At 34.8% G+C, this 144,179-nt stretch overlaps 2 protein-coding genes across 3 annotated transcripts in view; one reads left to right on the top strand and one right to left on the bottom strand.

Annotated features, from left to right (window-relative positions):
• LOC148943354 (uncharacterized) overlaps positions 1–24,480 on the bottom strand; it is a 463,023-nt gene extending 438,543 nt beyond the window's left edge. Inside the window, exons 1-4 of the mRNA XM_089101108.1 lie at positions 24,358–24,480; positions 20,262–20,471; positions 7,961–8,170; positions 3,374–3,583 (exon numbers count right to left, since the gene is read on the bottom strand). Coding sequence (XP_088957234.1) covers positions 3,374–3,583; positions 7,961–8,170; positions 20,262–20,471; positions 24,358–24,480 — 753 coding nt within the window. The remainder of the gene's footprint in view (positions 1–3,373; positions 3,584–7,960; positions 8,171–20,261; positions 20,472–24,357) is intronic.
• A 29,858-nt stretch (positions 24,481–54,338) lies between these two features.
• On the top strand, positions 54,339–139,157 carry peng (Pumilio and CPL domain-containing protein penguin). 2 transcript variants are annotated; one of them, XM_089101382.1, is made up of 13 exons: positions 54,339–54,411; positions 63,513–63,740; positions 70,813–70,917; positions 78,511–78,794; positions 93,420–93,650; positions 98,225–98,433; positions 101,112–101,286; positions 114,507–114,629; positions 119,924–120,078; positions 124,358–124,503; positions 130,188–130,355; positions 134,019–134,109; positions 139,016–139,157. In XM_089101382.1, the coding sequence occupies exons 2-13, from the start codon at positions 63,533–63,535 to the stop codon at positions 139,140–139,142; spliced, it is 2,022 nt and encodes a 673-aa protein (XP_088957508.1). In that variant the 5' UTR covers positions 54,339–54,411; positions 63,513–63,532; the 3' UTR covers positions 139,143–139,157. The 2 variants fall into 2 exon arrangements, with proteins under 2 accessions (XP_088957508.1, XP_088957509.1); XM_089101383.1 differs by lacking the exon at positions 54,339–54,411 and adding an exon at positions 54,439–54,457.
• Positions 139,158–144,179: the final 5,022 nt, after the last annotated feature.

Genomic DNA, 144,179 nt, shown 5'->3' with positions numbered 1-144,179 from the left:
CAATGTTCGGACCTCTCAAAGACCTCAATAGATCGTTCGGACCTCTTAAGGCCCTAAAAGGAATATTCGGGCCTCTTAAGGACCTTAAAGGAATGTACAGACCTCTCAAGGACTTCAAAGGAATGTTCGGACCTCTTAAGGACGTAAAAGGAATGTGTGTACCTCTTAAGGCCCTCAAAAGAATGTTTGGACCTCTCAAGGATCTCAAAGGAATGTTTGCACCTCTTAAAGGCAACAATGGGATATTGGGATCTCTTAGCTTAAAGGAATATTTGGACCCCTCAAGGACCTTAAAGGAATGTTCGGACCTCTCAAGGCACTCAAAGGAATGTTCTGACGTCTTAAGGACCTCAGAAGAATGTTCAGACCTTAAGAAAAATTCTCTGAAAGCAGTAGTAAATTATCACTATGAATTTCCTTTTATAACAAACAATTATGCAATTCTCTGAAAAATATAGCACAAACAATTTTTGGATGATGATGAACTCCCTGTACACTTGTCTATTATTGGCTATTGCTCGATTTACTTATATTTTTATGCTTATCTAACATACGACAAGAAAAACACGATACTTAAAAAAAATCTACTACTCCTATAATAGTGTGTGTGGAGTTTTCTTTTCTTTTAGTGTTTAAGCTTTTAGTCGAAAATCAGGCAAGTATATAGAGTGGGGAGAGCCTTTTTACCCGTGCCCCCTAAATCTGAAGAAATTTACGATTTTCCAATATTTTCGTATATTTTTCATGTAAGTTACCTGTGTCACTATCTTTTATTAGCAGAAGATTCAGCAACTTTGTTGCTGACTTACTGGCAGGTAAACGTACTGACAGATCGAGTGGGTCTCACAAAGCTACTGGCCAAATAATTACCATATTCAGCAGCTTTGTTGCTAAATTACTGACAGATCAGGCGGGTCTTACAAAGCTTCTGGCCAAAGCATAACAGAAAATTCAGCAAGCTTGTAACTGGATTACTGGTAGATCATCGTGCAGACAGATCGAGTGGGTCCCACAAAGCTTCTGGCCTTCCAGGAAACAAAAAAGATTTCACATGCCTTTTAGACTAAGCGAAGTTGGACTGGTTATTCTATCAAGCACGGATCTTATTTTGCCATTAAGGCTACGCTTGTCAAAGACTAACAACAGTTAAAACCAATTAAAAATGTAATATTTATTGATCCTTAAATGTCATAGGGTTTCCCTTTTATTCTAGGTGATGCCACAGTAGAAATGTCACTCTCAGGCCTAACAGAACCAGGACTCCCTTTACAAAAATACGTTTAATTTGAGTTTTTTTCATTAGTTAGAACGCTTTACGTCTGAATTCAATAAGATTGTAACTCGATTTATGCATCTTTGAACAGTTTAGTCCTAAATATATACTTTCAGTTTTGAACAACTAGGTGTCTCTTGCTACAATATTTCTAGAAGAAAAACAGGGCTTATTCAAGTCAACACAAATAACTCTGATTATTCACCTGAAATGTTCTTACTGACACGGACAAATAAAAAAAAATTAAACAACTTCTGCATCAAGGCTTATCAAGCTAAAAAAATATGAGCACTGCAACATAAAGAACTGCATTAGCCAAGTGGTTGGCATGGTATACTTGAATTGTCCGTAAGCGTAGGGGTTCGAGTGCTGATTATTTGTTTTGGAAAGGGGGGCTCGACTCAGCTCTAAATGGGTATCTGTGGAAATCTGGCGGGAAAACGCAGGAAGCATCGGATGATTTGCTCCCAACCACGCATTACACCGCCGGCCCAAGGCAGAGATTCAGGGGATCAGTACCTGCGCTACCGCAGACCATTGGGTCCGCATGCAAAAAAAGTTGTTTTTTTTTATCACAAGAGCAATTATGAGCAAGCCTTTATTTTACTTATTTTTTTATCTCCACTTGTATTAAACCGCAAAAATTTTAATTCATATATTTTATAAGGCAGTTGGTAAATAAACCAATTGCTATCACCAACTGGCTATATTTTTGCAGTCTAAAATACTTTCAGTTAAGCATTAGCCAAAATTTAAGGCAAAGAGGGAGTTGGGGGGAGTGACAGCCACACTCATGTACATGTACATAATCTCTGTTAATTTTGAGTTTTAATGTAACTCTTCACTTTCATCTAAAAAAAAAATTGTTTCTTTAATTTAATCTCTTAAAGAATGAGAAAATTATACTTTTTTTGACGCAAAATAAAAGCACTGCCACTTCCTATTTAAAATCATCTCCTTGTTAGAATATTCACACAGCTAATGGCCCTAATCACGATTTTTCTCTGTCATTTAAACAAAAATATCGTTTAGAACGGATAGCTAGATCAAAATTTTGTTAAGTTGACATAAAAACAATGAGATGGCTCATCAATGAGATGGCTCATGAATATATGGCTCAAGAATAGATTTTGTTAAGTTGACATAAAAAACAATGAGATGGCTCGACAATGAGATGGCTCAAGAATAAATGGCTCAAGAATAGATTTTGTTAAGTTAACAATAAAAAACAGTGAGATGGCTCAAGAATAGATTTTGCTAAGTTGACATAAAAAACAATAAGATGGCTCGTGTATATTTGGCTCAAGAATAGATTTTGTTAAGTTGACATAAAAACATTGAGATTGCTCAAGAATAGATATTGTTAAGTTAACATAAAAAACAATGAGATGGCTCAAGAATCAACAACCTGCCCACCAGAACACAACGTTAAATAGGCATCCAAATATGGCTCAGCTGGGTGGAGTTTGATCTCGCTCCTGTTTTCCCGCTGTAGGTTTCTTCAAGAATGTGCCAACTACCCAGTCCACCCCCCCCCCCCCGGAGTGGCTTGAGGAGCATGAGTTTTTTGGGTTAGATTTTCTAAAAAGTACATAGTAGCTATAATAAGTGAGCTCTTAAAAAACAAAGTACACCCAATTTGTTTCTTTATTTTATTCCCTTGTTTTTCATAAGCCTCATCTTGCTTCATATTTTCCTTACCATCACATTCCAAACCACAAGGACGTTAGAAAATTCTGGTCTCTTAAGCAGTCCACAAGGTGTGAAGAGAAAGGATGGACACAAAGGATTAAGCTGGGATCAGACAATAAAGAACGATTTAAAATTAATCTTTCCAATGGTTTTTTAGTGGATTTTTACTTTGACAGCAAAGGGAAAGTGACAGGGACTACATTCAATAATTCACTGTGTTTGGGGCTTTGGGAGGGTTTAAAAAGGAACGCTTTGAATAGATTGGGAAGAAAAAGGAGCGTGCTTGACTATGTTAGCCTCAGACGGCTTGGTGCTCCAGTGAGTTGTTAGTAGTAGTGGATTGTGCTAAAAAGTTAAGAGCCCCTAGTAATGACGACCGACACCTTCCTTGTGACGTAGCAGGCTAACAACACGCCCCCTAAATATTTTAATAGCTTGCTGTCTTTGTTCTTTGGTTCCATAGCGAAGAACTTTCAGAATATAGAAGTGGGCATATTTAGACTTCACTATTAGCATAAGATTATTCTTCAGCTCGTCGAAAACTGTCTGCTTAATTGACAGTGGGGCACTGGCAACTATGCACTCAACAACACGCACTGTATCATGAGCAAAAATAAGCTGAAAAACGAAAAGCAGATGAAAATATTTTTTAAATTTAAAAATAGCGTCCCTACGATGGATGTGCTATATATTTTATTCTAATTTTATTACTACATTATTTCCCTTCCTATTAAATAAATTTTATTTTTAAAACATTTCTACCATCTATATTTCTAGTTAAAAAATTTCATTAATACAGTTTCTATTAAATAAAGTGTTTTTCTGTAAGATTTCCTATATTACTTTATTTTCTATACAATAGAGCCACAATTATCCGAGCCCCGGCTAACTGAGCTCCGGTTTAACCAAGGTATTCTACTTGCATAATTGCATGTCCTGATAAAGTAAAATGCCAATTATTCAAATATTTTGCTAATTATCAGTAGCTAAGTAGAACCGGTTTCTTCGTTAGTTTCTTTCAGCTTAGCGCAGGACAAGACAAAGAGAAGTGACAGAATAGATAGGAAATATAAAATTTGGGCTTTATAGTTGCACATTAAGGGGGGGGGGGTTAATTCATACCCTTCAGATTCACTATTAGCATAAGATTATTCTTCAGCTCGTCGAAAACTGCTTGTTTTATTGGCAGTGGGGCACTGGCAACTATGCACTCAACAACACGCACTGTATCATGAGGAAAAATAAGCTGAAAAACGAAAAGCAGATGAAAATATATTTTAAATTAAAAAATAGCCTTCCCTACGATGGATGTGCTAGGAAATATAAAATTTGGGCTTTATATTTGCACATTAAGGGGGGGGCAGGGTTAAGTATTCAAACAGTGTAAAGTTATAAAACAATTCTTACTTCATAATATGCAGAATAATTGTACCTAACACATTTTGCATGCAGATCTGCTATGCTTCCCCCCCCCCTTATTGTACAAATATATAGCCGAAATTTGATTCTAAAGTATTATATTTTCATCATATTTTGTGATATTTTAGTTTGATTAGTCACAGAAACAGGTTCTACCTAGATAAAGAACTTAAATAAGGCGCTATAAAAGACAAGTACCAAAATATTTCATTTTAGCAATTAATCCTCTATTATTATCTGGCAGCTGAACAATTTTTTTAGACAACATTATGCTGAGATCACGACTTTTTTAATTCATATATTGTAGTGTCTGACGCCAAGATAGGTGACGTAATCGTGATTTTATAACCAGGGACATTCAACAGATTAATCTTTTTTGTCTTTGTATGACGTCATTTACGGTTGTAACAACATATTATATATGCCTCTATATGTCATGACGTCATGCACTAATATAAAAGGATGCAAAGGGTCAATTGATCTCAGTATGAATTGATACCGCAATAAATATGCACTTGATTCAGAGTTTAACCTCACCCAGTAGTATATAAGAATCATTAACCACTTCGAAAACCTACTCTCATCAAGAATTTTAAACAATATCAATGGGTTTTTTCCTAAATTTAGGAAATATGTTTCTAGATCTTGGAACCCTCATAAATTGAAATTGAGCTAAGTTGTAAAGTTAAAAACAGTTTTCTTGTACTTCACTGAAGCAGAAGATCAGTTTTACAAGGTTTCACTTTCATAACAAAAAGATTTTTAAAGGTCAATAAAGGTCATCGCCCTCTAGAGGGAGAAAGAGTGGAAGTAGGTACTTCAAAACACCTTACCGGTACTTTCTTTACCCTGTGGACCCATGCCTGGAACTGGATGGTTCATTTTCTTAACATAACCCCTTTCCAAGACAGCAAAAAGTAGCTAATTTAGAGTTTTACCTTTTTTTTAATCTTAAGTTTAATATGACCGTTACTTTTCTTTGAAAAACTTCTTTTTGGGAATTTTATTTTTTAATTAATTAAATACAAGAGCAAGAATATACCTGTGTCTTCTATATTTATAACTAATTTACATCACTCTACTGCAAAATAAAATAAACAGTTACCTGGTATCAGTGTAGTGGAGGGAGCCAAGCCTTTCTCTATAAAGGCATTCAGGTTCGAATCCCGCATGGTACGAGGATATTGCGTTAAAAATATAAGAATTTTTTGCTTATATGATACTGATTTTATGTGGAGGGGGATTTTCCGTGAGGATGGGACTACCTGGAGGGAACTCGTCGGGGAGGCGTGTACTTTACTTTGGATGAAATCTTCACTGAAGTTTCCCGTGAGGGGGGGGGGTATATTTCATGGAGACTGAGCCAGATTTACTTGCATTATTTGAAAAACAAACAGAAATGAAATAGAAAAAACACGTTTTTTTAACTGAAAGTAAGGAGCAACATTTAAACTCAAAACAAAGAAAAATATTCCGTATATAAAGGTTTGCCCCCTCCTCAATACCTTTTTCTTTACACTTAAGTTTGGCTGTTTGTCCCAATTTGTAAGAACTGCTACTGAAACGCAGGGGCCGTTTAATTAAGATAATATAAGATTTTATTAAATATAAATACGCATACAATAATAAACCGACTCTGATACTCCCCCAAAGGTTCCTTGGCCTGTAACTAGGAAGTATATACAAATCACAAACTTAGAGAACAATAGCCAATTACTTACTGACAAAAAAAAACTCAAACATCAACAAAGCATAACGTAAATCATTTTTGAACATATTATTTTCAAATAAAAAAGGTGATCTTCATACTCTTATACCCTTCATACCCTTCAGTTGAAAAAACTTGTTTTTTTGTTATTTAATAATAAAAAAAACAAGTTTTTCAGATGGAAGTAAAGAGTGAAGTTGAAACTTAAAACACCCAAAATGACCCCTTCAAAACCTCTGTAGCAAATATCTACAAAACTAATTTAAACATAGTAAAACAAAACATTTCAGTACATTTGTAGGATTTTGAAAAATTAGCTCTTTACTAAAAACACAAAAATTTAATGATTTTTGTACAGTGGGAACATAAAGCATTATAAGAAGTTTTTTGCAGCAGTAAAATAAGGCGTTTTCAGGTATATGCTAGAGGCACTTATTTTAACACGCTTAGAGGACTGAAGTACTGTAGATGAGCATTGTCCGAAGCACACTTGGGAAGACAAATGATAAGGAAACTGCAAATCTTAAGATTTCAAGAGGAAGGGAGAGATTTTATTAAGAGGTGAATTTTATGTAGGCTTCAAACAGTTTTAGATGATGTGGGTATCTCAAAATTGTCATTCACTGGCATTTTAGTTATGTTTGGCCAAAATTGTTATTTTGTGACAGAAAATTGTACTTTAATCAGGCGCGATCTCTTTCGTGTTTATGAGCCCTCCCCCGATGCTTATCAATGACTTCTGGTTCGATAAGATCACCCCTGGGAAACAGGAGACAACAGTAGTGCCACCCATACTAAAATGTGATTCCCCTCGATTTTGGATCTCGAAAATTCAAACAGCCATATCAGAATTTTCATTTCCTGGAATTTCGGTCATATTTAGGTCAAAATCAATGTTCTGTAATACAAAATTGCATACAACGGCACTTTTATTGCTTTGCAATCTGCTTAATATAAAAGGGCCTCTAAAAACCTTCTACGCCAAGATCCTTTTTTTTCATTGAGGACAATAAGCAATTATTATAAAAAAAACAAAAAAAACAACTAAACTTTAGACGATAAAGAAAATGGAAAGAAACACCCCCTAAATGGCTGCAATCTTGATGAAAATTACAGCTCATGTTCAGCATGTTCAAGAGCCCTATTTTTTCTAAAATCTCTCAATTTTCTAAAGATCTCATTAAACCTGGGTATCCTTCCTTTAAATCAAGATATTTGATTAATTTGTCCTTGGAGGAGCAAAACTATATGTATACAGAAGACACTATCCTGGAGAATCACTATCAATGGATTTTGATTTTGTTGGACAATCTATTGGCCTTACATACAAATAAGCCCATTTCAATAAAGCATTTTATAAAACACGACATTTCGGAACATCCACGTTGTCTTTTAAGCTTCTTACCATCTTTATCGTAGTCTGGAATATAATTATCCACACTAGCACAAATTATGAGGCACAATTATGAGAAAATATAGCACAGTAAATAGCACAGTGGCGACAAAAAGAAAACAGCACAATAAGGAGAATAGAGCACAATGACGAGGAAAATAAATATCAACTATTGATATCATATAACAAATCGTTGAAATATAAACTATTGATATCAGCTATTGCAGATAAATCTAACTTTCAGCATAACCACAAATTACGAAAAAGAAGAGAAAAAAAAATAGTTGAAATAAGGCACCTTCAACAGATGCATAAATTAAGAAAAATAAAAAGTTGAAATATCAACTGCTGTGATAAGCTATTGCTGATACATCGAACTTATTTTTAAGCACTGAGATGGCATTGGGGTGGAGAGGGAGCACGTTCAACATAAAAGAAATTTGTTGAAATATTGGATTAAAACAAAATGAAATACCTCGTTAAAGTTTCCTATAAAGGTAGAGTACAAATTTGAACACAGTGCAGCTTTTTTAGCCTCAGGTGTATCATCTCTTTCTTGCTCTTCCCAAACTTCCTTTGCTATAACGGACAACTGATACCTAGATGGCTCTGAGCCTTCCTTGCGTTTCTCTTTCAACTTCTTTTGTGTTTTCTTGAATTCTTTCCAATCAACATCATCGGGTTTCTGACCATTGTTGGGCAAACTCTTTTTCTATTTTGTGCCATGTTTAATAAATTTCTTCTTACCTACCTTGTTTGCTGGAAACAATGAGACAGTTAATAAGCAACAAGTGACTTCAACATCATACAAGTGTTTATAATTAAGTCAGCTGTACAAGTTATTTTTTAAGTCAGCTACACTGTCTTTAATAACCGGGCCATGTTTATTAAATTTCTTCTTGGGAGCGAATTCTTCTTGGGAGCGGTAGATTCCTATACATTGGTTTCTGGCCAGACACGTGTTTAGACATGAGATTCTAGCTAGACAAGCATGTGAACGCCACTTAAGGATAAGTAACCGGGATTGTCGTACAAGTAATCTCGGAATGCTCGGACCACAATATAAATATATATAAACAGTAGCGAAAAGCTTCTTCAGAAATGGGACAGATCAAAGTGCACGGAAAAGAAAAATCCGTCTGCGTCATAGCAATAGTTTCAGTTGCTACTTGGCATTCAATGCGCTAAAAATTTGTCATTGCGCGTGCACGAAGGCGGAGTCATGAACAAAGGTCTAGATTAATGTGTGTCAAAAATCTTCAATGAAAAGTATAGGACTTTTCGCTACTGTTTATGTAAATTTATATTGTGGCTCGAACGCACATTTAGTATAGCTCCATAAAAACTAGTATGCACGTGGATTTTTAATAATCAGGAATATAATGATAGTAAAAGAATAAAAATATTACTCGGGACTAAAATACCACAACACCATCTATCAAATGCATGGGGCCGCGAATTTGTTGATGAGAAGGGGGAGCGACAGGCCCAAGGGGCTGGTAACCCTCCGATAGCTCTTAAACATCCTCTGAAATTTTCAACTTGACACCCTCAGCCGTTCCTTAGGTACCGATGTTACGTGCTTCTGACAGTCAGCACACACACAGTGCGTTTTATTGTGTCTAGAATCCTCCTCCAAAGCTTTGAGTTTTGTCATCCCCAGTTGTTTGAGTTTTGGATATTTTGAACACGATATCTATTCCTAAACTTGATCAAATTTTTCGGAGGATTTATAACTAAACCTAACATTAGATTTGAATAAGAATACCCTTGATCCAACAAGGTCCATAAAATGCAAATACAAATACCGGACCGCTTCAAACTCGAGAGGTCAACAGCAAGAATATTACGTGACTTGAATCAAATGAGAAAATAGGGTTTTTAATACAGAAATCGGAAACTAACTTTTTGAACAAAGAATTATTATTCGGATTACATCAAAACTGGTCTCTGGCCAATGAGATAAGAATGACAAAATAAGACAAAGCTTAAAATAGGGATTCGGGAATGAAAACAGGGTAGTCTTTTTTTGGAACTAACAACGAGTAAGTATTTTACTTTGTAATAAAGGTAGGCTACCACTGTCTGTCTGAATTCCCCTTGGAGATAAAAGTTTGAAGATAAAATTAAAATAAGGAGAAAACCTCTAAAAGATTTCTGTCACTTGGAAATAACTTTAATACGTATGTAGGAGGCAAGAATAACAACTAGTGCTGAAGTCTAACATTTTACTATAAGTTGGTGATTTGGGTTTATAATTCGGTAGTATTTTCACTTAGCAAAGGCTTGAGCCGTTTGGACAAAAACAGCATTTTTAAGGTTAGAATAAGCTAAAATAAATTTCTTCCCAGAAATTTAAAACTTGTAGAAGAAGCTTCGAATAACCGAGAGTTCAAAGAGGAGAAGGTACCTTAACCAAGAAATCAACTTTAAGAAAGACTTTTGTGCTTCCGTTTTTCAGCCTAGAGTTCCTTGGAACTTAGCTTGACTCTTATAAAGACCTTATACCGAGAAAATTGGAATTATCGGACAACAACATTACTTCCCCTCTTGTGCAGTCTTCAGACGTTTATGCGAAGGAGAACACTGTTCCCTTTTTAATCATTCTTTCATTTCGTTAAACCCGTACTGACTGTTTATACACAGGTGGCCTCAATGTTTATACAAATAAGTTAGGGGAAAAGGGAATAATATTGTTAAACTAAGAATTTCCAGACCTTTATATCCAGATATATTCAATTGAGAGTTTTCCCTTCTAAAGTTAAAGCTTACTAAAGGTCCAAGGAACACAAACCCCTTTTTCAAGAAATAATAAGAGGATCTCTTGGTTTGGGTTAATGTAAATTGAAATAAAATCAAGTACGGTTATTCCTAGCTTAGCTCAGCAATAGTTTGAACTAAAGGATTTTAATACCCTAGAACTTAAGCCTTGAATAGCTAGTCAAGTGTAACTCTTTTAAGTAGAAACATTCGATAGCCTAGAATTAACTTAATCTTTTTCTTTTCGGTAAACATTGTTGGATTGAAAAAGTAGACCATAGACATCAGACCTAGAAGAGGTTTAGAAATACTCAACATAATTAGAATTAGGATATTTTTTCCTTTTATCTTCTTTTGTAATAAATATCAGTTGTCACTGAATTCTGAGCACCGATTCTCACCCCAAAGCCTCAGTTTACAACACGCTACTAAATTTTTAGCCCTGATAGTAGGGGCAACCTTATAACTGGTCGCAGCGGTACTCAAGTTCGGTGCAACTTTCGTTTAAGTGGGGAAGGATTAATAAAATTTATAAAATTTGGTAAAATTTAGTCCTCTGTTCCTCACAAGAAAGTTTGTGTTCAGTTTTCCAAACCTATCAGAGACAGAAAACTTTGAAAAAGTGTTCATTAAAGAAAATTTTTTACCTTAAAGGGAAGTTCAGACAGCCTTTTATCTTCCTAAGATTCTTCCTTTCCTCTCCTTTTCTTTCTCTTTGCTACAAGTTCTAGCATCCGAATCGTCTATAATTTACTTAAATAGGGCCATAGGTTAATCATCTTCAAGTGTGTGTAATTATAATACTAAACTTGAGGGTAAATTTAAATCAAGGTACTGAGAAAATTCTCATACAATTTATAAATAGACCCATTTTAGCGACTTAAAACGCTATAAGGGGTCAAAACGTTTCCCAAACTAAGAGTTGAAAAGAATAGACCCATCATGAGTTCAAATGAAAACAAAATTAAAGAGTTAGAAATTGCACTACAACAAGAGCAAGAGGAGAGAATAAGAGTAGAAGAGAGCGCACAAGCTAGAATAAACGCTCTACAAGAGCAATATGGAGATGCCCGGGTCACAAGTAGGCTTCAAAACCTATTTGTGGAGCGGGCGCCTCCCATCTCGTTACTAACATATCTTAAAAGATCAAAAGATCTTCACTCAAAATTATATAGAATTGCGGTTCTATTAGACAACGATGTGTATACTTATCACCACATTAGCACTAGCAGGAACCCTGCCGACTATTTGAGTCACCCTAGCTCACAATTTGTTAAGGAAAATAGGTGAATTAATCTTGATGAGTTAGAAGTAGAATATTTAGCCTTATTAAGAGACGAGGAACCGATTGATTTTTTTGGAATATGTAAAGAAGAGATGAGGGGATTTCAACTAGAAGACCCTGAAATTAAGGTGGCAATCAATGAAACAATAGAATTAGAAAATACACTCTTAGGCTTAAATTTTCCCCAGGATACATATAAAAATAATGAAAAGTCTAAGGAGGGTAGAAATGAACAGTCGAGCCAGACTGGTTTGACCAGGCCCTGTGAGGGATTTGAGTCAAATACGGTTACCTCAAACATTCTCGGAGCTATCAAAACATCGAAAGGGGATGAATTCAGTAGTAATACTGAAGAGGAGTTTCTTTCTATAAGAAGGAACAATCCTGGGTACAGAAATAGATGCCTAACCTCTGGGTCTATCCATGGCAAACAGAAAGAGGTAAAAGTAAAGGGCAGTACGCATCCATGTGTTACTGACAGCAGGTCTTAAAGAATTTTATTATATTTTAAATTTAACGTACAATCAAGTTTGTTTAAAATATCATATCCTATAATTACGTCGAATTTCATGTCTGGGACGACTAAAAATTTCCAAAATAATCTTTCATTTCATTTTGCCTCATCTGTAATGCAGAATGCTATACTTATCTCTCCTATTAGTAGAGAAGTCTCTCCACTTAAAGATTTCACGTTTCGGGAGGATGGTTTGAGGCGTCTACGACCCTCTATTGGAAATTTTTGAAATATTTCCTCCTTTAACAAGCTTTTTTGGCACCCGCTATCCACGAAACATTTTACAAAATTTTGGTCTGCTATTTTAGCAGCCTACATAAATGGGAAAGAACTTGGTTCAGTTTTATTTTCCTGTAACGCACTAAAACAAATATTTTCATTTTGGTTAGAAGGAGGGTTTGTGATTTTATTTTTAGGCTTAGGACTTACCTCCTCTAAGTCCTGCCTGATTAGTTTTTTTTTCAATAGGATTTGGTGCCATACATTTGTCTGTACTATGCCCGAAGTCTTGGCACCTTAAACATGCTAGCTTTTGCCAACAATTTTTCCGGTAATGTCGAGATTTCCCACAATTTGTACACTTTGGGATTTTGCAATCTACTTTCATGTGTCCCAGCCTCTCACAATTAAAAATTTTCTTTTTTATAGTTATAATTGCCTTTGTTTTTATATTCTACTCTGTGGTTAACTCCAGGTTCTTTAGTGGAATTCCTGTCTCTTGAGTCTACTACCGCTGCTTCCAAAGACATATCTGAGAAGTCCCTATATATTGAATTTATTGCTTCGAGTCTTTTTGCAAGTGTTAATAATTTGTCTTGGTCATCCGAGGCCTTAGATTGTTCTAGTGCTCTTCTTCCAATGGAAGGGAGCATGCCTCTCTTAAAAATACTCATCGTAATGCCATTTGCTCTTATACCAGGAGAATTTTTTGCATAGTCTAGTGCCTTTCCCCTAATTTAGAAGTAAAATTGGTGTACTAACACAGATGGCCTTTGTTTCTCAGAGAGCAGTTCTTGTAGTTTTTGTGCAGATGGGTTTTCATATAAAAAGGCTTCTTTTAGAAGTTTTTCTAAATGATCTAAATCTCTTATTTTTGGAATGTCTAAGCTCGTTGCGAATTTTTGAATCTCTCCTCGTGTATAACAAAGAGCTTGATTTGTCATAGCAATTATTTGAAAAAAACTACGTTTTCTAAGGAGTTAAAGAGGCTGAGTCAAAAGTTCGAACCTTAAAACGTACAGGGATTAGAAGGTACAGTTGGGGGCTGCCGCCCCCCAAACCCCCGCTTTCGCAGCCTTTAAATAAATCTATTTGAAAAAACTACGTTTTCTAAAGAGTTAAAGAGGCTGAGTCACAAGTTCGAACCTTAAAACGTACACGGATTAGAAAGTATAGTTGGGGGGCTAATGTACACGCCGAAAGTATAGTTAAGTATAGTTGGGGGCAAACGTACACGCCACCCCCCAAACCCCCCGCCTTCGCAGCCGTTAAATAAAAAAAAAATTTAAACTGACAGTAAGGAGCGACATTAAAACTTAAAAAGAACAGAAATTATTCCTTATATTAATGGGGCTGTACCCTCAACAACGCCTCTCTATTTAATCTAAATTTTTAATTTCTAACAACTATTTTCTTAAACAATAAAAACTTTAGCGTAAAGAGCGAGGCGTTGAGGAGGGCACAGCCCCTTTCATATTCGGAATAATTTCTGTTCGTTTTAAGTTTTAATGTCGCTCCTTACTTTCAGTTTAAAAAATTTCTTTTTTATTCAAAGGCTGCGAAAGCGGGGGGTTTAGGGGGCGGCAGCCCCCCAACTGTACCTTCTAATCCCTGTACGTTTTAAGGTTCGAACTTGTGACTCAGCCTCTTTAACTCTTTAGAAAACGTATTTTTTTCGAAATAATTTTATTTAAAGGCTGCGAAAGCGGGGGGTTTGGGGGGGCGGCAGCCCCCCAACTGTACCTTCTAATCCCTGTACGTTTTAAGGTTCGAACTTGTGACTCAGCCTCTTTAACTCTTTTGAAAATGTAGTTTTTTTCAAATAATTTCTGCACGTTTTTGTACAGTTTATTACTTATTATTGCTTGACTAACTGTTAGATGATTGTGTATTATTCTTTTCTTTCTCTACAGGGTGTTTAAAGGGTTGACCTTGTAACTCTGCCTCTTAAGTCTTTAAAAAACGTAGTTTTTTTCAGATAAATTAAAAAGTAAACTGAGTTTCTTTTTTAAACTTTAATCTCGGCTTGCAAGAAATCTCATCCACCAACGCCTCAAAAATGGGCGGCCTGCCGGACCGTCCGGAGTATTGACCGCTCTATTAAAGAGACACAATTGTAATTGTATTTTTAGTATGTGGAATCTATTTTTGACGCAAGCAAATCCCCAAAAAACCTGATATTTGGTTTTTGGAAAACAGGGAAGGAGTTATCAGATTGAGCTGAAATTTCGAGAATAAGCTCCCAGGTTCCAGAAAAGCTTATCCTCTAAATTTCGGCCAGATCAGACAACGTTAAAGAGGGGCTGTGGTGGGAAAATTTAACATGGGCTATTATAGGAAAACGAGGTTTTTCGTAAATGTAAACTCGGGGGATAATTTTTTCGGTCTTAAAATCTCAAAAGGCCCTAACAGGTCGAATTTTACTTTGAATGAGTCCTCATTCACCCGGATCTGTTGCCAACTGTGGCCTGTAGACGTAGCTAACAAGAAAAAAAATGAACTTTAAGTGGCTATATTTGTTTTTTGAAAAACAGGGAAGGGGTGATCAGATTGAGCTGAAATTTAGAGGATAAGCTCCCATGCCCTAGAAAAGCTTAACCTCTAATTTTCAGCCCAATCGGACAACGTTAAAGGGGAGCTGTGGTCGGAGGGTTGAAACTTCCGGCTCGCTTTTACCCATGAAGATAAAGTCGGAGGGGGGTGAAATTTTGCACATTTCTTAGTATGAGCTTGGGCTACAAAATGCAATTACCGCTGTCTCTCTGTGACCGCTAGGACTGGAAATCGCTTAACATTGTGGTGGGTCGTCTATCTATAGAGGCACAAGTGTGCCTCCTTAATATCATCTTTTACAAATCTTCATTGTATTCGTTTAAGGGTGGTATTCCATGAATGGATTTCATTTGGATATGTCAGTAACCAGATGGGAGGTACGTTTTCCACAAATAGGTTCTGAAGCCTACCTGCCACTGGGGTATCTCCATACTGCTCTTGTTAAGCGTTTATTCTAGCTTGTGCAATCTCTTCTACTCTTATTCTCTCCTCTTGTGCTTGTCGTAGTGAGCTTCCCTTTAAGGTTAAAAATTTCTTTAATGAACACTTTTTCCAAACTTTTCTGTCTGGGATAGGTTTGGAAAACTGAACACACACTTTCTTGTCAGGAACAGAGGACTAAATTTTACCACATTTTATAAATTTTATTAATCTTCCCCCACTTAAACGAAAGTTGCACCGAACTTGAGTACCGCAGCGACCAGTTGTAAGGTTGCCTCTACTATCAGGGCTGAAAATTTAGTAGCGTGTTATAAACTGAGGCTTTGGGGTAAGAATCCGTACTCAGAATTCAGTGACAACTGATATTTATTACAAAAGAAGATAAAAGGAAAAATATTCGAATTATAATTATGTTGAGTATTTCTAAACATCTTCTAGGTCTGATGTTTATGGTCTACTTGTTCAGTCCACAAATGTTTACCGAAAAGAAAAGGATTAAGTTAATTTTAGACTATCGAATGTTTCTACTTAAAAGATTTACACTTGACTAGCTAGTCAAGGCTTGAGTTCCGGGGGATTAAAATGCTTTAGTTCAAACTATTACTGAGCTAAGCTAGGAATAACCGTACTTGGTTTTATTCTAATTTACATTAACCCAAAAAAAGAGATCATCTTATTATTTCTTGAAAAAGGGGTTTGTGTTCCTTGGACCTTTAGTAAGCTTTAACTTTAGCAAGGAAAACTCTCAATTGAATATATCTGGACATAAAGGTCTGGAAATTCTTAGATTGACGATATTATGCCCTTTCTCCATAACCTATCTGTAGAAACATTGAGGCCACCTTTGTATAAACATTCAGTATGGGTTTAACGATATGAAAGAATGATGAAAAAGAAAACAGTGTTTTCCTTCGTATAAACGTCTGAAGACTGCTCAAGGGGGAAAGTATTATTGTTGTCCGATAATTCCAATTTTATGGGTAGTAGGTCTTTATAAAAGTCAAGCTAAGTTCTAAGGAACTCTAGGCTGAAAAAGGGAAGCACAAAAGGCTCTCCTAAGGTTGATATCTTGGTTAAGGTTGTTTCTCCTCTTTGAGCCCTCGGTTATTTGAAGCTTCTTCTACAAGTTTTAAGTTTCTGAGAAGAAATTTATCTTAGCTTATTCTAACCTTAAAAATGCTGTTTTTGGCAAATGGCTCAAGCCTTGGGTAAGTGAAAATATTACCGAATTATAAACCCAAATCACCAACTTATAGTAAAATGTTAGACTTCAGCACTAGTTGTTATTCTTGTCTTCTACATACGTATTAAAGTTATCTCCAAGTGACAGAAATCTTTTAGAGGTTTTCTTTTTATTTTAATTTTATCTTCAAACTTTGCCTACCTTAATTACAAAGTAAAACACTTACTCGTTGTTAGTTCCAAAAAAGACTACCCTGTTTTTGTTCCCGAATCCCTATTTTAAGCTTTGTCTTATTTTGTCATTCTTGTCTCATTGGCCAGAGGCCAGTTTTTATGTAATCCTAATAATAATTCTTCGTTCAAAAAGTTAGTTTCCACTTTCTCTATTAAAAACCCTGTTTTGTCATATGATTCAAGTCGCGTAATGTTCTTGCCGTTGACCTCTTGAGTTTGAAGCGGTCCGGTATTTTTATTTGCATTTTATGGACCTTGTTGGATCAAGGGTATTCTTATTCGATTCTAATGTTGGGTTTGTTTTCCTTACACAAAGAAAATTAATACTTCGTTACTTTTATCATTGCTCAAAAGTCATAGTATGTTATTTTTACAATTTAGTCAGGTTATGATGGTTTTCTCACATTCTCACACCTCCCTAAAAATCTAGTCAAAATAATAATACTTTTAGTTGAACGTGTTGCTAAGATCAGTTGACATATTGTGTCAACCTGCAACGTTGTATTGACCTACAAGGTGGCTAAGTAATTAAACAGTCGAAGCATAAAAATTTGATACGAATAGGAGATCAAGTACAATACTAACCAAACCCAATTCAGAACCTTTAATGACCTTATTTATATAAATTCATCCTTGTCCAACTGTCAAACTTCCTTTTAACAGTTTTTTAGTTCCTATTTTGAGTTAGCTGAGGATTTACGAAAAGTATATTCAGGGTACTTGGAGGATGGGTTCACAAATTTTCTCGAAGTCAGTACCTGTCTAGGGCGTTTTTTCACACCAGAGTATACCAATTTTCAGAAAACGTTATTGTGCCGTTTTCGAGAAAATGTAGCCTATTTATAATATGCACATTTATTACTGGTTTAAAAGTATAAGATATTTTTTGTCCACATAACTGCAAACTGAGGGCCAAATAAGGAAATGGAATATTTGGCATAACAGTCCGCAGATATTAAAAACTATAATTTACTTTCAGTGAGTATTAATTTCTATGTCAAAAACAAATATAAAGACATTGCGATTTTGTTTTTTGTTGCAATGAAGGATGCATAAGTATGTATGTTACATTGAATGACCTACATTTGGAGAATGTCGACTTTTACTGATGATTGTCAGTATTCACCATGAACACTCACCAGTAAATTTCCACATACGTACTTGTTGATATTCAGCTGTGAAAGCTGACATTCTCCGATTTCTGTCTTTCACAGCAATATAAATGTACTAAATTTAGTACTAAATTCTGTAGTACTAAATTCCCTTTATTAACTAAATTTAGGGCACATATTTTTCCAATCAAAAGTAATGAGTAAATTTCAAAAATTTAGAAAATTTGGAAAATTCTGGAAATTATTTTTAGCGAAAACAACCTCCATAGGCATTTTTGGTTGCAGGGTGTGCTGTATTTATAAAAAGGTACATGGGTCTAAAATAAACAAAACATACGTTAAAATAATGTGGCACAAAACAGCTTGGGAAGTGTAGCTGTTTTGAAGCTGTAACCTTTGAGAAACAACATATTGTGTGAAGTGGAGGCCGTAGATAAAATTTCTGGTACTCTTGCATTATGCGGGCCTTTCGGGTTAACCGCTATAGAGTAAGCAATGATAAAACCCATTTTTGACGTGTTAACCGCTATGGAGTAGGCAATGATAGCGTGGTTTTCATTGCGTATACGATATTAAACTGTGAATTTTGGGGTTTAAGGGGGGAAGGTACCTAGTTAAGGTTAGGTGACGTTTTTAATATTTGCTTTGCTTTTTACCCCCCCCCCTAATGTGCAAATATATAGCCCAAATTTGTTTCTATTATATATTCATCCTATTGTATTTCATTAGCATTAACCAAACTTGACTTTTTGGAAACACCCACATAATGCAAGATTACCGAATTTCTGAAGATGTGGAAGATGCAGCTAGACAGCACAATAGTAAAATATTGTACTGGTATTTTAATAAACTGAGAAAGAATAGTAAATCCGGACTTGTCCCAGTTAAAGATAGGAACAAAGCCCTAATTAGTAATAAGGAAAAAGTGAAGTAAAGCTGGGCAGACCATTTTGAGAATGTGCTAAATCATGATGAAGCTATAGGGCAAGATATAGAAACGTTCAAAAGTTACCAGCCGGAAGTAATTGCCCATCGCCCTGTTCATCACCCTATGTTCAGTGCTGCCAAGTTTTGAAGAAGACATCCTTCGGTAATCACCCAATCTTTCAAATTGAGTACAGTGTTACCAAATTTCGTCTCCTATAACCTAAAGGACTATTAAAAATACTTTAACATAATAACTTCAGAGCAGAGGAAATTCTAAGGGTTCAGACACTGTTTTTAAGGATTACACCATATATCCTTGACTAGTGGCTCATTTTAAAGCCATTTTTTCTCTGATTCGTAATATATACGGCTTATCGCTTTTAAAAGTCTCAAATTCAATTTAGTTCCTAAATAATTTTTTCTAACAAATTAAAAATCCTTGTCTTAAAAAAAGCTTTCGATGGCATTGCTTTGGCTTATTATGCCCTATACAGTGTTTTTATGAAGTGAAAATAATAGCCCTTAGATTTGTCATAAAATTCAATATTTGTTTCGATACTAAAACTCTTTGCGACTTTCTTATTTAACCAGGGCGATTTTCTTACCGCCCTAGTCTTAAGATTCAATCTATAAGGTCAAAGAATGAGAAAAAGGCTCCTATTCTTATCAAAAACGTGAAGTGCTGTCATCAGAAAGAACATACGTTTCAAATGAACTGTCACTCGCCACAAATTGGAGCACAATCACAATTGGCTCACAGCAGAGGAGATTCTAAGGGGCCAGACACTATTTTTGGGGACTAAACCATATATGCACTGACGTCTTGTCGCGTTTAAAGGTCTCAAATTCAATTTAGTTCTCAAATAAAAATTTTATAATATATTCAAAATCCTTGTCTTACAAAAAAGCTTTCGATAAGGCATTGCTTTGGCTTATTATGCCCTATACAGTGTTTTTATGAATTGAAAAATAATAGCCCTAACATTTTTCATAAAATTCAATATTTGTTTCATTACTAAAAATTTTTGTGACTTTTTTATTTAACCAGGTTGATTTTCTTATCGCCCTAGTCTTAAAATTCCATTTATAAGTTCAAAGAATGAGAAAAAGGTTCCTATTCAAGTCAAAATGTGGGGTGCTATCATCAGACCGATGAGAAATTTCCAATGAGCTGTCGCTCGCCACAATTCGGACCAAAATCACAATTAGCTCAGAGCAGAGTAGATTCTAAGGGGTCAGACGTTGAAATATCAACTATTGGTATCAGCTATTACAGATAAATCTAACTTTTAGCATAACCACAAATTACGAAAAAGAAGAGAAAAAGAAATAGTTGAAATAAGGCACGTTCAAAAGAAGCACAAATTAAGAAAAATAAATAGTTGAAATATCAACTGCTGTGATAAGCTATTGCTGATAAATCGAACTTATTTTTAAGCACTGAGACTACATTGGGGTGGAGAGGGAGCACGTTCAACATAAGTACAAATTGCAAAAAAGAAGAGAAAAAGAAATAGTTGAAATATTGGATTAAAACAAAATGACATACCTCGTTAAACTTTCCTCTCAAGGTAGAGCACAAATTTGAACACAGTGCGGGTTTTTTAGCCTCAGGTGTATCATCTCTTCGTAGCTCTTCCCAAACTTCTTTTGCTTTAACGGACAACTGATGCCTAGATGGCTCTGAGCCTTCCTTGCGTTTCTCTTTCGACTTCTTTTGTCTTCTCTTTAATTCTTTCCAATCAACATCATCGGGTTTCTGACCATTGTTGGGCAAACTCTTTTTCTAATTTGTGCCATGTTTAATAAATTTCTTCTTACCTACCTTGTTTGCTGGAAACAATGAGACAGTTAATAAGCAACAAGTGACTTCAACATCATACAAGTGTTTATAATCAAGTCAGCTGTACAAGTTATTTTTTAAGTCAGCTACACTGTCTTTAATAACCGGGCCATGTTTATTAAATTTCTTCTTGGGAGCGAATTCTTCTTGGGAGCGGTAGATTCCTATACATTGGTTTCTGGCCAGACACGTGTTTAGACATGAGATTCTAGCTAGACAAGCATGTGAACGCCGCTTAAGGATAAGTAACCGGGCTTGTCGTACAATTAATCTCGGAATGCTCGGACCACAGTATAAATATATATAAACAGTAGCGAAAAGCTTCTTAAGAAATGGGACAGATCAAAGTGCACAGAAAAGGAAAATCCGTCTGCGTCATAGCAATAGTTTCAGTTGCTACTTGGCATTCAATGCACTAAACATTTGTCATTGCGCGTGCACGAAGGCAGAGTCATGAAGAAAGGTCTAGATTAATGTGTGCCAAAAATCTTTAATGAAAAGTATAGGACTTTTCGCTACTGTTTATGTATATTTATACTGTGGCTCGAACGCACAATTAGTATAGCTGCATAAAAACTAGTCTGCACGTGGATTTTTAATAATCAGGAATATAATAATAGTAAAAGAATAAAAATACTACTCGGGACTAAAATACCACAACACCATCTATCAAATGCATGGGGCCGGAAATTTGATGATGAGAAGGGGGAGCGACAGGCCCAGGGGGCTGGTAACCCTCCGATAGCTCTTAAACATCCTCTGAAATTTTCAACTTGATACCCTCAGCCGTTCCTTAGGTACTGATGTTACGTGCTTTTGACAGTCAGCACACACACAGTGCGTTTTATTGTGTCTAGAATCCTCCTCCAAAGCTTTGAGTTTTGTCATCCCCAGTTCTTTGAGTTTTGGATATTTTGAACACGATCTCTATTCCAAAACTTGATCAAATTTTTTCTGAGGATTACTAAACCCAACATTAGATTTGAATAAGAATACCCTTGATCCAACAAGGTCCATAAAATGCAAATGCAAATACCGGACCGCTTCAAACTCGAGAGGTCAACAGCAAGAATATTACGTGACTTGAATCACATGACAAAATAGGGTTTTTGATACAGAAATCGGAAACTAACTTTTTGAACAAAGAATTATTATTCGGATTATATCAAAACTGGTCTCTGGCCAATGAGACAAGAATGACAAAATAAGACAAAGCTTAAAATAGGGATTCGGGAACGAAAACAGGGTAGTCTTTTTTTGGAACTAACAACGAGAACTAACAACTTGATACCCTCAGCCGTTCCTTATATACTGATGATACGTGCTTCTGACAGTCAGCACACACACAGGGTGTTTTATTGTGTCTAGAAACCTCCTCCAAAGCTTTGAGTTTTATCATCCCCATAGGATTAGTTGTTTGAGTTTTGAATATTTTGAACACGATGTCTATTACAAAACTTGATAAAATGTTCTCGGAGGATTTATAACTAAACAGGCATGAGAGAGAGGGAGCTGGAAACCCTGCAACCCTTTTTAAACATCTCACCCCCCCCCTTAACATGTCTTAATAGTTTCAACTAAATATAGCTATTAGAACTCTTGACTAGTTTGAGCAAAATGACAATTCCAAAATTTCTTTCAGTGTCGAGCAGAGAAAGCACCTAACGAGAGAAAGGAAGGGGGAAGGGGCTGGTTGCCCAAAAAGCTCTCTTTAAGCATCTCCTTGAAACTTAAAACGGACATAAATTACTTCTTCGCGGTTAACGTAACTCTTGTTTTCCTTTTCTTTTTTTTTTGAAAAACAGTTTCAAACAAATCCCCTTGTGATATTTTATTATTCATAGAATTCTGAAAAAGTGGCCCTTTACTGAAAACACAGAACTAACAAAGTAGAAAAAGATTGGAAACAGAAAAGCCCTAAGGCCACTTGCAGAAAATAAAAAACTAATTTAAGCAAGCTTAGTTTTCATGAACTGAATTTCTTGGAGAGTTTTCTGGGGAGAATTTTCCACGAGGGAGAATATGCCTAGCACCTGACTTAGTAACCTCACCTGCTTTTGAGACATTGTTGGTACGCCTTTTTGACGACCTGGATACAAATAATGCCTTTGGATTTAAATCAACATTCTCTGACAGTTTTTGCTTAATACCCTTAAACGTTCCTTAGATTACCCAAGCTCCGCTTTCCCATTACAAAACATATGCTTAAATAGTTGTAAATTTTCAATAGCAGTCCTTACCAAAGAACCTATTGGGGTTATGTCATCCCTTAGAGAAAATTCAGTTGACCTTTCGACTTTTTTGATCATAATGGCTGTCTCAAAATTTTGATAAAATGGGTTTGGAGGTTAGAGAGAGGGTGGAAGTAGTAGTAAATGGGAAAAGGGTGCCACATCCTCCAGTTACTTTTAATTCTTAAGGAGGACACTAGACCTCTCACTTTCCAATGTAATAAGCCCTTCTGAAGTTCTGCTACCTCTTACATGTAAAGTTGCTCTGGGTGAAACTAGAGTAAATAGTAACAATAAAAAATAAATAGAAGGTTTATGGCTCTTAACAACAGGCAATGTTAGAGCGTCGCATCTCGTAGTAATTTCAGTTCGTTTTAAGTTTGAATTATTATATAAATTTATTTTGCTCGTCATAAGTTCTAACATGCCTTTTTGTGGAAGAACTTCTTTTTGAGTTAATATGTTTTAACTGTTAAAATTTTTAATTGGTTTTAAAACTTTATGTTCTTGTAAAATTCAAAGTTTTTGTCACAGACATTTAAGAATTGGAACAGTACATATAAAAAAGTGGGAGCGCGCTTATCCCTGAGCTAAACCCCCTTGACAAATCAGTTGCTATATTCAAGTTAACATATACAAAACAAAATTTTATATAAACAAACAGAATCGATCGCTAAAATATTCAATTTTTAAATAAAGTTAAGATTACAACTATTGCTAGATAATTGTATATCAAACAGTTCGTGGTAACGAACTTTAAGTAAGGAGCGACTCGGCCCAACAGTAACCAAAACTCTAAAAAACAGAATTTTGAAAGCAATTCCCGTTTTATGCTGATAATTCAAAAAACTTTTTCCGCGAAATGAATTTTTCAAAGAGAAGTAAAGAGCTCCCTTAAACCAAAAATGAGCAGAAATAAAGTCAAATAATCTTCCAAGGGCAAAATTACCACAAATCACCATCAATAAATAAATACCCCCCCCCCCCAAAAAAAATACAATAAATAACCGACTAAAACTCAAAACAATCAGAAATTAACATGAATAGGGCTAACAACCCCCCTGTCTTCTCAAGACCAGAACATAATTTGCACTTTACTAAAAAAAATAAATGAATATGAATTAATAGTTAAACATAAATATACACTCATACATAGTTCCCCTATATAACGAAATATCCCCTAAACCCAACTAATTTTTGAATTCGGTGTACCACGTTGTCAAAGAAGCACAACCTTTTTGAGCAATTTGCCCAATTTTCTATAATCAAGCTTGCTTCCCTTGTGGCAAGTTTTTACGCGTTAATGGGAACAAAATGAAGTCAAAAGCAACTTTACAACTGAAGCCAATATATCACGGAAAAATAAAAAAATCAAGCTGCCCTCTTCTTCATCAGAAAGCAGAGGGTCTCACAACGTTTTCACCAAAGGGCTTACTTTTCAGGCTGGAAACGAAATGAGTTAACTGAAAGTAAAATTGAGATACAATTAAGATATCATTCCTATGATTAGCAAGACACTCACATTTGAATTTGAGGGGGGGGGGGTGAATTATCAAGCATTTTCTACAAACCTTGGTAGTTCCATGCCAAAGACATATCATTGTTACTCCTGCACCATCCCTCGTATGAAGCATTTCGACGCATTCTCCTCGTAGTGACTGGACTAATTCTTCTTTTTCTTTTTCACCGCACATACTTAAGTATTCAAACAAAAACCTATGCACAACGCTGTGTTGAAATAAGCCCCTACAAGAACAAAAAAAATTATTTGTATTCTATAACTGAAATTCATAATAATCCCACTGGTGTAACGATAAGAAAAGTTTACGCCCCCCGGCTGGTTTACCAAATGAAATATTAGCACTACTGAAATATTCCATCTCTTGCATTTCAACGAAAGAAATTCAAAATGAACTTTGAAAAATTAAGAGAATGTAACAGTGACAAGGTAAACCATGACAAAACACTACTGAAATATTCCAACTCTTGCATTTCAACGTAAGAAATCCAAAATGAACTTTGAAAGATTAAGAGAATGTAACTGTGACAGGGTAAACCACGACAAAACACTATTGAAATATTCCAACTCTTGCATTTCAACGAAAGAAATCCACAATAAACTTTGAAAAGTCAATAGAATGCAACAGTGACAAGGTAAACCACGACAAAACACAACTGAAATATTCAAACTCTTGTATTTTAATGAAAGAAATTCAAAATTAATTTTGAAAAATCAAGAGAATGTAACTGTGACAAGGTAAAGCACAACAAAACACTACTGATATATTCCAACTCTTGCATTTCAACGAAAGAAATTCAAAATGAACTTTGAAAAATTAAGAGAATGTACCTGTGACAAAGTAAACCACAACAAGACACTACTGAAATATTCCCACCCTTGTATTTCAATGAAAGAAATTCAGAATAAACTTTGAAAAATCAAGAGAATGTAACTGTGACAAGGTAAAGCACAACAAAACACTACTTAAATATTCCAACTCTTGCATTTCAACGAAAGAAATTCAAAATGAACTTTGAAAAATTAAGAGAATGTAACTGTGACAAGGTAAACCATGACAAAACACTACTGAAATATTCCAACTCTTGTATTTCAACGAAAGAAATCCAAAACGAACTTTGACAAATCAAGAGAATTTAAGTGTGACAAGGTAAACCACAACAAAACACTACTGAAATATTCCAACTCTTGCATTTAACGAACGAAATTCAAAATTAGCTTTGAAAAATCAAGAGAATGTAACTGTGACAAGGTAAACCATGACAAAACACTACTGAAATATTCCAACTCTTGCATTTCAACGAAAGAAATCCAAAATGAACTTTGAAAAATCAAGATAATGTAACTGTGACTAGGTAAATCACAAAAAAAAACTACTGTAATATTCCAACTCTTTCATTTCAACGAAAGAAATTCAAAATGAACTTTGAAAAATTAAGAGAATGTAACTGTGACAAGGTAAACCACGACAAGACACTACTGAAATATTCCAACTCTTGTATTTCAACGAATGAAATTCAAAATGAACTTTGAAAAATTGAGAGAATGTAACTGTGACAAGGTAAAGCACAACAAAACATTACTGAAATATTCCAACTCTTGCATTTCAACGAAAGAAATCTAAAATGAACTTTGAAAAATCAAGAGAATGTAAGTGTGACAAGGTAAAGCACAAAAAAACACTACCAATAATCCAACTCTTGCATTTCAATGAAAAAAAATTCAAAATGAACTTTGAAAAATTAAGAGAATGTAACTGTGACAAGGTAAACCACGACAAAACACTAATGAAATATTCCAACTCTTGCATTTCAAGAAAAGAAATCCAAACTGAACTTCGAAAAATCAAGAGAATGTAACTGTGACAAGGTAAACCATGACAAAACACTACTTAAATATTCCAACTCTTGCATTTCAACGAAAGAAATCCAAAATGAACTTTGAAAAATCAAGAGAATGTAACTGAAATATTCCAACTCTTGCATTTCACGAAAGAAATTCAAAATGAACTTTGAAAAATCAAGAGCATTTAAAAGTGAAATGGTAAACCACGAAAAAACACTACTGAAATATTCCAACTTTTGCATTTCACGAAAAAAATTCAAAATGAGCTTTGAAAAATCAAAAGAATGTAACTGTGACAAGGTAAAGCACAACAAAACACTACTGAAATTTTCCAACTCTTGCATTTCAACGAAAGAAATCCAAAATGAACTTTGAAAAATCAAGAGAATGTAACTGTGACAAGGTAAACCATGACAAAACACTACTGAAATATTCCAACTCTTGCATTTCAAAGAAAGAAATTCAAAATGAACTTTGAAAAATTAAGAGAATGTAACTTTGACAAGGTAAACCACGACCAGACACTACTGAAATATTCCAACTCTTGCATTTCAACGAATGAAATTCAAAACGAACTTTGAAAAATCGAGAGAATGTAACTGTGACAATGTAAAGCACAACAAAACACTACTGAAATATTCCAACTCTTGCATTTCAACGAAAGAAATTCAAAATGAACTTTGAAAAATTAAGAGAATGTAAGTGTGACAAGGTAAACCACAACAAAACACTACTAATAATCCAACTCTTGCATTTCAATGAAAGAAATTCAAAATGAACTTTGAAAAATCATGAGAATGTAACTTTGACAAGGTAAACCACGACGAAACACTACTGAAATATTCCAACTCTTGCATTTAAACGAAAGAAATCAAAAATGAACTTTGAAAAATCAAGAGAATGTAAGTGTGACAAGGTAAACCACAACAAAACACTACTAATAATCCAACTCTTGCATTTCAATGAAAGAAATTCAAAATGAACTTTGAAAAATCATTAGAATGTAACTTTGACAAGGTAAACCACGACGAAACACTACTGAAATATTCCAACTCTTGCATTTCACGAAAGAAATTCAAAATGAACTTTGAAAAATCAAGAGCACGTAACAGCGAAATGGTAAACCACGACAAAACACTACTGAAATATTCCAACTCTTGTATTTCAACGAAAGATATCCAAAATGAACTTTGAAAAATCAAGAGAATGTAAGTGTGACATGGTAAATAAACACAAAACAATACTGAAATAATCCAACTCTTGCATTTCAACAAAAAGAAATCCAAAATGAACTTTGACAAATCAAGAGAGTGTAACTGTGACATGGTAAACCACGACAAAGCACTACTGATATATTCCAACTCTTGCATTTCACGAACGAAATTCAAAATGAACTTTGAAAAACCAAGAGAATGTAATTGTGACAAGGTAAACCACGACAAAACACTACTGAAATATTCCAACTCTTGCATTTCAACGAAAGAAATCCAAAATGAACTTGGAAAAATCAAGAGAATGCAACTGTGACAAGGTAAACCACGACAAGACACTACTGAAATATTCAAACTCTTGTATTTCAATGAAAGAAATTCAAAATGAATTTTGAAAAATCAAGAGAATGTAACTGTGACAAGGTAAAGCACAACAAAACACTACTGATATATTCCAACTCTTGCATTTCAACGAAAGAAATTCAAAATGAACTTTGAAAAATTAAGAGAATGTACCTGTGACAAAGTAAACCACAACAAGACACTACTGAAATATTCCCACCCTTGTATTTCAATGAAAGAAATTCAGAATAAACTTTGAAAAATCAAGAGAATGTAACTGTGACAAGGTAAAGCACAACAAAACACAACTAAAATATTCCAACTCTTACATTACAATGGAAGCAATTCAAAATGAACTTTGAAATATTAGGAGAATGTAACTGCGAAAAGGTAAACCATGACAAAACACAATTGAAATATTCCAACTCTTGTATTTCAACGAAAGAAATCCAAAACGAACTTTGACAAATCAAGAGAATTTAAGTGTGACAAGGTAAACCACAACAAAACACTACTGAAATATTCCAAATCTTGCATTTAACGAACGAAATTCAAAATTAACTTTTAAAAATCAAGAGAATGTAACTGTGATAAGGTAAACCACGACAAAACATTACTGAAATATTCCAACTCTTGCATTTCAACGAAATAAATTCAAAATGAACTTTGAAAAATCAAGAGAATGTAACTGTGACTAGGTAAATCACAAAAAAAAACTACTGTAATATTCCAACTCTTGCATTTCAACGAAAGAAATTCAAAATGAACTTTGAAAAATTAAGAGAATGTAACTGTGACAAGGTAAACCACGACAAGACACTACTGAAATATTCCAACTCTTGCATTTCAACGAATGAAATTCAAAATGAACTTTGAAAAATTGAGAGAATGTAACTGTGACATGGTAAAGCACAACAAAACACTACTGAAATATTCCAACTCTTGCATTTCAACGAAAGAAATCTAAAATGAACTTTGAAAAATCAAGAGAATATAAATGTGACAAGGTAAAGCACAACAAAACACTACTAATAATCCAACTCTTGCATTTCAATGAAAAAAATTCAAAATGAACTTTGAAAAATTAAGAGAATGTAACTGTGACAAGGTAAACCACGACAAAACACTAATTAAATATTCCAACTCTTGCATTTCAAGGAAAGAAATCCAAAATGAACTTTGAAAAATCAAGAGAATGTAAAAGTGAAATGGTAAACCACGAAAAAACACTACTGAAATATTCCAACTTTTGCATTTCACGAAAGAAATTCAAAATGAGCTTTGAAAAATCAAGAGAATGTAACTGTGACAAGGTAAAGCACAACAAAATACTTCTGAATTATTCCAACTCTGGCATGTCAACGAAAGAAATCCAAAATGAACTTTGAAAAATCAAGAGAATGTAACTGTGACAAGGTAAACCATGACAAAACAATACTGAAATATTCCAACTCTTGCATTTCAAAGAAAGAAATTCAAAATGAACTTTGAAAAATTAAGAGAATGTAACTTTGACAAGGTAAACCACGACCAGACACTACTGAAATATTCCAACTCTTGCATTTCAACGAATGAAATTCAAAACGAACTTTGAAAAATCTAGAGAATGTAACTGTGACAAGGTAAACCACAACAAAACACTACTGAAATATTCCAACTCTTGCATTTCAACGAAAGAAATCCAAAATAAACTTTGAAAAATCAGGAGAATGTAACTGAGACAAGGTGAACCATGACAAAACACTACTTAAATATTCCAACTCTTGCATTTAAACGAAATAAATCCAGAATGAACTTATAAAAATCAAGAGAATGTAACTGTGACAAGGTAAACCACAACAAAACACTACTAATAATCCAACGCTTGCATTTCAATGAAAGAAATTCAAAATGAACTTTGAAAAATCATGAGAATGTAACTTTGACAAGGTAAACCACGACGAAACACTACTGAAATATTCCAACTCTTGCATTTCACGAAAGAAATTTAAAATGAACTTTGAAAAATCAAGAGCACGTAACAGCGAAATGGTAAACCACGACAAAACACTACTGAAATATTCCAACTCTTGTATTTGAAGAAAGAAATTCAAAATGAACTTTGAAAAATCAGGAGAATGTAACTGTGACAAGGTAAAGCACAACAAGACACTACTGAAATATTCCAACTCTTGCATTTAAATGAAAGAAATCCAAAATGAAATTTGAAAAATCAAGAGCATGCACCTGTGACAAGGTAAACCATGACAAAACACTACTGAAATATTCCAACTCTTGCATTTCACGAAAGAAATTCAAAATGAACTTTGAAAAATCAAGAGAATGTAACTGTGATAAGGTAAACCACGATAATACACTACTGAAATATTCTAACTCTTGCATTTCACTAAAAAAAATTCAAAATGAACTTTGAAAAATTAAAAGAATGTAAAAATCCAAAATGAACTTTGAAAAATCAAGAGAATGTAATTGTGACCAGGTAAACCATGACAAAACACTACTGAAATATTCCAACTCTTGCATTTCAAGGAAAGAAATCCAAAATGAACTTTGAAAAATCAAGAGAATGTAACTGTGACAAGGTAAAGCACAACAAAACACTAGTGAAATATTCAAACTCTTGCATTTCAACGAAAGAAACTAAAAATGAACTTTCTGAGTATTTTTAGTTTTCCCTCCAAAATTGACCCCCCTCCCCTGCCCTCAGAAATGGGGAAACGAAGGGCCTCTGAGCCTTGCCCTTGAGGCAGATCCCATTTATTTTCGATTCTGAGCATTTTTTATTTTCCCTCCATAAATTGACCCCCCCTCCCCTGCCCTCAGAAATGGGGGAACAAAGGGCCTCTGAGCCTTCCCCTTGAGGCTGATCACGCTTTATTTTCGATTCGGAGCATTTTTGATTTTCCCTCCAAAATTGACCCCCCCTCCGGTTTACCTTATTTACTATGGTTTACCTAGTCACAGAATGTAACTGTGACAAGGTAAACCATAACAAAACACTACTGAAATATTCCAACTTTTGCATTTCAACGAAAGAATTCCGAAAATGAACTTTGAAAAATCAAGAGAATTTAACTGTGGCAAAGTAAACCACGACGAAACACTACTGAAATATTCCAACTCTTGCATTTCAAGGAAAGAAATTCAAAATGAACTTTAAAAAATCAAGAGAATGTAACTGTGACAAGATAAACCCCGATAAAACACTACTGAAATATTCCAACTCTTGCATTTCACGAAAGCAGTTCAAAATGAACTTTGAAAACTCAAGAGAATGTAACTGTGACATGGTAAACCAGAACAAAACACTACTGAAATATTCCAACTCTTGCATTTCACGAATGAAATTCAAAGTGAGTTTTATTTTTTCGATCCAAAATGGACCCAAGTTTCACATTTGAACCAGAGAATTGTATTTTCCATAATTTTCTTACAAGAAACTAGAGTTTACAGTCAAAAACCCTTATTAGCTCAGATTTTACCGAAATAGTTTTTTTTATCCAAAAATAGACTTAAGTTTCACATTTGAACCAGAGAACTGTATTTTCCATAATTTTCTTACAAAAAACTAGAGTTTACGGCCATAAACCCTTATTTGCTCAGATTTTACAGAAATAGTTTATTTTTCGATCCATAACTGGACTTTAGTTTCACCTATGAGCCAACGAATTGTATTTTCTATAATTTTCTTATAAAAAACTAGAGTTTACGGTCAAAAACCCTTATTAGCTCAGATTTTAGGCTGGAAATTCGCCCCCTCCCCACTATCACACTATAACTACGCTAAGACATCCTTCTGCCAGTTTGTTTTTCGAAATATTCCAACTCTTGCATTTCAGGAAAAGAAATCCAAAATGAACTTTTAAAAATCAAGAGAATGTAACTGTGACAAGAAAAAGCACAACAAGACACTACTGAAATATTACAACTCTTGCATTTCACGTATAAAATTCAAAATGAACTTTGAAAAATCAAGAGAATGTAACTGTGATATTGTAAACCACGACAAAAAACTACTGAAATATTCTATCTCTTGCATTTCAACGAAAGAAATCCAAAATGAACTTTGAAACATCAAGAGAATGTAACTGTGACAAGGTAAAGCACAACAAGACACTACTGAAACATTCCAAATCTTGCATTTAAAGGAAAGAAATCCAAAATTTACTTTGAAAAATTAAGAGAATGTAACTGTGACATGGTAAATCACGACAGAACACTACTGAAATATTCTAACTCATACATTTCACGAAAGAAATTTCAAAATGAACTTTGAAAAATCAAGAGAATGTAACTGTAACAAGGTAAACCCCGACAAAACACTACTGAAATATTCGAACTTTTGCATTTCAAAAGAAGAAATTCAAAATGAACTTTGAAAAATCAAGAGAATGTAACTGTAACAAGGTAAAGCATAACAAAACACTACTGAAATATTCCAACTCTTGCATTTCAACAAATGAAACCCAAAATAAAAACTTTGAAAACATCAAGAGAATGTAACTGTGACAAGGTAAACCGCGACAAAACACTACTGAAATATTTCAAATCTTGCATTTCACGAAAGAAATTCATAATGAACTTTGAAAAATGAAGAGAATGTAACTGTGACAAGGTAAAGCACGACAAAACACTACTGAAAATATTCCAACTCTTGCCTTTCACGAAATAAATTCAAAAATGAACTTAAAAAAATCAAGAGAATGTAACTGTGACAATGTAAACCATAACAAAACACTACTGAAATATTCCAACTCTTGCATTTCAACAAAAGAAATCCAAAATGAACCTTGAAAAATCAAGAGAATGTAACTGTGACAAGGTAAACCACAACAAAACACTACTGAAATATTCCAACTCTTGTATTTCACGAAAAAACCTCAAAATTAACTTTGAAAAATCAAACGAATGTAACTGTGACATGGTAAACCACGACAAAACACTTCTGAAATATTCCAACTCTTGCATTTCACGAAAGAAATTCAAAATTAACTTTGAAAGTCAAGAGAATGTAACTGTAATAAGGTAAAGCATAAGAAAACATTACTGAAATATTCCAACTCTTGCATTTCAACAAAAGAAATCCAAAATGAACTTTGAAAGATCAAGAGAATGTAACTGTGACAAGGTAAAGTATAACAAGACACTACTGAAATATTCCAACTCTTGCATTTCAACGAAAGAAATTCATAACGAACTTTGAAAAATTAAGAGAATGTAACTGTGACAAGGTAAACCACGACAAAACACTACTGAAATATTCCAACTCTTTCATGAAAGAAATTCAAAATGAACTTTGAAAAATCAAGAGAATGTAACTCTGACAAGGTAAAGCACAACAAAACACTATTGAAATATTACAACTCTTGCATTTCAACGAAAGAAATCCAAAATGAACTTTAAAAAATCAAGAGAATGTAACTCTGACAAGGTAAAGCACAACAAGACAGTGACAAGGTAAAGCATAACAAGACACTACTGAAATATTTCAACTCTTGCATTTCAATGAAAGAAATTCAAAATGAACTTTGAAAAATTAAGAGAATGTAAGTGTGACAAGGTAAACCACAACAAAACACTACTGAGTTTGTTTCATCTGATTCGAAGACATGTAAAAAACAGTTGAAAAAAAATATATCATGTTAAAAAAGGGGAGGGGGCAAAAAGTTGGAGGGAGGGGGCGCCGGTCGAGTTTGGGGATAAGAGGCCTTTGGGGAGTTGATGTCTCTGCTGGTTAGGGTTGTTGGTGCTTATGATCCTTGATGGTTCGTACTCATATACACCTTACTACTTGATATGCAAGAATTTCTAAGGTTTGTTCTGAATTTCATTACTAAAATTCTTTTCTTACCATCTACATCTCTCTTAGTATCAACTTTTTAGTATACTAAAACGTTATACCCTATTTTAAATTGACAATACTGTTCAAACATCACTTGTGTATTATACAGACCACATCGGAGAGGTAAAGCTAGGTCAAGTCACAATGTCATTCTATCGTCGTTAGCCATTTTCATAGACTGATGTTGTTTCAAATTTATAACAAATTACCTGAGTTAACAACCCCTTCGGGGTTACCTTAACTGCTAATCAGTTTAATCCTTTTTTTCTCCACCTTCATACAATCCAATCACTAATTAGAATCATTCACACTCAATTAATTCAAAACATTAATTAATATCGTTCATAGTGTCCAATTTGAGAATTCCTTATCTCTTTTTGCAAAAAATGTCAATCAAAAACAATTCCTAAATACGCAATTTGACAATCTCTAGTTTTCGATTTAAAAAAAAAGTAAAGTGTAATACTCACTCTCTTTGAAAAACCGAACCAGACTATACCCACCAAACCAGACTATACCCACCAAACCAGACTATACTCACCAAACCAGACTATACCCACCAAACCAGACTATACCCCCCAAACCAGACTAGACCCCCAAAACCAGACTAGACTTCCCAAAACAGACTGTACCCGACAAACCCGACTTCACCAACCAAAAACTACTTTACCCACCAGAAACCTGTCTGGTTTGCTCAGAAACCTGTCTGGTTGGCTCAGAAACCTGTCTAACTAGAATAGTGACATAATTTCACTTAATCGACCCTCAAATTCCATTTAGGTTTCCGTATTTGGTGTACCCACAGTATTTCCATACACTTATTAACCCAGAAACCTGTCTGGTTGGCCCAGAAACCTGTCTGGTCGGCCCAGAAACCTGCCTGGTTGGCCAAGACAGGTATTTCCATTTAGGTGTACCCACAGCATTTCCATACCCCTACTAGCCCAGAAACCTGTCTGGTTGGCCCAGAAACCTGTATGGTAAGTCAATGCACATTCGCTAGCAACTCGCCCTCCACTATCACACTATAACAACTCTAAGAGATCCTTCTGCCATCAAACTAATGCTACAACACGAAAGTCTATTTCATAGGCAAAATATTTGAATTCCTTTTATTCAACCATACGGGGTTTTTTTCGCTAGCAAATCGACCCACATTACAGCACTATAAGTACTCTAAGAAATCCTTCTCCCATCATCCCTTCCCTCCAAAAATATTTTATTCAGAGATTTCATGTTAAAAAAATTATCCAACCACTAATTACCACTTTTTTACAAAGGCTAATCTATAGCTTCAAGCAAAGTATTTCCGTCTTGTGGAATAACATTTGTCAAATTTTCAACTTGATATGCGTAGCCTACTGCCAGGAACCAGTGGGGGGGGGGGGGTCCTCGCTCGTAATTGCTAATCATTTTAACCCCTTTTTCCCATCGTCAAGTACATGCTCCAAAAATATTTTATTCAGAGATTTCATGTTAGAAAATTATCCAATCACTAATTACCACTTTTCAAAATGCTTTTCAAAATGCTTGCTTTTCTGCTTTTCAAAATGTTCGTATATGGAATTCTGTCAGTTAACACTAAGAAGTGAATTGGGTAATCCTCTAGCAATAACAAAAGGCTTAGCATTGATACCTAATGCTACAACACGACAGTCTATTTCATAGGCAAAATATTTGAATTCCTTTTATTCAACTATACGGGGTTTTTTTCGCTAGCAAATCGACCCACATTACAGCTCTATAAGTACTCTAAGAAATCCTTCTCCCATCATCCCATCCCTCCAAAAATATTTTATTCAGAGATTTCATGTTAAAAAAATTATCCAATCACTAATTACCACTTTTTTTTGCAAATGCTAATCTATAGCTTCAAGCAAAGTATTTCCGTCTTGTAGAATAACATCTGTCAAATTTTCAACTTGATAAGCGTAGCCTACTGCCAGGAACCAGTGTGGGGGGGGGGGTCCTCGCTCGTAATGCTAATAATTTTAACCGCTTTTCCCCATCGTCAAGTACATGATCCAAAAACATTTTATTCAGAGATTTCATGTTAAAAAATTATCCAATAACTAATTACCCCTTTTCAAAATGCTTTTCAAAATGCTTGCTTTTCTGCTTTTCAAAATGTTCGTATTTGGAACTCTGTCAGTTAACACTAAGAAGTGAATTGGGTAATCCTCTAGCAATAACAAAAGGCTTAGCAGTGATTACATGTCATTTTCGACTCATTGTCGGCGACAATTCAATCAGAGCAGAGTTGTGCAAATGGAATACCTTTTCGCAAATTGAGCTAGCTTAATGCAAATGAGATTTCATTTTGATATCTCTAATAGTGTATGCGATACTGGGGCGACATCTCAGATACCTTTAAGCTACAGGTTATTAACCGGATTCCATAGCTACAATATTCTCTTTGAAAAGGTGTATACGTCCCGGCAAATAGAATAAAAATTCCTATAGCTTCAAGCAAATAGTACAGGAAGGAACGTAAAGGCCCAGGATCCATAAGTACATGCTCTGGAAAGGTGCCAAGGAACGTAAAGGCCCCAAATAACACAGGAAGGAACATAAAGGCCCCAAAGTATAAGGTATTACTCTAATGCCATTGAATTGTATTTTCCATTATTTTCTTACAAAAAACTATAGTTTACGATTAAAAACCCTTATTAGCTCAGATTTTACGGGAATATTTTAAGTTTTTGATCCAAAAAAAGACTTATGTTTCACATTTGAAGGAGATAATTATATTTTACATAGTTTACTTACACAAAACTATAGTTTACGGTCATAAACCATTATTAGCTCAGATTTTAGGCTAGCAATTCGCCCGCCACTTTCACACTATAACTACTCTATGACAGCCGGCTGCCATCGCACTATCTCCCCCAAAAAATATTTTTTCAGATATTTCTCGTTAAAAATGTTATTTCAACTCATTCTTTTGGGTTTTTTGCTACAATTTTTAGCGATTCACCCCCCACTATCACACTATAAATACTCTAAGACAGACTTCTTCCATCAAGCCATCTCCCCCAAAACACGTTTCAGCCATTTCTCGTTAAAAATTTTATTTCAACTCATTCATGTGGGTTTATTGCTAGCACTTCGCCCCCCACTATCGCACTATACCTACACTAAGACACCCCTCTGTCATCAATCCATCTCCCCAAGAACACTTTTCAGACATTTCTTGTTAAAAATTTTATTTCAACTCATTCATTTGGGTTTTTCTCTCGCAATTCACCCCCTCCTATTACACTCTTATAACGCTAAGACATCCTTCTGACATCAGCCCATCTCCCCCAAAACACGTTTCAGTCATTTCTCGTTAAAAATTTTATTTCAACTCGTTCATTTAGGTTTTTCGCTAGCACTTCGCCCCCCCCCCACTATCAAACTATGACTACACTAAGACATCCCTATAACTACGCTAAGAAATCCTTCTGCCATCAATCCATCACCCCCAAAACACTTTTCAGCCATTTCTCGTTACAAATTTTATTTCAAGTCATTCATTTGGGTTTTTGGCTAGCAATTTGCCCACCACTATCATACTATAACAACGCTAGGACATCTTTCTGCCACCAACCCATCCTCCCCAAAACACTTTTCAGCCATTTCTCGTTTCTCGCTAGCAATTCACCCCCCCCCACTATCACACTATAACTACGCTAAGAAATCCCTATAACTACGCTAAGACATCCTTGTGCCATCGCACCATCTCCCCCAAAAATATTTTTTCAGAGATTTCTAGTTAGAAATGTTATTTCAACTCATTCATTTGGGGTTTTCGCTAGCAATTCGCCCCCCATTATCACACTATAACTACGCTAAGACACCCCTCTGTCATCGACCCATCTACCCAAAACACTTTTCAGCCATTTCTTGGTTAAAAATTTTATTTTCAAGTCATCCAATCAGGTTTTTTGTAAGCAATACACCCCCAAACTATCACACTATAACTTCTCTATGACAGCCGGCTGCCATCGTACTATCTCTCCAAAAAATATTTTTTCAGACATTTCTCGTTAAAAATTTTATTTCAACTCATTCATTTGGGTTTTTCGCTAGCAATTCCCCCCCCCCCCCACTATCACACTATAACTACGCTAAGACATCCTTTTACCATCAACCCATCTCCCCCAAAACACTTTTCAGCCATTTCTAGTTAAAAATTTTATTTCAACTCATTCATTTGGACTTTTCGCTAGCAATTCACCCCCCACTATCACACTATAACTACGCTAAGACATCCTTCTCCCATCAACCCATCTCCCCCAAAACACTTTTCAGTGATTTCTCGTTAAAAATTTTATTTTCACGTCATCCACTCGGGTTTTTTGTAAGCAATACCCCCACCCCCCAAACTATTTCACTATAACTACTCTATGACAGTTGTTCTGCCATCGCACTATCTCCCCCCAAAAATATTTTTTCAGAGATTTCTAGTTAAAATTGTTATTTCCACTCATTCATTTGGGTTTTTCGCTAGCAATTCGCCCCCTGCTATCACACAATAACTACGCTAAGCCACCCCTCTGTCATCGACCCATCGTTCCAAAAAAACACTTTTCAGCCATTTCTAGTTAAAAATTTTATTTCAACTCATTCATTTGGGTTTTGTCGCAAGCAATTCGGCCCACAGTACAAAACTATAAGTACTCTAAGACACCCCGCTTCCATCACCCCACCACTTGTGTATTATACAGAACACATCGATGAAGTAAAGCTATCCATTATTAAAATTCTTTTCTTGCCATCTACATCTCTCTTAGTATCAACTTTTTAGTATACTATAACGTTAAACTCTATTTTAAGTAGACAACACTGTTCAAACATCACTTGTGTATTATACAAAACACATCGAAGAAGTAAAGCTAGGTCAACTCATAAGACCATTTTTTCATCGTTAACCATTTCCATAGATAGAAATTGTTCCAAATTTATAATAAATAAGCTATGAGTTAACAACCCCGAGGGGTTACCTTAACTGATAATCACCAATTTGCAAATGCTATACCCTTTTTTGTTCACCTTCATAAGATCCAATTTACAAATACTATCTAGCTCTGTTTTTTCCCTATTATTCAATTAATATCGTTCGTATAGTCCAATTCGCAAATGCTAAACCCTTTTTTTCTCCACCTTCATACGATCCAATTCGCAAATGCTAAACCCTCTAAACTTTTTCAGAGCTATGATCGCAATGAATGGTACTTGTTATCATAAAAAAAATGTCAATTGCCAAAAAGAAAAAAAAGAAAAAACAATAAAACACGCCATGTTGAATGTGCTTCACAAACCCATCTGGTTGAAAACGTGTTTGACCACTTTATAGATAAAGGTTTGCTCACTTTTTGCAATGTGCACGTGAAACTGTACTGCATATTCTTGTGAGATTCCTTGTGCAATTGATATCAATAGCAAAAGCCAGTCTGGTTGTTTTATACAAGCTCGACTATACTCTCAAAACGTGTTTGACCACTTTATAGGTTTGCCCGCTTTTTAAAATGTGCACGTGAAACTATACTGCATATTCTTGTAGATGCAAGAGATAAGACAAATTACGCAAGCATGGTTCAAATATTATACATCCTTACTACTGACAATGCACATTCATTTGTATTTTTTTTCAGTAAAGTGCAAATTATGTTCAATTCTTGGGAAGGCACAATAAAAACTTATATGCCCTCAGGGCATAACTTATAACCCTTGCCCTGAAGAGTGAGGGAGGAGTGTCCTGCTCATAATTTCCTGAACTTTAACTACGTGGAACAAAATGTCTATCTCAAAATTTTGATTCGATGTGTTTGGGGAAATGGTGGGCGTGGAAGGGGTGTTAGTTGCCTTCCAATTACTTTCGACTATTAAAAAGGGCAGAAGCCATTTCAATTTCTAGTCCAATGAACCGTTTTTGAAGTTTCTACGACAACGTGTTCTATAAAAACTTTATATGCCCCCAATGCATAAGTTACAACCCCTGTCCTGAGGGCTGTGAGGGGGTTTTTATCCTCACCGACATAATTTTCAGAACTTTCCACTACTTTGAACAAAACGGCTATCTGAAAATTTTGATTGGATGTGTTTGGGGGAATGGTGGGCGTGAGAGGGGAGTTGATTACCGTCCAATCACTTTCAAATATTAAAAAGGGCACTAGCCCTCTCAATATCCAATTGAATGAGCTCATTTTGAAGTTTTTACGACAACTCTATCATTAAAACCCTTATATGCCCCCAGGGCATAACTTACAACCTTTGCCCTGGGGGCTCTGGGGAGTTTATCATCATTAAATACATAATATTCAGAGTTTTCAACTACGTTGAACAAAATGGCTATCTCTAGACTTTAATTGAACATGTTTGATAAAATGGTGGGCGTGAGAGGGGGCTAATCACTCTCCACTCACTTTCGACTATTAAAAAGGGCAATTTCAATCTCCAATCAAATTAACCCCTTTTGAAATTTCTACAACAACTTTCTATATTAACCTTCTATGTCCCCAGGGTATAACTTACAACCCTTGCACTGAGGGCTCTGATGCGGTTATCATCCTAAAAGACCTAATTTCAGAGGTTTACATAATAGAAAAATGAGCGTATTTACGTTTTCTATTGACTATAACCATCATATTGTAGAGTTTTTATTGTTGGGGGGGGGAGAGGGGGAGGGGGTGGGGAACGCATGAGCATTTTATACAAAATCTCAAGGACGAATGTAAATCACTCCTTTTTATTTGCATCCAATTACCGATCAAGTTATCGTATATGGAGTAACCTCCACTCTCTCTCAGATTCGTCCTAAAAAATGGGTGTTGCTCCAAAAAACAAACCAGTTTGGTTGAAAAACTTGGAGTTGAAGCAAACTTGTGTGGGGAATCCCCGCTCCTACTGCTCGCTTTTTTGCAATGTGCGCGTGAAACTGCATATTCTTGTAAACGTGAATGTATTCGTGAATGTAGTCGTCAAACCTTTAAGGGAACATAAGGCAAGCAAATAGCATGTAGTTTCAAAACGTGTTTAATCACTTTATAGGTTTTGCATGCTTTTTGCAATGTGCACGTGAAACTGTGTGAGGGAGTGCTGACTCTCTTTGAAAAGGTGTAGAGCATCAAGCAATTAGTATTGGAATTCCTATACGTCCCAGCAAAATGGCTCTTAGTGCTCTACTGATGCCTGGTAATTGTTACTTCTAAATTAGCTACTTTTTGCTATCTTGGAAAGGGGTTAGGTTAAGAAAATGAACCTTCCAGTTCCAGGTATGGGTCTACAGGTTAAACCATGTACCGGAAAGGTGTTTTGAAGTACCTTCTTCCACTCTTTCTCCCTCTAGAGGGTGGTGACCTTTATTGACCTTTTAAAATCTTTTTGTTATGAAAGTGAAACCTTGTAAAATAGATCTTGTGCTTCAATGAAGTACAAGAAAACTGTTTTTAACTTTACAACTTTGCTCAATTTCTATTTATGAGGGTTCCAAGATCTACAAACATATTTCCTAAATTTAGGAAGAAACCCATTGATATGGTTTAAAATTCTACTCAAATAACAGGAACTGCAATTTCAGAACTAAAATTAGAGAAAAGGAAACTGGTAACTGAAAACTAAGGTAATATGTTATTTTATCAAAATTTTAAAAGGTAATAGACTTGTCAATATGAGCACCCATATAGGGGGGGGCAAAGGGGGGCTCCAGCCCACACCCCACTAGCTGAATGATTCTGCCTCATATTTTATTTTGAGATTTCTATTAGGCCTATAAAGCATTGGAAGTGCCAATTAGACCAGGTAAGCCTCCCCCCTAAATTTCAGTTAATGGGCGCCCATTGAAAGAGAATAGTGTCTGACCATGTATGTTAAAATACAATTGGGAAAACAAAAAATCGCAAAGAAGAGAGAAAACGAGGCCAATAAGAGAGTTATTGTTCTCATTTTCTATCTTCTTTGCGATTTATTGTTCTGTAATGATTAGCCAGTGTTGTCTCAGAAATCATTTACGACTAGCTTATATATTATGAAAATTTGGGAGTTGTGAAAGACTGAAGAAGAGGCAATTAGGTTTTTACAGGAGAAGGGGCTGTTGCCCAAAACGAAACAGTGCGTCAATGAACACAACATGACTTTACGCTTTCGATAAAAAGCCTTGTTGGAGGTGTAAAAGTTGGACATCTCAGAAACAAGCCGGTTTGCGTGTCAATACGGGGTTTTGCTCACAGTAGAATGCGATTTCTTACTGCAATTCGTTTCATTTATTTTTGGGGTCTAATTTCATTAATGAAGTATTATATTTTCATCATATTTTGTGACATTTCATTCGGAATGAGCGTCAAAGAAACATGTTCTAATTAGGCTCTGCATACATAGACGCTTTAACAAATAATTACCATCAATAAATTTTAAAACGAAGAAACATCGCAAAAAAAACAGTTTGGGTCCTGACTCCACCCCTTACTGTAAAAGTCCTAACTATAAAATGACTTACCGCGTCACTGATGCTATACTGAAAACTCTATTTGTCGTCAACATTTTTGGAAAGAACTAAAACAAAAATCAAACTCAATATTTGATATATAATTATACTAATTATTGAAAGCTCATTAGTTCAAGATTTTATTTCACTGTAATTTTATTTTTCTTTTTAATGCTGTAATAACTGGAAAAGAAAATATATGTAATAAAGTTTGTTTTCAGTGGAGCGCCAATGACGCAGCAGGCTTTGGACTTATACAGTTAGGGAGAGGGAGTAGGGAGGGGGTCACCATTTCTACGGGGCACCTCTGCTGCGATCTATAGCCAGTCTAACTGTACAAGATCACGTGTTTCCTTCCAGGTCAATCAGGGGACTTAGAACACTGCGGGGAAAACGCACATGCGCACTGATTACTTACGGGACAATGTTATTGATCCACTAACGGGACAGGATCACGTGTCTCTTTCTAGGCCAATCAGGGACTTAGAATACAGGGGGAAGTTTACAACATTGCCAAATAAGAGCGAGTCTGTACGTACAAGATCAAGTGTCTCTTTCTAGGCCGAACACGGGACTTAGAATACTGAGGGGAAAATGCATATGTGCACTAAATGCTAACGGGACAATGTTATTGATATACTAACGGGACAAGATCAGACTAGATATCTGGGAAATTGATTTTCATAATCGCCAATGATGGAAATCTGACGGGGAATACTAATGTATTATGAGGGGAATTAAGAAACTAAAAGGCTTTATTTTCTTTGGTCTGAGAGATAAATTCTGGAATTATTTCGAAGCCTTAATGGTGTTACTAGGACATCTTAGATAAATTATTTGGGCGAAACAGATTGAGACATTTAGATAAATTATTTGGACGAAACAAATTAAAACATTTTAGGACATTATTTGGGCGAAACAGATTTAGACATTTAGGGGATAAATTTGGAAGAAGTAAAAACGAAAAAGGTAAGGCATCTCAGGGAATGCTAACTCTATTAAGAAATACATAATATTTTTTATTTGGGCGGTTATCGATGGTGTTCTGTATAATACACAAGTAGCATTTGAAGTGTTCCAAGGTCCCCTACCGCAACCTCGAAGGCCCCCCAGCTCTTAGGCCCCCCAATTTTTATAATTTTTTCGAAATTTCTTTTAAGTTTTTTTGTTATTTTTTTAAAGATGATATTTTTTAGACTTTTTTTTTCTTCGAATGAGATACAACATACTTAAAACAAAAAAAACATCACATTTAATATTTGCGCAATTTGTTAGAATGATAACAATTTATCTGTTAGAATTAACAAGTTTTCTGGCAATGATAACAAATTTTTTTTAGAAGTAACAATTTTTTTCATTTATGATAACAGGTTTTCAGACAGAACAAGCAAGTTTTCCTTATCACAAACAAATTTTTCTTTTCGAAGCATCAACATATTTCCTAAATGCTAACAAACTTTTACTTAAAATATTCAAATTTCTCTTCTAAGTATCAATATTTTCCCTTAATCCTAACACACTTTTACTTAACAAACTCAAATTTCTCTTAGAAGTAATAGGTATTTTCTTAACAGTAACAAATTTTCTAAAAGCACCAACATTTCCGTCAATGATAATAAATTTTTCTTGAAAGAAACAATTTTTCGTCAATGATAACTAGTTATCAGTTAGAAGTAACAAGTTTTTTGTCAATGATACCAAATTTTTTTTAGAAGTAACAATTTTTCGTTATGATAACAAGTTAAGCATTAAATATTTCCAATATTTCCTTAACACTAATTAACTTTTTCTTCGAAGCATCAATATTTTCCATTAGTACTAACAAACTTTTACTTAACACGCTCAAATTTCTCTTACAAGTAACGGGTATTCTCTTAGCAGTAAAATATTTCTTCTAATAGCACCAAGTTTTCCGTCAAAGATAACAAATTTCTCTTAAAAGTGACAAGTTTTCTGTCAATGATACTAAATATTTCTGTCAGAAGTAGCAAGTTTTCATTAACACTAACAAATTTTCTTTTCGAAGTATGAACATTTTTCGATAATACTAACAAACTGTTACTTAACACACTCAAACTTCTCTTAGAAGTAATAGGTATTTTCTTAAAAGTAACATATTTTTTCTAATAACACCAACCTTTCCGTCATTGATAATAAACTTCTCTTAAAAGTAACAATTTTTTTCACTGATAACTAGTTATCAGTTAGAAGTAACAAGTTTTCTGGCAATGATATCAAATATTTTTTAAAGTAACAATTTCTTCGTTATGATAACAAGTTTTCTGTCAGAAATAGCAAGTTTTCCTTATGACTAACAAATTCTCTCTATCGAAGTAACAACTTTTTCCTTAATACTAATAAACTTTTACTTAAAACACTTAAATTTTTCTTAGAAGTACCAGTTTTTTTTCTTAGCAGTAACAAATTTCTTCTAATAGCACCGTCAAAGATAATAAATATCTCAAAGAAGTATCAAGTTTTCTGTCAATGATAACAAGTTATCTGCTAGAAGTAACAATTTTTTTCTTTTATGAAAACCGGTTTTCTGTTAGAAGTAGCAAGTTTTCCTTATCACTAACAAATTTTCTCATCAGAGTAACAACTTTTTCCTTAATACTAACAAGATTTTACTTAACACACTCAAATTTCTCTTAAAAGTAATTGGCATTTTCTTAACAGTAACATATTTTTTCTAATAACACCAACATTTTCGTCAATGATAATAAATTTCTCCTAAAAGAAACCATTTTTCGTCAATGATAACTAGTTATCCGTTAGAAGTAGCAAGTTTTCTGTCAATGCTAAAAAATTTTTTTAGAAGTAACAATTTTTCGCTATAATAACTAGTTTTCTGGCAGAATTAGCAATATTTCCTTAACAATAACAAACTTTCTCTTCGAATCATCAATATTTTCCAATAATACTAACAAAATTTTACTTAACACGCTCAAATTTTTCTTAGAAGCAACAGGTGTTTTCTTAGCAGTAAAAAATTTCTTCTAATAGCACCAAGTTTTCGTCAAAGACAACAGATTTCTCTTAAAAGTGATAAGTTTTCTGTCAATCATACCAAATTTTTCTGTCAGAAGCAGCAAGTTTTTATTAACACTAACAAATTTTCTCTTTGAAGTATCAATATTTGCCCTTAATACTAACGAACTTGTACTTACCACACTCAAATTTCTCTTAGAAGTAATAGGTATTTTCTTAACAATAATATATTTTTTCTAATAACACCAACCTTTCCGTAAATGATAATTAATTTCTCTTAAAAGTGAAATTTTTTTTCACTGATAACTAGTTATCAGTTAGAAGTAACAAGTTTTCTGGCAATGATACCAATTTTTTTTTAAGTAACAGTTTTTTCGTTATGATAACAAGTTTTCTGTCAGAAATAGTTAGTATTCCTTATCACGAACAAATTTTCTCCACCAAAGTAACAACTTTTTCCTTAATACTAATAAACTTTTACTTAAAACACATAAATTTCTCTTAAAAGTAACAGTTTTTTCTTAGCAGTAACAAATTTCTTCAAATAGCACCAAGTTTTCTGTCAAAGATAACAAATTTCTCATAGAAGTATGAAGTTTTCTGTCAATGATAACAAGTTTTCTGCTAGAAGTAATATTTTTTTTTCATTTATGATAACAAGTTTTCTGTCAGAAGTAGCAAGTTTTCCTTATCACTATCAAATTTTCTCATCAGAGTAACAACTTTTTCCTTAATACTAACAAACTTTTACATAACACACTCAAATTTATCTTAGAAGTAATACGTATTTTCTTAACTGTAACATTTTTTTCTAATAACACCATCCTTTCCGTTAATGATAATAAATTTCTCTTAAAAGTAACAATTTTTCGTCATTGATAACTAGTTATCAGTTAGAAGTAACAAGTTTTCAGGCAATGATACCAAATTTTTCATAGAAGTAACAATTTTTTCATTTATGAAAACAAGTTTTCTGTCAGAAGTAGCAAGTTTTCCTTATCACTAACAAATTTTCTCATCAGAGTAACAACTTTTTCCATTAATACTAACAAACTTTTACTTAACACACTCAAATTTCTCTTAGAACTAATAAGTATTTTCTGAACAGTAACATATTTTTTCTAATAGCACCAACCTTTCCGTCAATGATAATAAATTTCTCTTAAAAGTAACAATTTTTCATAATTGATAACTAGTTATCAGTTAGAAGTACTAGGTTTTCTGGCAATGATAACATATTCTTTTAGAAGTAACAGCTTTTTCATTATGATAACAAGTTTTCTGACAGAAGTAGCAAGATTTCCTTAACACTAACAAATTTTTTCTTCAAAGTATCAACATTTTCCATTAATACTAACAAACTTTTACTTAACACACTCAAATTTATCTTAGAAGTAACAGGTATTTTCTTAACAGTAACAAATTTCTTCTAATAGCACCAAGTTTTCCGTCAAAGATAACAAATTTCTCATAGAAGTATAAATTTTTTGTCGCTGATAACAAGTTATTTGCTAGAAGTAACAAGTTTTCTGTCAATGATACCAAATTTTTCTTAGAAGTAACAATTTTTTCGTTATGATAACAAGTTTTCTGTCAGAAGTAGCAAGTTTTCATTATCACTAAAAAATTTTCTCCATCGAAGTAACAACTTATTCCTTAATACTAATAAACTTTTACTTAAAAAATTGAATTTCTCTTAGAAGTAACAGTTTTTTTCTTAGTAGTAACAAATTTTTTCTAATAGCACAAAGTTTTCCAACAAAGATATCAAATTTCTCTTAAAAGTGACAATTTTTGACAATTATGACAACTTTTCTGTTAGAAGTAGAATGATTTCCCTCAAAAATGATAAATTTTTCATAAAAGTTTCAATTGTTTTCGTTAATGATAACAACTATTCTGTTACAAGCAGAAGTATTTTTTCTTTATACTAGCATACTTCGTCAACGAAGTAACAAAATTTTTCTTAGAACTAATAAACGTTTATTTAACACACTGAAATTTATCTTGGAAGTAATAAATATTTTCTTAACAGTAACAAATTTTTTCTAATAACACCAACCTTTCCGTCAATGATAATAAATTTCTCTTAAAAGTTACAATTTTTCGCCAATAATAACAAGTTATCTCCCCTACCCCAACCGCAAAGCCCCCCTCCCCCATTTTTTTACTTTTTTGAAGTTTTTTTAAGTTTTTTTTGGTATTTTTCAAAGATGATATTTTTTCAAATTTTTATTAAATGTCTTCTAATGAGATAAAACATACTTAAAACACAAAAAATTCACATTTAATATTTGCACAATTTGTTAGAATGATAACAATTTATCTGTTAGAAGTAACAAGTGTTCTGGCAATGTTACCAAATTTGTTTTTTAGAAGTAACAATTTTTTTTCATTTATGATAACAAGAATTCAGACAGAACTAGCTAGTTTTCCTTATCACTAACAAATTTTTCTCTTCGAAGTATCAACATTTTTCTTAATACTAACAAACTTTTACTTAACACACTCAAATTTTTCTTTGAAGCATCAACATTTTCCCTTCATATTAACAAACTTTTACTTAAAACGCTCAAATTTCTCTTAGAAGTAATAGGTATTTTCTTAACAGTAACATATTTTTCTAAAAGCCCCAACCTTTCCGTCAATGATAATAAATTTCTCTTAAAAGAAACAATTTTTCGTCAATGATAACAATTTATCAGTTAGAAGTAACAAGTTTTCTGTCAAAGATACCAAACTTTTTCTTGTTATGACAAGTAACAATTTTTTGTTATGATAACAAGTTTTCTGCCAGAAGTAGCAAGATTTCCTTAACACTAACAAGTTTTCTCTTCGAAGAATCAACATTTTCCATTAGTACTAACAAACTTTTACTTAACACATTAAATTTCTCTTAGAAGTAACAGGTATTTTCTTAGCAGTAACAAGTTTCTTCTAATGGCACCAAGTTTTCCGTCAAAGAAAAATGTCTCTTAAAAGTGACTAGTTTTCTGTCAATGATACCAAATTTTTCTGTCAGAAGTAGCAATTTTTCATTAACACTCAAAAACTTTCTCTTCGAAGTATCAATATTTTCCCTTAATACTAACAAACTGTTACTTAACACAATCAAATGTGTTTTAGAAGTAGTGGGTATTTTCTTAACAGTAACATATTTTTCTAATAACACCAACCTTTCTGTCAATGATAATAAATTTCTCTTAAAAGTAACAATTTTTCAGTGATAACTAGTTATCTGTTAGAAGTAACAAGTTTTCTGGCAATGATACCAAATTTTTTTAGAAGTAACAATTGTTTCGTTATGATAACAAGTTTTCTGTCAGAAGTAGCAAGTTTTCCTTATCACTAACAAATTTTCTCCATCGAAGTAACAACTATTTCCTTGATACTAATAAACTTTTACTTAAAACACTTAATTTTCTCTTAGAAGTAACAGTTTTTTTTAGCAGTAACAAATTTATTCTAATAGCACCAAGTTTTCTGTCAAAGATAACAAATTTCTCATAGACATATCAAGTTTTCAGTCAATGATAACAAGTTATCTGCTAGAAGTAACAATTTTTTCTTTTATGAAAACAAGTTTTCTGTCAGAAGTATTATGTTTTTCTTAACACTAAAAGATTTTCTCATCAGAGTAACAACTTTTTCCTTAATACTAAAAAACTTTTACTTAACCCACTCAAATTTCTCTTAGAAGTAATAAGTATTTTCTTAACAGTAACATATTTTTTTCTAATAACACCAACCTTTCCGTCAATGATAATAAATTTCTCGTAAAAGTAACAATTTTTTCACTCATAACTAGTTATCAGTTAGAAGTAACAAGTTTTCTGGTAATTGTCAAATTTATTTTAGAAGTAACATTTTTTGCTGTGATAACAAGTTTTTTGTCAGAAGTAGCAAGTTTTCTTTATCACTAACAAATTTGATCCATCGAAGTAACAACTTTTTCCGTAATACTAATAAACTTTTACTTAAAACACTTAAATTTCTCTTAGAAGACACAGTTTTTTTTTCTTAACAGTCAGATATTTCTTCTAATAGCACCAAGTTTTCAGTCAAAGATAACAAATTTCTCATCGAAGTATCAAGTTTTCTGTCAATGATAACAAGTTTTCTGCTAGAAGTAACAATTTTTTTCTCAAATATTGACAAAGACCACACAAGACCATACTGTCAGATAAAAAAACTCAGGTGTTGACACAGCCCCACAGAGCCCGAGGGCAGGCACTTTAAGTTATGCCCTGGGGGCATACAAGGTTTTTATGGAAGGGATGCTCGTATAAACTTCATATAGCAATCTAGAAAACAATCTAGAAAACAATCAAGTGACCCTAAAATCAAAAATCACCAAATTACAAAAGGACTTAAAAAACAACGAAGAAATCATTACTACACTAGGGGATCAATTATCAGAGTTTAGAAAATTCAGCATTAATTGCAAAATATCCCATGAGAGCATACAAATACCTACGTTTAGCATTACTACCGATGACGTCCTCGAGTTCGTGAATAGTCCAGTGACTTCCAGTTTTTTACATAGATTATCAGGTGATTATGAACTAAACGAAAGGATTAACAAGGTTATGGAGGAGTCATTACTAGACGACGACCCTGTTATTATTTTGAAAAAATTACGGAAGTGATTGATAAAAGGAAAATAAATGTAAAAATAAGCAGAAAGGAAAATGTGATCTGCAAACATTTTGATAGTGGTTTCTGCAAGTTTCGCAAACAATGAAAGTTTCTACATATTTGTCGTCATTTTATTTCGGGAGTCTGTGTGTCTGATAAGTGTATTTTTGATCATGTTGATCTGTGTTCTGCTTTATCAGGTATTTGCAAGTCGGGTACATTTGCTCGTACATCTTCAGGGTTGGAGCGTAGGATTAAAACCCAACGTTTTTTAGGGCAACGCCAAAAGTATTCACGACCACCCATCCCGTATTTCGTGTTCCATTCTACTTTCAGTCTTATCCCCCCGCATACCTGATACAGAGCAGTATACCTCAAGAATCCATCCCTCGAAACAATTTTCCACCCGAAGTACTTTCATGTGCCCAGTCAACCGAACCCCCACAATCACTTTGCTCAATTTGGACCATCCCCCCCCCCATCACTCATATCCCCCCATCACTCATATCCCCCCCAAAAAAATCCATTTTCCCTCCCTCTTCCTCCCCCACCTATCCATTTTCATCAACAGCCAATCAAAAATCAGCCACGTCCCTATTCTATTCCCCCCCCTTTTACCCCATTCCCTGCAGAAGGAAAAAATGGTTGGTGACTTCAGTTTAAATAATCCTGTTGCTGCTCCAGTCGCAATAGGAGGAAAGAAATTCCAAAATAAGCCTTTTTCCCAGGAGTTTCATGACAAACCTTACATATTTCCTTCCTTCCTTTACAGCAACGCTGAAAGTTTAAATCTAGAGAAATTTATTGAACTTTAGACCATGGCTCAAATGCTTGACGCTTCCGTTATCTATGTTTCCGAGGTCCACCGACAAGATCTTAATTTGTTGAAGGTTCCTAAATTTTCTTCTTTTATTAAACTTCGGCCTGATGACCATCCTCTTGGGAAAAAAGGAGGAGGAATTATGACCCTCGTGCACGAGGATTTTAAACCTCAGTTTTTAAATATACATTTTCTTGAAGGTAATGATTAAATTATTTGGGTCAAAGCCCAACCTAAGCGACTCCCCCGGCCGCTCTCTGCCGTAGCAGTGTGCGTTTTCTATTATTCACCTGGTCAGCCCGCTGCGGCATGAAAGGCTTTTTGGGAGAAGCTGCAGGAATTGACAGATTACGTCCAGAGAACTCGCCCATATTTTAGAGTAGTAATGCTAGGAGATACTAACGAACTCGGTAGCAAATCGCTGGCTAGGTCACTTAACCTTAAAACTGTAGTCAATTTCCTAACAACTAGGGGGAGTACTTCTCTGGATGTAATCCTGACAAATATTTCGGAATATTACCAGAATCCAAGTAAACTAGCACCCCTTGGTGGAAGTTATCATTATATGCTACAGTGGAACCCCTTGCAAAAAGTAAAAATTAAATATTCAGTAACCGAAGTTACTTCAAGACCGATCACTGACCATGGTCTGCTGCAATTTGGTGACTGAATAACGCGAGAAAACTGGGCCGCGGTCTCTTCAGCTAAAGACTAGGATTCCCAAGTAGAAGAATTCCATAATAAGGTAAATTCAAAATTTCTCGAGTACTTTCCCGAACGTAAGACTAAATTATGTTCTAGTGATAAACCATGCTTAAATTCAAAAATAAAGAGACTGATAAAACAATAATTGCACCTAATACGGAATGGTCTAGATAACCAAGCAAAACAGTTGGCAAACCAAATAAAATGGAAAATCAAAGAGGCACAAGCAAATTATTATGAAAATGAAGTTGACCATCTTTTGAATTCCAAGCCTTCACAGTTCTTCAATAAAGTAAAAAGTTTAACGGGTAAAAGTTCTCAACCAGTTGACTTCATGAAGGAGGAGCCTCTGGAGAAAACTGCGAATGATTTAAATGCCTATTTTGCTTCAATCGTGCAGTCTTGCCCCCCCCCCTTTCCACCCGAGGATCCTCCAGTAAATTTAACTAATCCTTCAGATGATAATTTAATTACTAATATTTCATCGGCAATTATAATCCGTAAGCTCTCTTCGTTAGAAAGAACTTCCGTTGGCCTTTTTGACATTCCAGTTTCTCTCATTAAAACACTTGCTAAAGAATTTTCATTTCCCCTTCAGATAATTTTTAATAATATAACAAAAACAGGATATTTAGCAAAGAAATGGAAGAAAGGGTTTATTACCTCTATTCCAAAGAAAGGAGCAGCTTATGATTTCTCTGATGTCCGGCCGATCACAGTTACGTCAGTTTTTAGCAGATTATACGAAAGCTTTGTTGCCGCATGGCTGAAAAAATATCTTTTGAAAGTAACTGATCGAAAGCAATTTGGTAACATCCCTAAGTGTTCGACAGTTTATTAATTTAATTGATATTATTTTAAAACACGTGGAAGAACCTGGAAAATGGATGAATTTAATTGCAATTGATTTTAGAAAAGCATTTGACCTTGTTGATCACAAAATTCTTTTAGAAAAAATGGTTGAATAAAATATACCCAGCTTTATTATTAAAATCATCAAGAGCTTCTTAACAAATAGAGAGCAAACTGTAAAGTATAAAGACCAATTTTCCACTTCTCTGCCTGTTTTATGTTGAATTCCACAAGGAACTGTGATCGGGCCGCTGGGCTTTCTCCTGATGATAAATGAAATTGCTGCTGGGCTGAAGGACAGATGGAAATACGTTGACAACTTGTCCTTAACGGAAGTCGTATCTGAGGATTCGAAGAGCAATGCTGCTGGTTTCATCGACCAAGTTACCTCAGAGGCGGCTGAACTAAAACTGGTCGTGAATAAAGACAAATACTCGGTCACGACATTTTCTTTTCTTCGGAAAACTCAACCGTCTTTCGAACCTCCTATCGCTTCCGAGCTAATAAGCCATAAAATAACTTTACTTAGTGGGTGATTTCTTTTGACCTCTCATGGCGGGAGAATACAAAGAAAATTTAAAAAAAAAGCTAACGGCGCAATCCAAATGCTGAAAATACTGAAAAAATTTCGAGTTCCTAAGGACAAGCTGAAACTAATATTTTGCACTTTCATCTGGCCCTTAGTTGAATATGCATGTCCGGTTTGGCACTTTGCCCTTACCCAGGACGAAAATGGTAAAATAGAACGAGTTCAGAAGAGATCACTGCAAATCATTTATGGCGGTTCCCCTCTACCTTATTCCTTTTACCTCAAAGAATTTAAACTTGAATCCTTTTCTTCTCGCCGAGAATAAATTATTCCAAAGATTAGGCTCCCCTCCTCCAACATCCCATCTGCCGATCATTCCTTCCCCTACCTTTTGTACCTATAATATCTCGTTCCTCAAGAGAAGTGGCTAAGAAGCTTCCGAAACTGACCCCAGTCCACTGCAACACCATGCGCTACAGTAAAAGCTTTGTGAAATATTACAATGATCTCTAGTGTTTTTATCTTTTAGTTTATTTATTCTGACGAAGTTTTATCAGACAATTTTATTCTCAATGTCGTGTTTTTATCCTTTAGTTTATTTATGCTGACGAAGTTTTATCAGAACACTTTATTTTGCTATTTATAACTAAGAGACATCATGTTTGGGCTTTGCCCACGAGAGCTATGTCTTGTTTTTTAATTAAATAAATTTGAACTTGAATATTATAAAGAAAGGGTATAGGAAGAGCTTTGAGTTTTATAAACAATTGTATAAACGTATTGAGTATTATAAAGACGTATTATAAAGAAAGGGTATAGGAAAATCATTGAGTATATGGTTCTTATTACCAAATTACTTTCAATGGCAGGAAAAAAATACCCAAGCAATGCAGTTTTAACATCAAACATGAAAGATTGAAACTTGGTAGCACCTAGTCTTTAATGACAGAGGCGCTTTTAGGCCTGGGAAGGCCCTCCGCTTCACCTCTCTTGTTTTTCTAACATTCGAAATCTCAAAAACTAGAGCCTATTTTTTTTTACCAGTTGTATTATTGACCAAAAGAAGCTACGTAAACGTCTTTTAAAGCGGCTTGTTAACAGAAAATAATGAAAATAACATTCTTGCAAAGTAACTTAGTTTGAAAGCACGAAACCATATAAAAACTTAAATCACTTACTTTAGAAAAAGCCCTTTACTTACAACATCTCTGACAAAACCTGCATACTCAAAAAAATAACAAGAAAAAGCACTACTTCGACGAAAAATGACTTTTTTGTACCAAAATATAGATTCAGTTGGGAAACGTTTAGTTTTATTTATTAAATTTGCAAAATAAATCCCTTTTTTGCTCTTTTGTGTCCCCAATTTCTAAAATATATCACATTTTTGCTCTTTGATATCATTTTGTCTTGGTCTATAGGAATGTGTCCTTTTGACATAAGATGTGTCCAGTTGGCAACCCTAAAGACATTACGGCAAGAAGATTCTTAATAATAATAATAAGATAATGCAAAACAAATAGGCCACAGGGCCTCTAAAAAAATCTTTTAAATTGACAAAAATTATAGGCACTTTCACCATAGTATTTGTCCAGTTCCTGCTTGAACGAGTTTAATGAGTTGGCATTGATTACTTCAAACGGGAGCTTGTTCCAGTGTTGTGTTACTCGGTTCTTGAACGCCCAACGGCCGATGTCCTTTTGGAACCTCTCCTCTTGTTCAGTGTTGTTGGTTTCGAATTGCTATCTATGTTTTTATTTTACTAGATGCCGCCTTTTGGGAATGAAAATTCAATTTCATCATTGCGCTGTTCCGCGTGAGTCGTGACTCAATTTGCTTTTAAGCTTAGTCTATTCTCAGAAAGGTATCTGTTGCCACGTGAACATTAGTTGTGTTATTTATTAGTACATGCAATTGTGCATAAATAATTTTTTATTGAAGCTTATATTGCAAAATATCAGCTTCAGGGCAAGCAATCATGCTGCCCTAGGCCATAATGTTGCCTTAGACTGTAGCCTACCCCAAAAAATCAGTTTTCACCACACATATGTATAGAAATACCTGTCTAATGAAGCAAAAGTTGGAAGGTCATAATTGGCCCTTGTGTATGCCTAGTTAATTATGTATAGAGAAGGAAACATGTTAGGCTAAGAAAACAGTTTAACTTAATAATAGGTTATGCAGAATAATTGTAGATAACACATTTTGGTCAATATCTACAAATTCATATTATTGAGTTAGGAATAAAGTGAATGCACCATTCAATGCCTTTTTTTATGCTGATTATGAATATAATAAGCATTTCTATCAGAAATGAATTTTGGTAAAGTTCTACAAAATCATATTATTGAGCTAGGACTAAAGTGAATACATCATTCGATGCCTTTTTTATGCTGATTACGAATATAATAAGCATTTCTATTGGAAATGAATTTCAGCCCCCCCCCCCTATAGTAGGCTATACCTAACCCTGAATTGGCATATATAGGGGGGGGGGGCTTTCCGATAGAAATGCTTATTATATTCATAATCAGCATAAAAAAAGGCATTGAATGGTGTATTCACTTTAGTCCTAACTCAACAATATGATTTTGTAGAACTTTACCTGAATTTCAGCCCCCCCTATATATGCCAATTCAGGGTTAGGTTAGGTATAGCCGATATAGGGGGGGGGCTGAAAATAATTTACCAAAGAAAAACTTATTAAAATCTTAATCAGCATAAAAAAAGGCATAGAATTGTGTATTAAATTTATTCCTAACTCAATAATATTATTTGGTAGATATTGACCCACATTTTGCATGAAGCCCCACTATACTTCACCCCCTATCCCATTAATTGCATATATAGCCAAAATTATATAATTCTAATCCATTCTGCTACCTATTATTTGTTTTTCTGGTTCTTGTTTTGTCACAGTTGATTCAATCAATTGCATATATGATATTAAACTGCGTTTTTTGGGGTTTAGGGGGAGGGAAGGTACCTAGGTTAGGTTACATATTTAACTTATGCTATGCTTTACCCCCCCCCCCCCCTAATTTGCATATATATACCCCAAAATTTGTTTCCAAAGTATTACATATTAATCATATTTTATTTTAATTCATTAGCATTTACCAAACTTGACTTTTTAGAAAGGCTTGCATAATGCAAGAGTATCACTTAATCTAAGCAGAAGATCCATTTTGTTAGGTTTCATTTTTATAACACAAAATTTTAAAAGTCATCAAAGGTCAGGGCCCCCTAGAGAGAGAAGGAGTAGAGGTATTTACTTTAAAATACCTTCCCAGGACATACTTTAGCCTGTAGACCCATCCCTGTTTCATATTCCTGCCCTAACCTCTTTCCAAGAAGTAGCTAAACTAGAATTCTACTGGAAATACTGCTAGAGGTTACAGAGAAAAATACTAGAGTAAGATAGGTTCAAAAAGCTACCATTTATGACCAAAGAAATAAAGAGAGCATGGTGATAAAAAGAAACAAGCTATAGAGGATATATAATCAGAATTCATTCAAAATGAATCACTACACAAAATATACCAAGGCACAAAATTAAGTCAGAAAAGCTATTTGAACAGCACAAGGAGGCTATAACAGCAGCAAGCAAGTCAAACCCAAAATTTTTTTGGAATTATGCCTCATTCTGTAAATCTTGCAGATTATGCGACTTCATGAAATTTTTTTCATGATGGGTTTTTCAAATTGATTTTTCTTAGACAAAGATTTACAACCCTTATAAAAGGGTATTTACAACCCTTTTCTTAGACAAACCTTATAAAAAGACTTTTGTTTAATATAGGTGATGAAGCTAAAGAAGTCAATGTGATTGTTGTTAAGATATGACTAGGAAACATAGGATTTTAGTTATGTAATGCTTAGGAAATTAAAAACTAATTCACAGTTGTAAAAGTAGTGGAAAAGACATTGGCAAGAGGATTGATTGGGGAATCAAATTGAATGTTTTTTTTGCTATCAGATTTTTGTTTGAAGATTAAACTATTGTGAAAAATGTGAAATAATTACAATGCATAGATAATTATTATTCATTTATTGCCCGTCAAAAAAAGGTAAAGTAGACAGAGTAATTGCTAAAGAAAACAAAAAGAAGAAAAAGAAGGACACAAGCGCATTTGAAAATTCAAATACATGACAAAAAAAAACTCTTCACTGCATTAATACGAACAATGATGCTAACGAAAGGATGATAAAAGTTTCTTTTAAAATGGGAGAGAGATTTAGTAATATTATTATTATTATTCATTTATCACCCGTCAAAAAAAAGGTACATATACGGAATCACCACTAAAGTAACAAAAAAATAGAAAAAGAAAAAAATTCAATACATTAATACAAAGAAACTATTATGAACAAATTGATGACCATGGATGATTAAACTTACTTTGAAAACAGGATAGAGATTTATTAATGCTAATATTAGGGTCAGCTACCATATACAAATGAATAATTTTATGGTTTCTTGTCCAAGGGGGCAAATGTAAAAGATATTTAGCAAATCTGAAGAAGATTGATTGTAGGTGCTTTTTATCTGTAACTGTAAAGAATTTCCAGAAAGGAGCAATGTAAAGCAGATATAGAAATGCTGTGGCATTGTAAATGGATGCTAGAAGGTAATGGTTGAAACGTAGTTTGCTTTTTACAATTACAGTGTAAGAAATGCTAATTTTACACTCAACATGAGAAATCAGCAAACAACATGTGTGGCCTATAGATGTGCCAATTGGAAGGCCCAGGTATGTAATATAGTCTAAGGGTTTAACAAGAGAACCGTCCAGATTTAGAAGAGAAGTAAAGGGATTTCGCAAATTGAAAAGGATAACTTTGGATTTCTCAGGATTAAAAGACAGCCCGATTTTTGAATATTCATCTTTGAGGATTTTGAAATTCTGCTCAATACGCTGGATTGTACGGCTGAAATTCAAGATGTCATCAGCATAACAAATAAGAGATTTATTGATTCTCCCAAGTATGCATGAAGGAAGACACTTTGCCTGAGCATCCAGGACACTATTATTGAAGAGGATTGGGGAAGTGATAGCTCCCTGTCTAGTCCCTTTCTTAACGAGGATGGGGTACTGAGGAATCGCAAGCATATTCACGGCATTCAAAGAGCCGATTGCATGAAGAGCCGATTGCAGGGGAAAACAGGATGGGAGTTTTAAATGCACTCTTAGATTCCTATATAAATCCCTGAGAACACGGATAACTGATGGATTTACGCCTCGCCTTGCCATATGAAGAAGCATGGACAAATGAATTAAGGAATCGAATGCATGTTTAACGTTATGTCCAGCAAGGAACATACTTTCTCCCAAAGATTCAGCATCGACGAGGGCAGTAAAAACTGCTGTAAGAGCATGAGAACAGCCAAGATTAGCCTGAAAACCAAACTGATATGGGAGAACGTACCATTTCTGTCTTAACTCATCAATAAAAAGAAGCTCGAAAAGTTTGCATATCATAGTAGAGACGGTGATGGGACGGAAAGAGGGACATTGCAGCTCAGATTTTCCTTTTTTGGGAATCGGAGTCAGATCACCAATGCAGAACGAGGAAGGAATGATACCTGTAACAAATATCGTTTGCATGAGAAGGCTGAGGTGACGCACCGATAGATAACTTCCATTAATGATGTGTAGACTGCTCACCTTATCTATCCCACAAGGCACTTTCTTTTTAAGTTGGGATATGGCTTTTATGACAGCGTCACAAGTAATAACGAAATCAAGGTCAGGAGATTCATCAATGAAGTTGCAAAGCTTGTCACAAAGTTGTGACTCTAAAACAGGATCAGGCTCAGAAAATTCATTTGAAAAATGGGATATCCATTTGGACAAAGGAATGTCATTTGGGTTTGGCAAATTGGAGGAGATAGTACAAGGTAATAGCTTCCACAGTAGATCAGGTGAATTCCTGATCTTCTTGGAATAAAGTGTCTGCATTTTAGATCAATGAAGGGCAAGTTCCTTAGAAAAACATTTTTTTGACACTTTTCTCAGTTCATTGACTATTCCTTGACGGGGCATAGGCAGTCTCTCCATAATTTGTATCAAAATTTAGCACAGTCACAAGCTTCAGACAGCACTAGATTTCCTGACCACTTGGGAACTTGGGTACCAACACATATTTTTTAAGAGGAACTGCCCTTTTTTCAGCACACAAAAGTGCATGGCAAATTTCTGCAGAGTAGATATCAAGAGATAATCCAACCTCATTAATGTCTTTATTGGAAGACTTTTGCAGAAGATGAAATGGAACCCAGATATTGTTTAGGATGCCATCTGAACTTTCAATGAACTGAGATTTGTCAATTTTATTCCAATTGCGACAAGTATACCATTTATGCTGATGAACAATATGAGTCTGTAACACTGGAATCTGAGAAGCTTCTTGTTTAAAACTAGAAGCAATAGGAAGGTGGTCTGAAACATGAAATGTAGAAACTACCTCAACACAAGGTCTATCAAGGTTATATGACTCAACATGGTCAAGGTTAGATGTGCAAGAGGAAGAATGAATGTAAGTAAACTGAGCAGATTTCTGTTGAACTTAAAAATCATCACCAAATATTCCTAAAAGTAAAACAGCACGGATAGAAGCTGAAGACAACCTGCAATTAATATCACCTACGATCAAACACAGGATTTTCAGTTTAAGGACATCACGAAGACAAGAGCCAAGTTCACTAACTGCTAATGCAAAATCTCTCTCCGAATCTTCATCTTTGTAATCTTTGGGTAAATACACATTTATTATCACGCACTTACCTACTTGAACAGCTAAAAAACTATCACTAGAAAAGAAAACACTAGATTTAAGATTCGATGCTACATAATTAGTAATACCACCAGAAGCTCTGCCTTTAGAAGCACTACGTTTAGCTGGAACCAAGTGTTGAAGGTGGCACTAATGTCAAGTAAACCAAGGCTGTGGTTGGTCAGGAAATGTTCCTGCAAACTCAGAATATCATGATTATGAAGTATATTTTCAAGAATATGTCTTTTTTTATAATACCACCATTAATGTTCCAAGAGAGAAAACGAATATCCATTTATCTACTTAGCTAAAAATAAATAAATTGGCTTTGCCTTACTTTTTCTCAATCTTCTCAACTCTTCTGATTTGAAGGTTCAGTTGTCTGTATAACAGGGTTGACATCCAAGTCTTAAATAACAAAAAAAAAAAAAAAAAATGGGTCCAAAGCAGATCTGATGAAATCCCCACCTCTTTAATCTCCTAAACTCTAGGCTGAAAAACTTTAGTTTAAGATTTTAGACTGTTGAAAACCATTGGCTATCTTAGAATTTGTATTTTCTGACATTTTGACCCAGCAAAATTGATGTTTCAATGCAAAAACAGGCAATGAACTCAACTTTGTTGTGGCACAATCTCTTGTTATTTAAAAAGGTCATCATTTGGTGATAATTCATTAAAAACCTTAGTAATCACTACAGCATTGATGCTATTATTGGCTGACAGTTTATAGATAAACTCAGAGCCCAGTCTGGTATTTTTGTCATACCTTAGAACTATTTTTCAAAATATAGTGCTCAAAGCCTTCTGGCCATGGTTTTTTACCATGAACAATTAATTGACTGTGAAAATTTTCATTCTCCTGTGTTTTGACCTTCTTTGAGCAAAAATTGATCTTTTATTGTATAAAACCCCAATCTGCAGAGGTTTATTAAGCTGGACGGTTCAAAACCCCCCTGCTTATGGCGTCAGACCATGAAAAATTGATTTGCTATCTTTCAGTTTCCATTCTCTCGAATTTTGACGTTTTTGACGTTTTGACATTCTCCTTTGGTGAAAATTGATGGTTGGTGGTAGAAGCTGCAACTATGTTGTTGCATGGTCTCTTTTATTACTTGAAAAGTGCACTAGATAAAACAATCTTCTTTCAATTAAGCCCTTTAACAGGGGCGTAGCGCCAGCATTTTTATTGGGGGGGGGGCAGAATTTTATTTGAACGCTATTGAAGAAAAGTTACCATTTACTGAAGACGCTACTAGGGTATTAGGTTAAATTCAAAATATTACACAATACATAATAAACAATAAACACGCATTAAATAAACATAAAATTAAGTACTGGTGATCAAGCTTTTACTAAGATTATCAGCAATGAGTAGCTGCAGGCAACAGTAGTATAGTTCAAAAAGCTTTTGTGTGGGATAAGGTGAAGTTCATATACATTCTGCTTCTTTTCAGAAGGCTTCACTACTAATGCTGCAGGACCTATCCCCCCTGTTCTTCTCCAACCTCCCATCCCAGCACAGGATGCTCTATCTTATAGTTGAACCAAGCACCATTCCAACAGCCCTGTGTATTGCGCTATTCAGCTGAGCGCAATTTTGAACAGAGTTTGACTCGGTCTTACAACTTTATTTTTTAAAACAATAAAAAACTTTAGCGTAAAGAGCGAGGCGTTGAGGAGGGACAGCCCCTTTCATATAAGGAATAATTTCTGTTCGTTTTAATTTTTAATGTCGCTCCTTACTTTCAGTTAAAAAACTTGTTTTCTTTAGTTAATTTCTGAAGGTTTTTAAATTAATGCAGCTTTGATTTTGGTTCACCATACATGAATAATTAAAACGAAATTCGCGTATTAATTCTCCTTTTTTGGCTAATTGGCTTTCTCTAAATTTTGTTCTGACGTAACTTACGAATTAACTTACATAACGAATTTCTATATTCGTATGTTTTTATTACGTATATTAAGGAGTTCGCTCCCTAGCCAATACCTCGCTCTTTACACTAAAGCTCGAATTTTGTTCGAATCACAAACCCCTGAATCACGACAGTCGTTTAATTAGAATAGATATCTCTTTTGAAAGTACTAAAAAAAAACTTTAGTGTAAACCGCGTGGTATTGACTAGGGGGAGAACCCTCTCATATACATAATAATTTCTGTTCGTGTTAAGTTTTAATGTTGCTCCTTACTTTCAGTTGAAAAAAACTTGTTTTTTTATTTAATTTCTGATCGTTTTTTAAATAATGCTGGGAAATCTGGCACCCCCTTCATGGAGATGTCCCTTCCTCCAATGAAATATCCTCCATGGAAAGATCCTCCCCCATAACTCCGACCCCGACCCCCCACGCTAAAAAAATACTCCTGAAAACGCCTGTATACTTCCCAATAACCGATACTATATGTAAACAATGGGCAAAGTTTATAACTTGCAGCCCTTCCCCCGGGAACAGTGGGGGATTAAGTCATCTTCAAAGACATATTAATTAGATTTTTGACTATGCTGAACAAAATGGCTATCTCAAAATTTTGATTGGGTGACTTTGGGAAAAAAATGAGCATGGGAGGGGGCCAAGTTGCCCTCCATTTTTTTGGTCACTTAAAAAGGGCACTAGAAATTTTAATTTCCGTTCCAATGAGCCCTCTCACGATATTCCAGGACTAATGGATCGGTACGATCACCCCTGGAAAAAAAACGCCTCCGTGGTGATCTTTCTTCTGGCAGAAAAAACAAAATTCCACATTTTTGCAGATACGAGCTTGAAACCTCTATAGTAGGGTTCTCTGATACGCTGAATCTGATGGTGTGATTTTCATTTAAGTTCTATGACTTTTAGAGGCTGTTTCCCTTTTTTTCGAAAATAAGGCAAATTTTCTCAGGCGTGTAACTTTTGATGGGTAAGACTAAACTTGAGGAAACTTATATATTTGGAATCAGCATAAAAATCTGATTCTTCTGATGTATCTATTGATACCGAAATTTCGATTTTTAGAGTTTCGGTTACTATTGAGCCAGGTCGCTCCTTACTTACAGTTCCTTACCACAAACTGTTTGATATGATGTTGAAGAAAAGTGTGATTTGTGTTACCTGTGGTATTATCCCTGAGAAAAAAAATGCAGAAAAAGAAAATATCTGATGATTTATATTTTGTATCTTCTAAAATGAATGCCATTAACTTTGTTCTCAATTGTGTTTAAAATATACCAAATAATGTAAAATCCAACCAGTCTTTGTCTATTCTGACTCTGATTCCGGGATTATTAGACCTACTTTGACAAGATTAAATGTAAAGGGATTGAGTAAATAAACATCATTCACTCCAATTCAAGTTGATTTTGCAGTATTAACAGAAAACAAATGTTTTGCCTCTAAACTGCAACATTTAATGTATAATGCACAATCCATTCTTAGATTCCAGGGCACTTGTCTTATGTGGTTAGTCATTCAGCAGTCCTTGGTTATTTGGAAAATAATAAAAGCAATTAATTACCATAAAGTAGAAAGGTCCTTTTTTTTACGGTAAATAAACTTAGCCCACTTTGACTTACTCTTCAGAAATTCAAGAAGAACTAATAACTGCTGGAAAGCCAAGCCTGACAAAACTTTGAAGGTCCATAACTTTGGTTTCAATATCTTTCAGAAAGGGATAAACTGCAACATTCGCTAGTGTTCTGTCCACTGGAAGCAAGTTTTTGGGACTAAATATGCATAAATCATTTTAGAAACTGCTCCTTAGAACAAAATTTCTGTTGATATTGCTACTGAAACACTGAACAACTGAAAAACTGAGCAACTGAAACAACTGAAACATTTGCTCTGTTTTTAAATTATTTATATGGTTTAGTCTAATTTTTACAGCTTTGCTTCTGGTCCCTCTTTACCAAGTTATTGATCCCCGGGGAAGAAATTAAAATACTTAGAATTACTGGTGCAGTCGGCATTTTGCCCAACATTTATTTTGTGTAGCATGTATTAAGAATTCCCTCCCAGGGGATTAAATTATTGATCCCTCAGGAAGAAATTAAAATACTAAGCGTAACTTGATGTAGTTGGCATTTTGCCCAACATCATTTTGTGTTATTTTTATGAATGGCGTGTATTAAGAATCAGAGTTTGGGTATATTCTCTAGATGAAGAGATTTAATGTAAGAGACTTAGCCTTAGGGTTTTACATTAATGGAGAATATTTAGTTTTAGGTTATTCATCTAAGATGATGCTTACAAAAAGAAAAGCTGAAAATCCAAATTTTACTGGAAGTGAAAATAAGATCCTTACCGAATTTGCAAAAAGCAAGGCAAAACGAGCAAAGCTAGAAACAAAAATTGAAAAGAAGAACAAAGATAGTAAATTGAAGAATAGTCTGCTCAAAGTAAAAAAGAATACAGAAATTCCAGATGATTCACTTATACCCAAAAATGGTAAGTTCTTTTTTACATTTCTCTTTTTACATTGTGTCATTTGGAGCTTCATTTTTTATTTATGTGTGCTAGAACATATATCCCTTACTCTTTTCTTTTATATAGTAGTAATAATAACTTATTTTTAGCCCACAATAAATAATAAGGAAAAGTAGAGTAGAGAAATGCAAAAAAGAGACAAAATAAACCAAGCCAATAAAACAAAATAGAACGAAAATATTGAAAAGTGTATGTAATATTTTAAAACAAAATAGTGGACAAAAAAAAAAACAAAAGAGCAAACTATAAAATAAATAATGAAAAATTATGAATATTTTGGTGTCACATCCGAAAGCCTTTATCAACAGAAAAAAGAACTAAATTAATACACGGAAAACATATAAAAAAAGAAAAAAACGATGAACAAAACTTACAGATCACATTAGCATGGACGTTATTAGTATGTGAGTTTTGTTTGTCGATTTTTTTCAGCAGCTAAGACATTTAGTTGCCATTTTATCATGTGAGTGGGATCAAACCACTTCGTTCATAAAAACTAGTATTTGAAAACTAAGCTTTGTTGCCAAGCTTACCCTTGAAAATTTTTCCAAAACTTTATTTATGATCATTTAATAAAAAAGGGATTCAGTACACATTATTTCTTGAATTAAGAAAGATCAGTTAGTCGTTTAATGCAAATCGAATCAACAAATACGCTGCATTATTTGCCCCGGAAAAAATTCATGCTCAATCCCATTTTTGACCTTTTTGTTGACCCATTTTTGACATTTTCGACCATTTTTGACCTCAACCCATAAGGACAGGGGTTCGAGTCCTGGTGTTGCTGGTTATTTGCTGGTAACGCTGGTGCTGGTAACGGAAGTCAGGGGCATGAGCTTATAAGCTCAGCCAGAGTCGATTCAGCTTTAAATAGTTGCCAGGTGAAATATTGGGAAGGTAAACAGGAAGGGTGTGGGAAAGTACAGGATGGCTGCCCCCCCCCTTACATTGCACTTTTTGGCTGGAGGGCCATGAAACGGAGATCAGCAGTGCCGGTAGGGACTGTAAAGTCCAATGCTGTATTCTTCACCCTTTTTTGCTTCCATTAAGTTTACTTCCAAAGGTTAGTTTTTTCTTTTATTGAGCTTGTAGTTTTTGCTTTTTGTCTTGAAGACGGCTTAGTTGAGGTCTTTCCCCCCGAAATGTCTGCTTTGTTTTCATTTATCCAGTTGCTAAAAATTATTCTCGTTTGATTTTGTCATTTTATTTTCTTCATTCTTTGTTTTCATCTTAGTGTCCATCTAATAAGTGTATCCACAATCGATTTTTATTAATGCATTGAACCAAGAATGCCGCCCGACTCTAAATCAGTTTGAACTCCAACATGGTCTTACTTGTTCAGCTACTCTTAGAGCTATGACTAATGCCCTGATTGATGCAGAAAGTGTTTTTTACAACTTGCTATTGGCAGGACACAAGGTTTGTTGGTCAGTCAATTCGAAAGTTTTTGCGCCAGTGCTTCTTTTTGCTGCAAAATGGAAATAAACCACTCTTTTGGTGTTACACGGTGTGACATGCAATCTGGTTTGAAAGTTGTGTTTTTAGGAAACTCTAATCAAATCCTTTTATGACGAAATTTATAAGAGTGATTGTATTAATCATAGAGGTTTTAGATAAATTTTTGTAAGAAGAAAATTACAAAGGAAGCATGATGATGCTTATTTACTAACAGATGCTGAAAATAAAGAGAAAACAGCGGAGTTTTGAGGAGGGGAGAGTATGCGTTGACCAAAATCTTAACTATTTGATTAATAGTTGAGAATCGCCTGAATTATCACAGCCGTTTGAATCCTGGCTTCTATATATGAGGAGGTATTCGACTCAGCAAATAGATAATATGCGTTGATCAAACTATCCCTATATTGTGTACCAGATATGTACGTTAAAGTGATACGTGCTATATAAAAAATTAAGGTGGTAGCATATCTTATAAAGATACCGTTTTTCTTGCTGGGATCTTGTCTGTTTCCTCCTGTAACCATCTTCAAAATTAATTTGTCTGCTGTTTCTACTGTGGTGTTTTTTACGTTTCGCTTCCTATGTTGTGTCATTTAGAGTCTGATTTTTATTTATTTTTTTTTTTTTTTTATTTTTTTTTTCGTGCATTAGAGCACATATCTCTTACTCTTTTATCAGAGTCAACACTGTAGCGTTGCACACAGTAAAGGCCATGCGGCTTCAATTTTCTATTATTTTTTACTTTTATTTTCCTAGAGGCACTTCACATCGAAGGGGTCGTCGTAGAAACTTCAAAGGGGGCTCATTCGATTGGAAATGCAAAGGGCTAGTGCCCTTTTGAATAGTCGAAAGTAATTGGAGGGCAACTAGCCCCCGCCCTCCACGCCCATCATTCCCCCAAACACATCCAATCAAAATTTTGAGATAGCCATTTTGTTCAGCGAAGTTGATTTCGAGATAGAAAATATGTTTTTGAGGAGAACACTCCCCCACAACCCTCACTGGAAGGGTTTTAAGTTATGGCCTCGGGGCATATAAGGTTTTTATAGAAGGCGTTGTCGTAGAAACTTCAAAGAAGGCTTATTCGATTGGAAATTCAAAGGACTAGTGCCGTTTTTAATAGGCGAAAGTGATTGGAGGGTAACTAACCCCCCTCTTACGCCCACCTTTTCCCCAAACACATCCAATCAAAATTTTGAGATATCCCTTTTATTCAATGTAGTTTTAAGTACTGGAAATTAGGTCTTGGAGGATGACAACCCCCCTCCCCCTACAGCCCTCAGGGCAAGGGTTGTAAGTTATGCCCCGGGGGCATATAAGGTTTTGTATAGACAACGTTTTCGTAGAAACATCAGAAAGGACTCATTCGATTCTAAATTTAAATGGCTAGTTCCCTTTTTAATAGTCGAAAGTGATTCTAAGGCAACTGACAACCCTTCCACGCCCACCATTTCCCCAAACACATCTAATCTAAATTTTGATATAGCCATTTTGTTCAACGTAGGCTAGTTGAAAGTTCTGGAAATTATATGTTTGAGCAGGACACTCCCCCCACAGTCTTCAGGGGTAAGGGTTATAAGTTATGTCCTGGTGGCATATATGGTTCTTATGGAAGGAATGCTCGTATAAACTTCAGATAGGGTTCATTTGATTGGAAATTGAAAGTTCTATTTCACTTTTTAATCGTCAAAAGATATTGGAGGGTAACAAACTTCCCCTCTCCCCCAAACTCTTTTTCCCAAAATGCATTCAATAAAAATTATAAGATAGCCAATTTGTTAGAAATAGTTCAAAGATCATGGAGCAAAAATTCCGCTGTCGACACAACCCCCCAGGGCCCGGGGGCAGGCGTTGAAAGTTATGCCCTGGGGGCATATATGGGTCTTATGGAAGGGATGCACGTATTAACTTAAAAGAGGGCTCATTTGATTGGAAATTGGAAGTTGTTGTTCCCTTTTGTAGAGTAAAAAGAAATTGGAGGCGCCTAGCCCCTCCCCTTCACGCTCCCTTTTCCTCAAACCCATCCGATGAGAATTTGGAGATAGCTTTTTTTTTAAATAGTTCAAAGACCATAGAACGAAAACTCAGGGGTCAACACATCCCCCAGGGCCCGAGGGCAGGTGTTGTATGTTATGCCCTGGGGGAATATATGGTTCTTATTGATGGGATGCTCGTAAAAAATTCAGAGATGGCTCATTTGATTGGAAATTGAAAGTTCTAGTTCAGTTTGTTTTTTAGAGTCAAAAGAGATTGGATGGCAACTAGCCCCCCACGCCCCTTTTTCCGCAAATGCATCCAATAAAAATTTTGATATAGCCATTAAGTTAAAATTGCCCAAAGGTCAGATAACGAAAACTCAGGTGTCGTCACAACCCCGTAGGACCCGGGGGCAGGCGTTTCAAGTTATGCCCTGGGGCATTTATTGTTCGTATGAAAGGGATGCTCGTATAAACTTCAGAGATGACTCATTTGATTGGAAATCAAAAGTTCCAGCTCACTTTTAATAGTCAAAAAAGATCTAAGAGCAGCTAGCCCCCCCCCCCCCCTCCACGCCTTCTTTTTCAAAACCAATCTGATGAAAATTTTGAGATATATATTTTGTTAAAAATAGTTCAAAGGTCAGATAAGAAAAAATCTGGTGTCAATAGAACCCCCAGGGCACAGGGGAAGGCGTTCTAAGTTATGCCCTAAGGGGATGTATGAATCTTATGAAAAGGATGCTCGTATAAACTTCATAGAGGACTCATTTGATTGGATATTCAAAGTTCTAGTTCACTTTTTAAGTGTCAAGAGAGTTTAGGGCAACTAGCCCCCCACACACCCTTTTTCCCCCAAGCCGATCCGATAAAATTTTTATATTAGCCATTTCATTAAAAATAGTTCAAATGTCAGATAAGAACAATTTCTGTGTCGACGGAACCCGCCAGGGCCCGGAGGCAGGCGTTGTGAGTAATGCTCTAGTGGCATATATAGTTCTTATGGAAGGGATGCTCGTATAAACTTCGGAGAGGGCTCATTTGATTGGAAATTGAAAGTTATTTTTCACTTTTTAAGAGTCAAAAGAGATCGGAGGGCAATTAGCCCCCTCCCTTCCTCCACGCCCTAAATGCATCAGATAAAAATTTTGAGATAGACATATTATTAAAAATAGTTCAAAGTTCTGATAACAAATAACTCCAGTGTCTACACAGGGTCCGGGGATAGGCGTTGTAAGATATGCCCTGGGGGCATATATGGTTGTTCTGGAAGGGCTGCTCGTATAAACTTCCTAGAGGAATCATTTGATTGGAAACTGAAAGTCTTAATTGACGTCTTAAGAGCCAAAAGTGATTGGAGGGCAGCTAGCCTCCCCCCACACTCCATTTATTTCTTTCCAGAGGCACTTCATATAGAAGGGGTCGTATAAACTTTAAAGGGGGCTCATTCAATTGGAAATCGAGAGTGCTAGTGCCCTTTTTAAGAGTCAAAAGTGATCAGAGGGAAACTGTTCCCCCCAAGCCCTTTTTCCCCAAATACATCTGATAAAAAATTTGAGGTAGCCATTTTGTGAAAAATAGTTCAAAGATCGTATAATAAAAACTCCTTTGCATATTGTCATTTCCTTAAAAATAGTTCGAAGTTCAGATAAAAAAAGCTCCTGTGTCGACACAACCCCCCCCCCAGGGCTGGGGTAGGCGTTTTAAGTATTGCACTAGGGGCATATATGGTTCTTATGGAAGGTACGCTCGTATAAACTTCAGAGAGGGTTCATTTGAATGGAAATCAAAAGTTGTAGTTAATTTTCTTAGTGAAAAAAGACCGGAGGGCAACTAGCCCATCACGCCCTCCATGCCTTTGGGTGTATCGGATGGATGAACCCATTCGATAAAATTTCAGGTGACCATTTTGCTTAAGATAGTTCAAACATCAGATATTAAAACACCGGGATTTACACAACCCCCCAGGGCCCCGGGATAGGCATTGTAAGTTATACTCTGGGGATATAAATGGTTCTTATAGATGGGATTATCGAATAAACTTCAGAGACGGCTCATTTGATTGAAAACAGAAAGTTCTAGTTCACTTTTAAAGAGTCAAAAGAGACCGAAGCTTAATCTAGTCCCCCCACGCCCTTTTTCCACAAACCCGTCCGATAAAAATTTTGAGATAGTAATTTTGTTAAAAATAGTTCCAACATCAGATAATAAAAACTCCGAGGTTGACACAAACCCATTTTTTCACTTTGATATATGTTATTTTGATATCAGTTTTGATACTTCGATCATTATTTGATTTTTTTTTAAGTTTGATTTTGAAATAAGGAATTTTTTAAAACTTGAAATTTTTTGCAATCAAAAACGAACAAAAATTAATTAAAAAAAACTCTCCGAAAAATAAGTTTTTCAAAGAAAAGTAAAGGCCATTTTAAAATTAAGCTCAACAGATACAAACAATTTTTAAAATTCAAATTCAAAACGACCAGAAATTACTATTAAAGAATAAATGAAACCCAAACAAGGACAGAAATTAAATTTACAATCATAGCAAAAACTTGCAACAAGTAGTGATATAAATGAATAAACAGATATTAAAGCGAGTAATGCTTAGATTGAATATTAAAATCAAGCTTAAGACGAACAAAATATTTTCCTATTGAAGTACAAATGAAACTTAAAACGAACAGAAATTAAATAAGCAATCAATGCAAACAAACATGCAATAGATATTGATGTTAATTAATAAATAAATCTTAAAACGAGTGAAACTTAAATTGAATATGAAAATCAAGCTTGAAACGAACAAAAATCACCACAAACAAGAGTTTGGGTATGACCTTCTCTCACTGTAAAAGTCTAAAACCTAATGCATCATTGGCGCTTTACTGAAAACTATATGCGTCTTGAACAGTCTTGGAAAGTACAAACAACATCAAAATTGAATATTTGATGTATAATGATATTAATAGTTGAAAGATCCATCAGTTCAAGAATTTATTTCACCGTATTTGTATTCTTATTTTCAATGCTGTAAGAACTGGAAAAGAAAATATTTGTAATATAATCCGCTTTCAGTTAAGCGCCAATGACGCAGTAGGCTTTTGGTTTTTATTTACATTTAGAAAGGAAGCAGTATACAAACACCTGTTCTTAGTGAAACTAAATTCGTCTTTAACAACTTTTAAAAGAGCTAATAAATTAAACTGAACATTTGATGTATAATGATATTAATTGCTGAAAACTCATCAGTTCAAAATGTTACTATAATTTTAATGTTTAATTTCAATGTTGAGTACAAAAGAAAATATTTGTTATAAAATTGGTTTTCAGTAAAGCGCCAATGACGCAGTTGGTTTTAGACTTGGGCTAGTGTTTTTATTTTAAGGTCAGGGCCATGGCTTCTTGGGCCTCACCCAAATAGTGAAACCTGAGACTTTAGGGTTTAGAACTGCTGCCTAAAACTTGACTCAATATTCTCAATGTTGACATGTTTTTTTGTGCATTATATAACAAATTATTTTTAGTTTTTTAGTTCATTTCATAAGTTTTTTTTAAAATATGGTTGGTCTTATATACAATTGAGGCTTTATTTCTCTTAGGGTTCAAAACCACGAAGAAAGGAAAAGGCAATAAATTGCAGAAAACGGTACCCAAAGTTAAAAAGAACACAGCGATTCCAGATGAATCGAAAATTCCCAAGAATGGTAAGTATTGCCTCAAATTTCTCCTCTAAATTTTTTTTTGTTGTTTTTTTAATTAGAAATTTTTGACTGTTTGCGTAAGGCAATATATTTCCTTGTGTCTATTAAGTTTCTGAGGAGAAAACTTTTAATTTTTCTCCAACAGACTTTATGGATTTTGACGAAGGGCAGGGTCCTGTGAATGTCTTAAATTGACTTCAAATTCGACCTATCCAAAAAAGGGCGTGTCTCACACTCTTTTGAAAAATGTTGTGCATCCAATACCACTGTAATGAGTTTTTGTTTTTTGTTGGTCGCATTTGCGGAGGTATTCTACTTTGTGTAAACGTAAGATAGATTGTTAATGATTGGGGCTAAAAACACCTCAGTGCCTCTATACCTGACAAAATATTTTTTATATATATAGATTACCTCCCCTTAAAAAAAAGAACTTTCTCTTAACTCCCCTTAAAAAAAAACCCATTAGAAATCTCCTTAAAAAAAGAACTAAAAAAAAAAATTAATGTCGTATTTTCGCCTCTTGTATATTCTAAACGTATAAGATAGGTCCTTTGGCTTTGGTGATGATGGTGGTTGTGTCTTATAAATGTGTATTTATGTTACGGTGAATATCCAGAAACTATTTAATGCCGAAATTCACCGGTGAATTTCCGAAACACCTTTTTTTCTCCTTGGATTTAGTTACCGTTGTCTGTCAATTTTTTCAATTTAATGAAAGGTTTTATGATGGGAGGCTAGGTTGGATTAGATTAGGCTTGGTTAGACGAGGTTAGGTCGGTTTAGGTTAGCTTAAGTTAGGTTTTTAATCCACTTCTGATATTTAGAACCAAACTTAACCTAACCCTATCGAACTTAACCTAACCAAAACTAGCATGATTTAACCTAACCTAACTTTAATTTTTACCATCATAGCTTGCATAAGACTGAAAAGGCTGACTCGCAAAGTTAATTCAATTGAAACAGAGAAAAGGGAATTTCGAACATTCACCGGTGAATGGTCAACATTAACTAGATTTTGGACATTCACCGTAACATGTATATTGTTCAAATACTACATAAAATCTCATTAAATAATCTCATTTCTTTGTTGAATGCAAGCACTAAATTACCCTTTCTTTGTTGAATGGATTGAGACAGAAACGATGGACCTTCAATGCTTGTTTGTTTTTACCTTTTTGTACCCATGTTAGGTTGAGAATGCGTGTTTTCTTGAAATTATATTTGCAAATCTTGTGACATCTTGTTGCTACTATTGACTTATTACAGGGACTTGGTGTTTAATGAAAAGATCTATCTTGTTGCAGTAAAGGCGACTAGATCTGTGCAGCAGCGCTTTTTTGCATCGTGTCATGGTATCTTTGCCGGAGATTTGAATTGTGACCTTTCAGCGTCAGAGCGACTAAGATCTCAAAAACCTTTTTTTTTTCAATCTGAATATTATTGCAAAAGACCATTCACAGATGTATGTCCCTAACTCTTGTTTGAGTTCATGTTCTGTTCAAACGGTGTCAATGTATGCTACCTGTTTGTTGATTTTATCTTTTCTGTGCTGGATCGTTTGCACATCCAATTAAGTTCTATTGTTGATAGTTCTTTTCTTACAAATGACCCAAGAAAAATGAAGAGGGTTGTTAAGTGTGTTTGGAAAAAGATTAATATTGATGTGTGTAGAGCAGAGTTTGATATCTTACTAAAAAAAAATCAGGTGGCTTTCTTCCCACCGTTGCATTCATTGGATTTTCCTGTTATGAACAAGAAAATTCTGATTAACACATATACTAGTGAGATCGAACATGCAATTCGTCGCGCCATGTTGTGTCGTGCCTCTGCGTAAAGTGTGATATGTGTCAGGAATTTTTTTTCATTTAATCTGGCCTTACAGCAAAGTTATAAGCCTTCTAAATTCTGGTGCAAGATTTGAAACGATCATGACCGGCCGAAACCTGGGTTTATTAAGGGGTGAACGGTGTCCGTGCACTAAAAGAGTACAATTCTACTTTAAGGTTATGTGGTAACTAGCCGAAAACCCTACATAAATAAACGACTAAAATGAAAGGGAATTTAGGTAATTTTGAAGAACATCTTATATCGGTATTAGTTTAACCTTAATAGGAAAATTTGAATCCAAAGACAGTTAAAAAACGTATGCTTATATGCAATACATAGTAATATCATCCGGGAGCCGGCGTATCCCCCCTCCTGGATAACTCCCATCCACATTCCCCCCGGAAAATTCCAGATGTTCATTAGAAGGAAATTGAAAGTTATTTATTGCTGATACCAACCATCCCCCAAGAATTTCGTGACAAGGCTCATGATGCCCTGCCTCGCCTTTTCCCCCCTGTGCCGGTAGAAACGCGAATGCAATATTCACACAGGTTCTGTAATTATGCCTTTGGAGATTTCTCATTCCCCCCCCCATAGCCCTCAGGGCAAGGTCTGTAAGTTAAGCAATTCGTTCATGGTTTACATACTTTTCAAAAAGACGAAGCGTATTCGAGTGTAACTTTCAGAGACTATTGAGGAGAGTTTTGGACTAAATCAAAACACATTATGTGTATACGGGTTCTCAAAAGGGTGTAACTCAGATCAAGACCATCTGGTAAGGCTGGTCTTTCCTGGGAAATATATTTCTCCTTCAGACCATCACGGTGGGCTTGACCAGTCTTTAAGTTGAACCCTCTCCTGTTCCTTTTTCTGCAACATTGAAATCTAGTTACCTTTTCTCGGCTAGTATGTCATTCAAGGTGGGTGACTGCACAGAAATTCCCAAAGAGGTAAGATCAATCAAATGATAATTCCTTTGAACTGGTTTTCATTATTTTTCGAGCAGGTAGGCTAAAATATTTTTAGGGACTTACCTTTCCTGTACTTAAATTAGACAAATCTGGTCGGATTAATAGAAAAAACAAAATTCATACTTCCTGATGATATAGTCTCATCAAAACTGAATATCAGGTCCAAATTGAAAGAAATTAATGGTTTTTCTGGTTTATCTGGTTTATGGTTTATCTGGGGAAGTCGGTGTCGGCTTTTAGTTTTATCTCGTTTTTTTAAAATCTATTATCTAAGCTCTACAAGTTGTATCAAGGCCGCCAACATAATTCTAAATAGTTTGACCACACATACCAAAACGTTTATAATGGACGAGATGGAGCAAGTCTTTTTAGGTACCACATCCCCTTAAAAATAGGTAGATTTGAAAATGGACATGTTTAAAATGGATGACGCTTAAGCAGGTAGTTTTATTGAGGCAGTGTTTTCATATCTCTTATTTTCAGCTTGCTACTTGGCTGATAATTTTCATGTTACTGATTCTGAATTTTTTCCTGAAAATTAGTAACACAGAGAATAAATAAAAGATAAGGGCGAGAATCTGTAACATTTTGCTATCAGAATTTGCCGTCATTCCACGTTCGTGCATCATTTTACAATGGAACTTTGTAGCGGAAGGAAAGAATAAATAGAGCCCAAGTAGTGGGGTTTTGACCTCAGGCTCTTCCCTATCTACGGTTAATTAATAAAAAAAAGCTTTCCCTAAAAAGAAGTTTAAAAAAAGCAAAGACCAGCAGAAATAAAGCTTAATAATAATTCAAACTAAAAACGACCAGAGATTACTATTAATGAATAAATAAAACCCAAAATTTAAATAAATGATAATATCAAACACAAAGATACTGATGTAAACAAATGAATCTTAAATACAGTGCACAGCAGCGCGGTCTGGATAGATCTGTTGGATGGTGTGAATTCACTGTCTCTATGCAATCATAGTGTAACATCACCCAAGATAAGGTTAAAAAAAATTTATTTTTAAAGATTTGCCATGGTCAATTGCTCTGATTATGTTTTAAGTTAACTAGAGTCATTTCATCTCTTGAAAAAGGTTTTCTTTTTGCTTTATTTATAAATTAATTTATTTATAAATTTATATTATATTTATAATTTATAATATTTTTATAATATATTTTATAATATATTTTATAATATTTTATATTTTATATAATATAATATATAATATTTTATAATAATATTTTATAATATATTATAATATATTTATAATATAATATAATTAATTTATAAATTAAAATTTGCTTATTATGGAATATGTTGAAATGGGCCGTAAAGATTGATTGGTCAAATACTAAAGTTTTTGCCGTGGGTAATATTGAGACTATGCAGTTAGATACTCAGAATGCTTGATTTTTTCTTGTATTAATTATTTGGGTCTCCCAATGGGTGTTAGAGTGAAATCCACAAGATCACTTCTCCTGTCTCATGTTAGTAAGAAATCTAGAAAATCGGTCAGTTTGCTAGTTCAATGCAGCGCATTCCTACCCGTGTTTATAACGCGGCCGCAATGTTTTGCCCTTGCGCTGACTCCTTTTTAGAGAATATTTACAGACACTTCTAAAAAAATGTTGGCTCATTACATCTTAGGGTTTGTAAAATCTATAACGACAAAAAACCTCACTTTCATTCCATTGTACAAACACTTAAGGTAGAGGAAATTTTAAAGACTTTCCTGAAGGTCAACTGCTGACAGAAAAATCGAGAAGTATCGGCCTAAAAATTTACTTTTTGGTATTTCATACTGTTAAATATTTTGCCTCAATAACTACTCTAGCCCTTATTGAATTGCCTCTTGATTCTTATGCTTTGGGACAAGGCCGTGCCCATGGGGGTGGGGTTGGGGGGTTTGAATCCCCCCCCCCCACGAAATGTCTGTTCAACTCGTAAAAACTTAACAAAAATCGATATAAACAAATTTTTTATGCGTTTTTGAGTTTTTTGTGTGTACCCCCCCCCCCCAAAACAGAAAGTCTTAGAGTAAACCCCCTCCCCCTCCCCCCCCCCAGAAAAAAAGATCCTGGGTATGACCTTGCCTTGGGAGTTTATAACCCTGGCAGCTGTTAGTAAATCACAATTGGATATCTGCTGGGGTTTTTTTTTTACCTATTCAAGTAGTTTATAAGTTAAAGCATCTTATGCAGGTTTAAAATTAATACCCTGGTTTCTATCTAAGTTACAATAATAGTATGTATGTTGCAAACCACTTCATTGGAATTATAGTAGGGTTTTTTGTTTTTGCGTATAACGACTTCAGAGTAGGTTCTTGTTTGAATTGAAGCTGTACCTTAGGGCTTTAAATATTTTGCGTCATGATTTAAAGTCTTGGTAAAGGTATTGTTAGATCATTTGATGGGTGACCAAAAAAATGAATACGATGTTCTTGAAACATGACACAAATTTGATGACATTTTTGGTCGAAAAATTCTTAAGGGAAAACTGTGCCTAAGCGAAGGGGTTTGCCCCCCCCCAGTCTTTTGGATCTGCCCTATTCCCATACTAACCAGTAAAGAGGAGATTTGAAAGAGTGCAAATTGCAGAAATATGGTCATGATGGGATAATGAACGAAAGTGAGGAAAATGAGGTGTTTTAAAGGAACGCAATTTTGTAAATTCTCAGCATTCACTAAACGATTCCACTGTATAACTCTGTTTTTCGAAAAACAAAAAACATTGTATTCTTTTTCGGTTGTTCAAATGAGCTAATATTGGACTTCCTGAGACTGGATAATAAAATTTTTTGTGGCAATTTGCACTCTTTATCGCTATATAAATATATAAAGTATATGATTATATAAACAACTATAGAATGTAAAAAAAAATTATCAATCTTCAGAAGTTATTTGAATAATAAAGAATTGGTTGCTATTGCTTGACTTTACTTAGGATTTGTCTGTTTTATTTATTAATTTATTTATTCACATTATCTAAGAAATTGCAGTTGCAACTTTTGATATCTGGTGCCCGTTATATTGCTAGTCTGAGTTAAATTAAGTATTTTCTGTTTTCTTTAATAGTTTCCAGAGAAATTTGTGTAAGGTAAATTATTTTCCCTTCGCTTATTCATTTAGGGTAATATCTTTTTTCGGTTTTGCGTTTTTTTTTCTTAATTTATTTTGAAAATATTCAAAAGAATATTTTTTCCATCAGAGAAAAAGAGCCATCAGACCTGAAGGTCTGATGGCTCTGACCTTCAGGGAGGTGAGGAGTCTCAGGACCATTGTTGGGAGCATGGGTGCCCATATGGGGGGGGGTCCCGCTCCCCTGGCTGAATGATGCTGCCTTATTTTTATATTTTTGTTCTGAGATTCCTATTATGTAGCATTAAAGTGCCAATTAGCCGAGGTTTGCCCCCCCCCCTGGAATTCAGCTTATGGGCGCCCATGGTTGGGAGATAGGAAGTTCAGTACTGACTAAATAATTTCTTAGACCACACTGCTTTTTCATTTAAAAAAAAAAAAAAAATTTAAACAAGAAAAACGGGTTTTAATTTTCTATAAAGCAGTGAAATATAAAACAATTAAATATACACAAATACTCAGAATATTTCGGCCCCACGTCCGGGAGCCTTTCTCAACGGACAAAAAAAAATATAAAATGAAACAAAAAAAAAATTTTATTTTTAAAAAAACTTAACTTACATCAAATTAAAACATACTAAACACATAAAGAGAAAGAAAAAAACAAAAGAAAAATATAAATAAATGAGAAACAAAACTCACATATTAAATAAACACTTCCATGCACTGAATGTCAATAATGATTCAACTCGCCTCCTCACAGTATATAAATTGAAATATATTAAATAAACACTTCCATGCGCTGCTTATATTTCACTGCTTTATAGAAAATTAAAACCCGTTTTTCTTGTTTAAAATTTTTTTTTTTTTTCAGTACTGACTGATACAAAAGTCAGAGATATACAAAAGTACAGACTTATTGTATCTGTTTTCACTGTCTAATAAATAGACTTATCCCCATTTGAACGTCTATTTGTTCGTCATAGAAAGGCAGTGTGGTCTTGGAAAAAATACCTAATTTAAGGTATGACGTCGAAAGTACTGAAAGAGGACTTGCACTTGTTTTTGTACCTTGAAACTAGGCATTTTTGTACTTACTCTGCCAAAACTATTCATGATCAGTTTTTAGGAGAATGATTTTATGCCCTAATATGTCCTTTCTCTCACCGGGCTTTCAATAATGTTTTTTTACGGAGGAGGTTTTACTTTAAATCCCCTCCCCCTTCTCTTTCCATGTGCTCAGGTGTGCTAGTTGAGAGTTGAAAAGAAAGCGACTTGAGAAAGGGAACAGTCGAATTGATCTTTAAAGACATCAACAGTTTATATGACTTTCCCCGTTTAGAGCGTTATGTACGTTGTTTGTTATGTACGTTTATAGCGTATATCAAAGTGCCGTATTGCTTCTTCACAGCGTTTTTATATTCTGAAAAGCAAGCATACTGGAAAGACAGTGGTAAACTTTATCGGCTCAGTAGTAGGCTTGAAAAACGAAAGGCAATGTTAAATAAAAAGAATTAAAGATTGAAAGCTTCACTGGTAAAATGTGCCTAGGCTTGTGTGACTGATGTTAAAGTCAGTTGTTCCTTATTAACTTTCTCACTGTTTTGCCCGTTTATTAAACACAGTATAGCTGACTTAAAAAATAAATTGTATAGCTGACTTAATTATAAACACTTGTATGATGTTGAAGTCACTTGTTGCTTATTAACTTTCTCATTGTTTCCAGCAAACAAGGTAGGTAAGAAGAAATTTCTTAAACATGGCACAAATAAGAAAAAGAGTTTGCCCAACAATGGTCAGAAACCCGATGATGTTGATTGGAAAGAATCCAAGAAAACACAAAAGAAGTTGAAAGAGAAACGCAAGGAAGGCTCAGAGCCATCTAGGTATCAGTTGTCCGTTAAAGCAAAGGAAGTCTGGGAAGAGCTACGAAGAGATGATACACCTGAGGCTAAAAAAGCCGCACTGTGTTCAAATTTGTACTCTACCTTGAGAGGAAACTTTAACGAGGTATGTCTTTTTGTTTTAATCCAATATTTCAACTATTTCTTTTTCTCTTTTTCTTAGCAATTTGTGCTTATGTTGAACGTGCTCCCTCTCCACCCCAATGCCATCTCAGTGCTTAAAAATAAGTTCGATGTATCAGCAATAGCTTATCACAGCAGTTGATATTTCTACTATTTATTTTTCTTAATTTGTGCTTCTGTTGAACGTGCCTCATTTCAACTATTTCTTTTTCTCTTCTTTTTCGTAATTTGTGCTTATGCTGAAAGTTAGATTTATCTGCAATAGCTGATATCAATAATTGATATTTCAACGATTTGCTATATGATATCAATAGTTGATATTTATTTTCCTCGTCATTGTGCTATATTCTCCTTATTGTGCTGTTTTCATTTTCTCGCCACTGTGCTATGTTTTCTCATAATTGTGCCTCATAATTTGTGCTAGTGTTGATAATTATATTACAGACTGCGACAAAGATGGTAAGAAGCTTAAAAGACAACGTGGATGTTCGGAAATGTCGTGTTTTATAAAATGCTTTATTGAAATGGGCTTATTTGTATGTAAGGACAATTGATTGCCCAACAAACTCAAAATCCATTGTTAGTGATTCTCCGGGATAGTGTCTTCTGTATACATATGGTTTTGCTCCTCCAAGGACAAATTAAGCAAATGTCTTTTAAAGGAAGGATACCCAAGTTTAATTAGATCTTTAGAAAATTGGGAGGTCTTAGAAAAAATAGGGCTCTTGAACATGCTGAACATGAGCTGCCATTTTCATCAAGATTGCAGCCATTTAGGGGGTGTTTGTTTCCAGTTTCTTTATCGCCTAAAGTTTAGTTGTTTTTTTTTTTAAATAATTGCTTTTAAAGGATCTTGGCATAGAATGTTTTTAGAGGCCCTTTTATCCTAAGCAGATTCCACAGCAATAAAAGTGCCGTTTTATGCCATTTTTTTATTAAACATCGATTTTGACCTAAATATGACCGAAATTGCAGGAAATTTATATTCTGGGATAGCTGTTTGAATTGTCTTGATCCTAAATTGAGGGGAATCATATTTTAGTATGGGTAGTACTACTGTTGTCTCCTATTTACCAGGGGTGATCTTATCGAACAAGAAGTAATTGATAAGCATCGGGGGGGGGGGGGGCTCATAAACACGAAAGAATTCGGGCCTGATTAAAGTATAATTTTCTGTCACAAAATAACAATTTTGGCCAAACATGACAAACATAACTAAAATGCCAGTGAATGACAATTTTGAGATACCCACATCATCTAAAACTGTTTAAAGCCTGCATAAAATTTACCTGTCAATAAAATCTCTCCCTTCCTCTCGGAATCTTAAGTTTTGCAGTTTCCTTATCATTTTTCTTCCTAAGTGCGCTTCGGACAATGCTCATCTACAGTACTTCAGTCCTCTAAGCGTCTTAAAATAAGCGCCTCTAGCATATACCTGAAAACGCTCTTATTTTTCTGCTGCAAAAAACGTCTTATAATGCTTTATGTTCCCACTGTACAAAAATCATTAAATTTTTGTGTTTTTAGTAAAGAGCTAATTTTTCAAAATCCTACAAATGTACTGAAATGTTCTAGTGTTACTTTGTTTAAGTTAGTTTTGTAGATATTTGCTACAGAGGGTTTGAAGTGGTCATTTTGGGTGTTTTAAGTTTCAACTTCACTCTTTACTTCCATCTGAAAAACTTGTTTTTTTATCATTAAATAAAAAAACAAGATTTTTCAACTGAAGGGTATGAAGGGTATAAGGGTATAAAGATCAACTTTTTGATTTGATAATAATATGTTCGAAAATGAATTATTTTATGCTTTGTTGGTGTTTGAGTTTTTTTTCTCAGTAAGTAATTGGCTATTGTTCTCTAAGTTTGTGATTTGTATATACTTCCTAATTACATGCCAAGGAGCCTTTGGGGGAGTATCAGAGTGGATTTATTATTGTATGTGTATTGATAATTAATAAAATCTTATCTTAATTAAAAGGCCCCTTTGTTTCAGTAGCAGTTCTTACAAATTAGGACAAACAGTCAAACTTAAGCGTAAAGAGCAAGGTATTAAAGAGGGGCCAAACCATCATATACGGAATAATTTTTGTTCGTTTTGAGTTTTAATGTTGCTCGTTGCTTTCAGTTACAAAAACAAACTTTTTTTCTATTTAATTTCTGTTGGTTTTCAAATAATGCAGGTAAATCTGGCTCAGTCGCCATGAAATATACCCCCCCGGGAAACTTTTGTGAAAATTTCATCAAAAGTAAAGTGCACGCCTCCCCGACCAGTTCCCTCCAGATAGTTCCATCCTCGCTGAAAAACCCCCTTTCGCATAAGATCAATATCATATAAGAAAAAAATTATATCGATTAACCATTATAAGCAGTGTCCTGGTATCGTGCGGGATTCGAACCTAAATGCCTTTATATAGAAAGGCTTGGCTCCCTCCACTACACCGATACCAGGTAACTGTATATTTTATTTTGCAGTAGTGTGATGTAAATTAGTTGTAAATATAGAAGAAACAGATATATTCTTGCTCTTGTATTTAATTAATTAAAAAATAAATTTCCCAAAAAGTTTTTCAAAAGTAACGGTCATATTAAACTTAAGATTAAAAAAAAGGTAAAACTCTAAATTAGCTACTTTTTGCTATCTTGGAAAGGGGTTAGGTTAAGAAAATGAACCTTCCAGTTCCAGGTATGGGTCTACAGGTTAAACCATGTTCCGGGAAGGTGTTTTGAAGTACCTTCTTCCACTCTTTCTCCCTCTAGAGGGTGGTGACCTTTGTTGACCTTTTAAAATCTTTGTGGTATGAAAGTGAAACCTTGTAAAATAGATCTTGTGCTTCAATGAAGTACAAGAAAACTGTTTTTAACTTTACAACTTAGCTCAATTTCAATTTATGAGGGTTCCAAGATCTACAAACATATTTCCTAAATTTAAGAAGAAACCCATTGATATGGTTTAAAATTCTACTCAAATAACAGGAACTGTGTTTTCAGAACTAAAATTAGAGAAAAAGAAACTGGTAACTGAAAACTAAAGTAAAATGTTATTTTATCAAAATTTTAATAGGTAATAGACTTGTCAATATGGGCACCCATATGGGGGGGCAGAGGGGGCTCCAGCCCCCTCCCCATTAGCTGAATGATTCTGCCTTATATTTTGGTTTTCAGATTTCTATTAGGCCTATAAAGCATTGGAAGTGCCGATTAGACCAGGTAAGCTCTCCCCCTAAAATTCAGTTAATGGGTGCCCATTGAAAGAGAATAGTGTCTGACCATGTATGTTAAAAAAAATTGGGAAAACAAAAAATCGCAAAGAAGAGAGAAAACGAGGCCAATATGAGAGTTATTGCCCTCGTTCTCTCTCTTCTTTGCAATTTATTGTTCTGTAATGATTAGCCAGTGTGGTCTCAGAAATCATTTACGACTAGCTTATATATTATGAAAATTTGGGTTTTGTGAAAGACTGAAGGAGAGGCAATTAGGTTTTTCCAGGAGAAGGGGATGTTGCCCAAAACGAAACAGGGCGTCAATCAACACAACATGACTACGCTTTCGCTAAAAAGCCTTGTTGGAGGTGTACAAGTTGGACATGTCAGAAACAAGCCGGTTTGCGTGTCAATACGTGGTTTGCTCACAGTAGAATGCGATTTCTTACTGCAATTCGTTTCATTTGTTTTTGGGTTCTAATTTCATTAATCAAGTATTATGTTTTCATCATATTTTGTGATATTTCATTAGGAATGAGCGTCAAAGAAACATGTTCTAATTAGGCTCTATATACATAGACGCTATGACAAATAAATACCATCAATAAATTTTAAAACGAACAAAAATCGCTAAAGAAAAAAAAACACTTTGGGTCCTGATTACTTCCTTTACTGTAAAAGTCCTAAATATAAAATGACTTACTGCTAGACCCCGAAGTCGCGCCGATAAGTCGGCGGCGCGCCGCCAAAAAAACGGTAGCGCGCCGTCGAGCTTGCATCAGCGTGCTGACGCCGCCGCTGATTCTATCGACGGCGGCGTAACGCCGCCGTTTTTTTGTGTCTCTCTCTCTTTTTTGCTTATCGATATCGACCTCCGGGCTTCAACCGTCATCCCGGCTAATCTGTTTCTTAAAGATAAATACTGTCATTTTGGGCTCGCCATGTATATCAGTTCGTAGGAAGAAGAAGAAGAAATTTTTCTTGAAACAAAATTCTACATTCCACTTTAAAATTCTGTTCGTTTTTCTTTCTGATTTTTCGGATGAAAAGAGGTAGGTAAAAGAGCATTAGGCAATTCAGGATGTTATGATAGGCAGAACAATCGCAATCGCGCTGAATAAGTAAAGAACAATGTTGGCACAATGTATTATTTTTTATTTTTTTTGTTCTTTTTTCCATACCAGGGCATACCGTATCGAAGGAGTTGTCGTAGAAACTTCGGAAAGGGCTAATTCGATTGGAAATTGGAATAGCTAGTGCCCTTTTTAATAGTCAAATGTAATTGGAAGGCAGCTAACACCCTTTCCATGCCCACCATTTCCCCAAATACATCCAACCAAAATTCTAAGATAGCCATTTTGTTCAGAGTATATCAGAGACAAAATATGTTTTTGAGGAGGTTACTCCCCCAATACCCTTAGGGCAAGGGTCTTAAGTTATGCCCCGGGGGTATATAAGAACGATGTTTGCACAGTTTATTATTTATTTTTTTTTTCCTTTAGACCAGGGCACTTCGTATCGAAGAAGTTGTCGTAGAAACTTCGAAAAGGGCTCATTCAATTAGAAATTGGAATGGCTTGTGCCCTTTTTAATAGTCAAAAGTGATTGGAAGGCAACTAACACCCCTTCCACGCCAACCATTTCCCGAGACACATCCCAATCAAAATTTTGAGATAGCTATTATTTCAACGTAGTTGAAAGTTCTGGAAATTAGGTCTTAGAGGATGACAACCACCCTCACAGCCCTTAGGGTAAGGGATGTAATTTATGCCCTGGGGGCATATAAGGTGTTTATAGAAAGCATTGTCGTAGAAACCCAAAAAGGAGTCATTCGATTGGAAATCGAAAGGCCTAGTGCCCTTTTTAATAATCGAAAGTGATTGGAAGGCTTGATATTTTTATAGTAAAGATCGATGTGGGTATAATGATTTTTTTTTTTTTTTTTAGACCAGGGCACTTCATATCGAAGGAGTTGTCGTAGGAACTTCGAAAGGGCTCATTCGATTGAAAATAGAAAGGGCTGATGTCCTTTTTTATAGTCGAAAGTGATTGGAGGGAAACTAATCCCCCTACCACGCCCACCCACCCATTTGCCGTTATGTTTAAAAAGTAAATGTTGCCTTAATATTAAATCAAAATGCTCTGTGCATTTTATGTGTAGCATATTAATGCTAATTCTCAATAAGGCATCTCAGTAGTATCCCATGAGCGACTGAGGGTATTATGTTCAAACTTTCGGGGCTACTTCTGCTCTTAAAATTTAACCAAATCAAAATAGTGTAAGTGTTTCCAAGCTATCAAAGAAAGTAAAGAGATTTTTTTTTGCGAATGGTATCAAGTTTTCCATTTCAGGTCAACTAGATGAGGTATGAAATTAAATTAAACAGTACTATTTGTGTCCAGATTTTTAAAAGGGTCTATGTTGTTAAAAATTGCTGAAAATTTCTTTCCAGCATACAGATAGCAGGCCAAACTATAAATTCTTAAAAAAAACGAAAAGATTTAAAGTATTATTTTATTTTTCCCTGAAAAGACTATGTCAATATAAAACGAACAGAAACTAATTAAAAAAAAAACTGTTTCCACAAAATAAGTTTTTCAAAGAAAAGTAAAGAACTCCATTAAACCAAAAATGAGCAAAATTAAAACCAAATAATCTACCAAGCGTGAAACTACCATAAATCAGCATCGATAAATAAATGAAACCCAAAACGCACAGAAATTACAATAAATAACCGAGTCAAACTCAAAACGAGCAGAAATTAACATAAGTTGGGCTCAAAACCCCTATGCCTTACCAAGGCCAGAACATAATTTGCATTTTACTGAAAAAAACCCGAATGAATGTGTATTGTCAGTTTAATATACATATATTGATATTTAGTAATCAAAATATTAATATTATTTGATTTATTAAAGTTATAAAAGTAAAAACTTTATATTTTTTAAGTAATATATACAGTTCTTGTTCACATTTTAAGAGTCAAAAGAGATTAGAGGCCAACTAGCCCTCCCCCCACGCCCTACATTCTTTGAGGCATCTGCCCCCTCCCCCACCAATATGACACACCTCTGGACTCCTAAGATCAAATACGACCCCTTGTCCTACTTTTAAAATCCATATGTAAAAAATTGATAGTTCGTATAATTTATGGACTATTGGGTTTTTATGGACTATTGGACTATTTATGGACTATTGGGATATATTTATGGACTATTGGGATATAATTTATGGACTATTGGGACTATTGGATGCAAATTTATTGACATTTTCAGCTTTTCTGGACAAACTAGTCTACGCCCCACTTTTTCAAAGGGCATCCGATCAAAATTTTGAGATTGCCATTTGTTCAAAAAAGTTCAAAGCCCAAATAATTATGCTTCCGGGGTTGACCGCACCCCCCCCCCCGCTCCTAACCCCGGGGAAATTGCTCTGAGTTACGGGAATACGAAGTTGTTACTTTGACACTTTGTTAATAACCTTATTTCAAAATCAAACTTTTTTTTCAACATCAAATGTTCATCAGATTATGAAAACTAGTATCAATGTAGCAATACCAAAGTAAAAAAAAAAAATTAAAGATAGCATCAAAGTAACCAAGGTATCAAAGTAATAATAAGCAAGTTGCATAACTTACAGCCCTTGCACTGTAAATCGAAGTTGCCACGTATATCACTAACTCCAAGTATTGAAGTAAACCCAAAACGAACAAAAATAAATAAACAATCATAGCAAAAAAACATACAACAAGTAATAATATAGATGAATAAATAAATCTTAAAGCGAGTGATGCTTAAATTGAATATGCAAATCAAGCTTAAAAGGATAAAAAATATTTTGCTACTGAAGTATAAATGAAACCGAAAACGAACAGAAATTAAATAAACAATCAATGCAAACAAACATACAATAGATACTAATATAAATGAATAAATAAATCTTGAAATGAGTGAAACTTAAATTGAATATGAAAATCAAGCTTAGATCGAATAAAAATAACCACAAACAAGTAAGGCCGTACCCAGAGAGGGAGGGGGGGGGGTAGGGAGGTTTGAACCCTCCCCCCTGAAATGTTTTTTTGACTCGTAAAAACGTAACAAAAATGGATATAAAGATATTTTGTTTGCGTTTTCTGTTGTTTTTTTGGTGTAACCCCCCCCCCCCCGAAACAAAATCTTTGAGTAAAACCTGCTCCGAAAAAAAATCCTGGGTACGGCCTTGCAAACAAGAGTTTGGATATTGCCTCCTTCTGTCAATGCAAAAGTCTAAAACCTACAGTGTCATTGGCGCTTTACTGAAAACGAATTATATTACCAATATTTTCTTTTTGTTCAAGTATTACTTAATATTGAAAATAAATACTAAAATTACAGTAAAATTTTGAACTAATGAGCTTTCAGCAATTAGTATCATTATACATCAAATATTCAGTTTAATTTATTAGTTCTTTACAAGATTGTTCAAGACGAATATAGTTTCACTACAAACAAGAGTTTGGATACTGGCCTCTTCTTTAACTTAACTGTAAAAAAACTAAAGCCTACTTGGCACTTCATTGGCACTTAACTGAAAACGAATTATATTACAAATATCTTCTTTTCCAATTCTTACAGCATTGAAAATGAAAAATAAAATTACAGTAAAAAAAATCCTGAACTGATTAATCTTTCAACAATTAATATCGTTATATACCTAATATTCAATTTGATTTTGTTTATACTTTCCAAGACTGTTCAAAACACATAGTTTTCAGTAAAGCACCAGTAGTTTTAGACTTTTGCAGTGAGAGAAGGAGGCGATACCCAAACTCTTGTTTGTAGTTATTTTTGTTCGATTCAAGCTTGATTTGCATATTTAATTTAAGTTTCACTCGTTTTAAGATTTATTTATTCATTTATATTAGTATCTATAGAAAGGCCATACGGCTCCAATGTTTTATTATGTATTTATTTTTTTTTTCCAGAGGCACTTCATATCGGAGTCGTCATATAAACTTCAAGAGGGAATCATTCGATTCTAGTGCCCTTTTTAAGAGTCGAAAGTGATCGTAGGGCAACTAGCCCCCCTCCCACGCTCTTTTCACCCTAAATACATCCGATAAAAATTTTGAGGTAGCCATCAAACAGTTCGTTGTAACGAACTGTAAGTAAGGAGCGACCCGGCTCAATGGTAACCGAAACTCTAGAAAACGTTTTTTTGATACCAATAGATACATCAAAAGAATCAGATTTCAATGCTGATTTCAAATATATAACTTTCATCAAGTTTAGTAATACCCATCAAAAGTTACGTGCCTGAGAAATTTGGCTGATTTTCAAAAAAGGGGGAAAGATCCCCTAAAAGTTATAGAACCTTAATGAAAATCATACCATCAGATTCAGCATATCAAATAACTCTTGTGCCCAAGTTTCAAACTCCTATCTACAAAAATGTGGAATTTTCTATTTTTTGCGATAACAAACATCATGGTTGCGTGTTTATTTTTTTTTATTTTTTTTTCCAGGGGTGATCGTATTAACCCAGTGGTCCTAAAATATTGTGGGAGAGCTCATTGGAACGGAAATTAAACGTTCTAGTGCCCTTTTTAAGTGACCAAAAATAATGGAGGGCAACTAGGCCCCCTCCCACGCTCATTTTTTTCACAAAGTCACCCGATCAAAATTTTGAGATAGCCATTTTGTTCAGCATGGTCGAAAATATGATAACTAGGTCTTTTAGGATGACTTAATCCCCCGAAATCCCCAGGGGGAGGGCTAAAAGTTATGAACTTTACCCAATGGTAACATATAGTATTGGTTATTGGGAAGTATACAGAAGTTTTCAGGAGGTTTTTTTTCTGGTAGTAGGGGAGGGGGGGGTCGTGGGTTATGTTGGAGGACCTTTTCATGAAGGAAGTTGTCATGGCGGAAGGGAAATCGCCATGAAGGAGGTGCCGGACTTGCCAGCATTATTTATCGGTTATTGGGAAGTATACAGACAATTTCAGGACGGATTTTTTTCTGGAGGGTGGGGATGGAGGAGAGGGTTACTCGGGAGAATCTCTCCGTGGAGGATGTTTATTTGGGGTAAGGGACATTTCTATTAAGGGGGTGCCGGATTTCCAAGCATTATTTAAAAAAACGATCAGAAATTAAATAAAAAAAACAAGTTTTTTCAACTGAAAGTAAGAAGCAACATTAGAACTTAAAACGAACAGAAATTATAACATATATGAGGGGGTTCTCCCCCAAGTCAATACCTCGCTCTTTACGCTGCAGTTTTTTTTAGTGCTTTCAAAATATATATCTATTATAATTAAACGGCATTTGTTTTTATTTTGTTTGTGAATTAATTTTTTTTTTTAATATCTTACGCGCATAGCGGCTATTTGAATAAGGTTAGAAAAACCCTGTATGAGCAATTGAGAAGGCGTAATAAAAAAAAAAACAATAAAAAAACATGTGATACAGAGATCTGGTAAAAGAAACTTTTAAAAAAATAATGTTGATGTCAATAACTTTATCAAAAGAATATGCTTATAATGCTGATTCTAAATATATAACTTTTATTAAGTATAGTAATACTCATCAAAGGCAACGAGCCTGAGAAAATTTACCCGATTTTTTAAAGAGGGGGGAAACATCCCCTACAAGTGAAAGAATTTTAATGAAACTCACACCGTCAGATTCAGCGTATCAGAAAATCCTGTTACATAGGTTTCAAGCTCATATCTGCAAAAATCTGCAACTTTGTATTGTTTGCCAGAAGAAAAATATACGAATATAGAAGTTAGTTACGTAAGTCAATTTGTAAATTACGTCATAACCAAATGTAGAGACATCCATTTAGCAAAAGAAAAGTAAAATTTTTATGCAAATTTTGCTTTCTTATTCAATGACGGTGAGCCAAAATAAAAGCTGCATTAACTAAAAAACGATCAGAAATTAAATAAAAAAAAAAAGTTTTTTTAATTGAAAGTAAGGAGCGACGTTAAAACTTAAAACGAACAGAAATTATCCCGTATATGAAAATGGCTGTCCCCTACTCAACGCCACGCTCTTTACGCTAAAGTTTGACTCTGTCTCAGAACTATTTTTTTTAAAACAATAAAAAAATTTAGCGTAAGGAGCGAGGCGGTGAGGAGGGGACAGCCCCTTTCATATACGGAATAATTTCTGGTCGTTTTAAGTTTTAATGTCGCTCCTTACTTTCAGTTTAAAAAACTTGTTTTTTTTAATTTAATTTTGTTAAAAAATAGTTCAAAGATCATGTAACAAAAGCTCTCGGGTCGACACAAGCCCCCAGGGCCCGGGGGTAGGCATTGTAAGTTATGCCCTGGGAGCAAATATGGTTCCTACAGAGTCAAAAGAATAGAGTTAAAAGTTCAGAGTCAAAAGAGATTGGAGGGCAACTAGCCCCCCCCCCCTCACGCCCTTTTTTCCCCACTTGAATCGAATAAAATTTTGAGATGGCCAATTTGTGAAAATAGTCCAAAGGTCAGATAACAAAACTCTGATGTCGACACAACCCTCCAGAGTCCGGGGGCAGGCGGTGAAAATTACGCTCTAGGGGCAATATAATATTCTTATGGAAGGGGTGCTCGTATAAACCTCAAAGAGAGCTCATTTGATTGGAAATTGAAGTTCGATTAGAAGTGAAATTGAAAATTCTAGTTCACTATTTAAAATTTAAAAGTGATCGGAGGGTAGCTCCCCCCCCTACAATTTTTCCCTAAATGCATGAGATGAAAATTTTGAGATAGACGTTTTGTTTAAAATAGTTTAAAGTTCAGATAAAAAACTCCGGTGTTGACACAGTCCCACAGAGCCCGAGGGCAGGCGCTGTAAATTTTGCCCTGGGGGCATATAAGGCTCTTATGGAAGGGGTACTCGTATAAACGTCAAAGAGGGCTCATTTGATTGGAAATTCAAAGTTCAAGTTCACTTTTTATAAGTCAAAAGTGATCGGAGGGGGCTATCCCCCATCCTTTTCCCCCCAAATGTATTAGGTAAAAATCTTGAGATAGATATTTTGTTGAAATAGTTCAAAATTCAGATAAAAAAAACTCTGGTGTCGACACAGCCCCACAGGGTCCAGGGGCAGGCGTTGTTTGTTATATTCTGGGGGTATATGGTTTTTATGGAAGGGATGCTCGTATAAACTTCATATAAGGGCTCAGTTGATTGGAACCTGAAAGTTGTAGTTCACTTTTTAAACGTCAAAAGTGATCGGAGGGCAGCTAGCCCCCCTCCTCCACGTCCTCCCCCCCCCCCCAAATGCATCAGATCAAAATTTTTAGATAGCCTTTTTGTTAAAATTTATGTGTTAACACAACCCTCCGGGGCCCGGAGACAGGCGTTATAAGTTATGCCCTTGGGGTATATATGGCTCTTATGGAAGAGATGCTCGTATAAACTTCAGAGAGGGCTCATTTGTTTGGAAACTGAAAGTTTTAGTTCACTTTTTCAGAGTCAAAAGAGACAGGAGGGCAACTAGCCTTCTCCCCTCCTCCACGGCCTTTTTCCCCAAATGTTTCAAATAAAAATTTTGAGATAGCCATTTGTTAAAAATAGTTAGAAGGTTAGATAACAAAAACTCTTATGTCAACAAAACCCCCCAGGGCCCGGGGGCAGGCGTTGGAAGTTATGTACTGGGGGTGTATATGGTTCTTATGGAAGGAATGCTCGTATCACACAGTAACTGTATAGTAAGAGCGACTCCTCTCAATAGTAACCGAAACTCTAAAAAACGGAATTTTAATATCAATAGATTACATTAAAAGAATTGGATTTTTATGCCGATTTTAAATATATAAGTTTCATCAAGTTTACTCATACCCATTAAAAGTTACGAGCCTGAGAAAATTTGCCTTATTTTCAAAAAAGGGAAAAACACCCCTTAAAAGTCATATAATCTTAATGACACCATCAGATTCAGCTTCAGATTGAGAATAAATCACACCATCAGATTCAGTGTATCAGAGAACCTTACTATTGAGGTTACAAGCTCCTATATGCAAAAATGTGAATTTTTGTGTTTTTTGCCAGAAGAAAGATCACGGATTCGTGTTTATTTGCCTTTTTTCCCTGGGGTGATCGTATCGACCCAGAGGTCCTAGAATTTTGTGAGAGGGCTTTTTTGAACAGAAATTGAAAGTTCTAATGCTTTTTTAATCAAAAAATTAAAGTAAAGAACAAACTTCCAGCCCATAGTAACTAAAATAAGATTATAATTTCATGTTAAAGATTGATCAATGATGTCATATTCGCCGGTTGTAGCCAGGTCGTCTTACTATTCCAATTAAGAAAAAGCCATAGGCTTTTTCCTGTTTTAATACAGTAAGGATTTTAGTAAAGGGACGACAATAATAAACCCCAATGGCAGAAATTACGACAGCAGTAATGAAAACGATGATGACGGGGATGGTGTCAGGCTCTGGAAATATCTAGGGGTCACACGGCTCAGTTTTCTTACATGATAGTAGACGAGATGAGGGTAGTTTGATGAGAGCTGGTAAGTTGTCAGTAACCCTCTTTGTGAGAGTAGGTTTTCGAAGTGGCTAATAATTCTTTTATACTACTGGGTAAGGTTAAACTCTCAATCAAGTGCATATTTATTGTGGTATCAATTCATACTGAGATCAATTGACTCTTTGCATCCTTTTATATTAGTGCATGACGTCATGAAATATAGAGGCATATATAATATGTTACAACCATAAATGACGTCATACAAAGACAATAAAGATTAATCTGTTGAATGTCCCTGGTTATAAAATCATGATGACGTCTCTTATCTTGGCGTCAGACACTACGATAAATGAATTAAAAAAGTCGTGATCTCAGCATAATGTTGTCTAAAAAAATTATTCAGCTGCCAGATAGTAATATAGGATTAATTGCTAAAATAAAGATTATGGTACTTGTCTGTTATAGCGCCTAATTTAAGTTCTTTATCTAAGTAGAACCTGTTTCTGTGACTAATCCTAATGAAATATCACAAAATATGATGAAAATATAACACTTTAGAAACAAATTTCGGCTATATATTTGCACAATAATGGGGGGGGGAGTATAGCAGATCTGCATGCAAAATGTGTTAGGTACAATTATTCTACATATTATGAAGTAAGAATTGTTTTCTAACTTTACACAGTCCGAATACTTAACCGTCCCCCCTCCCCCTTCGTAATGTGCAAATATAAAGCCAAAATTATATATATCCTATCTATTCTGTCACTTCTCTTTGTCTTGTCCCACGCTAAACTGAAAGAAACTAACGAAAAAACCGGTTCTACTTAGCTTCTATAAACAAAAGCTCTATCACTTTATAGCGAATTACTGAATTACTATGAGTTACTCTTCATGCTAAAGTTTTTAGCACTTTTAATAAACAATTCTAGTTCTATTTAAACAGCTCTTGTATTTCACGAGTTGTTCTTAAAAAATTGCCCTATGGCGGAAGGGTGCCCTTCCGCCATAGGGCACCCCTTTCATCGTGGAAATACATTAATAATATACAAATATTTTTTCATTAAATATTTGTCATACAAACTGTTGTATAGCTGATTGAGAACAAGGTTTTATGAAAAATATTTGTGTTTTATTAATGTAATTCCACGGTAAAAGGCGGAAGGACACCCTGCAGGACCGGGAATGGTATTTTTTTGCGGTTTTGAATTTTTTCGTAGTATGCCTTGTCTTCGTCAATTATGTTTGGCTACCCAAATCCAAAATTCAAAAAATTAAAGTTGTTTTTAAATTAGTTTAGGTGACATTAAAGTTTAAAATTAAGTGAAAAAGATTATTATGTCACCGAGAGGAGAGGAGGTAGGATTATTTAATTAAAAAAAAAAAAAAAAAAAAAAAAAACTTTTCGGTAAGTGTCTGTCTTTTTATTATAAATGAAAAATGAAGAACTGTAGCAATGTAAATTGATCACCAATGATAGCGATCTTGCATTGCGCAGTGCTTTATACCAATGAAGAGTTTTATTTTAATTTAAGGTACCCTCACCGCCACAGTATATTAGATTGACATTTAGTTGCAGTACTGTATGTTTTTATTTACTGATAATTAGCAAAGTATTAGAATAATTGGCATTTTACTTTATCAGGACATGCAATTATACAAGTAGAATACCTTGGTTAAACCGGAACTCGGTTAGCCGGGGCTCGGATAATTGTGGCTCTATTGTATAAAAATAAAGTAATATAGGAAATCTTACAGAAAAACACTTTATTTAATAGAAACTGTGTTAATGAATTTTTTACTAGAAATATAGTTTATAGAAATGTTTTAAAATAAAATTTATTTAATAGGAAGGGAAGTAATGTAGTAATAAAATTAGAATAAAATATATAGCACATCAATCGTAGGGACGCTATTTTTTAATTTAGAAAATATTTTCATCTGCTTTTCGTTTTTCAGCTTATTTTTGCTCATGATACAGTGCGTGTTGTTGAGTGCATAGTTGCCAGTGCCCCACTGCCAATAAAGCAGGCAGTTTTCGACGAGCTGAAGAATAATCTTATGCTAATAGTGAAGTCTAAATATGCCCACTTCTACATTCTGAAAGTTCTTCGCTATGGAACCAAAGAACAAAGACAGCAAGTTATTCAAATGTTTAGAGGGCGTGTTGTTAGCCTGCTACGTCACAAGGTAGGAGTCAGTCGCCATTACTAGGGTCTCTTAACTTTTTAGCACAATCCACTACTACTAACAACTCACTGGAGCACCAAGCCGTCTGAGGCTAACATAGTCACGCACACTCCTTTTTCTTCCCAATCTATTAAAAGCCTTCCTCTTTAAACCCTCCCAAACACAATGAATTATTGAATGTAGTCCCTGCCACTTTCCCTTTGCTGTCAAAGTAAAAGTCCACTGAAAAACCATTGGAAAGATTAATTTTAAATCGTTCTTTATAGTCTGATCCCAGCTTAATCCTTTGTGTCCATCCTTTCTGTTCACACCTTGTGGACTACTTAAGAGACCAGAATTTTCTAACGTCCTTGTGGTTTGGAATGTGATGGTAAGGAAAAAATGAAGCAAGAGGAGGCTTATGAAAAACAAGGGATTAAAATAAGGAAAAAATTGGGTGTACTTTGTTTTTTAAGAGCTCACTTATTATATGTACTTTTTACTTTTTTATATGTACTTTTTTTTATTATATGTACTTTTTTTATTATATGTACTTTTTACTTTTTTATATGTACTTTTTTTTATTATATGTACTTTTTTACATGTACTTTTTTTATTATATGTACTTTTTACTTTTTTATATGTACTTTTTTTTATTCTATGTACTTTTTATATGTACTTTTTTAGTATATGTACTTTTTACAAAAGCAAAGAAAAAAAAAACAAGGGATTAAAATAAAGGAACAAATTGGGTGTACTTTGTTTTTTAAGAGCTCACTTATTATAGCTACTATGTACTTTTCAGAAAATCTAACCCAAAAAAACTCATGCTCCTCAAGCCACTAGGGGGGGGGATGGGTAGTTGGCACATCCTTGAAGAAACGTACAGAGGGAAAAAGGAGCTAGATCAAACTCCACCCAGCGGAGCCATATTTGGCTCATATCATTGTTTTATGTTAACTTAACAATATCTATTCTTGAGCCGTATATTCTTGAGCCATCTCATTGTTTTTTATGTCAACTTAACAAAATCTATTCTTGAGCCATATATTCTTGAGCCATCTCATTGTTTTTTATGTACGTAACAAAATCTATTCTTGAGCCATCTCATTGTTTTTTATGTCAACTTAACAAAATCTATTCTTGAGCCATCTCATTGTCTTTATGTCAACTTAACAAAATCTATTCTTCAGCCATATATTCTTGAGCAATCTCATTATTGAGCCATCTCATTGTTTTTTATGTCAACTTAAAAAAAAAAATTGATCAAGCTATCCGTTCTAAAAGATATTTTTGTTTAAATGACAGAGAAAGATTGTGTTTAGAGCCATTAGCTGTGCGAATATTCTAACAAGGATATGATTTCAAATAGGAAGTGGCAGTGCTTTTATTTTGCGTCAAAAAAAGTCTAATTTTCCCATTTTTTAAGAGATTAAATTAAAGAAACAATTTTTTTTTTAGATGAAAGTGAAGAGTTACATTAAAACTCAAAATTAACAGAAATTATTTACATGTACATGAGTGTGGCTGTCACTCCCCCCAACTCCCTCTTTGCCTTAAATTTTGGCTAATGCTTAACTGAAAGTATTTTAGACTGCAAAAATATAGCCAGTTGGTGATAGCAATTGGTTTATTTACCAACTGCCTTATAAAATATATGAATTAAAATTTTTGCAGTTTAATACAAGTGGGGATAAAAAAATGAGTAAAATAAAGGCTTGCTCATAACTGCTCTTGTGATAAAAAAACAAACTTTTTTTGCATGCGGACCAATGGTCTGCGGTAGCGCAGGTACTGATCCCCTGAATCTCTGCCTTTGGCTGGGGGTGTAATGCGTGGTTGGGGGCAAATCATCCGAGGCTTCCTGTATTTTCCCGCCAGATTTCCACAGATACCCATTTAGAGCTGAGTCGAGTCTAGCTGAGTTTACCGTGTCACGTCGTTGACTCGCTCTCCAAAACAAATAATCAGCACTCGAACCCCTGCGCTTACGGGCAATTCAAGTACCATGCCAACCACTTGGCTAATGCAGTTCTTTGTGTTGCAGTGCTCATATTTTTTTTAGCTTGATAAGCCTTGATGCAGAAGTTGTTTAATTATTTTTTTATTTCGCCGTCTCAGTAAGAACGTTTCTGAGTAAGCAGACGTTATTTATGTTGACTTGAATAAGCCCTGTTTTTCTTAAAAAACAGGGCGTTTTTCTTAAAAAACAAGAGTAAAGCATAGCATATATTAAATACGTAACCTAACCTAACCTAGGTACCTTCCTCCCTTCTAAATCCCAAAAAGACAAAAGTTTAAATATCGTATACGCAATAAAAACCACGCTATCATTGTATTACTCTTTAGCGGTTAACCCGTCATAAACGGGTTTTTCGTGACTAGTTTCCTTGTAAAGGCCCATATAGTGTCCAAGTACCGGCATTTGATATAATGCGAAATTAAAATATTGTAGCAAGAGTCACCTAGTTGTTCAAAACTGAAAGTATATATTTAGGACTAAACTGTTCAAAGATGCATAAATCGAGTTACAATCTTGTTGAATTCAGACGTAAAGCGTTCTAACTAATGAAAAAAAAACTCAAATTAAACGTATTTTTGTAAAGGGAGTCCTAGTTCTGTGAGGCCTGAGAGTGATATTTCTACTGTGGCATCACCTAGAATAAAAGGGAAACCCTATGACATTTAAGGATCAATAAATATTACATTTTTAATTGGTTTTAACTGTTGTTAGTCTTTGACAAGCGTAGCCTCAATGGCAAAATAAGATCCGTGCTTGATAGAATAACCAGTCCAACTTTGTTTAGTCTAAAAGGCTTGTGAAATCCGTTTTGTTTCTTGGGAGGCCAGAAGCTATGTGGGACCTACTTGATCTGTCTGTACGTTGATCTACCAGCAATCCAGTTACAATCCTGCTTAATTTTCTGTAATGCTTCGGCCAGGAGCTTTGTAAGACCTGCCTGATCCGTCAGTAATTTAGCAACAAAGCTGCCGAATATGGCAATTTTTCGGCCTGTAGCTTTGCGAGACTCGCTCGATCTGTCACTACGTTGATCTGTCAGTAATTCAGTAAAAAACTTGCTGAATTTTCTGTAATGCTTCGGCCAGAAGCTTTGTGAGACCCGCCTGATCTGTCAGTAATTTAGCAACAAAGCTGCTGAATATGGAAATTATTCGGCCAGTAGCTTTGCGAGACCCGCTTGATCTTGTCAGTACGTTGATCTGTCAGTAATTCAGCAACAAACTTGCTGAATTTTCTGTAATGCTTCGGCCAGAAGCTTTGTGAGACCCACGTGATCTGTCGGTAATTTAGCAACAAAGCTTCTTGATATGGTAATTGTTCCGCCAGTAGCTTTGCGAGACCCGCTCGATCTGTCAGTACGTTGATCTGTCAGTAATTCTGTAACAAACTTGCTAAATTTTCTGTAATGCTTCGGCCAGAAGCTTTGTGAGACCCACCCTATCTGTCAGTAATTTAGCAAAAAAGCTGCTGAATATGGCAATTATTCGGCCAGTAGCTTTACGAGACCCGCTCGATCTGTCAGTACGTTGATCTGTCAGTAATTCAGTAACAAACTTGCTGAATTTTCTGTAATGCTTCGGCCAGAAACTTTGTGAGACCCGCCTGATCTGTCAGTAATTTAGCAACAAAGCTGCTGAATATGGCCATTATTCGGCCAGTAGCTTTGCAAGACCCACTCGATCTGTCAGTACGTTTACCTGCCAGTAAGTCAGCAACAAAGTTGCTTAATCTTCTGCTACTAAAAGACACAGGTAACTTACATGAAAAATATACGAAAATATTGGAAAACCGTAAAGGTCTTCAGATTTAGGGGGCACGGGTAAAAACGCTCTCCCGACTCTATATAATTGCCTGATTTTCGACTAAAAGCTTAAACACTAAAAGAAAAGAAAACTCCACACAAACTATTACAGGAGTAGTACATTTTTTTTTTAAGTATTGGTTTTTCTTCTCGTATGTTAGATAAGCATAAAAATATATGTAAATCAAGCAATAGCCAATAATAGACAAGTGTACAGGAAGTTCATCATCATCCAAAAATTGTCTGTGCTATATTTTTCAAAGAATTGCATAATTGTTTTTTATAAAAGGAAATTCATAGTAATAATTTACTGCTGCTTTCAGAGAGTTTTTCTTAAGGTCTGAACATTCTTCTGAGGTCCTTAAGACGTCCGAACATTCCTTTGAGTGCCTTGAGAGGTCCGAACAGGTCCTTGAGGGGTCCAAATATTCCTTTAAGCCCTTAAAAGATCCCAATATCCCATTGTTGCCTTTAAGAGGTGCAAGCATTCCTTTGAGATCCTGGAGAGGTCCGAACATTCTTTTGAGGCCCTTAAAAAGTCCGAACCTTCCCTTTGATGCTGGTGCTGGTGTTTTTTGATGCTGGTGTTTTTTAAGTGTTTTCTAAAATTATCGTTTTTTACTCCTTTTTTGTCAACATTCCAAAAGAAATCCGTTGATTTGTCTCTTTTGTTAATATTCCTTTTCTTCTTGTTTTTCTTGTAACAATATTGAATGCTAATAATCAAAGTTGTGACAGAGTCTGATTTCTAACTTTGTATTTCTTTTTTAGATTGGGTCAAAAGTCTTAGAAACTGCATACAATGACTGGGCAAATGCCAATGAGCGAGCTGAGATTTGCCAGGAGTTTTATGGTCCAGAATTTAAAATTTTTAAGGAAGAAGGAATATACACCCTGAACGATGCTGTAACTAAACATCCGGATAAAAAAGTAGTATTTTTGAATCATTTAAAAGAGGCGCTAGAACCTGTGATTGAGAAGTGAGTTTTTTTGTTTTTTTTTTTCTTTCGTCAATATTTCGGGTCTTAGAAGTTTCAAAATAATTTAGAACAGGTGAAGTAGTTGATTTCGTGTCTCCCTAATATCAAAAAGAGGAAGAAAAGGGTGACATAGTGATACTGTGGTACAGTAACAGCGTTGCCAACGCGGTACATTTGGTAATTTGAATTCTCTAACTTATTTTGGTTTACTTTCAATTTGTTTTAGTACTTTCAATTTTTCCGTTTGGATATTTTTCGTTTGATGATTAACGCTTCGTTCATTGGCTTAACCCGTGGTGCAATGTATCAGTATTATCAGTCTTTAATCTTTTGTAAACCTGTCGTATTATATGCTAATCTTTGTCATTAAATAGTTCCAGGGGACAGAGCTTCGCTCGATGAAAAGATTTTTTTTTTTTTAATCTCCTTCGCAAAACAACTTTAATTTCATTTTTTTTTTACTAGCTGTTGAAAATAAAAATATTACGGTGTTGCATGTCTGAAAATCTGCGAGTCATTCATATGAAAATGTTTTTCAAAAATCATTCTCCCCCCCCCCTGAAAAAGCGAATTTTCTCTATTTTGTAAAAGCGAATTCTTTTTTTACATCGGAAAGCTAACAAGTACCTTATTACGAACAATTTTATTAAAAGATCAATAACCACGGAGCGAGCGAAGCTCGTTTCCATTATACATGTCCCAAATACGGTCCCAAATAGTAAGCTATATGACTATTATAGACAATCATTTTTGCCCCATGTCAATAAGTTAAATCATTTGAAACTTCTTAGCAGTCTATAGTTTGGTTCAAACTATTAAGGCGAAGTCACTCCATCTTTATTTGGAGGAGGGAGGGAGGGATGGAACTTCAAAATAGCACTTTTAGGCCTAAATTCTCTAAATTTCAGTGAGAAGTTCAGATAAATATGGAGGGGTGGAAAGACATTGTCTATTCTGAGGAGTCCATTATGACTAAGATTTCATTCAAGTCCGTGCCCAGGATTTTTTTTCGGAGGGGTTTTACTCAAATAAACATTTTTGGAGGAGGGGGAGTTACAAAAAAACTCAAAAAACACATACAAAATTTGTTTATACCCATTTTTATTACGTTTTCACGAGTCAGACAAACATTTCGGGGGGGGGGGTCAACCCCCTCCCTCTGGGTACGGCTTTGCTTTCATTACATGTACATGATTGCCTAAACAGAAGGAGGAGGGGAGATCTCCTGATGCAAGATTTGTTATAGCCTCTCTTGAAAAATATAAAAGTTATAACCCTAAAGTTCAGTTTTGACAGCTCACCCCTCAAACGCTCTCACTCCCTTCCATACACCCACACGCACATTAAAGAGAGGCCTGGATCAGAAAGTTCGCGGTAATAAAGTTTATGTAAAGAGCGACCCTTTTGAGTAAAAACCGAATCTCCAAAAATGGAATTTTGATTACCACAAATACATCAAAAGAATTTGCTTTTAATTCCGATTCCAAATTCGATTCCGATTCCAAATTTCCGATCAATGTTAAATTTCCGATCGAAATTTTCTACCGTAAAAAATTTTATTTGTACAATTTGTGTAATTTGTACAATTTTAGAAAAAGGGGTTATGTGCTTCTTTGAAAATTTCAAGGGCTCCTTTGAAAATTGAAATTCTTGATTAAAATTTCATCTGCTAATTCAACAAGTATGACAACCCTTAAACAGAGGTTACCCAGGAATGATGGTCTGGAATTCCAGTTTTGGTTTTTTTCTGGGGGGGGGGAGGGTGAAATCGAATCAATTGTCGGAGGTTAGCGGGGAAAGGCTCATTCAACAAGGAATTTAAAATTTTACTGTCCTTTTTCAAAATTAAAAGAGTTAACGATACAGCAAGACAACAATTTTGGCTAGAACAAGGTCATTTGCTATCGAGCGAACGTTCTTTGGTAGGTAATCGGTTTCAATGTATTGGAAGAACTATGGGACCCTTAGATCTATAGCCTCTTGATTTCAAAGCCTACGCTGTTGCACGGAAGCGCATTCATCACGAAGCACAAACAGTACGTGCTACTAAAATCTCATTCGGTACAAATTATATGTTTTAGAGTCTGCTCTCTAGTCGCTAAAAAAGCCCTCTGTCCGTGAGCGCATATGCAAACTTAATCTTCAAGTCGGGACACTTACTACTCGCGAGTTAGAACCATCGTTGGTTGCCGCCACCTTTTTATGCAAAGCGTTTGCCTACCCGAAGCTGGAATAAAAATCGAACCGTTGAGATGCCATACCAACCGTTTTATGAATTCTTTTTTCACCAGTGCTTTTAATCGGTCGTAATTCATCAACCTGATGTTGTAAAAAATAGCGTAATTTAGTTACGGCTTAGGCCAAAATTATGAGAGCTGTTTTTATTAAGTGAACCTTGAATATTTTTTAAACCCATATTATTGACAGATTATTTATTAAATTAACGGCTACATTGTATACTAACATTCAATGGTTGGTTACGGCTAGTCAATGGCTAACTTTTGAAAGCATACACAATGATTAGGTCACACATTTAATCTTCTAAAATTTTTATTTGGCCGGCTAAGTTGCATTTGCTAAACCAGCCGGGGGACGTAAACTTTTCTTATCGTTACACCAATGGGATTATTCTGAATTTCAGTTATAGAATACAAATAATTTTTTTTTCGTTCTTGTAGGGGCTTGTTTCAACACAGTGTTGTGCATAGGCTTTTGTTTGAATACTTAAGTATGTGCGGTGAAAAAGAAAAAGAAGAATTGATTCAGTCACTACGAGGAGCATGCGTCGAAATGCTTCATACGAGGGATGGTGCACGAGTAACAATGATTTGTCTTTGGCATGGAACTACCAAGGTTTGTAGAAAATGCTTTATAATTCATCCCCCCCCCCCTTAAATTCAAATACGAGTGTCTTGCTGATCATAAGAATAATATCTTAATTGTATCTCGTTTTTACTTTCAGTTAACTCATTTCGTTTCCAGCCTGAAAAGTAAGCCCTTTGATAAGAACGTCGCGGAGACCCTCTGCTTTTTGATGAAGCGTAGGGCAGCTTCATTTTTTTATTTTTCAGTGAGATATTGGCTTCAGTTGTAAAATTGCTTTTGATTTAATTTTTTTCCCATTCACGCGTAAAAACTTAGGATTAAGTGCAAGCAGAGAGCCACAAGGGAAGTAAGCTTGATTATAGAAAATTTGGCAAATTGCTCAAAAAGGTTTCATTGTGCTTCTTTGACAACGTGGTACACTGAATTCAAAAATTAGTTGTTTTTTTTTTTTTTTTTTTTAGTAAAGGGCAAATTATGTTCTGGTCTTGAGAAGACATGGGGGTTTTCATCCCTACTCGTGTTAATTTTTTCTCGTTTTGAGTTTGACTCGGTAATTTATTGTAATTTTTGTTCGCTTTTGGGGTTTTATTCATTTATTGATGGTGATTTGTGGTAATTTTGCCCTTGGAAGATTATTTGACTTTATTTCTGCTCATTTTTGGTTTAAGGGAGCTCTTTACTTCTCTTTGTAAAATTCATTTCGTGGAAAATGTTTTTTAAATTATCAGCATAAAAAGGCAATTGCTTTCAAAATTCCGTTTCTTAGAGTTTTGGTTACTGTTGGGCCAAGTCGCTCCTTACTGTTGGGCCAAGTCGCTCGTTACCACGAACTGTTTGATACACAATTATATAGAAATAGTTGCAATCTTAACTTTATTTAAAAATTGAATATTTTAGCGATCGATTCTATTTGTTTATATAAAATTTTGTTTTATATATGTTAACTTGAATATAGCAACTGATTTGTCAAGGGGGTTTACTGATTTGTGAAAGGGCCACTTTTTCAGAATTCCATGGCAAGGATTGCAAATTATGCATTTTGCCCATTGTTTACATGCAGGATTTATTTTTAGGAAAAAGGGAAATATTTCATTCTGAGTGTACCCGAATAAGCTAAGGGTATTAAGATGAAACCTTAGAGAATCTTGAAGGGTATATTATGCTAAATCAAAAGGCTTTATGTGCATCCTGTTTATCGAAAAGGAGAATCTTCAATATTTTAATAACAGTAAAGGGTATTTAGTTGAAACTATTAGGATATTCTAGGGGGGGGGGGGAGATGTTTAAAAGTGGTTGCAGGGCTGCCAGCTCCCTCTCATGCCTGTTTAGTTATAAATCCTCCGAAAACATTTGATCAAGTTTTGGAATAGATATCGTGTTCAAAATATTCAAAACTCAAACAACTAATCCTATGGGGATGACAAAACTCAAAGCTTTGGAGGAGGATTCTAGACACAATAAAAGACACTGTGTGTGTGCTGACTGTCAGAAGCACGTATCATCAGTATCTAAGGAACGGCTGAGGGTATCAAGTTGAAAATTTCAGAGGATGCTGGAGAGCTATCGGAGGGTAACCAGCCCACCTGGGCATGTCGCTCCCCCTTCTCATCATCAAATTCCCTGCCCCATGCATTTGATAGATGGTGTCTTGGTATTTTAGTCCCGTGTAATATTTTTATTCTTTTACTATCATTATATTCCTGATTATTAAAAATCCACATGCAGACTAATATAAATAGCCACAATATAAATTTACATAAACAGTAGCGAAAAGTCCTATACTTTTCATTGCAGATTTTTGGCACACATTAATCTAGACCTGTCTTCATGACTCCGCCTTCGCGCACGCGCAATGACAAATTTTTAGCGCATTGAATGCCAAGTAGCAACTGAAACTATTGCTATGACGCAGACGGATTTTTCTTTTCCGTGCACTTTGATCTGTCCCATTTGTCTTGTCCCATTTCTGAAGAAACTTTTCGCTGCTGTTTATATATATTTATACTGTGATTCGAGCATTCTGAGATTACTTGTACGACAAACACGGTTACTTATCTTTAAGCGGCGTTCACATGCTTGTCTAGCTAGAATCTCATGTCTAAACACGAGTCTGGCCAGAAACCAATGTACAGGAATCTACCGCTCCCAAGAAGAATTCATTGCTTAGATAAAACCACAAATTTAGTTTCAAATAGATTACAGTTGTTATTTCTAACCAATCAAGAGAGCTTGTGCGGATAAAACTCTTAAAGTACCAAGGACACCTAAAATGAAAACTAATTCATTAAATTGTTCAAGTGCAAACTTACACAGCCATATACGTCTTAAATTAGTATGAAAAACCGATAATTCATTTTTCAAACAGTTCGTGGTAACGAACTGTAAGTAAGGAGCGACCCGGCTCAATGGTAACCAAAACTCTAGAAAACGGGTTTTTGATACCAATAGATATATCAAAAGAATCAGATTTCAATGCTGATTTCAAATATATAATTTTCATCAAGTTTAGTGCTACCTATAAAAAGCTACGCGCCTGAAAAATTTGACTGATTTCCGAAAAAATGGGGTAAGGCCCCCTACATTCTATATAACCTAATTAAAAACCACACCATCATATTCAGCATATCAGAGAACCCTATTGCAGAGGTTTCAAACACTTATATACAAAAATGTGGAATTTTCCATTTTTTGCCAGAATAAATATCACAGTTGCGTGTTTATTTGTTTTTGTTTTTTTTTTTTCCCAGTGGTGTTATTATTCAACCCGGGTTAGGAGAAAAAAGTGATAGGGCTCATTGGAACGAAACTGAAAATTTCAATTTATCTTTTTAATTGACACAAAAACAATTGAGGGCAACTAGGCCCCCTCCCACGCTCATTTTTTTCCCAAAGTCACCCGATAAAAATTTTGAGATAGCCATTTTGTTCAACATGGTCGAAAATATGATAAAAATTTCTTTTAGGATGACTTGATCCCCCAAAGTCCCCAGGAGGAGGGCTGGAAATTATGAACTTTACTCAATGTTAACATATAGTATTGGTTATTGGGAAGTATACAGACCTTTTCAGAGGGTATTTTTTCTGGTAGGTGGGGGAAGGAGAGGGTCGGGGACTACATGGAAGGATCTTTCCATGAAGGCCGTTTTCATGGGGGAAGGGAAATTGCCATGAAGGGGGCGCCGGACTTGCCAGCATTATTTATTGGTTATTGGGAAGTATACAACCATTTTCAGGAAGGATTTTTTCTGGAGGGGGGGCTAGAGGAGGGGATTACTCTGGAGAATATTTCCGTGGAGGATGTTTCTTTGGGGTAAGGAACATTTCTATGAAGGGGGCGCCGGATTTCCAAGCATTATTTAAGAAACAATCAGAAGTTAAATAAAAAAAAACAAGTTTTTTCAACTAAAATGTAAGAAGGAATATTAGAACTTAAAACGAAGAGAAATTATAACGTATGTGAGGGGGTTCTCCCCCAAGTCAAAACCACGCTCTTTACGCTACAGTTTTTTTTTTATTTATTTAAAAATATATATATATTCGAATTAAACGGCCTTTGTGATTCAGGGGTTTGTGAATCAAAATTTTTTTAACTTTTAACGTAAAGAGCGTGGTATTGACTACGGGGAGAACCCCTTCATATAAGTAATAACATATACGTAATAAAAAAAACAATAAGAAAACAAGCGATACGGCTCAATAGTAATCGAAACTTTTAAAAACGAAATTTTGATGTCAATAAATGTATCAAATGAATGTGTTTATAATGCTGATTCAAATATATAAATTTTATTAAGTTTAGTATTAATCATCAACGGCTACGAGCCTGAGAAAATTTACCCTATTTTTTAAAGAGGGGGGAAACATCCCCTACAAGTGAAAGAATTTTAATGAAAATCACACCGTCAGATTCAGCGTATCAGAAAACCCTATTACATAGGTTTCAAGCTCATATCTGCAGAAATCTGCAACTTTGTATTTTTTGCCAGAAGAAATATACGAATATAGAAGTTAGTTACGTAAGTTAATTTGTAAAGACATCCATTTAGCAAAAGAAAAGTAAAATTTTTATGCAAATAAAAGCTGCATTAACTAAAAAACGATCAGAAATTAAATAAAAAAAACAAGTTTTTTTAAACTGAAAGTAAGGAGCGACATTAAAACTTAAAACGAACAGAAAGTATTCCGTATATGAAGGGGGCTGTCCCCTCCTCAACACCTCGCTCTTTACGCTAAAGTTTGACTTTCTCACAACTCTATTTTTTTAAACAATAAAAAAACTTTAGCGTAAGGAGCGAGGCCTTGAGGAGGGGACAGCCCCCTTCATATACGGAATAATTTCTGTTCGTTTTAAGTTTTAATGTCGCTCCTTACTTTCAGTTTAAAAAACTTGTTTTTTTTATTTAATTAAGGAGAAAGATCGCCTGTTTACATGATGTATTCCAATACAAAAGTTCGTGGCCAATTTCGAAAATAAAGAACGTGTGCTGTTAAACAGCAGAAAATGACCAAAAAATAAATAAATCAGCATATAGCCTTAGAAAGTGTTGTTTTCTTGTATGTTCTGGTAAAACAGAAATCGGAACCTAGTTCAGCAAAGCTTTTTTTTTTGAAAAATACTTGTAAGGAATACTTTTTGAAAAGAGCTTGGCTAGACTAGGCCTATCTTGATGTTCCTAGGATTTTTGGCATTACAGTATCTTTTAACCATGAATCAGTGTAAAGGTAAACATTAATGATTCTAAAAGAAAGTATCAATATATAGGCTACCCTATTGGTAGTTTTACAGACCTAATGACTTCCACCGATAGCCTACCTTATGTAGGCTAAGGTAAGACACCTAGTAGGCTGTGTGATTTGCTTGAATATTTTGATATAAATCTACCTCATAGTTACTATATAATAGTAGCATATACCTTTTATGCTTTTTTTATATTAGAAATACATATTTACTTGGGTGAGCACTGTTTGACTATTAAAGTCATTGGTTCTTTATACTCTAAGCAACAAATATTGTCATTTACTCTTATATACAAAGCACTATAAAATCAAAACAATAGGCAATATTGTGTTTTCTGTAAACATGGAGAATGATATAAAGTCTCTGTATGACTTTTTAAACATCAAATTATTATAGAAGAAACAGGAATAAAGTTATACAGAATGCTTTTTAGTTTTCTTATTGAATATATGATCCACTAAAATGTCATACAAAAGAAATTACAATACCCCACTGATACATAGAGAAAACAACGAAGTCATACAGATGGCTTTTCATAGTTCCAATTGCAGTTCAGGCAACTTGGTGGTCACATATCAAACCTAAAACTTAGTCAACCTACCTGAGAATTTATGTGGCCAGGAAAATTAGGCTTAGGATGCTTCTTCATCAGCAAGTTCCATAGACATTGTCTGTTGTGAGTCAGCCAAAAATCTTAGTCATCTCTATTGTAATTCGAGTAGAGTTTCCAAGTAGGGCTGTCTGCCTAGAGTCTAAGGCATTTTGACCAAGTTTTAGGATTAACATGACCACTAAGTCACCTGGACTTGCAGTCCTCAGTCAGAAAACCCAATCTATAAGCCAAGACAGTAAAACAGATTTAATTGAAAATTGGTTGACTGAAAAGTTGCCTGGCCTTGTGTGCAAACAAGTGGCATAGGGTCTACCTGCCTAAAGTCTTAGACAGGCAACCCAGTTTATAAGCTCAGACAGTTACACTAACACAAAATTAACTAAAAATTGGTTGACCCAACAAGTTGTTTGGATTTGCAGGTGAACAAGTGACATAAGGTCTGCCTGCCTATAGTCTCAGGCAAGGGCAGCTGAGTTTTAGGACTAACATATGAACATCAAATTGCCTGGACTCACCGACAAACCAGCAACAATAATAATAATCAATTGAATTTTCAGAACATATATCCTATAGGCCTTCAAAAAATTATGGGTATTTACTAGTGAAAAGGATGTCACACTGTTATACTAAAGCAATGCAGGAAAAAAAGGTACTGTTCTAATATCTGGGGAACATGCGAGAAGTGAAGTTTGGTTAATGCTAGTGAAATAAAACAAAATAGGATAAAAATATAATAGTTTAGAAAAAAATTTTGGCTGTATATTTGCACATTAGGAGGGTGGGGGTAAAGCATAGCATATAATAAATACATAACCTAAAATAACCTAGGTAGCTTTTTTCCTCCTAAACCCCAAAAAACTAAAGCTTGAATATAGTTCCTGGAGTGAGAAACCCCTTGTTTATAGAGCATAAGATAGGAAATTACTGGGTAATGTTATCTGTTCTTGGCTTTTCTCAAGTTGCATTCTTGCATGTTGCCCATATATAAGAACAGTACCAAAAAAAATTTAATGAAACAAAACATGAATTATATTAAGAACAAAATTAGAGTCAGGGCTTCTCTGAATGACAAATGCTGATTAAATAAAGCAATACTATTAGATCATTATCTGTCATTGTTATTATGTAATATATATCATTGTATTATGACCCATATACAATATATTATTGCATTGTTTGTACTTGCCATTGTACACTGTTTATTCTAATTCAGCATTAGGCCACATAATTTTGGGGTGCCAATTATGTGAGGGGGGAGCAGTTGCCTCAGTTAGACTTTAAAAAATACCTTCTTATTTCCATTTTGCTACTTTTTATTTTATCATGGCTAACTGGTTATTTTTGCCCCATTTACATTTTGAGGGTTGGAATCACTGATAATTACTAAATACAAATTATAAGCACAACTGGGTTATATTTTGTTTAGTGATAAGCCTGAATAAAAGACTTACTTAGTTACTTCATAATAAATAAATTATTATGGTTATTAGACTTTGAAGTTGATATCACGAGCCTATGCTTTACTCCCCCCCCCTCCTAATATGGAAATATATAGCCTAAGTCAGCTTCAATCATTAGTCAGCTACATATGATCTATTTTTCTCCTTAGCCAGTTATTTAAAGAAGCAAATTTTTTAGCATAGGGTTACTAGGTTTCTATGGGCTGTTCTGAGCCTTCTAGCCCCTTCAGGGCTCAAAATTAATAGTCCCTGTAAAGTGATTATTTAATTATAAAAGAGCATGAAAAATACTAATTGCTTTGAATTGTGCTGAAACTCTAAATTTTGTTAAAAACTGTAGTCTAGGCTATGTACCAAAAATATGGTGTTGATTTATAATTCAGGGTATATTTTTCACCATTATGGAGGGAGGGAGGGGAGACTCTTGATAAATTTAACTATATATGGATTTGCAATGGAGTTCTGACTATACGTGTGTCTTATTTTTTAGGACAGACCATCTTAATATTCAATTAGGCTAATCAGAAAACTTTGAATATAGCTTTGAACTTGGAAGCTTATTTTTTTTATAATGCCCTTTGCCTATCACATTTAAAACAGTTGAAATGGGTGACTTTGATATTGATTGGTTTTTTTTTTGCTCTTTTGGATTCTTAAAAAGATATCTTGTATTAAAAACAGGTTTTTAATAACAATTTAAAAAAAATGCATGGCCTCTTTATGCATAAAATGTATAGTTTTGTTTTGGCTTCTTTGTGGAATAAATGTCATGTAGGCTAAGGCTGAACTGCTGCTTTTTATTGCTTTTGGCTGCTCTTTTGGATATGATTCGTTTTTTTCTTTTGGGGATTCATTCCAAAGTACAAATTTATAAATACAAAATGTAAGTACAATTATAAACTGCATCTAAAAGGAGTAAATTTATCGAATTGAAAAATACATGATGAACACTTCACATGAGAACGCTTCAATTACAATGAAACAAAAAACACTTAATCGTTTTTTCGGTATGTTACTTTGCAACTTTTTGGCATCCCTGCTTTCAATAAAAAAATCAAGGTACTATCACTTAAATATAATAGCTCCCTATGCCCCCCCTCTGGATACTATCTTGATAGGATACCGTCTGTGCTTTAAATAACAAAAATATTTAACTTATTCGCACCCCTTCTTTAAAAAAAATTGAGGTATTATGATTTAAATATTATAGCTCACAACCCCCCCCCCTCTTTGGATACCACCTTGATAAAATACCGTCTCTGCTTTAAATTAAAAAAAAAATTTGGGATCCCTGCTTTCAATAAAAAAATTTCGAGATATTATCATTTAAATGTAATACTTCCCTCCCCCCCCCCTCTGGTTACCACATTGATAGGATACTGTCTCAGCTTTCATTAGAAAAATAAGTTACTTAATAATTAACTAGGTCACTATATGGTTCAAACAAACACGCAAAATAACGTTAAAAAGCTTAGTGTTCCTTGAAAAAAATTGAGGATATGAGTAAGGGGGTGCAAAGACAACAACAAAAATTTCGAAATTATTCAGATATACCTCAAATTATTGGAAAACTGAGTCATAAATTTACCGTGGCATTCAATAAGATCCAAAGAATATAACTAAAAGGGGGCACACACAGAAGGCAAATTAGGCCAGTAGCCCATGAGAAGTCGTAAAATACCCAAGGCAATGAACAAGTCATAATGGGGGCCTTGGGTCTATCAAAATATTTCAATGGTTTCCTAGGGAATTTGATATCATTCTCTTCTGTCTCCACTTTAAATGAAAAAAATAATTAACCTTTTAGCGTCCCCGCTTTCAATAAAAAAAGAGGTATTATCATTTAAAAATGATAGCCCCCTATCCCCCCTTCTATAGGCAATAATTAACAATTTATTTTTGAATCATATTTTTTAGGTAACTTCCAGTTCAATCTTTAATTCCCAAACCTTGTACATAGCTTAGTCTATAGCTAAATTTTGTCACAATAGAAGGTTTTTTTTTGGGATTCAACTTGAAAATAAAATTCTTGACTACAAACTATGTAAGAAATAGCGATTGGGAAACTGCATTCGAAATTATTTGAACTCATTGCATAAAGAAGATCCTGTTTTTTGTCAACATACGTAGAACTGTATATTGCAATATTTGCAATTGAATCTGTCTCTTTTTTATGCAAAGTAACAAAAGAGATGAAAATTAATGAACAAGAGAGAGAGTAGTGAAGAATTATGGTATGCCAAGTAATATTTGGCAGGGAAAGTCACTTGTGATAAATCGCTAGGGGTGGCACCGTGATTGCGTGGTTTTCGGGGATTCGGGGAACCAAATTTTTTTTCGGGGTGACGCATAGATTTTCGGTGAAATACCCGAAAATTAGGGGATAGTGCAAGCCCTGCTTGATTTCTAATCAGGAAAATCGAAATACTAAACCACACAAGAAGGAAAAGCTCCGAATTTGCGGTTGACGCAATAAAGAATTGCCACAAAATTAATTTGAAATAGACTGAACGCCGCCGCCTCTGTCGGCGGCGGCGCGCCTGCGGCGTTACGACGCTTCGGTGGCGCCAGGCCTCTCGTTGGTGGCGTTTGGTCGATCTGCCGGCGCGGCGTCGGGGTCTAGCTGGAACAAGTATCCTGAAATGGTATCTTGCATACCATCTAGCGCTTGGTCATCATCAAAATATTTTCTGACACTTCAGAATACTCACTTTCTGAACTTGAGGTCATATTTTTTCACAAAATGTAGTTTCACTAATATATATATAACAATCAACAGATTTTGTAAAATTGAATTTTCACAAATGAAAAACATTGTCGGATTCGTAGGAAATAGTTTCCGCTAATATTCAGCTCCGAAGTTTATCGTTGTTTTATTATTGACAACACTGTTTTGCGAATTTATTCAAACTAAAAATGCTAATAGCAGCTAAACAAAAACTCGTAGGAAACCCGGATTTTCAGGTATGAATAGAGCTAAAATAGATTAAGAGGGCTAAATATGTTTTCATTTTGGTGTCCTTGGTACTTTAAAATTGTAATCCCGGTTTTTACTGTCACAAGATAATGGATGAGACAAACCAAACAATTGCCTTCGTGTGCTTTACTATTATATCTGGTGTGGCATATATGCCTAAAATGAAAAAAAAACAGTTAAAGAGAAAACAGAAATTAAATTTCAGTTTAAAATAGTAAACAAGGAGGATGAAAATAGTGGAACTTGACTCATTCCGATTGGCTGTAATCGAAAATCCTAGACTTTGAGTTCGAGTCTAGAACTGGATGCTTAGCTGTAGCTTGTCTAGCCAAGCACCAAATTTTACTTGTGAATCGTAGCTGTCTAGACATTGATGTTATGGCCAGACACATGTCTGGACATGGGCTTTCTAGCTAGACAAGCATGTAAACGCCGCTTTAGCGTTTCACGATACGTAAATGACGTCAGAGGCTAGTAGGATTAATACTTGAAGCGGTCTGGATTAGCTGTCTGATAAGTTACACTGCTAACCCTGGAAAATGCAGGGCTACTGTGGATAAGCAGCGTCATATGTAAACAAAGTTCAATCTTTAAAAATGGTAAAAATATGTGAAATTAGACCCCGGTGCCGCGCCGATGAGGGAAGACCGGCGGCGGGCCAAAAACAGCACGCCGTGCCGCCGGTAAGATATCGGTGGCGAGCCGCCGGCGTGATCAATGTTGACCGCAAACATTATTGTTTTAATCAATCTTTTTCAAATCAGAGCTTATATTTGCAACAGAGTTGAGCCTAGTCATGAGTTCCAAACTTCACAGGTCGCTGGCTGGAAACTGATCTTCTTCGTTATTCATCAAGAGAATTTTTGTCAACTTTTCAACTTTTTGGCATCCCTGCTTTCAATAAAAAATCAAGGTACTATCACTTAAATATAATAACTCCCTATGCCCCACCCCTTCTGGATACGATCTTGATAGGATACCGTCTCTGCTTTAAATAAAAAAATTAACTTATTGGCATCCCCGCTTTAAAAAAAAATCAAGATATTATCATTTAAATATGATAGCTCACTACCCCCCCCCTCTGGATACCACCTTGATAAAATGCCGCCTCTGCTTTAAATTAAAAAAAAAATAACTTTTTGGGATCCCTGCTTTCAATAAAAAAAATTTCGATATATTATCATTTAAATGTCATACCCCCCCCTCTCTGGATACCACCTTGATAGGATACCGTCTCAGCTTTCATTAGAAAAATAAGTTACTTGATAATTAACTAGGTCACTATATGGTTCAAACAAACACGCAAAATAACGTTAAACAGCTTAGTGTTCCTGGAAAAAAATAGAGGGTATGAGTAAAGGGGTACAAAGACAACAACAAAAATGTCGAAATTATTCAGATATACCTCAAATTATTGGAAAACTGAGTCATAGATTCGCCGTGGCATTCAATAAGATCCAAAGAATCTAATTAAAAGGGAGCACACACAAAAGCCAAATTAGGCCAGTAGCCTATTAGAAATCGCAAAATATCCAAGACAATGAACTAGTCTTAATAGGGGGCCCTGGGTCTATCAAAATATTTCAATGGTTTCCCAGGGAATTTGATATAATTTTCTTCTGTCTCCACTTTAAAATAAAAAAATAAGTATATTTTTGGCATCGTGTCTTAAAATTTAAACAAAAATTAGGTATTTTAATTTAAAAATGATAGCCCCCTATCCCCCCCCCTATAGGCACTAATTGACAATTTATTTATTAATAATATTTTTGGGCTAAATTCCGGGTCAATCTTTAATTCCCCAGTCTTGTACAAAGCTTAGTATATAGCTAAGTATTGTCTCAATAGAAGGTTTTTTTGGGGGGGGGGGGTAAAAAGTTTCAGAAAGAAGATTGTATTTTCTATCAGGCGTTCAACAATTGAGTATTAAACATTAAGAAAATCTTATCTAAAACCAGCAAAAAAAGAAAAAAAAATCCGCAAACTTACATTTTAGCTGTAGAAACAATCTGTCGGCTGTCAATTTCAAAATCCAACTGAAGGCTGAAGCTGTATAGTAGTGAATTCGCTTTATAATACTATTCAGTTTGAAAATAAAATTCTTGACTACGAACGATGTTAGAAATAGCGGTTGGGAAACTGTATTCGAAATGATTTAAACTCATTTCATAAAGACGATACTGTTTTTTGTCAACATTTGAAGAACTGTGTAAATTGCAATATTTGCAATTGCATATTGCATCTGTCTGGTTTCTATGCAAAGTAACAAAAGAGACAAAAATTAATGAACAAGAGAGTAGTGAAGAATTATGGTATGCCAAGTAATATTTGGCAGGGAAAGTAACTGGTGATAAATCGCTAGGGGTGGCACCGTGATTGCGTGATTTTCGGGGATTCGGGGAACCAAATTTTTTTTCTGGGTGATGCATAGATTTTCTGGGAAACACCCAAAAATTTTGGGATAGTGCAAGCCCTGCTTGATTTCTAATCAGGAAAATCGAAATACTAAACCACACGAGAAGGAACAGTTCCGACTTTGTGGTTGACGCAATAAAGAATTGCTGCAAAATTAATTTAAAGTCGACCGAACGCCGCCGTCTCTGTCGGATGCGGTGTGCCTGCAGCACGCCGGTGGCGTTACGACACTTCGGCGGCGGTCGACCGGGCCTCTCGTCGGCGGCGTTCGGTCGATCAGCCGGCGTGGCGCCGGGGTCTATGTGAAATTATATGCAAAGAACGAAAAGAGACAGTAATTGCAAAATGTGACACGCCTTCAGGGATTTGTAAATAAGCTGTGTTTACAGTGGAATACGTGTGGTTAATGTCATTATTCGCCTAGTTTCCTGTAGCATTTCAGTTGACAAGTTGCTTGATAAATATTTGTTGTTATCTTTTATGGATTACATCCAGGGAACATAATATAAGTCAGATAAGGTATGTTCGACCGCACTACAAATATTAATGGTTCATTAATGTTTTCCACAGTATAAATATATAATAACAGTAGCGAAAAGTCCCATATTCTCCATTTAGGATTTTTGGAACGCATCTAAAGCCACACAAGCTAAACCACTCTTCATGACCCCGCCTTCGCGCAGGCGCAATGACAAATGTTTAGCGCATCAGGACGAGAAATTATTGCTCTGACGGTCTCGCAGCTTCCCAGGCCGCGCGCGATGAATGTGTGCCATGTTTGGAAAACTTTTCGCCACTGTTCTTATATATATTTGTACTCTGGTGTTTTCATTCCAAATCATTAAATTGAGTGCCATAGACGAAATAGATAATTTTCTAGCATTGGCAATAAACTTATTTGTATATCGACGATCTATTTGTGCCTCAGTGAAAAGTTGTATCTATTAGCCATTTTAGCTTGTGTGAATGGAAAAAGGTTTCAAGAATAAAATATTATTGCTAATGATTGGGTGGGTTTTTTTTTATTGTTCTATTCAATTTTAGGATAGGAAGGCCATTGGCAAAAGTTTCAAGACTCACGTTCCGAAAATTTGTATGGAAGAATATGGTTATATGGCACTATTGGCACTATTTGATTGTATGGATGATACGGTATTTGTTGCAAAGGTAAACTCTAATGGAGGTTGTTAGCTTTATCATAAACTTTTTTGTGTTTCATTAAACAATAATTTTCATTCTTAATGATCTCTGTCATAAATTTCACAGTTTTTAAGCCACAAGACTAAACTACTACTACTATTACTAACAACTCACCGCAGCACTAAGCCGCCTGAGGCCAACACAGCTACCCACGCTCCTCCTCCTTCCCAATCTATGCAAAGCCTCCCTCTTTACATCCTCCCACCCCAACCGTCGACGACTAAATAGAACTAAGTACGAATTAAAATATGCTCTGAAATCCAAAATGAGAGAAATATTCGTAAACTTGCCAATGATTCTTTCAGACAACAAGCATACAAAATAAAAAAAGCATAACGTAAACTGTTTTTTGAGGACAAGAGAAAAAAAATTGCATTCTTCCCTCAAATACAAAATTCTAATTCCTCTCCCCCTTCAAAAAAAGAAAGTTTTTCAAAAAGGTCTAACTCGGTCCCCTTGCCATGAGACCAAACAGGGTCTAAATACCAAACTAATTATAAAGTTCTTTACCTTTTAACGAAATATACTGACTGCATACATTTCTTTTGTGAGATACGGTCACTTGCATTTAGACAAATGACGCATTCTCTCTTGTGTGAACCCAAAAGCCAACTGGCTGACCTGGTCTCTGCTCTCTGGGAAACTACTCTGCTATCCCCTCAATAGTAGTTATAATATCGCCCCAGAGTTTTCAGAATAGTTATTGGCTGGATGTCAGAATTGTCATCCAGAGTAGATTCGGCTCCAAATGGGTACCTGGAGAAACTTGGGGAAGGTAAAAAGGAAGTGTGTGCGAAGCACAGGATGGCTGCCCCCCTCCCCCTTAATGCACTTCCTAGCTGAAGGGCCATAAAACGAAGATTAGCACCTCCGGTAGGGACTGTAAAATCCAATGGATCCAGTGCCGTACTCTTTGCCCTTTTTTTATTGGCTAGATGCATATCATAAAAACTGTCAGTTGTATAAATACAGCAGATACAATTGACGGTGAGACAAAAATCAAGATTTTTGTTCCTTTCTCTATCCTGTAATTAATTTCCAAGTCGATGGAAGTGTTAGGGTTCCTATGCTTAAAAATTTTTTTTCTGTCTTTTAAGCATGAATTGTATGTATTTTTTTAGTGTCAGAAATGTTCATAAATTCGATGAATGCAAAAAAAAAAACAACAGAAGACTCATAAATCACCGAAGCAGACGGGCGAGTAAAAAAAAAGGCCGATATTCCTGACTTACTAATAGCAACATAAACGTCCATCTATAGCAACCAAAAAAAGAAAAAAAAAGATAAAACCCAACAAATTGAAAAAGATTCTGGTGAAGTTTGAATAGTATTATTTTTTTCGATTTATGTGCTTTTATTTTATGTTTTTTCCCCCTTTCTTTTCCTTCAGCGCTGACGATCGATAATAAGGCTTATCAGAAGTCTATACGGTACCATTGTTTCATGTTTTCTTACCATAACGTTTTTGAAAATTTAACAATCTTAGTTTTCATCATGATTGACTAATCCTCCGACATTCCTTCAGTAAAATCCTTCGTGACTCAAAAAGCTGCGAGAAGAGAAGCATGAGAAGGTTATCGAAACTGCGAATTTCCTCGAAACATAACCTCATAAGGCCTATTCTTTTGGAGGTATTAAATAAACGTCTCTCTATTTGTAATTGAAATTTCACAATACGTGGAAACACATCTGACTCAGTACAAAATACGCTAAGCCCAATTTTGATGATTCTTTTTTAACTCTTTGTCGGGCACCTCTTTAGAAAATTTTGTGCGCTCATAAAGCTCCCCTGACTTCCGCCTAAGTTGATTCATACAAGGTGCACGCAAAAATTAACTCGTCTAAACAGTATTGTGACAACCTACTACTATGTTTTGGGACGGCAACAGCATTCAGCAAGTTGGATATTCGTCTTTCAGTAGCCTCTGCCAGTTTCGCTCAGCTCACTAAATCACTATGCTCGCTTCGAAACATATGCATCTCTACAAACATTAGAGTCGACGTGGCGATCGTCAGAAGCACTCCAATATAGATATGAAACATGGGTTGTCAAAGCTCAAAATAGTTGAGACCTAGATGTCTTTGATCACGTCCAACGCCATAAACGAGTTTAAACGATTGTTCGTTTAAACTGCACATAGACAATATCGTTCGCAGAGGATATTACTCAATTCAAAGTCTAACGGGCATGCGAAGGCTAGTTTTCTCAGATCGTCAGCTCTTACTGGCTTACACGACATACATCAGGCCAATCCTTGAATATTGTTGTCCTGTTTGGGGTCCCCAAGCACAAAACACTGCCTACATGTCTGAGGAACTAGAAGACGTTCGAAAACGTGCTACTAAAATAATTCCTGGACCCAGGTATGAGAGTTACGAGCCTGCCCTTGTGGTTATGAGCTTGCTCACTTTGTTAGGCCGAAGACATGATTCGATAATGAGATTTGGGAAATCACTCATATCAAACGAGAGACATCGCTCAATTCTTCCTCCAACCGCACCGACCCCCAAACTCACCAGGTATCAGAACATACTACAACCCGTCAAATGCCGAACGAACAGATTTGCAAACTCCTTAGTACCATATTTTGTTAGTGTATTAAATAAGTGATATTTTTATTTTTTTTTAATGACTGTAAAAAATAGCATAATTAAGTGTTCAGTTTTGTTTGCTACGAAAGCTATTTGATTAAACGAATACGAATACGAGTGTCCAGTAATGAGATCTGTCAGCGCTGTGTGAGCTGGCTATTGTCTAACCTAAGGTATGGAGACCATCTATGCATCTTGAAGTCTACTATTAAAGCACAGCCGCTCAAAAATTGGAACGCTACCCTGGAGGCCATAAGAAAGACTGTTAGTCAATAGTAAAAAAAACGCTGCAGAACTTCTTGGGATTTCCACCTCTTTGGTCGGATCCGAAAGAGAGAATTGCTGTTCCATATCGAAACTGTGGTACCTGACTGTGCCTCTAGGAAGACTTCTGTTGGTGAAATTATGGATGCCAGGCGAGATAGAGCAGCGTCTAGTTCCCATCAAAAGCAAAATAAGTATTTCAACGACCACAATGGGAAAACTTTAAAAAAGGATATTAAGAAAGGATGAATCGCGGTCATTATATTGCCACAAATTGAAGAGGCATAATTGAGCTACCCTCTCCTACTGAAATGATAGTAGCTCATCGTATCTACAAAAACTATCTACTAGTTTTTCTTCACCTTAAATGAAAGGCTTAAGACCCGTCTTCGTAGGTCATTACCATCTTTCATAGAAGCTATATATTGCCTAATGCGTTCAGGGTTTGAATTTGTATATGCAGTTAACTCTTAGAATTCTTTTCTTTTGCTATCTCTTCATGGTCTTATTTGTAAAAAAAATATTAAAGATAATAGACATTTGAACAATGAATTGAGGAATCCATGCGCTTGTAGGTTATAACCTCAATTGCCAGATGAAATAAAAACAATTCATAATAAAAAAGAAAATAACAATTTAACCTCTTATTGCGAATTCCTAACTTTTATTTTTACAAAATAAGTTTTGAAATAAAATGAAACTTGGAACAAAAATAGACCAAAAAGAAGAATTTCTAATCCGCTAATTTTAGTTGGAAACCAAAATCTAGAAGCAAAATTGCATAGGCACAAAATAATCATTCAGAAACTTTGACTTTTGGGATAAGACACATTGACATATGTGAATGACATGTCATGACATATGTGGCGTAAATGTCTTGCCTTTTTGTCTCTCACAATTGTGCAAAATTGCCATATAGTGATCGCATGACTTATTCATAATCACTGAAGCAACTTCACAAATATGAGGTGAAAAAATTATATCACAAAAAGAAACACACAAATTTGACACCGAAAGTGATTTTTGCTACCCTTGATAACAATACCCTTGGCATCTGATGGTACCTTGATGTAGGGCATCTTATTTGACCTACATTAAAGTCACCTCAGAAAGCAATCCATTTCTAAGTCATCTCAGAAAAAGAAGGCAATCTGCTGTCTAACTTTTGATTTAGTTTAACATACTCCTCAACATTTCCCAAAGTCCCACCTTAATACTCCTAGCCTTTTGAGACATACCAGGATCAAACATTCCCCTTTTTTTAGTAACAAATCCTGTATATAAACAATGTGCAAATCGCATAATCTAAACTCTTTGCCCTGGGGCTGTGGGGTTATGGCATCCCTGGAGCCATGATTAGATTTGTTTACTATTTTGGACATTTTTTTTAATTACGATCAGGAGGCATATAAAAAGGACAAGGGGTAGGGGCTTAATGTCCTCTGCTCACTCTTCTCCTAAAGATACCCTGAAAATTCCAACTTAATATCCTCGGTCGATCCTGAAATATTGCTGATACCTTCTTTTGACATACAGCATGCACATTTGTTCACCCCAAAGGCATAGTTAATTGATCTTTGGACTATTTTCAACCAATTTGGTCTCAAAATTTTAATCGAATTTTGTTGGGGGGAAGAGGGTGTGGGAGGAGGGTTGATTGCCCTCCGATCACTTTTGATACTTAAAAAGGGCACTAGAACTTCCAATTTCTATCAAACGAGCCATTTCCGAAGCTTATACAACCCCTCCTTCCATACAAAATGTCCCTGAGGAAAAAATAGATACGTATGGCTCTTCACTGTTGGTAACTTCAGAGCAATGTTTTTCCAGAATACTTCTACAATCAGGGTCAAGTTGGTTTTTTATTATTACCAGAGAGTATGCCCAGTTTTGTTGCATGCATAGAGGATCGGGTATGGGCTCTTTGGCTAACTCATTGATCTGTACTACTACTAATACCTCATTGCAGCACCAAGGTGCCTGAGGCCAGTACCCATCCCCCACTCCATTTGGGGACGACCTACTTTCCATTTGGCTCTAGCCTGCAAGGACTATCTTTGGCAATCGTTCATCTTTCATCGGTCGAAAGTGTCCTAGTCATATCAACCTTTCTCTCATTATAGCCCTAGAAAACGGCATTAATTTATAGTATGCGAGTTTAAGAAAAGGCGGATGGAGCTCGCCTGATATTGTGATTGTTGAATTCAAAGTTGCCCATGGGAACACTTTACCTATCATCCCATTGCACAGAAATGCTATATGCTAAAAGGGATTTTCATAAAATTGCTGTGTTGGAGATTATTACCTTTTTAGATTGAATGGCAGGCGGCATTATCAGCTTATCAGTTATTTTTATCTAAGGATTCGAAGGTATTCGGACTTTCAATTTCTTTATTTCATTTTAGGTAATATTGTCTGAGATTTCATCAAACATCAAGGAAATCGCATTTCATGAGCATGGAAGGAAGGCCATTTTATACTTATTGGCTGGTAGAGACACTCGCTACACGCATCCACAAGTCATTGATATACTTAAGCAAGGAGACAATAATGCGCACAGGTTAGTTAATTCTATGCTTACTAATGGCTGCCACTCTCTATTTATCTACAAATTCAGTTTTATTTATTTACAATTAGGTATTCTATTGTGTTTAATCTATATTTATAATATAGGTTGACATATTTATAAATGGACAAATTAGGACTAAAACAAATCTTATCAATATTTATAGTTAAGCCTTTTAAGCAGGGGTGTCCTGAGGCTCATTTTATTGGGGGGGGGGGTCTTCGTAAATTTTACCGAAGCACTACATGATTTATGCCGAATGTTCTGCAGAAACCAATTTTATTAAATTTCATCTTATTTTGCGGAATTTATGCCAAAGGTTCTACCGTCAGCGACAATTTTACCGAATGCCAAAAAAGTTGGGGGGTCATCTTTAATCAAATCTAGGAAATATGGAAAACCGGAGAATTTTTTTTCGAAATGAGCCCCTTTAATATTGCAAGGAATACTTTTAATTACAATATTTAACATTGTAAATAAAGGACCTTTAGTGCTAAACTCAAGACTTAAGATTTTGAGTGTTGAACTCAAGACTTACGATCTTGAGTGCTATAATTTTCGTTTCGAATTATAATATTATGAGTTTGCTGCTTTGGGGTAGCCCCCTTTGTCCGTCTCCTGCTCTAAGCTGCCATGTTTTTTGTGTTTTTTTTTGTTTGTGTCTTTTGGTGGATCTTCATATTTATTTTGATATTAGGTAGCCTTTGATTCGAACTTAGCTCTCTGTTGGCTCTATTTGAATATTTTGATTTGTCTGTGTGCTGTGTTAAATAAAAATCTTGAATCTAAACATGCTAGTTTTTGTTCTACGAAAGCGAATTTCTATCCGTTTATCAAATTCGTACTAAATAAGTTACTCATGCATAGTATCCTGCTTGACTTGCTTTGAGCAGTTATCCTGCCTGCTTGACCTGCTTGAGTTGATACACTTCTCCTTTGAGTATTTTCTACTTGAGCATCAAATAGAAATTCCTTTTGAGCGTCAACGTTATTTTCCATTTAACATACACAAACTCTGTAACCTTGGCATCCAATTTCCTTTTGACAATTCTGAATTCTTTTTGAGCGTCAACGTTATTTTCCAAGTAATATGCAAAGACTCTGTAAATAGGAAGAAATTCTTTTTGGTGATTTTTTCCTAGAAGAGAGGGTTCTATAGGCGATATGGGGACGGGTACCCCTCCCTCTACTATGGGCAGGTGCGTTCATAGAGTTTTCCCCTGTGATCACTAACTGCTTTTGAACCACTTCCACTCGCATTGAAAGGGATCATGAACAGGTTTACTTACTGTATAAAAGGCTTGGAAGAATCTCAACATATTTATTTTTTGTTTATCTCTGTTTTTTGTAATTTTAAGGGGGGAAATCCCTATGTTTGTGATCAGTCTTTAGATTTGTTTGTGCCTTTTTTTTCCTTTAAGTTCTATGAATCCTTAGCCTGTTGTTTTTTGTTATATGTTTGATATTATTTTTTTCTTTTTTTTCTTTTTTTTCTTTTTTTTTGTCTTTTCTCATCTCTTTTAAAGGAATACTTATTTGATGGTGGCTTCTAAATGTAGAAACCATTATGACACAAGTTGTTGCTGATTTTTCGCCTACATTCTTTTTTAATTCGGTGTCCAACAAAAACGATATACTTGTGTGTGGGGGTCTTTTTCATCCGAAAATTGAATTCCTGGGCTTCCTAATTGTTTATTATAAACATGGTTGTGCAAGTTTCTACCTAATCATTTCAAACAATCGCATCTCATTTTCACTGTCCTTGGTAATTTTAGACTTTATTTTGTGCATTGTAGGCTACGTGGAACTATTAAAACTCGGTTCAATCCCACTTTCTAGGGCTGAAACTAAGGTAGACATGATAAGTTTTTTTCTCGGTAGACAATTTCTCTTTGACAATTATAATATTGTTTTAAGAGCCAATGTTATTTTCTATTTAATACACAGAAGCTCTATAACCTTGGCAGACAATTTCTATTTGACAATTATAAATTCTTTTGAGCGTCAACTTTATTTTCCATTTGATGTATATAGGCTCTATAATCATGGGAGACAATCACACTGAAAAACAACTCTAAATCCCACTAAAAACGGCTATGGCAGGAGTATTCCTCTAAATTTTGTACTGTGCTCTCAAAGAACATTAGGAGGTAGAGAGCATTAAACTGACGATTGGAGAGGTATATTTACCTCCATAATTCCACAGATTATGCTACCCAAGACAAGGAGTGTTAGACAAAACACATGCTACAGATTACTTTTTCCATTGACTATCCAATCAACGATTTTCTTTGTTATATGGAACTGTATATACATGTAATTCAAAGGCCCTCAAACTTTTCCCTTATCTCTTGATGTCTGTTCTGTTTTAGGTGGCAATTTAGTGGATTATGACAATATTTCTTAGAAAATTGGTGACTTCTTTGAATATTTCTTGACGACCTTTTCTACTAGTATTAAAGTTGATGCCAATACTTATCAACATACTACTAGTACTAATAACCCATTGCAAATTCAAGCCGCCTGAGGTAAACACGCCTACGAACTCCTCCATCCCAATCTATTGAAAGCCTCGCTCTTTACACTCTCCCCAATTCCCGTTTGCGTTAGATCTTTCCTTGTGACATCTTCCCCCCCCCCATTCGGGAACGACCTGCCATTCCTTTGGCCCTATACTTATCAGCATAGGCTTTAAATTATGTTTTCTAATGGTTGCTGATAGCCTTATGTCCTAGTTTTCTAAATGAGGGCATTCAAGCGGGACGGGTAGGATCAGGCACGTACGCAGCAATTTGTTTCGGGGGGGGGGGTCAATTTGTTTCGGGGGGGCCAAATCCTTCAAACCCATTATTCTGTGACAAAAATCAGAAAATTATGGGAAAATGAAAAAAATCGTGAGACTTCGGGGGGGGGCCAGGAGGCCCCCCCTGCGTACGTCCCTGGGTTGGATGGTTGTCTCCCACAGGTAAATGAATCTGCATTTGAAGAAAAAGAAGGCAGCTAATTAGCTCCTTATTTAGCTCCTTATTAGCTCCTTATTCTAATTAGCTGATTCTAATTAGCTCCTTATTTAGAGCTTTCGATTGGCGTTTCAAATAAGAAAAATAAAAATGAAACTTCCCAATTGTTTCTTCATGACACTAAGTAAAAAACCAAGTTTTTTCAAGTGAAAGTAAGGAGCAACGTTGAAACTCAAAACAAATAGAACTTATTCCGTATGTGACGGGCCCCCCCCCCCTAGATGCAGCTCTTCATGCTGAAGTTTTTTAGCACTTTTAAAAAAGCTTTTTATTCTAATTAAGTGCCCCTTGTGTTTCTAATTAAACGGCCCTGGAGCTATAGTATAGAATCCGCAATCGATATTGCGATAAAGACAGAATACAGTATTTGCAAAAAAGTATACCTAGATGTATGAAGTTATATCTATATATACATATGTATTTGTGTATGTAATATGTGTATGTATATGTATTAAGTTAATAGTAGATCTATATGTTCAGACGCAAAAGAAAAGTATGAAATAGTCAGAATGGAAGAAATCCTTTATGCTTCCCTATAAGGACAGATGTTTTTCCTGTCTCCTATTCTATCAAAGGAAAAGCCATAATCCCCGTAAAAAAGGTCGCAAGGAAATCCACGAAGAAAGCCGTGAAGTATCTTCTTTAAGAAGTCAAACTTCTTTGTGCCAAGAAAAACTATGCTGTTTTACAGTTTTTACATTATGATGACGCTATCTTTTATTGTGAAATAGTGCTATGTAATATACGTAGCGTGCAACGTTGGATAGTTTGTGCAGTGATAGTAGGCTTTTAATGCAAATCTTTTGGTCTAAAGATTTCGCTGAAATTCGGGCCATATTTTTTTTTAACTCCTAAATATCTTTAATTAAAAAAATGAGATCCAAAGAAACTCAGGAAGTTCTTTTCCATTTACTTCAGATTTTCAATAAGAAATTCCAATAAAACAGCTAAAATGATTGTCAGAAGATTGTCCCAAAAGGATCTGAAGTTTAACTAAAATGTCATTTTTGGCCCGAATTTTCAATAGATGTTTATTCAGCGAAAATCCGTTTATCTCTTTTGGTCCTTTGTGTTTAAACCAAATAAATATTAGAATTAAATGTGTATCAACAGATTTTTTTTTCATTTTCTTATGGCCTACGACTTTTTATTCTCTAATTTAAATAGAGTATGCCTAATGTTGAAGTTAATAATCTCTAGAATTGTATCCGGACTGTAATGAAACACAACAAATAAATTGATTTGTCTTTTAGTAAGAAAGAATTGGGTGTTCGACATAGAGAATTGCGAGATGCAATATCCCCATCTCTCCTGAGTAGTGTTGTTGAAGATGTCGAAGAATGGTTTAGTACCAATGCCAATATCCTTGTTCTGTCGGACATTCTAGAGCACTGTAAAGGTAAGTCCTATTAGCTTGCAAAAGAAGTTGTTGCTTAATGAATACTGTTTTTTGCGTCGTGCAATGTGTCTGATACTTTGGTATTCGAGCTCCGGTTCCTGGAACCCTAAGGGTCTACGAAGCTACCGCCAGGGCTTCGCGCCTTCGTTTCTGATTGTGTTATTGCGTGTTATGCCGTGCCTTCGTAAAGTGTACACTTCCATTGTAAAATCTAAATGTACCATTAACCAGTTGCTTCAGGGAAGAGATTGAAGTTTCAAATCAAATTTAGACGTTGGTTAAAAGAATAAATAGATTTGGTCAATACTAACAATCTAATGTAGAGTGATTTCCTTGTCTATATGAGTTTCTGCAAACATCAGAAATGCTGATTTTTTATTACAGTATGTTAGCTATAACTGAACATTTACGGCATTTGTGGCTTTTGTGAGAATCTTTCCATGTGTAGAACGAAAAACATGAATGGAAAAGAAACCCTAATGGAAGAAAAAGAAAGATTAAAAGAAATTATAGTTTGCCTATTTTGAAATTTTTTTAAAGTTTAGTAAAAGTTAGTTAAATTTTATCAGTTTTAATAAAAATTAGAACTTCACTGACTTTAAACCTAATTAGAATTAAAAGAACGTTAAAATAATAGAAATAAGGATTAGCACAAAAGAAAACTCTAATAAAAATTAGAACAAACCTAATTAGAATTAAGAGAATGTTAAAATAATAGAAATAAGGAATAGTACAAAAAAACACAGTTTGTATTGAACAGAGGTAAGTTTTTTTTTAATTTTTTCACTAAGTTCATTCTAAAACATGCTTAAGAATATTTTAAACCCTCTAAAACAAGCAATTTTGCGACAAGCCTGTATCTATAATTTGCATTGAAAGAACGAGATGCTAATACGGATTGAATTCATTAAAGAGAACGAGATGGTCACTGGATTCATTAATCCCTCATTTTGTTCTCTCATATTCAACTTTGTTCAATAATTTTCATCGTGTTTTGATGTATCGTCGGGACATTCCATAGAAGTTAGTGTTTAAAGAAGAGTCACTGTTAAGTTTTTAGTTAATGGTACATTTACATATTGCGGATATTCGTCCGGATTTAGCAATCCTTGGGGAGATTCTGTCCGTTTTCGTCCTTGAAAAACTCTGTAGCTTTCCGCAACGATTTGGTCAAATCAGGAAGGATTCTTGGTAAGGTTTTTAAATTAACAAATTAATTTCACTGACTCATATTTCCTGTCTCACCCTCTTAGTATTTAGAGAGAATTTTCTCTACTTCATACCAGACCCTAGTAGCCATGCTGTTATTAGTTAAATCGATAGTTAGTATCAACTGGAGTAACGATGTTAGCAACCAGACAGTTTGTTCTACTTCGCACCAGGCCCTAGTAACCACGCTGTTACTAGTTAAATCGTAATCACGTAATCACGTGTAATCACGACTAAGCATTGAATGGGAATCACCGCCCTTAAACAATTTCTCAGACGACCTGGCTACAACCTACAATTATGACATCACTGATCAATATTTAACAAGACTCGGGTTTGAATCCGTATGTGGTAATTATTTTTAAAACATTATCTGAAGAAACTGACTAGCTAATTTGACAAGACATAGGTTACTAAGGGCAAGAGTTCGTTCCTTACAATAGGTTCTCTGATACGCTGAATCTGATGGTGTGATTTTCATTAAGATCCAATGACTTTTAGGGGGTGTTTCTCGCTTTTTTGAAAATATTTGATATGAAATTACAAACAGGAAAAAGCCTATGTATTTTTCTTCATTAGAATAGTAAGAGACGACCTGGCTCGAAAATCAATAGTTAGTAGCAATTGGAGTTACGATGGTAACAACCAGACAGTTTTCTTTACTTCATACCAGACCCTAGTAGCCTTGCTGTTATTAGTTAAATCGATAGTTAGTATCAACTGGAATAACGATGTTAACAACCAGACAGTTTGTTCTACTTTGCACCAGACCCTAGTAACCATGCTGTTACTAGTTAAATCGATAGTTAGTAATCACGACTAAGCCTTGAATGAGAATCACCGCCCTTAAACAATTTCTCAGACGACCTTGCTACAACCTACAATTATGACATCATTGATCAATCTTTAACAAGACTCGGGTTTGAATCCCGGTGTGGGAATTATTTTTAAAACATTATCTGAAGAAATTGACAAGTTAATTTGACAAGACATAGGTTACTAAGGGCAAGAGTCCGTTCCTTACAATAGGTTTACTGATACGCTGAATCTGATGGTGTGATTTTCATTAAGATCCAATGACTTTTAGGGGGTGTTTCTCGCTTTTTGAAAATATTTGATATGAAATTACAAACAGGAAAAAGCCTATGTATTTTTCTTAATTAGAATAGTAAGAGACGACCTGGCTCGAAAATCAATAGTTAGTACCAACTGGAGTTACGATGGTAACAACCAGACAGTTTTCTTTACTTCATACCAGACCCTAGTAGCCATGCTGTTATTAGTTAAATCGATAGTTAGTGTCAACTGGAATAACGATGTTAACAACCAGACAGTTTGTTCTACTTCGCACCAGACCCTAGTAACCATGCTGTTACTAGTTAAATCGATAGTTAGTAATCACGACTAAGCCTTGAATGAGAATCACCGCCCTTAAACAATTTCTCAGACGACCTTGCTACAACCTACAATTATGACATCATTGATCAATCTTTAACAAGACTCGGGTTTGAATCCCGGTGTGGGAATTATTTTTAAAACATTATCTGAAGAAATTGACAAGTTAATTTGACAAGACATAGGTTACTAAGGGCAAGAGTCCGTTCCTTACAATAGGCTTTCTGATACGCTGAATCTGATGGTGTGATTTTCATTAAGATCCAATGACTTTTAGGGGGTGTTTCTCGCTTTTTTGAAATTATTTGATATGAAATTACAAACAGGAAAAAGCCTATGGATTTTTCTTAATTAGAATAGTAAGAGACGACCTGGCTACACCCTATGATTATGACGCCATTGATCAATCTTTAACATGAAATTTGCCGTTTTTCATAGAAAAATTAATTCTATTTAGAAAATAATTTGTTTTAATTAGAAAAGGTTCTTAACCCCATTAATTTCCTTTTAAATGAGCCATTGAACAACTCTCTACGGTATTCCAGTGCCAAGCTATCTGTGGAAGAAAAAAAGAAAAAAAAAGCCCGTTTAGGCAGAATGCTGTAGTAGCTACCACTTCTCTGGATTTTCAAGCCAGTATATTTCCCTTGTTGTTCAAACCAAGGGACAGAAAGTTTCCTATTAAAGGGGTTTCAGACAAGGCGGTTCTAATCGTGTACTTTTTATTCTGATCTGATTCTATTTTTAGAAGTTATTAACTAAAAAAAAAATTTCCACAAAATAAGTTTTTCAGAGAAAAGTAAAGAACTCCATTAAACGAAAAATGATCAAAAATAAAATCAAATAATCTACCAAGCGTGAAACTGCCACAAATCAGCATCGATAAATACATAAAACTCAAAATGAACAGAAATTACAAAAAACAATCGAGTCAAACTCAAAACGAGCAGAAATTAACATAAGTTGGGGTCAAAACCTCTATGCCTTCACAAGGCCAGAACTTAATGTGCACTTTACTGAAAAAAATGCAATTGATTGTGCATTGTCAGTTTAATATACATATACTAATATTTAGAAATCAAAATGTTAATATTATTTGATTTATTAAAGTTATAAAAGTAAAAACATTTATATTTATATGTTTCGTAATAGTAATCAAACTTTTTAGGTGCGACCGTAAAGCGGATAAATCGCAATCATGCTGGAACAATTCTCCAACGACAGCCCTACCCCCCCCCCTGGGAAAATTTTTTTGGATATGTTGAGAGATAAAAATTCTTGGCTATTTTAATGGAATGGGCAGAGATCAAGGTCTAAAATAATCCACTAAAGATTTCCCTTCTAGCGTAAATTTTTCACAGAGGTAAATGACGAATGCCATTTTATATATAAAAGTATATCAACACACAGTTGCCTTTCAGAGTTGAGCTTAATAAATATCACTTGGTTTGGCTTAACAAATACTAAAGTATTTTTTCCTGGCTGCTTCATTTGGAAGAGGTCTTAGAAATTAGGAAATGGCTCATTCGAGAGATTTCTAAGTAAAGGTATCCACGTGGGAGAATTTACAAGGGTTTCCTCTTATTTTTTAGAGCGCAAGCTCTGGTGGGAATTTTTAAGTGAAAGGGTTAAACTAGAAAGTTTTCCTTTTTAGTAAGATTCATGGGATGAAAAAGAGTCTGGTTTTCCTTTGGGCAAGTTTTCTCGGTGCTATTCTTTTGCAAATCTTAGGGGTAAGATTTTATGGTAGCAAGTTTTTCGGGACAATTTCTGCTGAGGTAAGTTTTCCTGGGATAGTTTATCCAATGGGGATTCTCTGAGGACAAGTTTCTCTAGGGTCGAGTTTTGTAAGGGTAAGTTTTCCTTGGGACGAGTCATCCAGATGTGCGTTTTTCAGGAGCAAATTTTCTGGGGGCATAAGTTTCCTAGGGACAAACTTTTCGGGTTGAGCTCTCCTACTACGGATCTTAAAACTTAAGATGAGCAGAAAATAATATATTTTTTCCAGGTTAATGGTAAATATATTTAATAAAGTGAAATTCTATGTAATACAAATTTAATTTTGTTCCTGAGCTGGCGAATCAGGCTGGTGAAACCTCTTTAAAGCTGGTGAAGTAACGTTTCTAATTTTAAATTGAATTCAGTTGAATTGTAGATTTGTAGTTGAATTAATGTGGCTTGCTTTTTTATTTTACTTACTGTAAGTTTTGTGTTTCAGTATTGCTCCATTTCTAATTTTCTATAGCGGATCATAAATAGATTATTATTGCTAAATAAGAAGCAGTTCATTTGGTGTGACTCACAACTTTGTAAACGATACAGAAATGGTAACTTTTAATTCTTCACCGGAAGTAAAAGATTGCCTCAGTTTCAACATTTAAGTGAATATATTTTATATCGTTGCCGTTTTTGGGCACCGAAAACTGGGCGCCCTTTTTCTAAAACTGGGTGCCGAACTGTTCTCCGCGGTACGATCAGCATGATAATGTAGATCAGAATGATCAAACTATGATTGAATATTAATTGCTCTTCCGATTCTCAGTTTCAATGCAGCTCAGCAAAGGGTTTTGGGCAAAACTGCATCTCAATTATTACTAGTTATGGACGGGGGGGGGGGTGTTCTCAGACATAAAAAAAATCTGTGATATGTCTTCTTTGTCATTGTTCCATTATATACTGAAATCTTTGATTCAGATCAATGATTGGGCATTGATTGCTCTTCTGATCCTGAGTTTAACTGCAGCTCAGTAAATAGTTTTTGGCAATTATTTCAGAAGTTTAAAAATGCCAGACTTGACCTGAACATGTGAAGTATAAACATGTTTTTTAGACCATACGTTAGATATCAATTATGCTGCATTTTTAAATATTAGATGCTTTTCATATATTTCTTCATTTTCCCCAAAAGGGAGAAAATACAAAGTAGTTTTTCCGTTCTCCGTGCCAACAATCATAAGAGTATATCAACAAAATCCTGTCAAATGTCTGTCACCTGTCAAATATCTTCTTTATCATTTTTCCGTTATATACTTAAATCTTTAACTAAAATATCTAAAACTCATTAAGTCGTATTGTTCCAGGTGACCTAAAACCAGTTCATGAGGCTATAGCAAAGACTGTCTGTTCGTTGGAGAAAGTTGAGGATAAAGATAAAAATCAAGTTCTACCAGTAGAACACACTGGAGCTCACTTTTTAATGAAGAAGCTGATTCAAATTGATAAGAAACGACATGAAAGTGGACTGTCCAGTAAGTTATAAATAACTTTATTTTATTTTCGGTTTTTTGAAGCGTTGATGATTGCCAACATATGGTGGAATTGGGTGCCAAATAAACGGCTGATGGTTTCAGATTTCCATGTTGTTTTGGTGCGTTTAATCATGGCTTGTTTTGAAAAATGGTAAAATAGTCTTTATAATTCATGTACTTTCATTTCTGTGTATTTAGCAAAAATGTCGTTCCGAAAACTATTGAATAGTTAAAACAAAGAATGCGGAATTGGATACTACAGTCTCTACCGGCGGTGTTGATCTCCGTTTCATGGCTCTTTAACCAGAAATTGCATTAGGGGGACCAAGGTCTGAGAGGGACAGTCGCCCCCCCCGCCCTATAGCAAATTACGCCCGTTTTCGCTCAGCCAATAGAATCCAGAACGTTATCCTTAAATAGAAACATAGCAAGGTAGAAAAAAATGCTGATTTCTTCATTGTAGAGCTGACAAATTTGTCAATCCTTCCAAGAGTTTGTGTTATCTTATGTACAAGAAATTCTTGAATGTAGAAAAATAACATTATTATAATCGTAGACATAATTTGAATACTTAATTAGTAACTTTCCAAGTTCTAAGTTACTAACAGCAGCTTTTTTTCAACTTTAGGGTTGAATACTATTTTTCAAATAAAAATTAAAAAAAAAGTGATTATAATTCATGTACTTTTATTTCTGTGTATTTAGCAAAAATGTCGTTCTGAAAACTATTGAATTGTTAAAAAAAGAATGCTGTATAGTCTCTACCGCCGGTGTTGATCTCCGTTTTATGGCCCTTTAGCCAGAAATTTCAATTGGGGAATGGGGGCCAGCCATCTTTCTGTGCTTTCGTACACGCTTCCTGTTTTATCTTCCCCAGATTTCTCCGGATACCCATTCTAGCTAGGTCGACTCTGGCTAAGCATACAAAGTCACGCCACTGACCCCCGTTCTAAAATAAGTAACCAACGACATCAAGATTTGAACCCCTGTCCTCAGGATTACAAGTCTAGTGTGCTAACCACTCGGCTAGGACGGCTCGAAGAACTAAAGCTTTCTTAAAATGTTGAATCTACTCACATTACTTACACTACTTCCTTGGTACTTGCAATAATAAACGCAATAGGTAATAAATAAACTTAAATGGCCACTACACCCCTTTTCTCCTTGATGGGCTTTTGGACAACTGGATTCGTCATCTGGAACGGAGATAAATAATCCCACTAGTTATAGAACTAAGACAATAGCAAAAAAAAATGGCAATATTATTTCTTTGTTGAAGATATTAAATGCATATTTAATGTCTTTGTGTATTTAAATGGAGAAACCTTTAAACGCTATGGAAAAACAAGTGAAGAACCATATGCCTGTTCTAAAATGTATTTTTAAGAGAAAAGAACATTATTAATTTATGCATATTAATTATTTACGGGTAACTAAGTACTTCTAAGGCAAGCCATAAGTTTTCTTATCGGAATTTAGGTATTACCACAGTGACGAATTCCTATTATAGATTTACTGAGTAACCAGGGTCATATCCAGGATTTTTCTTCCTGGGGGGGGGGGTTTTTTTACTTTTTTTTTTAAAAAAATAAACTTTAAAAATGTACCAAAGATTTGTTTATATGCATTTTGTTACGTTTTTACGAGTCGGACAACCATTTCGGTGTGGGTTCACCCCCCCCCTGGATATGGCCTTGTAAGTAATATCAATAACTTTTTTTTCCATAATTTTAAATTTTGTGCTTATATGTAGAGAATGTCCTTAAAACATTTTAAGTGATGAAAGATCTCATAAATTGCTGTAAAGTGTTCATTTGATTACTATTGGAGGATTTTTCGAATTTTTCAGAATAAATACTGTGAATGCTCTAGCAAACTCCCTATTACTGCTTTTATAGCGGGTAGTTTCTGATTTTTGAAATTAAAGAGATGTAAAATAATCCGAAATAAAGTTAAAAAAAAATCTGCAAAATGACTTAAAGCTTAAATTTTGTGATTGTTTTTTCTTTATAAATAATAAAATATAGTAATAAATTATAAAATTAATTATGATAATTATTTCATTGCCCACTTCTTTAGAAAAAGAAAATAATATTGTTTCCTTGTCAAACAATTGAGCGTGTCGTAATTACATTAAAGTTTTTTTTTCAAAAATGTAAAGCTAGAAAGCAATGAAATGATAACTATTTCTTCCATCACATTTTTCGCCAACTGCTGGGGTGGCAAAAATAGATATTAATTTGTCATCTTTTTCTGTTGAATGTGAATTTAAATGTTAGAAAATCAACCATTTTCCCTTCTATTTCAATCACTAAATTCTTGTAAAAGATATTCAAAGAGAGACGAGTGGAGGGAACGTTTACTCACCCTTAATCAGCGGTGTCAATTCATGAAAATATAGTGGGGGGGGGGACAAAAATTTATTTATCAAAAACTGGGAGGTGCCATTTACAGATGTTGCTTTTCAAAACTTGTAGGGGCCTAATGCCTTCTCCTTACTCATCACCAATTGATCTCATTGCCCCAAATCAACAAAATGCCTGTTTCCTTGTATTAGCATTCTGGACTTTGTTTATATTAAAATATAAATTTAGTTTATCAGATATCTTTCTTCATTTTTCATTAGGGGTTTTCCATCTTTTTATGTAACTTTTACTATTTATGAATTGCTCTATCTAGTTGTTTTTTTTCTCCTTTTGTTTCGTTGATAAAGCCTTCAGGATTTGAATATATTGGGACTTTTATTGTTTATTTTTTTAGTTTTTCACTGTCATAACTAAGCGTCTTACCCTTTATTATATTTCATTTTAATTATGTATGGAAACAAAGCTCAGTTTGAGAAAAAATCAAATTATCCTAGTGACAAATATTTTAGAAAGTTGTGGGGAAGCAAGGTTGTAGAACAGTGGGTAAGTTTTAGAACGAGTAAGGGTGATAGCAAAGGGCAAGGAAGAGTGAAAGAATAATAGCAAAATAAGAAAAGATATAATCTGTGTGATCTCTCTCTCTCTCTCTGTCTCTGTCTGTCTCTCCCTCCCTCTCTCTCTGTCTGTCTGTCTGTCTATCTCTCTCTGTGTCTCTCTGTCTCTCTCTCTATCTCTTTGTCTCTCTCTCTCTCTCTCTCTCTCTCTCTCTCTCTGTCTCTCTCTCTCTCTCTCTCTCTCTCTCTCTCTCTCTCTCTGTCTCTCTCTCTCTCTCTCTCTCTCTCTCTCTCTCTCTCTCTCTCTCTCTCTCTCTCTCTCTCTCTCTCTCTCTCTCTCTCTCTCTCTCTTTCTCTCTTCTCTCATCTTTTGTAAAGATTTTTCTTTACAAAAGATATAATCCTTGTGATCTTCACCAAAAACGACGCATGCGTACAACATACTACAACAATACTGTCATACAACATATAACTGTCAACATATAAAAATATTTAGTATGAGAATTGCTCGATTCTCAGCTATCTTTTGCGTATCCTAGAAGCTAATCACGCTACGTAGGTCTTACCCAGACCTATCACATTACTCTTATTGAAAATCTTTGGCCAAAAATCTAAAAGTACCTTTCCGGATAGGGAGGCTATATTTAGATACAAGCTATATCTGCCTCATGTTTGTTTGTTTGTTTTTGCGTTTAAGGTGCATTGGTGTCAGTTTTCCCTTTATGGTATTTTCTTCATTTCAGATTTATTTACTTTAACTATACTTGACGAGCTCACAGCAGACGTCATTAGTACATGGATATCAACAAATAGAGGGGCATTTACCCTGGTTTTGTAAGTACATTTCATGCGAAATTTTAGCATTAGTCATAATTGTTAGTATTAGTCATACAATTTCCCTGTATTGCATAAAACTGCTTCCCTCTCTTTTTCTTAGTTATCTGTTTTTCGTATTCTCATGAAAGTTTTTACGCTCAGAATTTGATGACTTGTAGATACTTCCTGTCTTCTACGCTACCATTTTGAAATAACGAAACGTGTGCCCAGACACGTCCTCGGGGTTTGGGAGTTGATTCTTCTGAAAGGTCCTGCTACATTTAAACAGATTACCCCGCCTCTCTTGATAAAAATGAGCATATAGCGTGCTTAATTTTCAGCTCTTTCCTTCCCATGTGTAGAAGTTCTAGCGAATAAATTATCGTTTGTACAGTCAACTTAAATAATAAAGAAAGGTGTGTATAGAATCCTGTAACTGGAAGAAATGTCTTAGAATTAAAAGAATGTCTTAGAATCAAGAAAATGTCTATAGAGGGTTAAAAATCAACCAAAAGCGAAATAGTATTTGAGTCTCCTCTGCTAAAAATTTATATCCAAAATAAAATATTAATAAAATATTAATAAAATATTAATAAAATATTAATAATGTATCTTGGTACTGACAGCTGGTAATTCCGCTACAGTGGGAACACGAGAATATATTTGGTGGGAGGAGATAGCATTTCGGGGAAGGATGGGATAAATAAAAAAAAATTAAGAGGTAACTTTGTGAAATTTAGGGCGGAGCTACGGACCCTAAATGCTCCTTTGTATGTGCCATTTTTAGTATCTACTAGTTTAGAAGACGTATCCACCAGTCTCAGCAAAAGCCTGCTCCGTACACCCTGTTGAAAAACTAGTATCTACATTCGCATGAAATTTCATGCTTAAAACCCACCGTGTACTTGAGGCCACGTTTGATACCATTTCATTTCACAAAAGTGCTAGTGTTTTTTTAAGGGTCAAAATCGATCCATTCGCGGCTTTTTTCGCCCCAGGCGTTCTTCAACTCCACACCACATCAGATAAGTGTTTTGAGATATACCCCACGAGGCCCTGAAGATTAAGGTTCCTGATTGTGCAATTAGTCGATTCTTTGCAGGTGTGCTTTATTAGAAAAAATGGGTAAGCTACACATTGTTAAAAGGTAAAAGGTAATCGTGCAAAGAATTTAAATATCTTTAATTGGAGACAAATTGGCTGGTAACCGACCCCTCCCCCCTGATAACTTAGCAGAAAGGTGGGTGCGTTGCATCTTACTTGAACTGGAGTTGTATAATAATTTTTTTTATCTGAATGATTTGAAGGCAAAAAGATAGCCTGATAAAAATTGGTGCATAGTCCTGATTGGAAATTTCGATTCCATACTCAAAGTTTGTCTAACGTTAAGTTGTTGCTCTATATTTAAGTTTTGAAGCATAAATATTAAAAAAACAACTTATAAATATTCTTACAATTAACATGTATCAGAACTTAATAACAGTCTAAAATAATGTTCTTAAAAAAGCTAATGAGCAATACTAAAACATAAATGAGCAGGAATAAAGTTACACAGCAAGCTACGCTTAAAAGGGAAAAGAATATATCACAAATCAGAGTTTGGCTTTCGTCCTCCTCCAAGCAAATTTGATCTTTTTCTAAGAGTTTAGGAGATAGCTCTTAATCATAGAATTTTAACCAGAAAAATCTTTGATTCCAAAATGACCTAGATCAAACTAATGCGTACGTATTTTACGGGTGGTATTTGGTTTACATATGAATCGGCTTATATGGATTTCTGGGCAACAGCTAATAATTCATAATAACAATAATAATAATATAATGCAAAAACGTAGGCCAGAGCCTCTTAAAATGTTCCTAATTAGCTTTGTCACTTAAACTCCAAAGTATTTTGGCAACTTAAGTTCTTAATTTCTTAAATTCCATATTAAATTCAGCCTGCCATTATTAACCTTAAGAAGCTTACGTTTTGACCTCATATTTCATCGTAGGACGTACATCGTTGTTGCCGCGTCTAAATAAGTTTGGCCGAATAAATCAGAGCGCATTAAGCGTAAAACTAGTCTTGCACAACTGCGATTACTAGATAGGAAGAGTAACGCTGTGTAAATCGAGTCTATACCAGCGTGCTTGGATTACCTGTAATAAAAATTATTTGCTGCGATTATGATGGCACATGTTGAAAGCACGAATTTTTTTATTTTTTTTTTTACTTTTGAACACATGTATTTTTTGTCGTAACAATCAAAAAGCAAAAAAAGATGAGTACTATTCATGTTTTCACGAATCAACCAAATATTTTTATAGAAAAAACACACTTGCAATAGTCAATTATTTGAAGCAATAGTTGTTGATAATTCATACTGAAACAAGCTGAAAGCAATAAATATTTTTACAGATGTTTTTATTATAATTAACAAAAAATATAAGAATCAAAATACCTTTCAAGTTACCAGGAAAAATGTTTTGTTAAAATATATGAAATTGCGATTGATTTAGTTTTAACATTTCGAAAGGTCGTTTTTTTGCTATTTTCCCTTTGGGTTTCATTTCCTATCGTTATATTTAGATTTATGCAAAGAAAATTTTAAATGTCAGTCAGCAATATTTGAATCAATATATATAGTTTTTCTCTGAAGTTCAAATGAAGCTCATGCCTTCATGGAGCTTTGAGTGTTGGCAGCCGAACTTTTATTTGTGACAGTTCTAAAAAAAAAAAAAAATCTACACTGAATGCAGTCTGTATTATGGGTTGAACTTTTGGGTTGGTATTCCAACAGTCAGGTAAATGTCAATCAATTCTTTATAATAATGTGATTTTTATAGAAATACTGAAGATTTCTATTCTTTGGAATATGTTGGGGGGATCTAGAAAGGAAGGAGCAAGTGTCCCCTGCCCCCACCCTCCAATTAGCACCGCTAGTAGTGAAGATGAATTAGATATTTGACTTTTAAAAATGTATTTTCATTGTGAAATATTGCTACATATTAAAGAGTCACTATAATGTCACTCATTCGGGCCTATACTTTTAATCCATTTTTGTCATTGTTTATCCCCTCTTCAGTTCAGTTTAAGCTGTACACTGCAATTAAAGTTCTGTTTGTTTTGTTCATGCATGGATTTACCAAGCTCAAACTGATAGGAAACAACGCTTTATTGAAAATTATGGAACGGAAGGTAAATTTTCAATTCCGCATGTTCATACTGATGAAAGAATAGGTCTGCATGTAGAGTCACTAAGACCCTATTTGTGCCCGGGGATAAACTTTGTCATTTTCCCCCTCCTTCTGACAAGATTAAAATTAAGTTAACTATAAGCAGTTTTAAAGTTAACCTGAGCTAAAAGAGCTCTGGACTTGAAAACCTGCTGCAAGGGGCTTAAGTCTTGGTGTCGCCGGTTATTTGGCTTGGAACGGGGGTCATTGTTGTGATCCTGTAAACTCAGTCAGAAGCGACCCAGTTCTAAATGGACATCTGGAGAAATCTGGGGGGGGGGACATGGGAAGTGTCGGATGGTTTCCCTCCAACCACACATTGTTCTCTGGGCCGAAGGCATCGAATCAGGAGATCGGTACCTGCGCTACGCAGACCATTGGTCAACATGGTAAAAAAAAAAAAAAAAAAAAAAAAGTTCATCTGGCAAGCTTAAAGCCAAACAAAAAGTTATTACTATTTATATTGTCGTTGTTGTGCCTAAGAGTCATATCTGTGAATTTAATACTTTTGAGGTAATTGCCAAAATCCATTTGTCAAGCTGCTCTCAAAGGGAGTATCAGCAAGGCAAACTATTTAGTGCAACTTTGGTCCTCTTGATCCACGTTGTCTTGGTGACCCTAACTGCTAATCTTTCTATAAACCGAAACAGGGGAAATTTAAATATTGACTCAATTTATGATATTATTGTTAGAAATGAACCCATAGTTAATAATTGTAATAAGGTCTTACAAAATCACCAGGGGACTAAATTAAATACAAGACCAAGAAGAATGGCAGTATTAGATACCAAGACAAATATTATTTGACAACAAATAAGTAATTTCAAATTTATTTTCTTATTTTCTATCTTTTTGCTTTTGTGTGGTCACGAGAGTTACTCGTAATTGTGCATATAAATATACTGTGGTATATCAGTTTAGTTTTAATTGTATAAATAGATTTTGGCTGGTTTCTTATATCCCTTATTTTTATTGTTTTTATCTTGGATTGGATAGATTATTTTAAGTTTTATCTTTACTTTTATTTAGTTTTTCTATATTTAACTCTGAAGACGCCTAGTTTTATACGGGCGAGTTTTGTGTTCATTTTGAGATTTTCTCTATTTGTCTTGAACCTAAATTTGAGAATGACGCACCAAGCTGTTGTTAAACAAGACCAGGAGCGGTTCTGGCGTCTCTTGCGGCCGGGGCAAAATCTTGATTAGCACCCCTTCCCCCTGGTCTCTCACAAAACTTTTTAGGTCAAATTTTTTGCAAAATTTTCATTTATTAATTAATTAGTAATTTATTTGTAAATATTTTTATCTATCATTATTAATTACTTTAGTTCTATAATTTTAATTATTAATATCCAATTATCATTGTTTAATTTTTTTCAATTAATTATTTTCACTTACTAATTGTGCCCTCTGCTTTATTTTAATAAAATAAAATATCAATAAGTACAAAATGGTTATAACAGTTAGATTATTTATTTAAAATTTTGCACCCCTTAAATTTCTGTGCCTGGGGAAGTGCCCTCTTTCTCTCCCTCCTAAGTTTTTTCAGGTCCTGTACATTAGCCGTCTTTTCGCCTTTATTAGTGATTCTTCCCTTGTGATTAGTACTGATGTGATATAAAGGATTAAATCGTTCAAATTTTAGTGTTCTAAGAATAAGAGGTTCACTGACCAGTGTGAATTTTGTAATTAATTCTAATTTTTTTTAGAATGCTTGAGACAGAAATACCGACTATTAAGGATGAGCTAAGCGAGAAACTGAAAACCTTTAAGAAGGCCCTGAAAAAAGAGCCGACAAAAGGAGCTACCGTTTTGTTATCTAAGCTTAGTAAATAAATTAAGCGTGGATTACTTCTTTTTTGTCTGTTTTGTTTATGGGTCGTATAGTGTTTTGGTATTTAAGTATATGTTTTCCACAAAACAAGTTTTTCGAAAAAAAAGTAAAGAGCTTCATTAAGCCAAGAATGAACAAAAATAAAGTTAAATAATCTTCCAAGCGTAAAACTATCACAAATAACTACACTAAATAGCTGAGTCAAACTCAAAATGAGCAAAAATTAACATGAATAGAGATGATAACCCCCATGCCTTCTCAAGGCCAGAACATAATTTGCGCTTTACTGAAAACAAAATACGTTTTAAATGTTTTCACTTTTCTTACTTTATAAATAAAAAATTATCAAAACTTTAAGGAATAAATATCAGTATATGTTAATTAAACTGACAATCCTCAGTCGTTTTTTTTAGTAAAGCGCAAATTGTATTCTGGTCTATGCCTAAATGGCTGAATTATGCCTAAATGTAAAATGAATTTTCAATGAAAGTGACTAAATCTTCTTCTTCTTCCAGAAACATCCAGTTTCCTTTTGTATCTGTTTTTCACCGTCTAATAAAATGACCTATCCCTATCGGAACTATAATTTGTATCGTCACAGAAAAGCAGTGTAGTTTTGTAAAAAATACTAACACGATATAACTTACATAACAAGCTTCCCTCTTTTATTCCTGACTAAGTTCTTAAAAAATAAATTCTCTTGAGATATAACTTTATTTAAAATTTATCTCATGCAATCTTTATACCAAAAAAAGATAAAATGAATGAGTTTAGAGATAAGATAGTTATTTCTAGCAGTAAATAAATCGTTAACATTAGAAAACTGTTCGGGATTTAAAACACTGATTCCAATTCCCAATACACAAAAAAAGTATGGGTACTAATTATTTTCAATGAAAGTGACTAAATCTTCTTCTTTCAGAAATATCCAGTTTCCTTTTGTATCTGTTTTTCACCGTCTAATAAAATGATCTATCCCTCTCGGAACTATAATTTGTATCGTCACAGAAAAGCAGTGTAGTTTTGTAAAAAATACTAACACGATGTAACGGTTATTTCTAGCAGTAAATAAATTGTCAACATTAGAAAACTGTTTGGGAATTAAAGCACTGATTCCAATTCCCAATACACAAAAAAGGCTGGAAAAAAAAAACATTAAACTACAGCCTTAAAATGAAAACTCCGTGCCGGTGAATACTACAATCAGCAAAAAAGGAAAAGAAAAAAAATGCTAAAGAAAGTATGCTATAAAACAAGTAAGAAGAATTGCAAGCCAAGTAAACGTGGTAAAAAAAAAGTATATGAATGTTACATAGATTTTGTGCATTTCATATACTGTAATGAGCGAATTTGTTAAAAATTTAGAATGTATGGACAACAAATTTAAATAGACTTGAATAATTAAGAGAAAGAACAATTAAGAGAAAGAGAAGAAGGCAGAAAAGAAAAAATACCCGAGACTTTTCTGGTCATATAATAAGCCTACAGAGACAAAGAAATCCTAAAAAAAAATTACTACATAAAAAAGTATTGCGTCGGATTTTACCATTATCTATCATGTTCTGCTGGATATAGTAGCTTCTGTATTTTTTTCATACTTTCCAACTTCAATGACAACAATTGCCTTTCTTTCATTTCATAAAAAAAAAAATATCTGGTTCTTTTCTTTGTTCTAGGTCCTATTAAATTCATTAGACTATTGTTTATGGATTATTGACTTGTCTGGAAAGCTAAGTTTTATGCTTCGAATCGCTATTAAACTTTTTAGTTACGCAGATTAAATGCCCATTTAAACTTAATCGTGAAAAGAAAATAAGATCCTATTTGTTTTTTTTCATATAATGCTATAATCTAGGTTAATTTTTAGCGTTGGAACTCTTACAAACACTTGTATTTTCCTTATTGTGACTTTATGTTAAGCGTTCACCGTAGATTTACTTGATTTCTGTTTCCAGTTTTTATCAAATGTACTAGACATACATTCTTTGACAACTGTCCAGAATCTTCTTGGAGCATTGCTAAATATATTTATATTTTTAACATTAACAGTCTTTTTTATAAACTTACAGATTATTATATTTTAAAAAAATACGATAACTTAAGCAGTGCTTGAACTGAAATTATCCTCTTTGCATAAGTCGGCAGCCTAAAATGTATTAAATCTCCACTTCTTTTAACTTGGTGCTTAAATAACGATATTATAAAACCTTTAAAACAACCTTATTTACTAAAACCTAATTTCATATCAAAGAAGCTATTATTCCTTGACTTTGATGGACTGAACTTGAGACAAAATTAACTCAGCTACTACTCAGACTCACTACTCAGACTCACTAATAAGACAAATAAGTCAAAATAAGACTCACTACTCAGCAGAACTCCCATTAGGAGTACGAATACTAAGTGGCTGAAACGCATCGATTAAAATTCTTAAGTCTTCATTACACAAGTAGCCCAATATTTTTTCACTGCATTCCTGTGGTAGCCCAGTAGCTTTGCAAAAGAGGAAATAAAAAATTTCACTGTATTGTTCAAGTAACTCTTTTCTCTCCATTACCTCTCTGAAGTTCATAGTTCATAGTTGATTGTTGTTAAAACTTGTAGTATATTTTCACTCTTAATATATATTACTACTAAGCTTGGACTCCTTACCAAAAAATCATAAAATGACAGTTTAGTTTGAGTATATCTTCTCACACTTCATACTTTCTATTTCGCGTTCACATTCATTTTGAAAATTCCAGATATTAGGAATACTTCTTAACTTGATACACTGATAATAATGCTATAAATTTTGTTCACTTACATACATATTTGCTGCTTCCAATTTTCCTATATGGTTAACAAGTACTTCAATAACTGCATAATCAATTTCTTTAGATTTATAAGCAATGTGAAGCGCTGTTCTGCCATCCTCATCTTCTGAGTCAATACTAGCCACAGGTTTCCAACAAAAAGTGCTCGTGGAATTTACCTCAGCCCCTCTATTCAGAATCATTTTGCATAGTTCTTCATCCCCACGAAAAGCAGCATTATGGAGAGCAGTGGTTCCATTCTCTAACTGAGCATTTACATTAGCTCCTTTACTCAAAAGCAGTTTGCAAATTTCCTTCACTCTCACGATTTCCTCATCTTCGTCAATGTCCATATATGGGTGAGCAGTTGCGATCTGCAGCGCAGTTTCTTGAGCTGATTTAGCATTCACATCCACTCCTTCGTTCAAAAGCATCTTGAAGTTCTACATTTCCTTTATAAACGGTGATGAATGGTGATAAAACAGAGAAAAAAAGGTGAAGCGGTGATAAATTTTTATTTGTTACTAGATTAACATTCGGATTAGATTCCAAAAGCACTTTTATAACATTTGCATCCTCATTATTAATTGCGCGATAAAGTGTTGTTTTACCATATATATCCTGAGCATCTACATTTGCGCCTTTACTTAGAAGTAGATTGGCGATTTCTCTCCTAAAAAATTGCAGATCATCATCTGATGTAGCTTTTGATCATCATCAGGTTGCATTTTAGAATTACATATTAGGGGTATGTGAATAGCATTAATATTGTGTTTCAAAAAAGCTGTAATCATATCTCTCAATGTTTTATAACAAGTAAAAAGAAATACATATTCATTTGGATAATCCCTCCATGTAATACAGCGCATTGTTTTGCTGTGGTCTTCGCCGCTATCGTGGTTGCAGCGGTAGGGGCGATCTAGTGAGAGACTATAAGAGGCATAAGAATCACTTAAAGCAGTAACATGCAATGCTGTCGCCAGTTAACCCATTTGAATCACTAGCATTAACATCAGCATTATATTCCAAAAGAGATTGAACGATTTCCATGCATCCCTTTTGACTAGTAATATTTAGCAGGCCGGGGTTCTTCCAAATATGAGCCCACAATCATTCAAGTTTTCTTACATGTTTGTAGGTTATGAAGCCTTTCCTCTAAAACAAAATAAGGCACGTCCCTTTAGAGGTAAGGACCTCTCAGCTGTCGAACGAACATTTAACTATCGTGTGTCCTGAGCAAGGAGAATAATAGAGAATGCTTTTGGAATTATAAGTTCCAAATGGAAAATTTTTGGATCCTCTATACTTTTAAAACCAAGCACCGTCACTATCCTGATTAAAGCGGCATGTTTCTTGCACAATTACCTCCTCACAGATGACATCACAAATGGTGTCCACATATTTCATTGTCTTGCTGTGGCAGGTCAGGACTATATTTTATATTAGGTTTGTTATTTAAAAATAACTGGGTAATTTTCAAATCACCGTTCCAAATGGGATAAAATATTGAATTTCGTCCGGTTTTGTCTTGAGCATTAGTATCAGCTCCATAACTTAAAAGATAATCAACAATTTGTAGACAACCCGTCCAGACTGCAACATGAAGCGGACAATCATTATTGTCTCTAGCATTAACATGAGCTCCATGCATTAAAAGCAACTCAGTCTTTGCAAAACTATTTGCAAAGACTGCAATTGCATAGGCTGTATTTGCGAAGACTGCTATTTGCATAGACTTCAATTGCAAAGACTGCATTTGCAATACTTTGCAATTGCATAGTGAAATGGAGCCAAGCGGCAGTTCGTCAGATGGTGGAAAAATATAGCATCAAATCAGTAAAACTACGATTAAAAAAAAAAAAAATTAATGTTTTTTCATGTGAAATATTATTAGAAATAATAACCATCAAAATTGCTCGTTGTTCAGAAAGTACCAGTAAATTCGACAGGTATGTTTTCTTCAGAGAACCCTTGAATTTTGACACCAATTGTTTCTCATCTGTTTTACCATGTTCAATAAAGTTTCGACAGAGTCACCTATATTTCGACAGGGCCTGTTGCTGTCTGTCGAAAATTTCGACAAGATTATTACAAGATATTCTTAAAAAAAAATGAATCAAACAGTTCGTGGCAACGAACTGTGAGTAAGGAGCGATCCGGCTCAATAGTAACCGAAACTCTAAAAAACGGAATTTTGATGCTAATAGATACGTCAGAAGAATCGAATTTGTATACTGATTTCAA

This window comes from Artemia sp. Qi Xiang Cuo, chromosome 15 (genome assembly GCF_049724085.1).
Source record: "Artemia sp. Qi Xiang Cuo chromosome 15, ASM4972408v1, whole genome shotgun sequence".
In the NCBI taxonomy this organism is placed as follows: domain Eukaryota; kingdom Metazoa; phylum Arthropoda; class Branchiopoda; order Anostraca; family Artemiidae; genus Artemia; species Artemia sp. Qi Xiang Cuo.
The sequence above is the reverse complement of the archived record's forward strand: the minus strand, read 5'-3'. Positions and strand labels throughout refer to the sequence as shown.

Bases quoted from the DNA above. Each gene is read 5' to 3' on its own strand.
- peng (XM_089101382.1), top strand. From the start codon at position 63,533: ATGATGCTTACAAAAAGAAAAGCTGAAAATCCAAATTTTACTGGAAGT. The intron at 63,741-70,812 runs GTAAGTTCTTTT...TATTTCTCTTAG, and splicing joins TTCACTTATACCCAAAAATG to GGTTCAAAACCACGAAGAAA. The intron at 98,434-101,111 runs GTGAGTTTTTTT...TCGTTCTTGTAG, and splicing joins CTAGAACCTGTGATTGAGAA to GGGCTTGTTTCAACACAGTG.